At 37.1% G+C, this 144,179-nt stretch overlaps 3 protein-coding genes across 5 annotated transcripts in view; 1 reads left to right on the top strand and 2 right to left on the bottom strand.

Moving 5' to 3' along the window:
* LOC145683572 (uncharacterized) overlaps positions 1-6,531 on the bottom strand; it is a 16,763-nt gene extending 10,232 nt beyond the window's left edge. Inside the window, exon 1 of the mRNA XM_081754920.1 lies at positions 6,361-6,531. Coding sequence (XP_081611046.1) covers positions 6,361-6,498 — 138 coding nt within the window. The 5' untranslated portion in view covers positions 6,499-6,531. The remainder of the gene's footprint in view (positions 1-6,360) is intronic.
* A 51,621-nt stretch (positions 6,532-58,152) lies between these two features.
* On the bottom strand, positions 58,153-58,812 carry LOC145683227 (protein GVQW3-like). The gene has a single exon (XM_081754595.1). The coding sequence runs from the start codon at positions 58,810-58,812 to the stop codon at positions 58,153-58,155; it is 660 nt and encodes a 219-aa protein (XP_081610721.1).
* Positions 58,813-60,513: 1,701 nt separating this feature from the next.
* On the top strand, positions 60,514-143,015 carry LOC145684448 (uncharacterized). 3 transcript variants are annotated; one of them, XM_081756845.1, is made up of 17 exons: positions 60,514-60,665; positions 69,513-69,781; positions 76,973-77,160; positions 78,440-78,711; positions 80,899-81,111; positions 84,641-85,669; positions 97,101-97,194; positions 103,403-103,575; positions 106,317-106,454; positions 115,251-115,577; positions 122,935-123,053; positions 126,467-126,662; positions 127,697-127,926; positions 130,520-130,636; positions 132,982-133,127; positions 137,779-137,922; positions 142,033-143,015. In XM_081756845.1, the coding sequence occupies exons 2-17, from the start codon at positions 69,534-69,536 to the stop codon at positions 142,227-142,229; spliced, it is 3,831 nt and encodes a 1,276-aa protein (XP_081612971.1). In that variant the 5' UTR covers positions 60,514-60,665; positions 69,513-69,533; the 3' UTR covers positions 142,230-143,015. The 3 variants fall into 3 exon arrangements, with proteins under 3 accessions (XP_081612971.1, XP_081612973.1, XP_081612972.1); XM_081756846.1 differs by lacking the exon at positions 60,514-60,665 and adding an exon at positions 60,807-60,924; XM_081756847.1 differs by lacking the exon at positions 115,251-115,577.
* Positions 143,016-144,179: the final 1,164 nt, after the last annotated feature.

Here is a 144,179-nt window from a genome sequence, read left to right as displayed (position 1 = left end):
ATATGGGCACTAGACCTAAATTTTAGGACTTCTGCACTTTAGGACTTCTGCATTTTAGGACTTCTGCACTTTAGGACTTCTGCATTTTAGGACTTCTGCACTTTAGGTCTTCTGCATTTTAGGACTTCTGCACTTTAGGACTTCTGCATTTTAGGACTTCTGCCGTTTAGGACTTCTGCCATTTAGGACTTGTGCCTTTATCATTCACTTGCTTTAGTTCTGAAATTCGCCACCACCACACGAAATTGGGACGATGCAGCAACTAGTTGGCAATAATGTTACGAACGTATCTAATTCCAACAGTAACAGCTATATTTGTACTACTAAGATCGTTATTATCACTATCTGTTCTGCACTTATACACGAATTACATAATACAACCTATTTCATTCTAAGAATTAATTACATAATTTGTTAAGAAATTCGTTTCTTTCGAATGGAGATACGAGAATCCCAAGACAAATTCCTAAAACAAGAATAAATAAATAAATAAATAAATAATAAAAAAATGTTTAAAAAGAATATTTTACCAGACTTCTGAAACCAAGCAAACATTCAGAATTGCAATATATACTGTGCGGAGCGTATTTTATTAAGAGTAGAACAAAAATCTACCAAAGTTTACTTAATTAGGACAAAAGCACACTAGACATTTCACGAGTGAACATTAAATACCAACTGTATACATAAAGAACGCAGTAAATTTAAAATTGAGCAAAGAACATTTATTATGCAATACAGTCGGTGACATTAATAAGTCTTAAATGGCACAAGTCCTAAAAATATAGGCATTAGACCTAAATTTTAGGTCCTGTGCCATTTTTGCAGAAATTACTACATAGTCATTTAGGGGTGTAGCCTGCAAATTTTTCTAGGGGAGCATGATTTTTATATATTAAAAGCAAATCAAAAGTTTATTTCCAGATTACGAAAGCTTCAATAAGACAATAAATTTATACATATTACACATGTACACAAATACATAATATTATTATATTTCCAGTTAGTTCCTTTTTGAAACCTGGACCTTGACAGAGCGTAAATTTAAAATCACAGCTTGTGGGAAATGTACGAATCAGGTAGTTATAAGAAATCGGAAACTGTTCATGGAAATCCATTTGTTTGACTGTATTTATCTTCTGTACTCTTATATAAAAGAGTAAAGATGAGTGATTTTTTGGGCATACTACTACAAGTAGAGTCGTTAAATTTTAATTATAAAATATAATTTTCTTATGAAAGCAGGACATAAGAAAGAATTTTTGGAAATAAGTATCGTAAAACGGGTGGGGCAAGATTTTTTTAAAGGGTAGTGTATCTCGCAAGTTTCTGAAGCTAGTAAAATGAAACTTGGCATATAATCTTTCCTGTTAAAAAAAAAAAAAAAAAAAAACTGAAAATTGAACACATAAAAAGGAAAGAGCAAAGGGAGCACTTTTTTAATGTTCGAATTCCCCATTACTTACTCAGAAAATATGTAAATAAATTAAGGAAGGATTTGTTTAAGCTAGATGCGTGAAACTCGGTATTTGAACTTTTAACTAAAAGTAATAAAATACTATATGTTTCAGTATCTTGAAAATTACACTTCTAAGGGGAAGGAGGGTCAATTTCTATAATATTAAAATATCCCACTGCTTATAAGATTTGGGCAGAAAACTCTTTTCCTTTAGGCCTCGGTTATTCCAGTTAAGCAAATGAGAGTACAAAGTGGCTAATTAATTAGGTTCTTTTAATTATTTTAACATGTTGACGTAGTTTAATTCTTTTAAAACTGTATTCTTTCACATTCTATTATAAACATCCTTCATTTGCTGTAATTATTAAACACGTTTAAGAACAAAAGAGTAACTCATAATAGAAACAATTTCTGCAGGAACAACTGGTAGGATTCAGCCTCTTGTTGTGTTCTTTAGGCCGTTAAAAATTTTCTTGAGACATTTTTCTGACACTGTCCTTCTCTACAACTATAACATGAATTTACATCTCCGTAATAATATAATTAAGATCTCATCACTGATTCATAATCAGTTTTCTTTTCCTAGATTTGCTAATCTTATTGGGTATGCATGATATAAAAGCGGTTATTGGAAGAAAAACCATCTGTGTTTGAAAATTTTCTTTCAAAGATTGTGCAGCATTTTGCGATTTGTGCACAGTTATTGCCGTAATAAGGTGTGCGTGGTGTATACAATGTTTATGCATCACACACTTTTTTACTATATATCATGACCGTAAAACGTTTTCCCAATCAATTAATAATTATAACATTTGAGGATATAAGAAGTTCTGACATAGAGTGAAGCGAGGGGACTCACTATAAATAAGTAACCCTTGCCAATTACAGAAACATTTAATTTTTATTTTATTTATTAATTTATATATTCTACCTCGTGAATTTATTTCTCCCTAACGAATAATTTTCATTTTGAAGAGTGGACGTTTCGGTGTAAACATTAGAACTTTTACACCGAACCAGCCTGACCTTAACCGGCGAACGTCCTTACACCGAGCAATCCGTACACCGAAACGCCCTGCACCAAAACGTCCTACACCGAAACAGCCGTATCCCAGGAGTAGTTAATTACGAATATGACAATTATTTGCTACAGAAAGACTTCTGTACAAGAAATATATGTGTAAAAATAATTTACTTCAAAACAACACAAGGAAAGCAAAATTTATGACGTACATAACTAAAACACAATATTATGTTACTAATATGAAGTCAATGGTGTGGAAATAGAGAAAAACAGACATTATGAAAGATCTGGGAATCACATTTGGTAGAAAGTTAAAATTTTGTCAACATAGAAATATATCATGGAAAGAGTAAGAAAGGACAATAGGCTTCATTTATTTATTTATTTACTAGCAGCGTTCACCCCGCTTCGCTGCGGTCACCCCGGAACGCAATAAACTTTGTTACTTAGATAATTTTTACTTTTTCGCTTTCAAGTGATATGATAAAAACCATAGAAGATTGCAGTAAATGTTAACATTATATCGCCTGTCATTTATGTTAACCCGCCCCGCTTCGCTGCGGTCACCCCGGAACGCAATAAACTTTGTTACTTAGATAATTTTTACTTTTTCGCTTTCAAGTGATATGATAAAAACCATAGTAGCTTCCAGTAAATGTTAACATTATATCGCCTGTCATTTATGTTAACCCGCCGAGTGACACGGTCATGCGGGTTGCATATAAATACGTTTATTTTTATACCTATGATGAACTAACAAAGGATTTGTACGTTATGGACACTTGAATGGTCAATTATCTCAAGACACTGGTAATTAAAAATTAAAGTGATATGATAAAAACCATCTAGGGTCCAAATCCTAATAACCCCCCAAAAATGAAAGAAATTGGTTCAGCCGTATTAGCGTGATGAGCTAACAAAGGATTTGTGCGTTCTCTTTTATATAATAGATTTATTATTTCAGAACGATAGAATATGTATTTATACAAATAACTTGTAAGAACTAAGGCTCTGTAATATGAAACAGTATATCTAAAACTTGACTAACAGATTGACAGTATTCTTCTTACGGACGCGATGGTAGCGCCACAAGAGATTTTTAGGACTTCTGCACTTTAGGACTTCTGCGCTTTAGGACTTCTGCCTCGGTATGATTTTTAGGACTTCTGCCTTTTAGGACTTCTGCATTTTAGGACTTCTGCACTTTAGGACTTCTGCATTTTAGGACTTCTGCACTTTAGGACTTCTGCACTTTAGGACTTCTGCCATTTAGGACTTGTGCCGCGAAATAATTTTTAGGACTTGTGCATTTTAGGTCTAATGCCGTTTAGGACTTCTGCATTTTAGGACTTCTGCCATTTAGGACTTCTGCCGCGTCCCCAATTTAATTTGATAGATAGGCCTATATATAGTCTACAAATTATCCAGTCGCGAAGGCGACCTGGCGCCCGGGAGTTTTTGAAACCTGACTTACGAGTTCAGTCATGTACGCAAGAATTTGTTTCGGGGCGAGTCCAAAGCTTTTGTGGGGTCGAAATTCAATATGAGGATGAAACATTAAAATTTATGAAATTACCCCTAAAATTAGACTAAATTTACATAAATGTCAGGATTTCGGGGGAGGGGGTCGTACTCCCAGGACCTACTCCGAGCATACGTCCAGCTTATGTTTTATTTAAGCAGTATTTAATAAGATTGATGTAGCAGCTCTGTGTAGAAATACGTAATTTTTAAACTTAAGTTGAGCAGTAATTGTTCATTATTTTGAAAGTCAATAATAACTATTATAGTAATAACAGACAAATTTAATAAACATAATAATAATAATAATAATAATAATAATAATAATAATAATAATAATAATAATAATAATAATAATAATAATAATAATAATAATAATACAGTGATAATATTTTCTCACTTCTTTCATTTAAACCTTTTTTTTTTTTTTTTTTTTTTTTTTACATCCAATGATTATGCTCTCCTAGGGTAAGGGAGATATTGGTGATGATAATGAAATAAATGGTGAAATAAAGGACTTTGGAACAAAGGGCAGAATGTCGAGAGAACTCATGTACACAGTGTTTGTCCACCACAAAGCCTACTTGGGGGCGTACTGGAATCGAACCAGAAACCCATGTACCAGAGTGAGCCACCGCGGCCAAACATTTTTTTTTTTATTTAAGCGAAAATGATCATTTTATTTGTCTCATCTCAAATTTAAATATTCATTTCTCGTCAGTAGCTGATGTAGAAGGTAAAAATTAGAAGGCGGGTGGGGTGGGGGCAGCCAGACTATGATAAGTATATCATGAGTTTACTATAAGCTTTAATAAATAAATAAATAAATAATAGCTTAAATTATTTTAGTTACTTAAAAAACTGAGGGGGGGGGGCTAAGCCCCTCCGGCCCTGGGCTAGATCCGCCACTGTTTCTCGTCTCGTTTCGAGACAAAAGAAAAAAATCTCGTCTCATGAGCAACACTATTTCTAACCAATAGCAGCGAGAACGGTTTTGGCTCCCCACTCTTGCACCTGAGAAATAAGAACAAGCTCTATGCGAATCCACTCTCATGAATTTTATCTGTACTTTACGAAACCAATGGCTTGACTATGGGCCCTAAAAGTAATCTCATTTGTGCACCGCTGCGTCTACGGGGCAGATATCGCTGCCACTGCTTCTAGCCGTTATTGCCGCTACATAACAGGATGACTCTATAATGTAGCTTTTGTGCATAAAATAATAAATAATAAAATTGATTGCATAGAATTAAGTTCAAACATATTTCTCTCCATGTTCCAACGTCTAGAACGAGGTTGAACAATAGTAGTACCCTGTGCTGTAAGAAAGCACGTACTGGCATCCTATATACAGGGGCGGCTTTAGGATTTTAAGTTTGGGTAGGCTCGCTCTCTCCCTTGTAGATACATATACACACATTTGATTGATTAATGACAGTAGAAAATTACTTTTACAGTAGTGGTTGATGATATTTGTTAATTAATTATCTACTATTAATATAAAAAGTAGAAAATATATTTACTCTGTATTGTATTTTTAGCGTTTATATATTTTTCAAAATTGTTGGGTAGGCCTGTACATACCTGGTCTACCCGCTAAAGCCGCCACTGCCTCTATGAAACCCCTTTATGGAGAACAAGCTCTAACTACAGTAATATTGAAGAAAGGTGTCGAAATGATAGATGTGTGTCGTTGGACGTTCGAAGACGATTTAAGACCCCTTATATGGAGCGTAGCACTTTACGGATCAGAGACGTGAACACTGAGAAAAGCTGAAATATTCAAGCTGGAAGCATTTGAAATGTGGTATTGGCGCAGAATGCTGCGCCTGCGCATATCATGGATCAAAAGGAAAAGGAATAAAGACGTACTAAAGGAAGCTAATGAAGGACGACAGATCATGAAAATGATAGAAAAAAAAAGAAATAGCATGTTTGGCCATCTTATTCGGCACTCCGGTTAGATCACTATGTTCATAGAGAGAAGGGCAGAAGGAAAACCAGGAAGAGGGAGACCAAGGATAGAATTTCTAGATGCAGTTACTAAGATTAGACCTTATCAAAGTATAAAACAGCTCTCCCAAGGGAGAGAAAAGTTTTAAAATTTCCATGTTTCCCACCAACCTATGGTTGAGGTGAGAAAGAAGATATCTGAAAGAGTGGTCAGGAATACAGTTTGTAATCTGATATGCTGAATTAATTAGTGAAACAGTAAAAAAAAAAAAAAAAAAAAATCTGTATTTTTTCTTTCTGTGAAAATAATGTCCTTTACCATACATGTAAACGAACACTGTAAATGGTCAGTTTTGTTACAATAAATAAATAAATAAGTAAAGAAGTAATACGTTCTGCTTACCTGGGGTCCAGATTCTTTGCAGAAACACGTGACCTCCTCATTTACATGTACACAAGCACCTTCAATTGTATAATTTTGTGATATTACTCTGTCGATCAGAATGAAGAAAATTGTCCAAAAATAAATACCACAATACATGACAACAGTATTCCTTGAGCAGTAGACGTAACTAAGAAATTACAGTTTCTGAGGCTTACACTAGATAAAGATGTTACGAACAACTTCGCCATCAAAACCACATCCGTTTTTTCTTTTTCTTTTTTCTTTTTTTTTTAAACTCTATCAACATCTCTCAAAAGGAAAAACACTTACCATTTTAAGCTATAAGGGAAGTGGAATACGCTGACATACAACTTCCGGTGCACTGTGGTCTTTGTTATTTCCTTATAGTTATTTACAAAACATCGTAACTTGAAACGCAAATTCTTTTATCAGATTCTATGAATCCAATGTTGTTTACTACAACAAGAAAGCAGTGGCGTAGCCAGGGGGGTCATCTCGCTCAAGTCCCCCTTAGTATAGTGATATTGAAAATGGATTCTGCTTACATGCAGTACGTTTAGAGACGAAACTTTTTCGCAACCATTTTGATATTTTGTAGCATTAATTTATTACAATTTTCGCAATTTGACGCATTTATCTTTTAAAATGTAGCACAAGTTTTTTTTTTTTTTTTTTTAATTATAGTACTTGTAAACAGTATACTTTTGGTAGTAAGTTGTATATCTAATACAAAAATGAGGATATACCTTGATTAAGTGCACATTCTACCTAATGCATTCGCTGAAATATAGAAATTAATACAAAAATTTAAACACTTCCTCTAACTTTATCCTTACTTAAAAAATAACATGCAGCAAGACATTACCAATTCTTCTTTTAAGTTTGTTCTCCTGTCAGTAACAATCAAATACCTATTAGGCCTATATTTGGAAAAGAATCTCTCGACATCAACACTCGAGACTGGCAGCCATATTGCACGTAACAAGCTGATAGCAAATGACCTATGGTTAACTTTTAGACTGTTTAACAGTAATGCAATGTCAGCTTCCCTATCCTCACTGTTGACAACTTCAATAACCTTACTTTTAAATTCACGGTAAGCAAACAACAGATCATGAACATTTTCGCACAAAACACAGTCAACGATTTAAACAACAGTTCAGTTTTGTTGATGTCTACATCTTTATGAATAGGCATGCGCACGAGTCGAGTCGCGTCGAGTCGAGATTTAAGCCTGTCTCGACTCGACTCGAATTCGGGACGAGACGTCTCGAAATTCGAGTCGAGCCAAAATATACGAGTTAAAATAGACGCACACATCAGCCAGGAGTGAAAGTTGAAGTTCAACATCTCATGAACAAACCATATTTCTTTTATGTTGGGAACCAAAATCATAACTACTGTATGTAGTTTATTGTTTTCTAATTTAGTGTTCACAAAAATCCTTTTAAAAAATACCTACCTATAGAAGTGAAAGGTATCTACCTCTATTAGTTCTTGGCATCAAAGCAGTCCATTTATTGTAATATACTAAGTCTCGTATCATAATATGTGATGTATATACAACAAATGTTACATTATATATTATCCGTAACTCATGATATGCTGCAACACATTAAAGCCTCAAAATAGTTGGGAAAGCGAATAATTCAAGTTATGTAACCCCTATTGCGTTTATGGGAACGAAAACACAATAATTATATCTATGCTAAATTACTATAGACTACCAATTGCTCATTCAGAGCATTTATAAAGTTCACTTTTTAGCAATAGTTTTATACAAACTAGATATAGGCTACGGATAACAGTTTTATACAAACTAAATAATCAAATATTATTATAATTATTATATTTGATTATATTTGAAGTACAATCAAACAGTAGGTACGCCAGAAATTTTTACTTGGGGGGTGTTCAAAATAAATGGGGGATGCTCTCAGAATAAAGATATACATTTTTTAAACAAACTCAAAAAAAAAACAGTATATTTTGTTACGCAACTATTGCCATACTACTACTACTACTACTACTACTACTACTACTACTACTACTACTACTACTACTATTATTATTATTATTATTATTATTATTATTATTATTATTATTATTATTATTATTAATAATAATAATAATAATAATAATAATAATAATAATAATAATAATAATAATAATAATAATATCAGCTCATCGCAGTGGTAGGTTCAATAAACGAAGTTCACACATTTGGGCATTTATTATTGCTATTAAACTAAGTAATACAGTGAAACTTCTCAAAACGGACATCGGTGGAACCGATTATTTGTCCGTAAATGACAGGTGTTCCTAAAAGGAAGGGTTCTCTCTCATAACACCACACCACACATATTTATGGCATGGAAGGATAAGAAAGTTTGTCCTCTTATGAAGGTGTCCACTATTCAGAGGTGCCCGTTAAGAGTGGTTTCACTGTGTTAGGAATTAACCACCACTATTTTACCCAGTAATTACATGTGAATTGATTACATACGAATTATTGTAATTATTTTGCAAAATTCTGCCATTATTTCAATTTATTCACCCCCAGCAAGTTTTAGTGGATGATATTTTTTCCAAAATATTAATTCCCTTGTCCAATGCTGAAATCACATTCGTTTAGTAATTAATACTATACGTAGTTGCAATTTCATTATTTTAATATTCTAACCCTGTTGTTAACGTTAATTGTTGTAATATTATTTGATCTCTTAATCTCCGTTCCTGCCCCTTCCTGGCTACGTTATTGGCTCTGAATATCTTTCATAAGAAAATTATTCATTGATTTAGTTGTTTTCCAGAAATCCAGTTTTCCAATTTACAAATATTTTGTATCTTTCTGTTTTGTCGTTTTTAATATAGCCTAATTTTAATAATCCCAGGGCCCATAGTGGTCTGGTCTCTTGTAAATAGTTGAAAAGTGACCAAAAACACACGAAAAAGTTACAAAAGGTGACCAAAATGTCATCGTGCCCCTTTTTTCTTTACTCAATTTCTCCATCACTTCTCTCTTTGTTTGTTGATTTGTTTCTTCTTTTTGAGCTTCCTCCTTTCTTAGGTTTTCTAAGTAAGCTTTGTAGTTACGGTAAGCAAACTTAGCAGATGTAAAAAGCTTCTGAGTAAGTGGAACCAGAATTCCGAATTTCTTCATCCCAGACATTATATTTAACTTAGCATTGAGAGTTCTCAAAAACGTGAAATATTGAAATTCATCACCTACTCTTAAGAAGAACATACAAGAAGCATAACACAAGACGAACATGATGAACCACACAATCACACTCACTCTCACACACACACACACACACACACACACACACACACACACACACACACACACACACACAACGTTGAGCGGAGCGTTAACTATTACGAGAGAAAACTAAAAGATTATTATGATAGGAAAAAAAATAGACACAGAAGAGTTCTCAACCCCCTTGAGCGTTTAAGCATCCACCAACCATCCACTGTGCTTTAGAAAGAATAAAAGCTGAAGTGAGAATGAAGCTGACTGTTTCACATACTGAAGCTTTCAGAAGAGTAATGAGTAACAAGTTTCTACCTTTTTCCATTTGTTTTCATATTTTTCTTAGAAAACTGCCAATGCAAAACATAAATCACACGAAAAAGTCACTTTACCTCCCAAAAATGTAACTTTTAGTGTCAAATTTGAAAAAAGTAACTTTTAGTGACCAACTTGAAAAAAAGTAAATTTTAATTAAAAAAGTGACTCGCTATGAGCCCTGTTTCGCTCAATGAATTTATGTGAATAAAAATATACTTTACAAAAACTTAAGCTAGCACCAAATGCGTTCCTGCTTAACACTAGACTCAGTCTAAAAATATATATAATTCTTACTTCGATCGATCTCTTCATTTCTAAAAACGTTTTGGCTACACCCTTCTAACTTCCGTTCATTGATACGCCACTTACAGAGCAGACCCGAAACCAGCCACGAAGCTTTGGTGGGGGAGGTGAATATGTTAGGAGGGGCCAAGTCATTAAAAATTCTCTTACAAATATCTAAATTGTGTATTTTGCATTGAGGTCTGGAAGGGCCATAAAAAGTTTAGGGATGGCCAAGTTCCCCTAGCCTCCCTATGGTTGCGGGCCTGTTGCAGAGTAACACTTACCAACTGAATCTGGTATAGGCTTATTACTATATTGTCACATTTTTCCTTATTGAGGAGGAGGTTGGTGAATGACCGCTGAAGACGTTGCCAATTTCAGTCATCTGCATCTGTCCATCAATCTCTTTTCTCGGAAGCGACCGCGAAGCTCAGGAGGGTAGGTATGAGCGGTCTGTTTCATTAATTGTTTCGATCGAAACACCGCCCGAAACAATGAGGTCATGTGGTCCTCGAAGCCGTACATGAGAACGAGGTCACTTCGTATTTTGAAGTGAAATAAATAAATAAGAATATTTGCCTTCTTTCCTATACGCTAAACCTTTTTTAACTTGATGTAATAAATGACCTATGTGATACAATTGGATTTGGGGGAATACTCCTTTTCCATCCAGGGGTGTGTGTAAAGAAATTTGGGGGGTGTTGGAGGTGTAGATTACTCCCTATCTTTTATTACTATAATTTGGCATGAAACCATTACTTTTAAATATAATGTTTAGAAAATAATAATGCTTTAATGCTTAAATAAGAAAACTAAGCTTACAATATAACCTACTATTCAAAATGATCTTAGTTTTAATGAAAGAAATATAGTTTTCTATGTCTGCGTAAAAAAAACTGGTTTTCTACATGATGTATATTACTAGTAAATTACGCGTAATTTACGTAAAATACGTAACAAGTAAATTACCTTGCCAACCCTGGTTGTACCAGAATGTGTTGTTTTCTTGTGTTGTACAGTGTTGTATACACTGTAGTAATTGCGAGGTGATCTAATTCATTATATACTTTGTTAGGGGGTTTACGAATGGTAGCACAGACTATTTCTTATGAAGTTAGCTTAGCTTTTTTGTCTTTTGTCCTCTTAACTGAGAGATATAGAGTATTATGTTTTGGTTATTTTCAAGAAGAGTTGTGGTTTTTCTCATATTTTCTTTATCATTGCTATGGTTTGCTTCTTGTTTGGTGGAGACAAATCGAACTCCCTTTGATTTTGCTGAGGGGGAGTCTGAGCTTGTTTCAGGGTTTTTAAAAATGAAATGAAATCTTTGTTTTTACGTCCCACAGTTATGCCGGCTAGGCTAAAGAAGACGTTTTCAGGATTTAATATTGAGTATAGAGCTGGGGGGAGGGGAAGTTGCACTAATTTTTATAGTTGAATATGCTAGAATTTTATGAGTTTTATTTTTAGGTCATGATATCCTTTCTTTCTTTCTTTTCTTTTTTTTTTTTTTTTTTTGTAGGAGAGTGCGTATTTCTTTTTGCTTTATTTGAGTACAAGGGACCCTGTCCCTATTTCGTTATGAGAAGTTAGTGTATCTTGCTTGAAAGTGATTTTTGCCTCTTTCCCTTAATTCTCTTTTGTTTTCACGGGGTATGAAACTTTTCATTTCTTTCTTAAGTACATTAAATTAAGGATAAGTTGTATGTTTCGAAAACATATGCTTATTCTCAGCCAAAAACTAGTTTTTATTTAATAAAAAAGTCTCATAGAGTGGGCAGATAAAGAACAAATAAGAAATAAGCGAAGTAAATAACTAAGAATCTGCCCTGTTAGAATGTAAGGGTCTTCTACAAGGCTAGCTCCAATTTAAGTTAAAAGTAATACTGTGCATGCTATGATTCGGAATATAATTTGATTAATGGAATAAAACTAACATCATCCCCAAGATAATGAACATGTATATATAAGTATCTTTTATAGATAATGATAACTAAAACCATCCCCAAGATAATGAACATGTATATATAAGTATCTTTTATAGATAATGATAACTAAAACCATCCCCAAGATAATGAACATGTATACATAAGTATCTTTTATAGATAATGATAACTAAAACCATCCCCAAGATAATGAACATGTGTATATAAGTATCTTTTATAGATAATGATAACTAAAATCATCCCCAAGATAATGAACATGTATATATAAGTATCTTTTATAGATAATGATAACTAAAACCATCCCCAAGATAATGAACATGTATATATAAGTATCTTTTATAGATAATGATAACTAAAATCATCCCCAAGATATATATAATGGATATACATATATACATATCTATTTATGTATGATGATAATTAGCAAGATCTCCTAGATTATTGATATAGACATATACATTTTCTATTTCTAAATGATGATATAATTAGCAAGATCTCCAAGATGATTGATATAGACATATACATTGTCTATTTCGAGATGATATAATTAGCATGATCTCCAAGATGATTGATATAGACATATACATTTTCTATTTCTAGATGATGATATAATTAGCAAGATCTCCAAGATGATTGATATAGACATGTACATTTTCTATTTCGAGATGATATAATTAGCAAGATCTCAAAGATGATTGATATAGACATATACATTTTCTATTTCTAGATGATGATATAATTAGCAAGATCTCCAAGATGATTGATATAGACATATACATTTTCTATTTCTAAATGATGATATAATTAGCAAGATCTCCAAGATGATTGATATAGACATATACATTGTCTATTTCGAGATGATATAATTAGCATGATCTCCAAGATGATTGATATAGACATATACATTTTCTATTTCTAGATGATGATATAATTAGCAAGATCTCCAAGATGATTGATATAGACATGTACATTTTCTATTTCGAGATGATATAATTAGCAAGATCTCAAAGATGATTGATATAGACATATACATTTTCTATTTCTAGATGATGATATAATTAGCAAGATCTCCAAGATGATTGATATAGACATATACATTTTCTATTTCGAGATGATATAATTAGCAAGATCTCAAAGATGATTGATATAGACATACACATTTTCTATTTCTAGATGATGATGATATAATTAGCAAGATCTCAAAGATGATTGATATAGACGTATACATTTTCTATTTCTAGATGATGATAATTAACATGATCCCACCTTCATATTTTATAAGTAGTATATAATCTTAAGTAGAGATCGAAGGTCAACTTCTTACATTATAACGAACGTAAGCTGTTCGTTGATGATGGGTCCTGCAAAATGATCTATTCTTACGCGAATATCATATGCATTAAGAATCACTTTGGTTTTGTGAAGAAGCGGTATCCTGGTGAAGGACCACTAACGATTTGGTATTGAATACGAATAAGGCAAAAGTATATAAACATTTGACTCTGTAAATCAAATACGTAAGAAGTCAAACTTAAGGATAGTCGGTATATGAGCCCGGGATTCGGAGCATTTTGTGGCGACGTGCTCTAAAAGCTACCTTTCTGCTGAAAAGAAATTCGTGTAACACTACTATTTTCTTCACTATTAACGGTGTAAATGGTGGTGCTTCAAACATCTAGTCCAAGTGTGCAAAAAATTGTATTAAAAATTGAATTATGTATGTGAAAATTTAATTATTTGATAAAGAGTAAAAATATTACTAATGACGGAACGCCACCATTTGCACTTATTGGACGACTTTCAAATCATATTCCCTAAATCATGTATTTAATTAATTGATAAAAAGTAGAAATATAAAACGATTGAGTTAGGATTGGATGTTGAAAATTTGAAAACCGAGAGAATAGAAAAATTGTCATAGTAGTGAATGTACGATCTTCAAAATCGAGGAGTTCCAACCATTAGAAAGGATCGGACACCATGATGGTCGGGGCAGAAAAATTGGAAAGAGTGAAAAATTAGTAAAATAAAAATGTCTATGATATTTATGGATGGTGCGTAGGTAATTGTTGAGAAGCATAAAGAAGTATGTAATGTGTGTATGATTCCCATTCCTCTTTATAGTACCAACTGAGAGATGTTATCACTTCCGCTACCACCGCCGAAGTGCTATGACAGTTTACATTAAAAGAAAGGTGAGATGCTCGTTGCCTTGCAACCACTAAGTAGTCGTAACACTACTTCCAAACAATGTATTTTCGTCTTTGTTGTTTTTATTTGTTTACATTTTTACATTCACCCCAAAAAATAGTAAAAAAAAAATTGAATAAACGTGATATGTAACATGAATTTTTATTATTTATAATATCAACCTTAACTTCAGATATTAGGCGTTCAGACGACAAGGGAATAAAGTCCTAGTTTTAAAGATAAATTAGTGATATTTGATGAAGAAAACATTAGCTCGGACATCTTTATTTACAATCATACTAATGAATTCATGACTATAATATCGATGTTTCTGTTTATTATCAACGTCTTAATCCATGTTGCTCCTTGTCCTCTTTATCTGATCTTCCGAGAAAAAGAGTAACAATTATGACAGTACAGAGCATTCAGTTGAAATTAGTCTATATGAAACCGTACGGACTAGCCAATAATACTAAATTTGATTAAAATGAAACACATGATTCTAATAATATTAAGTGGTAGCAATGAGAACGTTAAAGGAATGGATGGTAGAGCTAGGATTTGCAACTTAAATTTAGAACAGTCTCACCCTAATATGAAGTTGAAGGCGTAGACTTTTAGATCGAGGCGTCTTGAAGATCTCCATGATGACTTGTCCGACAATCGACCAAGGCATCGAAAGCCGGACCGAAGGTACGGTGACGAAAGACCAAGTAACGAAGGTTCCAATGAGCAATGATCAAATGACCAAGATCGATCTTTCTCAAGTGTATTTGTCTCGACTGTCTCTCTGACGTCATGAAGGAAGCAATGGTAGTGACACTCACTCGATGACATGCACATTCAATTCCCCAAATTGACACAGCCAAAGTACATATCGATGACACAATATAAAGCAGCTATACTTCCTCCTAGGCTGCTAACGTCGTCAGGATCACATAGACTAAAACCAGGAAGAGAGAGACTTCCGAGAGTCGAAGTACTTACTACTGATCAACAATATTTCCTTATTGTGTCAATGTTTACCAGGTCGATGGTAAACGAACATTGATTCGTCGTAGGTGCATGACAATGAGAGTCCAGTAAAAACAAACACATTGAGAAAGCATCTGATCTAAACAAAACTGAATTCCAGTTGACGCGTGTGAGACTGTTTGGTAGGCAAAAGGTAATAGGAAGTTACTACCAGTGTTTATTACATATTGTTTACAAATACAAGGACTTCCTTGTAGTAGAGCAGATATAACGTAATTGATTATTTCCTTGTTGAAAATCTGTCGTCAGCTGGTGATGTCGATATCGGGTGTGAATAACATCTAACAGGTGATGAACTTCCTCTCAACAACACATGTTCGTTTGTAATGAATGAATGACAGGTTCCCAACTCCAATAAAGAATATGGTCCTTGGTTCAAGCCATGCAACATATAATTCGTGAACTATTCCTATTATATGTGTTATGAACAACTATATAGTATGTTATTTTGTTATGAGTTTTCATATTGCTCTCAATGTATAGAAATTATTTTACTTATGCATAATTGATATAAATATCCTTCTAAGTCAATACAAATATTTGCTTTGTATCGTAGTTTAATATTCAAGCACCGTGAAACTTGTATGGTGTAAAATAAATAATATATTGAATGGCACGTCGAACAGATCAATCGAATTAGGTCTATTAACTTTACTAAAACACATGACAAAATGATCTTATCTATTTTCGATATGGCCTTTGAACATATAAATCTGGAATGTGAAATCAATTGACATTAATCAATGAAATGTGTGTGCTTTATTTCTAAGCTTTCTCACATGTAATATTTCCGTGCAGTATTTATAAAGAAAATATAAATACGAAGTTCAGATTCATGGAAAGCAATTTAGTTTATGCTCCGAATCAATTATTGTACGCAAATTATCTAGGATCAATCGCAAAGACACGAGTTCGAGGATATAAGTACTGTCTATTTTAGTTCATGTCTTTACTAGATTAGTGAAACTTTCTTCTTAGAAAACTTACATCAAAGATCATAGTTGAATTCACTTTAATTTTCTACTCAGAGTTTGGGAGCTACAGAAAAATCGTGACGGATAATTACAGTTTTTTTAATGGTGAAATTTGGAAGAAACCAATGATGTGCATTAGAAGTGCATTTAGCTCGTGGCTCCGTGATTTAAATCTGTGTAAGGCCCTTTTCGTTCAGTCTCGTCTTTAAGCTGGGCTCTGTGTTTTGGTAATTTTAATACCAGCCTATAATAACGGCTGTGATTACGCTGTAAATTTAAGTTTTGGTTTAGGATGCATATATTTCGGAAAAGGTAATTTCCAAATTCACGACCAAAGTTTTATTTTCAGGACAATAATAATATTATGCCAGGTGCATACCCAGAAATTTGTGTTGGATTGTCCGAAATCGAGAGATCGGAGGGGATAAGGACCGAGTGCTCCCTTTGTAAGTGTACTCCTAGTGTAAACAAAAAACTAGTTTTAACAAAAAGAAGTACGAAATTTTTAGGTTGGGAGGCGAACTTCTTGGGTGCATCCCTGGCCTTCATTAACAGAAACCAACTGATACAAACTGTTAAGCTTCCGTGCGCTATGATATGTTAATCTTTTAGCACTAAGATAAAGTTTAGCCTCTTGAATAATATATATCAATTTCTCTTCCCTTTCCTCTTCATCCTTCTGTCATACCCTCTTCCGCGTCCCTCATAATATATTTCTTTTTTTCTCTTTTCCTCCTTCCTATTTACCAACATTCAGACGAGGGCATTCTCTTCGTTCCTCTCTCTCATTTTCAGACTACTTTCCTAGCAACCTTGGGCTGTAAGCAATGCTATGCGTATTTCCTATCTTTATAGAATAAAGAATAAAGATCACTATACTTGGTAGATGGCCAGGCTTGGCTCGTCAACAGAGGCTGTGTTCCACAGCTATACACACTGGAAGCTTCCGGATTCGGCTCATTGGCTGGGTTCCCCTCGTTATAATTTATCACAAAGAAAAACAAGGATTAATCGTGCAAAAAAGTCCTGGAAGCTCTAGATTTAACCTTACATAAGATTTCAACAAATTATTATATACAGTATCCTTCATCTTTTCGATCTATGGGTTGTAGCGAAAGGAAGTTTCATACCTTTCCCTCTTATCTGTTAGCAAATTTCTGTTTCTCAATACCGTATGACTGAAGAAAACTGAAAATGATATTACTCTAGTCACTCACATAGTGCACGTAAGTGCTGATGATAGTGGAAGGCTTGAATTAGTGCCTAGGTTGATTAGGTTGGAGCCTAGGGTCACTTGTTTGACTACCTCTCCTCCACCTTGTATATTACAAAATTAATTGACCTATTGTACTAGAAATTTCTTGTATGGGGGCTTCTGTATTACATATTATAATACACTGTTATCTTTTAGAGAGAACTATATTTAATTTGAGGGAAGGAGAGGGCTGAAGTATGAGAATGTGTTAATTTGGTCCTGTGCTTGGTCAGTTATTTGAATCAAACGTCATATTTCTGACCTTTCCAGGACAATATATATAAGGGCTTCTATATAACCCTTCGCTATATTTCTATCATGAACATGACACGAAATCTGAAGTCTGAATGCTGTAGCAAGATCATAGTTTTGTTGCAAGATCTCGGAAGATCTGATTTATGCAAATGTATATCGTCAAACTGACACATTTAGTCAACAATGGCGACCTGGCGATCGAAAATTCCGACCTGGCGACCAATTTGATACACGGTTTGGTATTAAATTAGCTAGGTGCCGGATTCGTATTTCTAGTTGCCATGGTGACCTGGCGCTCCAGATTCTTCAAGCCATACACACACACACACACGCAAATGTATTATATATATATATATATATATATATATATATATATATATATATATATATATATATATATGATCAGAGCCGGATTTAGGCATGGGCCACATGGGCCCGGGACCAGGGCGGCAATTTTTAGAAAAAAATATTTAAAAATCGATAAAACTATTGAAAATACATATTTCACCAACGACTCAATACAATAAGCGAAAACCATTTTTTTTTTTTTAATTTCGTGACTACGATACGTATTGTAGCAGATTAATCGTAGCAAATATTGTCGTAAGTCAGTTAGCTATTATGGCGGTTTGATCAATTGTCGGTGGATTTGCTGACAAGGGTGGAAGTAGGCAGCTCGACACTCGTACTTTCACAAATTGGCGTGTATTTATTTACTTATTTATTCATCAAATACCAGATACAGCCCGAAGGTCATTTTGCACTGGATATATAACAGCAAAGGAAAGAAATAAAAAAAATCCGAGTTAGGATGGTCGGCGGCGACGATCGAAGCGACGACCTTCTGAATGCGAACTCAACGCTCTACCGACAAAACAATTTCGCTCGGTTGAAGCGCTATGGCCTAGATTAGCACCATTTTTGGAAAAGCAACAGCTTTAACAGAGATTTTGAGGCAATTGCAAAGGCTCTCAAGTGTATAATTCTCAGCCAAGCTAAAAATGAAAAACAAAGACCAAAGCTAAAGGACTTTTAAGGAAACCTGTTTCTCCTGAAACTTCGTTTATGGCAGCCTTATGGGGTGACTTTCTCAGTAGATCTAATTCTGTGAGTAAAAAAAAATACAATCTCATAATATGACTGTAGCTACAGTTGTGAGTCTCTACAATCTCTCTTAACATTTGTGGATGAAATGAAATGTATGTTTAAGTTCTATAAGATGGGCTGGTGAGAAAAACAAAAACAAAAAACTAAAGACTGTCCAGACCAAGGATGTTATAAAATAGAGGATCTGCCCATACAACAAAATCGTGAAGCCATACGCCACAGCTTCGCCACACCTACTCTGTCCACTCCGCGTCACTAAGATCGCAATGCTTCGAGCCAACAATCATGGCGGAAACGAGAGTAAACAATCAGACATGCCGGCTCAGAAGATGCTCGATTATTTTTCGGCTTCATTGAGTTCATATGATGAAGATACGTATGGGCAGATCCTCTATTTTATAACATCCTTGGTCCAGACTGTTCTTGAAACTGATGGTGAATGCATCGGAAACAGGTCTAAAATATTAAGAAAAAGAAAGAAATTATTTGATGAATCAGAATCAGCTGAACCAGAAGAGGAAAAGGACATAGAAAACCCAGATCATCGTCTTCAAAAAACCTTTGTTGTGGTCATCGACAGTCTTCTTTCCGAATTGAAGAAGAGAATCGTGGTCCACAATGAATTTCACAACAGATATTCCTTCAGTAAAAATCTATGCAACTTGAGTGCCGAAGAAATCACCACAGTAGCGACTTCTCTGCAGGAAGTGTATGTGGCTAAGGATTGAGGGATCTTCATTTGTTGTTGAGTGCCTTCATTTAAAAGGATTTTTAGCTCAAGAGAAGTTGGGAAGTGCTGAAGAAATGTCACTATGGCAACTTAATCGATTTCTCATATCGAAAAATCTTCAGGAATTATATCCTAACATAAGTATTTGCCTTAAAGTGTTTTTGTGTAAACCAGCAACTAACTGTGCGGCGGAAAGATCTTTTTCCACACTGCCAAGAATCAAAAACTATTTGAGATTTACTCTTTCTCAGAAGAGACTGGTTCATCTAGCTGTTTTAGCCATCGAAAATGACTTGACTGTTAAACTCGATTTTGATGACGTTATTAATGATTTTGCTAATGTCAAAGCAAGACGTAAACAGTTTTGATACACAAAAGTTTCAGAAATGTCATTTTGTACAGGGAGTAATCTACACCCCCCAACACCCCCTAACACCCCTCCAAATTTCTTTACACACACCCCTGGATGGAAAAGAATACTCCCCCAAATCCAATTGTATCAATCAGTATCATATAAGTTATTTATTACATCAAGTTAAAGAAGGTTTAGTGTTTTGGAAAAGAGGCAATATTCTTATTTATTTATTTCACTTCAAAATACGAAGCGACCTCGTTCTCATGTACGACTTCGAGAACCTCACGACCTCATTGTTTCGGGCGGTGTTTCGATCAAAACAATTGACAAAACAGACCGCTGATACCTACCCTCCTGGGTTCCGCGGTCGTTTCCGAGAAAAGAGATTGATCGACAGATGCAGATGACTGAAATTGGCAACGTCTTGAGCGGTCATTCACCTACCTCCTCCTCAATAAGGAAAAATGTGATAATAAGCTTATACCAGACTCAGTTGGTAAGTGCTACTCTGCAACAGGCTCGCAACTAGAGGGGGGTTGGGGAGGGCCTGGCCCTCCCTAAATTTTTCATGTCCCCTCCAGACCTCAATACAAAATGCACAATTTAGATATTTGTAAGAGAATTTTTAATGACCTGGCCCCTCCTAACATATTCATGGCCCCAAAAGCTCTGCGGCTGGTTTTGAGCCTGCTCTGCAAGTGGTGTATTAACGGACGGACGTTACAAGGGTGTAGTCAATATGTTTTTAGAAATGAAGAGAACGATTGAAGTAAGAATTTTATATATATATTTTAGACTGAGTTTAGTGTTATGCAGGAACGCATTTGGCGCTAGCTTAATTTTTTGTAAAGTATATTTTTATTCACGTAAATTCATTGAGCGGAACAGGGCTCATAGCGAGTCACTTTTTTAAACTAAAATTCACTTTTTTCAAGTTGGTCACTAAAAGTTATTTTTTTTTTCAAATTTGTCACTAAAAGTTACTTTTTTGGAAGGTAAAGTTATTTTTTCGTGTGATTTATGTTTTGCATTGGCAGTTTGCTAAGAAGAATATTATAAAAATAAATGGAAAAAAGCAGAAACTTGTTGCTCATTACTCTTCTGAAAGCTTCAGTATGTGAAACAGTCAGCTTCATTCTCACTTCAGCTTTTATTCTTTCTAAAGCACAGTGGACGGTTGGAGGATGCTTAAGTTCTCAAGGTGGGGTTGAGAACCCTTCTGTGTCTATTCTTTCTTCTATCATAATAATCTTTTAGTTTTCTCTCGTAATAGTTAACGCTCCGTTCAACGTTGTGTGTGTGTGTGTTTGTATGGTTCATCATGTTCGTCTTGTGTTATGCTTTTTGTATGTTCTTCTTAAGAGTAGGTGATGAATTTGAATATTTCACGTTTTTGAGAACTCTTAATGCGAAGTTAAATATAATGTCTGGGATGAAGAAATTCGGAAATAGGCCAGAACTGGTTCCACTTACTCAGAAGCATTTTACATCTGCTAAGTCTGCTTACCGTAACTACAAAGCATATTTTGAAAACCTAAAAAAGGAGGAATCTCAAAAAGAAGAAGTAAAGAAGAAACAAAACAACAAACAAAGACAGCGAGAAATTGACAAAGGAAAAAAGGGGCATGATGAAATTTTGTGTGCTTTTGGCCATTTTTTGGTCACTTTTCAACTATTTACAAGAGACCAGACCATTACGAGCCCTGAGATTATTAAAATTAGGGTATATTAGAGAAGACAAAACAGTAAGATACAAAATATTTGTAAATTGAAAAATTGGATTTCTGGAAAACAACTAAATCAATGAATAATTTTCTTATGAAAGATATTCAGAGCGAATAACGTAGCCAGGAAGGGCAGGAACGGATATTAAGAGATCAAATAATATTACAACAATTAACGTTAACTACAGGGTTAGAATATTAAAATATTGAAATTTGAACTATGTACAGCATTAATTACTAAACGAATGTGATTTCAGCATGGGACGAGGGAATTTTTTCTGAATTAATATTTTGAAAAAAAAAAATCACCCACTAAAACTAGCTGGGGGTGAATAAATTGAATAATAATAGCAGAATTTTGCAAAACAATTACAATAATTCGTATGTAATCAATTCGCGTGTAGGGGAATTATTGGGTAAAATAGTGGAGGTTAATTCCCAATACAGTGAAACCTCTCTTAACGGACATCTCTCAATAATGGACATCTTCATAAGAGGACAAACTTTCTTATTCTTCCGTGCCATAAATATGTGTGGTGTGATGTTATGAGAGAGAACCCTTCCTTTTAGGGACACCTCTTATTTACAGACAAGTAATCGGTTCCACCGATGTCCGTTTTGAGAGGTTTCACTGTATTACTTAGTTTAATAATAATAATAATAATAAGTGATCAAATGTGTGAACTTACTTTATTGAAGCTACCACTGCGAAGAGCTGATATTGTTATTATTATTATTATTATTATTATTATTATTATTATTATTATTATTATTATTATTATTATTATTATTATTATTAGTAGTAGTAGTAGTAGTAGTGGTAGTATTGCAATAGTTGCTTAGCAAAATATACTGTTTTCTTGTTTGAGTCTGTTTAAAAATTATATCACTATTCTGAGAGCACCCCCCCCTTTTATTTTAAACACACCCCCAAGTAAAAATTTCTGGCGTACTTACTGATTTTGTAATTTTTTAAGCACAATAATATAACGGTTTATATAATTTAAGATTGTTTTATATTTTGCCGTATTTTACACCATGTAATGTTGAATAGGTTAGACAGAAGCCAGGTAAGTTTTAACGAGTCTATTCCAAATACTGGTCAGATAGACAGTAGTATTGGCCCCACTTTGCCTCACTTTTTGGCCCCTGGGTCCCTGCCTCAGGACCCATGGTCCCTGGCCCAGGGTCAATGACCTAGGGGTACCATGGCCCACCCCCTAAAATTTGGCAGGGGTACATAGGACCACCCCCAGGACCCATGGTCCCTGGCCCGTGTCAATGACCTAGGGGTACTTAGGACCACCCCTCTAGATTTTGGCAGGGGTACATAGGACCACCCCCTTAAATTTTGGAAATTGCCAAATCTAAAAATTGGGTGTGGTAGCCTAGGACCACAGTATGTACCTCTATCAGTATTGGGTGTCTATGTCGTTCCCTTTTATGAGTAAAAAATTGCCAAAAATTCAAATTTCGGAGGTTTTTGACCTAATTTATCCCCTTGGATGAGGTATTATTACCCTATATGGTTATATGGGCGTATACAGGGATTCATTCCCTTTTATAAGACATGGGTATATTAATGCACCCCTTGAAATTTTTTGGGAGGGGTACTTTGGCCCACCCCTTCAATTTTGGAAATTGCCCAATTTAAACATTGGGTATTATAGTACAGGACCCTAATATGTATTATGATAAATTTGGGTGGTCCACCTCGTTCCCTTCTAGGGGTACAAAATTGCCAAAATATAAACGTAAGCAATACGTAGTACCACGTGTTTGGTTTTTGGTCGATTTTATCCCCTTTGATGAGGTTATTATCCTATATATATAGTTATATGGTCATGTATAGGGGTCCATTACCTTTCATAAGATATGGGTATATTTGTGCACTCCTTTAAAAATTTGGGAGGGGTACTTTTGGCCCACCCCTTAAATTTTGGAAATTGCTCATTTTATATATTTGGTATTATAGTACGGGACCCTAACATGTATTATAATAAATTTGGGTGGTCCACTTCGTTCCCTTTTAGGGGTACAAAATTGCCAAATTTTAGTACAACCACGTGTTTGGTTTTTGGTTATTTTATTCCCTTGGATGAGGTCCTATTACCTTATATGGGTGTATACAGGTGTTTATTTTCCTATTGTAAGACGTAGGTACATATGTGCACCCCGGCAGGGATGCCTTGGCCCACCCCTTAAATTTTTTGGAAATTGCCCAATTTAAACATTTGGTATAATAGTATAGAACCCTAATATAGATCACTATAAATTTCGGTGGTCTATCTCGTTCCCCTTTTAGGGGTACAAAACTGCCAAAATATAAACGTAAGCATTACGTTGTACCACGTGTTTGGTTTTTGACCTAATTCATTTCCTTGGATGAGATCCTATTACCTTATATGGTTATATGACCATGTATAGGAGTCCATTCCCTATTATGAAACATAAGTACATATGTGCACCCCCGGGAATGGTACCTTGGCCCGCCCCTTAAGTTTTTAGAAATTGCCAAATCTAAACATTTGGTATCATAGTACTGGACCCTAATATATATTACTACAAAATTTGGGTGGTCCACCTCGTTCCCTTTTAGGGTGCATTTTGTTCCGCTTTAGGAGTGAACCTTGCAATCGTCCCGAGTTTGATTCTTGGAAATGTTGAATTTAACGTCCCCGCGAAAACGGTGAGAGATGATAGGACGAAACATGAACTTACTTGACTGAGGATTGAAGCAGTGACCCCATACAGTAGAGACAAGCGCTGAGCCATCGTACACGTGTGTTGATTACTATGCAATAGTCCCGAGTTTGATTCTTGGTGCTAGTTTCAGGAAATGTTAACGTCCCACTTGAAACGATGATGAGAAATGAGAAAACATCATAAACTTACTTGCTTGCGGATTGAAGCAGAGAACTCACACATCAGAAAAAAAAACGCTGAGCCACCGTACTCCATTCAGTGCGAGCAGTTTTGCGTATGAAAAGAACATGAACAGATTATGTTACATTACTACACATTTCTGCTTGTTGTTACGCATAGAAGCTTGTTATTGTGAAATTGCAGAATCTGCTTATACTACATCAGCATTTTTTTCTCAGCTGACGGACTTTTAAAGCTCAACTTTACATTTATGTCAAAGACAGTTTCGTAACATATCGATGAGTGTTACATTTTTTCAATCAAGTTTAAGGAAAATGAATCACATTTTAGATGTGTTAATTTGAATGTCGTAAGAAACTAACGAGTCAACGGTATGATGTCATTATCAAAATTGCGATACTAGATGTCGTAACGATTGATGTGTAAGGAGAAAAAACGTGAATAATGTCACAACCAATCAGATTGCTTCTTACATCACGTTTCGGCTCATGATGAAAGCTGTGTTTTCATTGGTTCTCCGTGATGTCATTGATTCATTTTCCTCGTTTCTGATTGGCTGATAGTGATGTCACTTTATAGTTGAACACGTTTTAGACCTAAATAAATTTCTTAATTTCATTTTTGAAGTCTTACTTCCACGAAGATCGTGAATGAACGTAGGTGTACCTCTAGTGACAGCGTGACTTTACTCCGTTCCTTGAATTTGAGGTAAGTATCGACCGCGTTTTCTTAACATCAATGGAGTGTTTTTTTGCATGAGGATAACATTGTTATCATTGTTTTATTTAACATGAATTATTTAGCAAATGGAAGAATAACCCTCACTTACTTGACCGGGAATCCCACACATTAGAAGTAAGCACAAGAAATTTGTTGATTTTGGTTTAGCGTCCCTTCAGTAGTGGGGTGCTAGGAATACAGCTTAATGTTGAATCTGAGCGCATACTGGGTGTTGAACCCGGGGCCACATCCCACACATTAGAAGTAAGCACGAGAAAATTGTTGATTTTGGTTTTAGCGTCCCTTCAGTAGTGGGGTGCTAGGAATACAGCTTAATGTTGAATTTGAGCGCATACTGGGTGTTGAACCCGGGCCACATTAGAAGTAAGCACGAGAAATTTGTTGATTTTGGTTTTAGCGTCCCTTCAGTAGTGGGGCTAGGAATACAGCTTAATGTTGAATCTGATCGCATACTGGGTGTTGAACCCGGGCCAGAGGTGCGTAACGCTAACCACTTAGCTCAGTTTCTGAAAGTAAACAAAGAAACTACGCACGAATTTGTTCCCTACAACGTGAGACGTGGACCTACAGTTTAATGTGGGATCTGATCTCCCGCCGAGAAACGAATTCGAGTCTTTCTTGCCTTAGCTCGAGAAAAGCAAGCGCATGAGATTTTGTTTTCGTTTCATGTTCGTCATACGTTTTAAAGTTCAGTGTCAGAGGAAAAAATGCTTACTACTACAATGATTCTCTCAGCACAGTTAGAAAAACAATTTCATTCATTCTTTTTATCACTACAGAAACTTAGGTCATTTACATGTTGATGTTGGTCCCGGGTTTGACGACAATAAAAATTTTTTAACAGTAAAACTATTTGAGATATGATCATTCTTTTAGGATTGATCGTGTAGTCATTTTGATAATGTAGTGATCTCTGAATTCAATTTTAATTCGTGCTTTTTTTTCTCTTTTCGTTTTAGATATTTGTTTTTCTTTGCCTATTCCTTTTTTGTTTTACCTTACCTTTTTCCCTATTTGAATATGGCTACTTCTGGCTTTACTGTCTTGCGAGAAATCAATAGACATTATCGGCGTTTTAATCTCGAAGGACGAATGCTGGAAATTCAAATTAATGCTCCGACCAGTGGCACCGATATTGTGGAGTGGGTTCAGGCCTCCTTTCAACAGATGTTGGATTACTTATTGGAAAACGTCGACGAATCATCGATGGTTGGATTGTCGATTTTATCCCACGATGAGAAGAACAAGCCATTTTATTTATCTTTCCGGCATGCAAGTAATTTGACACTGGAGACTTTATGGGCATCCTTTGATCGCATCCTTCAAAGTAACGATAGTTTTCTCATGAACGAACCGTTCATTGTCCATTTTCATCATGTGGATGTGCCCCGTGGATTTGGGAGAATGCGTCGAGGTCTTTTATCAAACGACGAATTATTAAAACGCAAGAAAGGCATTCTACGAGTAAAAAACACCGACAAGAAATGTTTAGCGTATGCGATTGTGATTGCTATTGGCCTAAAGAAATATAAGGATACAAATAAGAAACTGTACAGACAATATCACAACCAGAGAAAGTGTGTTGTTCTTCCTGACGTACATGAACTTTTGTCCAGATCCTCAGTGAATTTAGAGCATGGGGGATCCGTGGAAGAATTACGACAATTGCAACGCTACTTAACCGATTATAAACTTACCGTATACACCAGCTTTTCCGGAGAAGATATTCTGTATGAAGGACCGGGTGGCGAAGACAAGATTCCAATCAATTTAATGTGCATCAATTCACATTATGACATCATCACGTCATTAACGGCCGTTTTTTCTACTAAGTACTATTGTGCTGCATGCCACAAAAAATATGATCATCTTAATAGACACGTCAAGAACTGTTCGGCCATGTGTGAAAAATGTTTGCAGAAACCGCCATGCAGTAAGACCAATACGGGGAAGCAGTGCCCAGAATGCAATCGTGAATTTTATGGTGAAACATGCTATACAAATCATCTGACTGTACCATACCATAAAGGCCAACCAATATGCAAGATGGTGAAACAGTGTGCCAAATGTCTACGCATTTATTCGTTTGTCCATACAGGGGAAAGAAAACATCATTGTACAGATTATTTTTGTAATGTGTGTCGTAAACACGTTACGTCTACCCACCAATGCTACATGAAGCCTGATACGACTCAATTAAAGCCTGGAGTTCCATCAGTGTTACATGCCAAGAAAGCTATGATTGTCTTCTATGATATCGAAGCCACACAGGATACTTTCTTCGATGAAGACACGTTCATTCATAAGCCCAATTTACTGGTGGCCCAACAAGTATGTTACAACTGTGTTCAAGATGAGGATATACATCATCCGTGTGAAGTTTGTGGACAGCGAGAACATATTTTTCAAGATGATCCGATCAATGCCTTTCTTGCGTATTTACGTCAACCACGACCCAACATCAAACTTATTGTATCTTTGGCACATAACTGTAAGGGATATGATGGTCATTTTATTCTTAAATCTTTAGTGGAAGAACATGAATTGAAACCTACTTTGATCTTGAACGGAGCAAAAATTTTAAGCATGAAAGTGAATCACTTATCGTTTATTGACTCCTTAAATTTCATGCCAATGGCTTTAAGTAAATTATCCAAGGCATTTCATTTACCAGCGACCAAAGGATATTTTCCACACTTTTTTAATACTGCTGCAAATCAAACGTATGTGGGAAAATTACCGGACATCCATTATTATGGTGCAGATGAAATGAAAGTGGATGAACGAGAAAAATTCATGACATGGTACAACGAACACCAGAACGATACGTTTATTTTCCAAGAAGAATTGGTAAACTATTGTGTCCAGGACGTCAACGTACTTCGAATGGCTTGTATATCTTTCATGACCACTTTTGAACAAGAAACTCACGTCAATCCTTTCCTGGAGGCTATCACTTTGGCGAGTGCGTGCAATTTAGTATTTCGACGAAATTTCTTAAAACCTAATACTATTAGCATTCTCCCTGCACGTGGATATCGTCACAGAAACAATCAGTCACGGATTGCTTTGCAGTGGCTTGCCTACATGGAGGAAAAAGAGGGTCATTCAATTCAACATGCTGCGAGAGGAAAAGAAGTTTATGTTGCTGGTTTTCATCTGGACGGTTACTACAAAGATCCTGACACTAAAGAGAAACACGTGTATGAATTTGAAGGGTGCAGATTCCACGGCTGTCCTCTATGTGTCCCTACAGGCCGTGATCAACCCATTTATGAGAACTCCGAAGAAACAATGAACTATCGCTACGAGAGAACACAGCGTAAAATGAAGTTATTACGATCCATGGGATATAAAGTACATGAAATGTGGGAATGTGAATTTCGTCAAGTGTTAAAATCCAATCCAGCATTGGCCTCTTCTTTAAGCACACATCCTTATACTAATAAGACACCATTAAATCCAAGAGACAGCTTCTATGGTGGCCGTGTTAATGCCATTAAATTGTATCACGTCGCAAATGAAAATGAAGGCGAAGAAATAAAATTCTTGGATATCGTCTCCCTGTATCCTTATGTGAATAAATGTGGACGGTATCCAATAGGGCATCCACGAATATATCTACAGGGAGATCCAGAAATGCCCGACATTCAAACTGTCAACGGATTGGTCAAGTTGAAGATCTTGCCTAGCAGAAATGTGTTTCATCCAGTGCTGCCATTTCGTTCAAATAAGAAGTTGTTGTTTCCACTTTGTGCTGCCTGTGCCACAGCATTAAATCAAGATTCTGAATGTACACATTCGGACAGTGAACGAAGTCTAACAGGAACATGGGTGTCCTATGAAATTCAAAAAGCCATTGAACTTGGGTATCAAGTCATTGAAATTTACGAAATTTGGGATTACGACATCACCGTATATGATCCAGAAACCAAGACTGGCGGATTATTCAGCGAATACATTAATACATTTTTGAAATCTAAGCTGGAAGCTTCTGGTTGGCCTGCCAATTGCGTCACCGAAGAAGAAAAGCAGCAGTATATCCAAGTGGTACAACAACGGGAAGGCATAACTTTAGATGCAGCAAATATAATGACAAATTCAGCACGTCGTAGTCTTGCAAAGCTCTGTTTGAATGCCTTCTGGGGACGACTCGCTATAAGAGACAATTTCAGCCAAACGACCATCATTAACGACCCCAAAGAACTGTATCAAAAATTAACTGCTCCAGACATAAAAGTCAACCAAATTTTACCTGTTAACGATTCGATGTTATACCTTTATTGGCAGTATGAAGATGATGTTCCAGTACAAAATCACAATGCTAATGTTGTCCTTGGAGCATTTACAACGTGTCAAGCTCGTCTGGAACTCTACAAATATTTAGAACTTCTGCAAGAAAGAGTATTATATTTCGATACAGATTCCGTAATATTCACGCAGCGACCATCACAGCCCACAATAGAACCAGAAGTATTTCTTGGTTCAATGTCAAATGAACTGGAATCAATTGGACCAAAAGCATACATTAAAAAATTCGTGTCTGGTGGCCCAAAACAGTACGCCTTGGAAATCTACAACCCCGACACGAAATCAACCAGTTATGTATGCAAAATTCGTGGATTCACACTCAATTATACTGCAAGTCAAAAGTTAAATTTCAATAGTCTGGAGCAAATGATCATAAATCAATCGAGTGAAAAAATCTCCATTAGACGCCGCACAAACAGAACCCACGATCATCATCTTGTCACAAAACCTGAAGAAAAGAAGTACAGTTTCAACTATAAAAAACGCCGATTAATACCAGACACATACGAGACATTGCCCTATGGGTATAAAAAAGCCAGAACAGAATAACAGCCATATTTTCCCCTAATCCCACCAACATCACCTCCCAAAGACGGGCAAAGAATCAACGCAACACGGGACATGCTTCAACAAGGCCACAGCGAAGACAAAACTCAGATGACATCACCTTGCAGAAACCCGTGGAGAAAAAAAAAAGGAATTCAAGTACGTCACATTTGCGTTTCTTTTCTCACCTCACTCTCTCTTGATCAGTTAGTTCGATGTTAATAATCTGTTTTTCTTCTTTCACAGGAAACAAAATAAATATTACCATGTATATTCATATGTTTTATTTTCTCTTTACAGAATTTGTACCCGTCACGGACACGTCTTCCTTTGAAGAAAAAAGAAATTCTGTATTCTATTTCACATGCTAAAAATAAATGTACAAAAACATGATTCTGTGTTTTTATTTCCTGTACTGCGATTTCAATTTCTTTTTTCTGAATCAGTTTACCGATAAAATAAATCAATGTTTTGCGAAAAAAAAAATCAAACTAAATTTTTGTTTCAGAAAATTTTTTGTGTACGAAAAAAAAAACTGATTCAGAAAATTTTTGTGTACGAAAAAAAATGTTTTCAGAAAAATTTTTTGTGTACGAAAACAAAATTCTGTTTCAGAAAATTTTTTGTGTGTACAAAACAAAAACTGTTTCAGAAAATTTTTATGTACAAACAAAATTCTGTTTCAGAAAAAAAATTTATGTACAAACAAAATTCTGTTTCAGAAAAAATTTTTGTGTGCAAAACAAAATTCTGTTTTCGTCACGAAACTGCTCCGACTAAATGAATCGATTCATTCTGATAGTGTTGGCAACACTGGAAAAATTTCGGTAAGTATCGCTCAGACCCTGAGTTACAGCGAACACAACTAGATTCGAACCAGCAACCTTACATGTCTGATTCATCTCTAAATACAGCCAACTAAACAATAAGATTGTGTGTATACGTCAATGCTAGCACTGAGTCAACAAGGTTTTCTTCAAGGTCAAAGTTGCACACGAAGTAAAAAGATGACAACGCAGATCTTCTATCTTTCTATATGAAACATAAACCTAGTGTAAACTGCTCGCACTGAAATGTGTAATGTAACATAATCTGCTCGTCTTCTTTTCATACGCGAAACTGTTCGCACTGAATGGAGTACGACGGCTCAGCGCTTCAATCCACAACGAAGTAAGTTCATGTTTCCTCCTATCATTTTTCATCATCGTTTCAAGGGGACGTTAAACTCAACATTTCTTAAACTAACACAAAAAATCGAACTCGGGACCATGACATAGTAATCAAAAACTGAACTTCTCAATGGGCCATAGTGGCTCAAATATGTGAGATCTCTGCTTCAATCCGCAAGCAAGTAAGTTTATGATGTTTTCTCATTTCTCATCATCGTTTCAAGTGGGACGTTAACATTTCCTGAAACTAGCACCAAGAATCAAACTCGGGACTATTGCATAGTAATCAACACACGTGTACGATGGCTCAGCGCTTGTCTCTACTGTATGGGGTCACTGCTTCAATCCTCAGTCAAGTAAGTTCATGTTTCGTCCTATCATCTCTCACCGTTTTCGCGGGGACGTTAAATTCAACATTTCCAAGAATCAAACTCGGGACGATTGCAAGGTTCACTCCTAAAGCGGAACAAAATGCACCCTAAAAGGGAACGAGGTGGACCACCCAAATTTTGTAGTAATATATATTAGGGTCCAGTACTATGATACCAAATGTTTAGATTTGGCAATTTCTAAAAACTTAAGGGGCGGGCCAAGGTACCATTCCCGGGGGTGCACATATGTACTTATGTTTCATAATAGGGAATGGACTCCTATACATGGTCATATAACCATATAAGGTAATAGGATCTCATCCAAGGAAATGAATTAGGTCAAAAACCAAACACGTGGTACAACGTAATGCTTACGTTTATATTTTGGCAGTTTTGTACCCCTAAAAGGGGAACGAGATAGACCACCGAAATTTATAGTGATCTATATTAGGGTTCTATACTATTATACCAAATGTTTAAATTGGGCAATTTCCAAAAAAATTAAGGGGTGGGCCAAGGCATCCCTGCCGGGGTGCACATATGTACCTACGTCTTACAATAGGAAAATAAACACCTGTATACACCCATATAAGGTAATAGGACCTCATCCAAGGGAATAAAATAACCAAAAACCAAACACGTGGTTGTACTAAAATTTGGCAATTTTGTACCCCTAAAAGGGAACGAAGTGGACCACCCAAATTTATTATAATACATGTTAGGGTCCCGTACTATAATACCAAATATATAAAATGAGCAATTTCCAAAATTTAAGGGGTGGGCCAAAAGTACCCCTCTCAAATTTTTAAAGGAGTGCACAAATATACCCATATCTTATGAAAGGTAATGGACCCCTATACATGACCATATAACTATATATATAGGATAATAACCTCATCAAAGGGGATAAAATCGACCAAAAACCAAACACGTGGTACTACGTATTGCTTACGTTTATATTTTGGCAATTTTGTACCCCTAGAAGGGAACGAGGTGGACCACCCAAATTTATCATAATACATATTAGGGTCCTGTACTATAATACCCAATGTTTAAATTGGGCAATTTCCAAAATTGAAGGGGTGGGCCAAAGTACCCCTCCCAAAAAATTTCAAGGGGTGCATTAATATACCCATGTCTTATAAAAGGGAATGAATCCCTGTATACGCCCATATAACCATATAGGGTAATAATACCTCATCCAAGGGGATAAATTAGGTCAAAAACCTCCGAAATTTGAATTTTTGGCAATTTTTTACTCATAAAAGGGAACGACATAGACACCCAATACTGATAGAGGTACATACTGTGGTCCTAGGCTACCACACCCAATTTTTAGATTTGGCAATTTCCAAAATTTAAGGGGGTGGTCCTATGTACCCCTGCCAAAATCTAGAGGGGTGGTCCTAAGTACCCCTAGGTCATTGACACGGGCCAGGGACCATGGGTCCTGGGGGTGGTCCTATGTACCCCTGCCAAATTTTAGGGGGTGGGCCATGGTACCCCTAGGTCATTGACCCTGGGCCAGGGACCATGGGTCCTGAGGCAGGGACCCAGGGGCCAAAAAGTGAGGCAAAGTGGGGCCAATACTACTTAGACCTATAGGAATTAAAATATATTACATAAAATGAGTAATAAGAACAGTAATAACTATTAATAGCAATAATTCTAATTTAGTAGCAAACGTAAAAGTAATATTTTAAGAAGTGGATCCAGGAGAATGGAAGTTTTAAAGAGTGATATGATTTGTGTGGTTAGGGGCCGCAATTTTGCTAGGGTCTATGGGCGAAAAACATGGAAATCCGGCTCTGTATATGATGCTTATATGTGTCAGCCCCTCTTAATGAATTTCTGGCTACGTCACTACAGGTAAAGCATAAGTAATTCTATCTTTAAAGCTGTCCGTCCGCGCTTCAATTACCATTTGAATAACAGCTTCAAATACGTAAAAGGACAAAGTGCAAGTGAAATTGAACACAATTGTTCAGTTATTTTATATATTTTTTTTAATGTAGCACACGATTAGCGCTGTCAACGAGACAAAACTTGAAAATGAGACGAGAATCGAGTCGATAAGTACATATTAAAATTCGAGACGGGACCAGAAAGATCTGGAGTTTCGTGGGTAACAATAGTTCATCCGAGTCTTGGACTCTCAAACTCTGTTTTGGTGTTACTTGATTCAAAGTGTGAGATTTATAAACTGATAAATTGATTGTAGGAACGTAATAAAGAGCACTTATCAATGTTTAAATATACTACAGTTGTTGTACAATATACTCCAATAATAAATACAGGGTGAACCTGAAAGATGTGCTCAAACTTCGGCAGGTGATTCGTGACATCAAAAGGAAACAAAATAACCTCTTGCTAACTAACTAACTAACTCTATGGTCTATGGAACCCGGAGGTTCAATGCCGCGTTTACAAAAGCTCTCCACTGACTTCTATCCTTAGCTAACTACATCCAGTTTCTACTTTCTATTCCAATCTCTGCGAGATCCATCTTAATATTGTCCTCCCACCTGCGCCTAGGTCTTCCTAATGGTCGTTTTCCGATTGGTCTTCCAGTCAAGACTTTAAAAGCGTTTCTACTTTCTTCCATTCTAGCTACATGACCTGCCCACCTAAGCCTCCTAGACTTGACAACCCTAACAATGTTTGGTAAACCGTATAAATTATGTAATTCCTCGTTATGAAGTGTCCGCCATTCCCCATTCCCGTTCCTCTTGGGTCCGAATATTCTTCTCAGGATCTTGTTCTCAAATACTTTCAGTGTATGTTCTTCCCTCAGAGTAAGCGACCATGTTTCACAACCATACAGAACAACAGGTATGATTATAGCTTTGTTCGCGACGACAAGAGATTTTGAGCAGAATAGTAACACGAATTCCCTGCTTTTAGTCGATATTTAATTTCTTCAACATGGATATTATGATAAAAAAGGCCTTGTGTCCATCTTAAACACAAACTAAATACAACTTTCTTACAAGGCTGTTTATAATCTTTATTATAAATTAATTAGAAATGTTACAGTTTCGGAAGTATATCACTTCCTTCTTCAGACTACTTTTATTTATGATTTCAGTTGGAGTTGTAGTCTGAAGAAGGAAGTGATATACTTCCGAAACTGTAACATTTCTAATTAATTTATAATAAAGATTATAAACAGCCTTGTAAGAAAGTTGTAGTTAGTTTGTGTTTAATTTCTTCGTGAATATGATTTTCGTCTGTTAATATTGATCCTAGATATTTGAAACTATCCACTTTATCAAAAGTATTATTTAATATTTTAACGCATCCATAATTTGCTGTATTACAGTCCCAACGCACTTCCATGTATTTAGTTTTCTCTGCATTTACTTCTAAACCCATGTTCCTGCGGTGACAGGAACCCACGTTACACGGAATGATCTCTTGCATATTGTCGAATTCCGCGTCCTGTATGAGTGGCATTGGTGCCAACTTGAAATCGAAACTCGAATTCTGAGAATTGAAACGGAACAGAAAGATATGCACTGCGTACATGACGCAGAATTCGAAAACATGCAAGAGGACTTTTTGTGTTCTTTTGATGTCACGAATCACTTCTCAAAGTATGTGCACATCTTTCTGTTCCGTTCCAATTCTCACGATTGGAGTTTCGATTCTAAGTTGGCACCCTTTACCACTCGTACACGACGTGGAATTCGACAACATGCATGAGGACATTTTGTCTCCTTTTGATGTCACAAATCCCCTCCTGGAGTTTGTGCATAAACTTTCAGGTTTACCCTGTATACTTTAATTGTTACATCACACTTTCTGTGGATTTCTAGTGACGGACAGAGATTCTGATAACATCGAGATGAAATTAAGAAAACATTTGAGCATACTTTTTGAACATAAATTTACGAAACGAGATGGAAAAAACATTTCGATACAAGACGAGAAAGAATCATTCGAGAATCGAGTTGAGACGAGACTTTTACAAATTTTACGAGACCGAGACAGCCTTATTTATCGTCTCGTCTCGGTGGCCTACTACTATACACGATGATTGAAATGCAAACGACATTTCATATTGTTGTAATATGGCAGCATTACGCACACATTCTTACACATGCGCAGAAAAAAGAGAAAAAAAGTAAAAAAAATCTTTGTTTTACGTCCCACAATTATGATTGATTGGTAAGAGGAAATGAATGATAGTGAAAGCGATTGATGGAGTAAGATTGTGGGAGGAAACAGAAGAATCTTGAGAAAACCCACGCACTGGGTGTTTGTCCACCACAAAGTTCACTTGGCGAGGGCTGGGATCGAAGCACCAGAGGTGAACGCTCTAGCACTGAGCCATCGCGGCCCCTGGTTACAAAAATTTGTGTATCATAAGCTCACGTGACCTGCGGTCAAACCAGGAATCTCTGGCAGCAGAGGTGACTGCTGTACCACTGAATAACCGTGCATCTCGGACAGGGCCGCACCCACAGGGGGGCTAAAATTTCCTAGCTTTACTAAAATTTATAGCTTTTCGTATTTTAACCCTTTTAGGATTTTTGGTAACTTTTGTTACCATGGCGTAGTATCGTATTTGACCGCTTATTTAGGTTCTATAACAGGTATTTAAGCCGGATGTTTTTATTGGTCAAGTCAAGCATGGGTCAAAGAAAACACCAAATGCATTTTGGAACATGATGGTCAACTTGGCGGAGCCAAGAGGGAGCAGAGAGGCGTGAGTTTTTCTTAAGGCAAATTTCAAAAATTTTTCACGCATTTAGTTTTCAAGATATCAGATTGAAATTTTGCATACGGATAGTGTGCATCTTTGAGTATTTCTGATTTTTTTTTTTTCAGATCCTACGTGATTCCGGGCCGGGCACGAGCGGCGCAATAATTCCGAGGATATGCTTTTTTCAGAAAAACTTCCGGTTTTTCCCGAATTTCCCGCTTCAGGTGTATAATACGGACATGTGAGTGGTACCGTTGGAAAGGGCGCGTTATATTGAAGAAAATAGCGTTTGAACCATGAAATATATAAACGCTAAAAGATACAATGAAGAGTAAATATATTTTTCACTATTTATATTAATGGTAGATAATTATTTAACATATAGCTTCAACCACTATTGTAAAATTAATTTCTTACTGTCATTAATCAATCACATGTGTATAGTATCCATTAGAAAAAGGACGGGCCTACCCAAAATTAAAATCCTAAAGCCGCCCCTGGGCTTTCACTACACAATTCAATTTTGTCATCAAGTGTTCCTTTAAACGGTGCCAACCATGTTTCATTTGATAAACCCTTGTATTATTGAAAACAACTGTATTTAATATATATATATATATATATATATATATATATATATATATATATATATATATATATATATATATATATATATTTGGTAGGCTATTTAATTAAATCAAATAGATTCATTGGCTAGGAGTTGCCAATTTATAGGGTAAAATCACACACACTTAGGTTTCAATTGACAGTATTAAACTTATGGAGAAATAAACAGTCTTTTGTAGAGTCACGTTTTGAATTTTTTTTTAACATTTCTGTGAATTCAACAGTACAATCGAGTGGAAAGGCTGACTAGTTTCTATTGCTCCAACCATCGCCATCTTCTGAAAGGGATAGTTCCCGACAGTGATTGAACCATCAAAGTTTTCGTTCTTTCCTTGTTCTCTAGAGCAGTGTTTCTCAAAGTGTGGGCCGCGGGTTGTTTTTTGGCGAGTCGCGAAAAGTTTATCCTTTTAAAAAATTTATTTTGATGCAGAAACCTATGTTGTGAAGAACTATTCAGAAAATGAAAATTGGAAGCATTTGTTAATGAGGTAACGAGTAAATGGTTACTCAGAGCTCTGCCCTGTTGTATACGCGACTCCAAAAGTGCGTTACCACTTGCAATTCTCCCTTTCTTGTGAGCTCATTCGTGGCTAAGCGGTTAGCGTACGCGCCTTTGGCGTGGGAGACCCGGGTTCGATTCCCGGCGGGAGCTCATGTGGTTCGGATTCCACGTTCATCAGTAGGTCCACGTCTCATATAGCCTAGCTGCTGAACGGGACGTTAAACTCAAAATCAACTCAACTCAACTCTACCTTTCTTGCCAGAACTCAAACCTCAATTTTGCGCGGTGGCTCAGTGGTAGAGCGTTCACCTCTGGTGCTTGGGGTCCTGGGTTCGATCCCAGCCCCCGCCAAGTGAACTTTGTGGTGGACAAACACCGTGCTCGTGGGTTTTCTCGGGGTTCTCCCGTTTCCTCCCACTTTCTTCATTCCACCATTTCACTCATCTCTCCTAATCACCGTCTCCTTTAGCCTAACCGGCATAACCGTGGGACGTAAAACTCAAAGATTTCATTTCATTTCATTTTTCAAACCTCAATTTTGTTACAAATATAGCAGTATGCCAAACTGCAAATAAGAGAATAAAATAAATTGTTAAGAATGACGATTTTGTTATCGTGAGAGCAATGGATAACGTGAAAAGTTATGTCTTATGATAGGAATGGACCCCTATACATGGCATATAACCATATAAGGTAATAGGACATCATCCAAGGGAATAAATTAGGTCAAAAACCAAACACGTGGTACAACGTATTGCTTACGTTTATATTTTGGCAATTTTGTACCCCCAAAAGGGAATGAGGTAGACCACCCAAATTTATAGTGATCTATATTAGGGTACTATACTATTATACCAAATGTATAAAATGGGTGATTTCCAAAATTTAAGGGGTAGGCCAAGGTACCCCCTCCCAAATTTTTAAAGGGGTGCACAAATGTACCTACGTCTTACGATAGCAAATGGACACCTGTATACATCCATATAACTATATAAGGTAATAGGACCTCATCCAAGGGGATAAAATGAACCAAAAACCAAACACGTGGTTGTACTAAAATTTGGCAATTTTGTACCCATGAAAGAAAACGAAGTGGACCACCCAAATTTATAGTGATACATACTAGGGTTCTATACTATTATACCAAATGTCTAAATTGGCCAATTTCCAAAATTTAAGGGGTGGGTCAAGGTACCCCTCCGAAAATTTGCAAGGAGTGCATTAATATACCCATGTCTTATGAAAGCTAATGGACCCCTGTATACGCCCATATAACTATATAAGGTAATAACATCTCATCAAAGGGGATAAATTCGGTCAAAAACCTCCGAAATTTACATATTTGGCAATTTTTTACCCATAAAAGGGAACGACATAGACCCCAATACTAATAGAGGTACTACTATGAGCAAAATAAATGACGCGTCTCTTTATTTTGAAGTTTTTTGAAAATATCTCCGTTTTCTTTATATGTTCGAAATTTCGGAAGGTTTCCCCAGCAGGACAGGTTAATAACAAACCCGTTTTTAATATTTGTGTTAGATATTAGCTTAAAATAAAGAAATTAGAAGCAAAAAACATTAAATCGACAGAAATCTCGAGAATTACCAACTCTGCTAAAGTGGGAAATTTTCAAGAACGCGAGGGAATTCTGCAGTTCAACACGAAGCAGCGACATCTATGTCATTGAGAGAAGCGTGGATTAGATCTACAAACGAAAATTTTAACGAAATATTTCTAGTATGTCTTATTATATGCATTATCAGCGAACTCCAAATATATGAATCTATGCTAAGTATTAACGTATAGATAGTGCAAATAGTGGAAATTACCTATGGAAAAAGACGAATTGTTAGCCCAATCGTAATGAAAAATCGTCTTTACTGTAGAACAGGTTCAGCTTACGTAAGAAAGCAAATAGCTCAGTTAGATAAAGCAACGAGTTTGTATACCGAAGGTAGACGGTTCGAATCCCGTGGAAGTACTGTTGTCATTTTTATCACTAAGGTTATTTTATTTATTTTTTATTTGGGAAAGAATCAAAATGTAACATATGTGTAAAACTCATGACGATACCAAAAAAAAAAGTTTGGATATTTTGATAACAGATTTCCCTATTAAATGTTTAATTTTCTCTATAAATATTTGTCTTAAATTGAAATTGTTTTGAATTTACTACATAAGCAAAGTTGCCCGAAGGAGGAGAGCTCAAGTAATAGATATTCTACGTAAAAGCAACCTATTGTAGAATGATGATGCTTCTTACCTTCAGCACATAATCTTAACGTTAGAGAGTCAGAGAGAGAAAAATCCTGTTTTTCCTCCCCTATGACCACTCATCTTAAAGCTCTATCTATAATGATTCGTGTCACATAATTTCGGCTCTCCAAAGACATTCATATTTATTATTATTATTATTATTATTATTATTATTATTATTATTATTATTATTATTATTATTATTATTATTATTATTATTATTATTATTATTATTCCTGAATATGAGCCAGAGCCCACTCTGAAAAATTGCATCTGGCGTTCTGAGTGAAAGTTCTATGGGACTATTAGAAAAATATATTCCCGTTTCCACGCTGATGGTAGAATTTCTTAAACAGTTATTGAATTACGTTCGAAAGGTAGGCGTAAATAGCGCCCCCGCAACAATGAGGCGTGGGGACCGCACAAGCTGCAAGGCCAAAAAATATACAGTAAGTACGCCGGGGCGGAGCAGGCCAAATTTTCACACGGGCAAAGTGACTTTTTGGCGCCCTTCCCCTAGTAGTAGCCTATATTTTACATTTTATCATAGTGTTTTTAATAGTTTAAACCAGGAGCGTCATTTCAGATTTTGCTTTGGGGGGGGGGGGGGCAAGACCTCTTGATATAAGTAAAATTTCGCGTTTTTCACTGATTTACTACTATTCTAATGATAAAATCTATATACATCTCAAACTCAGGGGGGGCAAATGCCCCTCCCTGCCCTCCCTAAATGACGCCCCTGTTTTAAACCCATTTTCAAAAAGAAATCCATTACCTAGGAAAACTTCACAAAGAATATGGCTCGCTATAAACAATACCAACTCCACCCCCTCTGGTCTAGTGGCTAGCACGCCTGCCCTCTGTGGTACCGGGTCCAATTCCCGGTGGATTACTGTTGAACGATAAAAGTGGTTCGGATTCCACTATAATTAGTATCCACATCTCCCTTGCCCATTAAGGCATAACCCTGGAACGCTAAACTCAAGCAAACAAACAAACAATACTTAATTCCCGGCACTCTTTATTCTACATGCCATCTCTTAATTTTTCGATACAGCCCCCTTAGTACTATGAAACTCTCTTCTTCCATAGTGAAATGTAAAAAGATCATATAATTGCCACTACTTTACAAGAATATAAACCAAAAACGTCAGTAGAAAGCACATTGTAAAATTTACTTTTTGAGGCTCGTTTTGGTGCCCCTCTTTCTCTGGCACCCCGGGCAGTCGCCCGGCCCTTAGTCCGCCCTTGAAAGTACGGACGCATAACTAAGGACTGCGGAGGAGAGGTTAATCTTCATGTTATGCCACTGGTTTCACGTGTTTGAAATGTTCAGTAAGTGATCGGTTAGTGAAATAATTTCGACGGTTACTGATGTTTAAAGTTTAGGTAAGACAAAGCTACCTAATCAAATACATTTGATATCGCGATGTCACAATTTGATTTTTCCTCACATAAAAAAGATAAAAACAATAGTAATAAAAACCCTTACTCGTACTGGGCTCCTAACTAACTAACAACCTAATTCTTACAGACTAGTTGCTCTGACCAACTGAGTTTCGATTTCTTACGCGAAAGAAATCTGTTATATTAAGAGGCATGCTTTTCATTATCAAAACTGTTCGAAGTAATACGAACATGGCTTAAGAACAGAGACGGAACTGAATTACCACTCGATTGACCTTGAGGGCAAATCACCAAAGCGTAGCTATAAACGTAAGTTCCAGCATGCATTTCTCTGGAGTTGTGTTCAGTATTCCTATCTGCCAGTCATGCTTGTTCGTAGGAGTAATATGTTACAAACCTAACCTTTCGATAGAGCACAATGACAGAGAATCAGAGGAAAGAAACTCTTGCCATTGTAAACGTGGGATACCACACTGTGCAATAAAACTGACGCGTCTCCTTGAAGTGATATTTCATCGAAAATAACTCGTTTTCCTTTATATAGTCTATCCGAAGTTTTTGAGGGTTTCAAAATGAGGAAATGTTACTGACAAACAAGAACGCATTTATGGGTGGGTCTAGGGGGTCCGGACCCCCTCTGAAACCCCAACTTTTATGTAAATTTAGCCTAATTTTGGGGATTATCTTTTAAAATTTTATTATAATTTATCCTAATATTGAAGTCGGACCCCTCCCGAAATAAATTACTGCATACGTGTCTCTGACAATTTTCAATATATTCGGTAAATAATAAAGTAAAATAACTAAATTAGGAGCAAAAAGCTTTAACACGGGCTAACTTTTGTCTACTGCCAATATTGCTAGAAGGGATATTAATAGCAAAAACTGCTAGTCAATGCTAAACCTTGGAACGTCATCCCGAACAACAAGTCTATTATTGAGAACTACATATGAAACATGTTATTAAAACTTATCCAGCTTTTATCTGGCATGAAATTATTATATACTCCAAAATTCACTCTCCTAAAATGTGTATCTAAACAATGTACGAAGCAATGAAAATTTTTTATCGAAATATTTGGGCAGGAAACTCTAACAGCCAGCCATTTTATTTAAATCGTAATAAACCCTGTAACCGTACGTTAACGTGAGGACAAAGCTTGGTCCATTGGTAAATTGTTTGAAGAATAAAAACTCAATGTTCGTAGGTTCGAATCTATCCAGTCACCACAACATTTTATTCTTATGTGTAACGATGAAATAAGAAAAAAATGTATAACCGTTAAGACAAAACTTCAACCAAGTCTGAAAAGAACAATACTAAAATAGTAACACAATGACGTCAACCAAAAATTATTTCATGTAGCGTTTGGACGAAATTACAGCTGTTAACAATTGCAGAAATAAAAACAGGCTGATAGCTGTAATGCAATCTAGACTTCTGAATGCATTTACTTCCTGAAAACTTCCGTCTCGTCATTGGTATGCCGTTAATCATTGTAAAACCTTTCAATTGGAAGTGAAATGACACAAACTAAAACAGTTTTAAATCAATAAATAATGTCTATGTGTAAAAGTAGGTGTCTTTTATCTGTAGTTCTGAGTTCCTTTTACTTTGAAGTGACAAATGAGAGAAGAAAGTATGTGTTCGAAAAAAAAATCAAATTTGAGATTTCAACGAATTTATACGTATTATAGCCCCTAACACCGAAAAAGTTATTTTTCGATACATGTCTATCTGTTCGTCCGTCCGTTCGCTACACTTTTCTGTGCACCCGCCTAGAGGCCATACCGTTCAACTTATCTGCACCAAATTTTAGTTTAAGATTTTCATAGTATTTCCTATAGTTTTTTTATTTCCCTCTTACTCCCAAAACAAGGGTAGTTTCCTGTACGATGAAAATAGAAAAAAGATATTTTCTCATAACTGGCTCTAACGATCTTGTTTTCTTTCTTTTTTTATAAATCAATATTTAATTAGCAACCCTATTTTGTGGTATAAGGCATTTATCTGAGAAAAATCTACAAGGGGTAGTTTATACTAAGGGGGTGAGTTTTTTCTCAGTGATTTTCTCAAAATGGACTCAAATGTTTTCGTTCATATTTCATAAATAAAGATTTCATTAATAACTTATCAATATGGCATAACTCGTTTGTCCTAAAAAATGCGAGGGGTAGTTTATTCTTGGTGGAGTGTTGTCTGGGCGATTTTCTCAAAAACGACTCAAAAGAGTTTATTCATATTTCAAAAATAAATATTTCGTTAACAACCGAACAATATGGCAAAACTCGTTTGTCCTGAAAAAATATGCGAGGGGTAGTTTACTCTTGGGGGTGTTTTTCCTCCACGGTTTTCTCAAAAATGAGTCAAGCAATTTTGTTCGTACTCAGAAATAAATATTTCATTAAAAACCTAGTAATATGGAATAACTCGCTTACCCTGAAAGAATCCTCAAGAGATAGTTTATTCGGGGAGTTATTTTTCCCTCACGATTTTCTCAAAAATTACTCGGACAATTTTATTGATGATTCATAAATAAGTATTTCATTAATAACCCTATATTTTAGTATAAGTCATTTCTATGAAAAACAATTACAACGGATAGTTTATTTTTGGGGTCAAGGTTATTTCCCCGACAATTTTCTCGAACGACAGGCGATTTTGTTCAAATTTCGCAAATAAATATTTCATTAATAACCAAAAGTATATCTTAACTCATTGTTCGAAACAATTCACAAGAGGTAGGTTACTCTTGACGTGTTCTTTTTGAACGACTTTCCCAAAGTGACTCATTTGATTTTTTTCATATTTCATAAACAATGATTGCATTAATTGGTCTATTATATGTCTAATGAAAATGTGCTCAAAGTGTGAGTTAGTTTTGTAGTGTGGATTTTCTTCAATCGAAGTTTTTTATTCGATAATCTGACATTCGGTGTATTTGAATAATACGATAATTTTATTCGTATTATCCAAATACACACTTCAGTAACAACTGCGGCCTAACACAGTTAAGAAATTGAATTGAAAAAGTTTAGTGCGGTGGCCCTGTAATTGAATATTTTTTGAGAAACTCCCTAGCTTTTTGTGATAAACTTAGGCTTTTCTTTTTCGAGCGACAAAAGAGAGAAGAAAATATAGTGATTGTGAAAATAATATCAAATTCAGATTTCAACGGATTTACGTTTCATGGCGTCTACATACCGAAAATGTGACTTTTCGACACCCGTCCTTCCGGTCCGTCCGTTCGGCACACTTTTATATGCACTCGCCTAGAGGCCATACCGTTCAACTTATCTACACCAAATTTTAAACTTAGGGTTTACTTAGTATTCTTACAGGAGCTTTTCCATTTTTTCCTACCACCTAAAATAAGTGTGGTTTACAAACAGCCGAAAATCGAAAAACGCTATTTTCTCAAAAATGGTTTTAACAATTTTGTTTATTTTTCATTAATCAATATTTAATTAACAACCCTATATTGCAGTATCAGATATTTCTCTTAGAAAAATTTACAAGGGGTAGTTTATTCTTGGAGGTGACTTTTTCTCGACGATTTTCTCAGAAAAGACCCTGGCGAATTTTGTACACACTTCATAAATAAATATTTGACCTTACAACATGGTATAAGTCAATTGACCTGAAAAATATATGAGTAGTAGTTTATTCTTGGTCTTGAATTTATTCTCAGTGAGTTTCTCAAACACGACCAGTTGGCAACCCTGTATCTCGACAACGAAGCTGAATTCAAAAACTGCAAGAGGACCATTTGTCTCCTTTTGATGTCACGAATCACCTCCCGAAGTTTGTGGACATCTTTCAGGTTCACCCTTAATGAAGCTTCTTTTCGAAAAGTTAACTATTAACTTTAGGCATTGTTTATCTTTTTTTAAATCACAAATGTCGTTATTAATTTTAAGGCAGAGAACTACTTCTGAGAGAATAGATCTTGAAAGATAATATTAAAACTTAGACTTTTGTTTTCGAGACATTCCAGACAAGACGAGACATTTTACAAGCTATCTCGTGTCCAAAACATTTGCCTCGTATTATCTTGGATGTCACAAAGCGCGTCTTGTCTCTTTCTCGAGACATGTCTTATCTCGTGCGCATTCGTTAACACTTGGAAAGGATTATCTTTCTACTCAAAGCATTGTTTTTATAATGGTTGCATATTTATGATAATTGCTGTCCACATAAATTACAGTCCTTTCAGTTGAATTAATTTTTATTATTATTATTAGACCCTATTGAAATTGCAATATCTAGTTTAACGTTGGTCGATTATGCACCTACGCTAAGGGAGAATGATGATGAATGAAATGGTGAAATGAAGAAAGTGGGAGGAAAATGGAAAATCTCAAGAAAACACATACCCATGCACACGGTATTTGTCCACCTCAAATTTCACTTGGCGCGAAGTGGAATCGAGCCACGGACCCCATGCACCAAAGGTGAATGCTCTATTATTATTATTATTATTATTATTATTATTATTATTATTATTATTAATAATAATAATAATAATAATAATAATAATAATAATAATAATAATAATAATAATAATAATAATAATAATAGTAATAATAATAATTGTTGTAGCGAGCTCAACGGGTTTCAACCGTTCGACTTAACCAACGTTTGGGTGCCTATTCGTTCGTCGGCTCCATGAGAACTTCTCATAAAAGACATTTCATTTTAATGAAACTAGTAAGTGCCTTCTTTTAGCTCTGCGAAGTAACTATTGCTTGGAATATGAATCTGCAAAACATACGAGGTAAAATTAACCAAATGGTGCAAGTTTCCACTTATATATACAAAACAATTTTGCAATATCAACTACGTGAATCTTGTCCCATAAAGAAGCCGAAACCCCTACACCGAAGAGCCCTCCGAGATTTGATCATTGTCCACACGGACTGAAATTGTCATTTGAAGCCAAGGCTTTAATATGAAGCCAATAATTTCTTTAAAATAGACGGAAAATTTGGAAGTTATAAGCATTTTCATATTTTTGCCTTTTCTTATAAGGGAGCCGTAGCCCCCTATACTGAAGAGCCTCCCCCCCGGAGATTTGATCATTGTCCACTCGGACTGAATTTGTCATTTGGAACCAACACTTTAATACGAAGCAAAATATTTCTTTAAAATAGACGAAAAATTCGAAAGTTATAAACATGTTAATAATTTTGCCTTTTCTCATAAGGGGGCCGTATTAGCCTACACTGAAGAGCCCCACGAGATTTGATGATTGACCACTTGGACTGAAATTCTCTTTTGAAACCACAACTTTTAATATGAACCCAAAAATTAAACTTTTACACCAATTTAAACTGACTGGGTTCCGGTTCCCCCCACTATTGTTTAGTTTAGTTAAGTGGTAATTTGTGACAGCTTCACATCATCAAAAGAATGTTTCACTTCAACTCCCCTCCCCCAGGAGTTCGTGCTGGATCCACCACTGGAATCAATAGACACTCTTCCTATTCTTTTTGTCACCCTTGATTGTGTAGGGGCTCCCTCGTACAAATAAAGAAGCGGTAATATTACAATCAAGGGGCGCTATATATTAGGTATTTTTTTAGTTACCTACCCCTAACCGCACAGGGCCATCTTTCGTAGAATAAAAAATATTACGTGATATTCCAATCATGAAAGGGGAGAGGATGCTGTAAATATATTTCTTATTCATTTTGTCTGTCCTGCTTATCAAAAATTACTTTCTGTTGGAAGGGTACTGAAATGAGAGGGGCAAAATAAAAAGTCGTACCCCCTCCTACATGGTTGCTCAAATAAGTACTAAAGAAAGCATTTTAAACTAAGATATTTAAGATTTAAACTAGGAAACTAAGATATCCTTACATTATGTAAGGATGGCATATTCAGGATTATTATTATTATTATTATTATTATTATTATTATTATTATTATTATTATTATTATTATTATTATTATTTGAATGTTTTTGGAGCACCGAAATTTTGTGAGACGAACAATGATATGTAGAGGTTTAAGATGGGTGGTCATAGAGGAGGAAAAACCAGGATTTTTCTCTGTCTGACTCTCTAACGTAAAGATTATGTGCTGAAGGTAAGAAGCATCATCATTCTACAATAGGTTGCTTTTACGTAGAATATCAATTACTTGAGTTCTCCTCCTTCGGTCTACTTACCTTATGTAGTAAATTCAAAACAATTTCAATTCAATACAAATACATTGTAAAACTTTTCCGTAATTAAACATCTAGGGAAAATTAAACATTTATTAGGGACATCTGTTATCAAAATATCCAAACACGTAGATAGAAGAGTATCTAGTGAGAAATATTGTGAAACTTTATAAAATTCTCCAAATTAGAATTAACATTTACTGGGAAACATTCGTTATGCGCCAGCGAGCATATGGTGAGCAGTGAGCACAGGGGAAATAATTACGAAACTGTTTGCAAACAAAATTAGGGACGCTAATGCAAGTGCGACAACGGCATTTTTTCTTTTTTTGGTATCGTCATGAGTTTTACACATACGTTACAATTTAATTCTTTCCCACATAAAAAAATAAATAAAATAACCGTAGTGTAGTGATAAAAATGACAATGGCATTTCAATGGGATTGAACCCGCTACCTTCAGCATACAGACTCATTGCTTTAACTAACTGAGCTATTTGTTTTTTTACGTGAACTGAGCCTGTTCCGGTAAAGACGATATTTCATTACGATCGTCCTACCAATTCGTCCTTTTCCATAGATAATTTCCACTATTTGCTCTATCTTTATGTTAATACTTAGCATATATTCATATATTTGGAGTTTGCAGATAATGCATATAATAAGACATACTAGAAATATTCGTTAAAAGTTTAGTTTGTAGATTTAATCCACATTTCTCTCAATGACATAGATGTCGCTGCTTCGTGTTGAAATGCAGAATTCCCTCGTGTTCTTGAAAATTTCCCACTTTAGCAGAGTTGGTAATTCTCGAGATTTCTGTCGATTTAATGTTTTTTGCTTCTAATTTCTTTATTTTAAGCTAATATCTAACACAAATATTAAAAACGGGTTTGTTATTAACCTGTCCTGCTGGGGAAACCTTCCGAAATTTCGAACATATAAAGAAAACGGAGATATTTTCAAAAAACTTCAAAATAAAGAGACGCGTCATTTATTTTGCTCATGGTAGTACATACCCTGGTCCTAGACTACCACACCCAATTTTTAGATTTGGCAATTTCCAAAATTTAAGGGGGGTGGTCCTATGTACCCCTGCCAAAATTTAGGGGGTGGGCCAAGATACCCCTGCCAAAATCTAGAGGGGGTGGCCCTATGTACCCCTAGGCCATTGACACCGGGCCAAGGTCATTGACCTTTGACCTATGACGTCATAAAGGTCGGGGTCAAAGTCCAAAGTGAGATCAGGTGAGGCCCTTACTACTACTGCGACCTTGAATAAAGAGTAAAAAAAAGACTCATAAAATGTTTCGTGTGGAGTATTGTACTGTAAGGGTCAGAAACATGGTCAATATTCAAAAAATGATTTAAAACGACTGGAAGCTTTTGCAATGTGAGTGTGGAGTAGAATGGAGAGAATTAGCTGGGTCGAACGAAAAACTAATAAGAGAGTATTAGAAATGGTGGGGGTCAAAAGAACAATTTTAGATATAATTAAGAAAAGGAAGAGAAACTGATTGGGACATTGGCTAAGAAGGAACTGTATCATGAGGATTGTGCTAGAGGGTATGGTGACAGGTAAAAGAGGGAGGGGACAAAGGAAACCACAACTACTGGACGATATCAAAATAGAAAATCACACGTGAAGACGAAGAGGTTAACGTAAGACCGTGGATTATGGATGCTTCTCAGTGGCAGCAAGTGACTTGCCAAAAATGGCAGAACACCTATGATGATGATGATGATGACAAAATGTAATGGTGAATAGACACTGAACGATCTTGGTTTCTATACTCACTTCTGACACCTCAGACACACAATTTCAGTCTGGAAACAGAAGAAGAATGAAAAGAAACCGCACAAGTTGTAACTTTAAATCACGTATAGTGACAGCCAACATGGTACAGATCGTTCGACGAGGAAACTAACCCAAACAGAATTATCAAACCCTCCGAAAATTCATTTTGTTTCTTTCATGCTTCTTAAAGAAACATCGGGGAAAATAACAAAGAGCCTCTTCATTCTGCTTTGTGAGCTTATGAAGTTATTTGTTGCTAATGTTTTTCTTATCTTCATCTGCGTCATGGGTCATGTGTATCAAGATTTGTAAGTGGATCAGTGAGTCGTGGTCAACAGGACGTGACCCACTGCAACCCACCACCCACCGTGACCCACTATAACCTAGAGACCCACTACGACCCACCGACACACTCTGCTCAGTGCATTGTATATATATCATCCTCTGAACAGTGGTGAATTTGTCTACGTTTTACGTTTAGGGTCTCCATTTTCCTTTTTTTTTCCTTTTTTCATTTGTTTCTATTTACTTACCTGAGATGAGTATATCTAACAAGGAAAAAGCAGACTTTTGTAAATAAAGTTCGGGGCCATCTTTCGCGAGGTAGTAGTGCACATTTAAAGTGTTAATATTACAAACTGGGAGAGAGCAATAGCCAGAAATAGCCTAGAAAAAGCATCTTAAAGATTTGACTCGATTCTTCTGTCTAGAGAAATCAATTAATACAATAATGTATAATAACAAATAGGCTAGTTTTTAAATATACTTTATTTTCAAAGAGAAAGCATTTTTAGAATTAATTTAACGGCTAATAAAAAAGACAAAAATGGTAAAAGGGTTTCATAAAATAAGCTATATTTAAGGCTATAAGCATTTAGTACAATTGTGTGGCCAAATAGGCTAAATTGGCATCACTGCTATTTAGGCGCATGCACTGACTATGGGCAGAAATGGTGTTGCCAGTTCATGGTATCACAACTCCTACACAGATGAGAAAAATACGCTTTTAGTAGAAAAATAATATAAGAAAAGAACCATTCAAGAAATGAACACAGGGGGCAAGTTACAGGAAAGATACATCTAACATTCGTTAGAAATCACATCTTTACTCATACAAAGTAAAGTTTTCCTATCTTACGGTTAGACTCCCAATACCTTCATAAAATTTACAGAATGAATTGTGGAAGTTACATACTTTCAGGAAATACATATATTTTGAAAATTCGAAATTTTGAGCCCTCATTAGGTACATCCTCCCTTAAGGCAAGTGAATGATAATGGAAGAATTGGTCGAATGATATGTGGGAGGATAAGGAAGTACCCCAGAAAACCCACGGACTCGATGTTGCCCACCTCAAAGTTACTTGGCCGGGGATCGAACCAACGACCCTACCCACCAGAAGTAAGCGATCTACCATTGAGTCACGTGCTTCTACACTTAATTAAAAAAAAAACATTTTTTACAAATGGATGTAAGCAGGCCGGTAGCCAGCCCAAAAATGTAGGGGGGGCCTGGCTGAAGTTAGGGGGGCCCGATCCAACCATATTATAGTTCATTTGCAAGCCTACCGTGAACATTTTAGGGGGGGCAGCAAAAATTTAGGGGGCCCGGCCTCCTCCAGACCCCCCTGGATACGGGCCTGGATGTAAGTGTACAGAAAACTTGATTTGCTCTGAAAAGAGTGATGCTTTCATTTTCTATGTATATAAGAGTTGTTATTCTTGGATTGCTCTTTCATAACGTGTCTGATGAAGATGTTACATTGCACAGTTCTCTTTTATTAATACTGTCGAATATTTACAAAGCTTTAATGAACAAAATACAAATTAAAATTTATAAATAAACTAAAAGTCAGGGTTGGCAAAACCCATGGTTTTTAATTTAATAAAAATTTTTTTTGTTTAAACCCGTTTTTTTCTTTAAACCAGATTTTTTGGTTTAAATAATTTGCTCTTTGTATTTATATGACATAAGGACAGAAATAAGTTTGACTCACATTGGTATTATTATGCAACAACGGGGTTATGCTGAAATGGGTCACTTAAACTTAAGGCGGAATCCAAGGTGCTTCTCGGCTTACACCCAAGAGAAATTGTCCTCTATTTGAACTCGAAACCGGGACTGATTGGCCACAAATACGATACGTCTGCCGACTCACTCACGAAGGACTCCTGATAAAAAAATATGTTGTACTGATCTTACATACTTGTTAATATAAAAACAGTTGCACAACTGAAACCATAAAACAAAATTTTATATAAATTGGGAAACTCCCGCCTTAGTAATCTGGAAATCCTGTTATTACTTTAAATACAAAGCAATAACGGGGAAATCCCGTTATTGCTTAGCAAGTAAAATTTTGAGGTCAACGTATCATAATCGGTACGCTAAAACTGATGTATTAAATTACAAATTTAGTATGTATATTTTATCCAATAAAATTAAAACTGAAAATCCAATCCAAGCTAATGTTGGAAGCTACGTAGGCAGTCGATATATTTTACAATTTCTATCAATATATTTAAGAAACCTTGGCTTCTCTATAAAACAACAGGCATTCAGGTAAGCAGAAATACACAATTTAGTTTCGTTTCGTATGTTTAGGCTTAATATTCTTATGTAATACCGAGGTTATCGAGAAGAAGACTTTCGTTTAAAATTACATCTAAACGGGTATTTGGTTTACATTTCAAAGGGTTGTGATTCGACCGAGAATTGAAAATAGGGCGCCTTGATTTAAAAGGTGAAAAGGAGATAATACTAATGCAGATTGTTTGATATATGGAAATGTCACCATAAAGTTCACACGATTTAAAGCAATTTCGTTCTTTTTGGCTTAAACCAGTTTTTTTTTTTTTTTTTTTTTTTTTTTTTTTTTTTTTTAAGAAAAGAAGCTGGTTTAACCCCAGGTTTAAACCATGATTTAAACCATCTTGGTTTAAACCAGCCAACCCAGTTAAAAGTTCATTATATTTATTGGCGCCACAAAAATTCAAGGGAGAGAAGTTTAAAACATCTAGAAATTCTAATTTGAAAACTTTTGACGCGATCGTCGCGATGTTACAATAAATGAATTAGGAATTCTGTAAATAATTGTGTCATACTAACATCTCACCCAAAGTAGCTGTTTATAACTTTCATTTTCTAAACGTAACTCTGTGAAGCTCAGGCGCGAAAAGATATCGAGATGTAAACAAAATTTTATACCAAAAAAAAAAAAAGTTTTGTATGCAATTATTTCTTTGTTAAGGATACTTTCTTCCTTGCGTGCTAAATTGCATTTAGGGAACTAGTAAAACACATATAACATGTATAACTTCCAGGAAGGTGGTTAGTAAACCAAAAGACATTTGGAATAGGAGGTTGCATATCGTAAACTTGCTGGCAACAATTGCAATGTCAATTTGAGAACCAATGAAGACAGTCTGATTCATCACGACTCAGCATTGGCAATTTCACATTTAGGAAAGTGTGCTGACTCGGGTTAACTGGAGTCCCATTCTGAATATGCGTATAGTTTTAAACATTATGGCTATGGTATATCGTATTTCCAATAAGTATGAACGGAGTTACAAAGCATTGAAAATTTGACTTAAAAAAACTTTATTTTAAAAGAAGTGCTTAGATAAATAGCATATCCAATCCCTAGATGATTATTAATAAGCGTAAAGATCACACTGCAATTTACAGCAACTTAAACCATTCTAAAGATATGAAAACCATAAATGAAGATTGCTATATAGGATGGAACATCTAGAATATGTCTATATAATTTTATACACTTTCTTTTTTTAATGGACGATCAGGATATGGTACATAGAAAGTTGTTGCTGCAAGATTTTCTGTTGGTTTTTGAATTCTTAATGAGAAACAGGAAAATTTAAATTGTTGATTTAATACTATTCACCCTGCAAATCATGGGCGTCTCTGGCGGGGGGGACGGGGGGGACGCATCCCCCCCAATATTTTGAGTGACATAATCTAAAATTCCGCTGAGATACTAGCAGTTAGATCATTTCCTTTGATGTCCCCCCCAAATTTTACATGCCAGAGACGCCAATGCTGCAAATGATGGCTAAATTTAAAAAAGAAGAAGAAGAAGAAAAGGTATATAAACCTGAAAGATACACTAATTATTGTGGTTGTCATGTATGGAATAATAACTCTTGATATTATTATATTATATATGTTCTTATTATTATTATATTTAGTAAACCTAATGTTTCAGTTTCGGTATAGATATATAAGTTCTTATTATGAATAGTAAAATAGAATGCTTTTCTGACCACTTTTTGTCAATAGACGTACTTCGTTATGTTTCGAGATGATGTGTAATAGATGGAAAATCGATGTGCGCATACAGTAAAGTATGTTTGATTAGGGAATGCTTTATGGTATGAGGGTCGTAAGCAGTGACAACGGCAGCTTTACATTTTTGGGGGGATAGTTAACGGAGGGACAAAGACATTTATGGAGGGCAGGTAAATATTCTTATATTACTTGATTTACAATAAAATGGGCATTTATTCCGAAGTTGGGCGTCCGCTTTCGCCACGTTTTTTCGCTGTTACCTCCTTTCCACACTTTCTGCAATTTGTTATTAGGTTCATTAATCCGTGCGCTTTATAAACTTTTAAAAGATTTTGCTCGTTATCAACGTATTGCTTCACAAATGTTAAAACTGTTAGTTCATTGCCCTTGTACATTCGCCATGTTGATAACATAAATGCTCGTTTCTTTCCCACAATGCAACTGTTCGGTTGCCTTGCACCAAGTAGTTCCCTCCGCTCGCCGTATAGTCCCATGTTTATAACCGCTTATATATAACAAATAAACAGGTTTTTCGAGACTCTTATACATTATCAAGCACACAAACGACTAAATTATCCATATCTTTCCTGTAAATTTTAAAAAAATTGCTGGAAACGGACGCCCAACTTTGGAATTTAACCCATAAAATACATCGTGTGTGGGGGCAGCCAGAGAGGAGGCAACTTCAGCATTAAGCGTCTGTTTCCTTGCTGCCCCGTCATTAAACTCCGACTGGCCCCAGGGCAGGAGGGCAGGTATCCCTGATCCCTGCCGGGGCCATATATATATATATATATATATATATATATATATATATATATATATAATGACTATTGAATAACATGGAAAGTAAGATAAAAACATGTCTGCTGTGTTGGAGCATCGTTATTTGTTGTAGTTTTTTCCGTTCCCGGAGTTCGGTTGCCTCCAGCATTAAATGTAGTCTTGGAATCAAACTAACAGTATTATAAAGTCCTGTTTGTGGCCTAGTAAGAATTTATTTCAATATAAAGAATGGGGCTCCAGCATCATATGGTCTAAATGTGTATTGGGGCCCTCCAAGTGAGGCTCCTAATGTGGCGCTAATCAGTAAGTACGCCAGAAATTTTTACTTGGGGGTGGTGTTCAAAATAAATGGGGGGGGGGGTGCTCTCAGAATAGTGATATAATTTTTAAACAAACTCAAACAAGAAACTATCGCAACTATCGCAATACTACTACTACTACTACTACTACTACTACTACTACTACTACTACTAATAATAATAATAATAATAATAATAATAATAATAATAATAATAATAATAATAATAATAATAATAATAATAATAATAATAATAATATCAGCTCTTCGCAGTGGTAGCTTCAATAAAGTAAGTTCACACATTTGGGCATTTGTTATTATTATTAAACTAAGTAATACAGTGAAATCTCTCAAAACGGACATCGGTGGAACCGGTTATTTGTCTGTAAATGAGAGGTATCCCTAAAAGGGAGGGTTCTCTCTCATAACACCACACCACTCATATTTATGGCATGGAAGGATAAGAAAGTGTGTCCTCTCACGAAAATGTCCATTATTGAGAGATGTCCGTTAAGAGTGGTTTCACTGTATTAGGAATTAACCTCCACTATTTTACCCAGTAATTACATGTGAATTGATTACATACGAATTATTGTAATTATTTTGCAAAATTCTGCTATTATTTCAATTTATTCACCCCCAGCAAGTTTTAGTGGTGATTTTTTTCGGAAATATTAATTGGGTAACCCTGTTGTTAACGTTAATTGTTGTAATATTATTTGATCTCTTAATCTCCGTTCCTGACCCTTCCTGGCTACGTTATTCGCTCTGAATATCTTTCATAAGAAAATTATTCATTGATTTAGTTGTTTTCCAGAAATCCAGTTTTTCAATTTGCAAATATTTTGTATCTTTCTGTTTCGTCTTCTTTAATATACCTTAATTTTAATAATCCCTGGGCTCATAGTGGTCTGGCCTCTTGTAAATAGTTGAAAAGTGACCAAAAATGGCCAAATGCACACGAAAAAGTGACCAAAATCTCATCATGACCCTTTTTTCCTTTGTCAATTTATCCATCACCTCTCTCTTTGTTGTTGTTTTGTTTCTTCTTTACTTCTTTTTGAGTTTCCTCCTTTCTTAGGTTTTCAAAGTATGCTTTGTAGTTACGGTAAGCAGACTTAGCAGATGTAAAAAGCTTCTGAGGGAGTGGAACCAGTTCTGGCCTATTTTCGAATTCCTTCATCCCAGACATTATATTTAACTTAGCATTAAGAGTTCTCAAAAACGTGAAATATTTAAATTCATCACCTACTCTTAAGAACATACAAGAAGCATAACACAAGACGAACATGATGAACTACACAAACATACGCAACGTTGAGTGGAGCGTTAACTATTACGAGAGAAAACTAAAAGATTATTATGATAGATGAAAGAATAGACACAGAAGGGTTCTCAACTCCACCTTGAGAGCTTAAGCATCCACCAACCGTCCACTGTGCTTTAGAAAGAATAAAAGCTGAAGTGAGAATAAAGCTGACTGTTTCACATGTGGTAGCAAGTACTGAAGCTTTCAGAAGAGTAATGAGTAACAAGTTTCTACCTTTTTCCATTTGTTTTTATATTTTTCTTAGAAAACTGCGAATGTAAAACATAAATCACACGAAAAAGTCACTTTACCTCTCAAAAAAAGTAACTTTTACTGACAAATTTGAAAAAAAAGTAACTTTTAGTGACAAAATTGAAAAAAAAGTAAGTTTTAGTTTAAAAAAGTGATTCGCTATGAACCCTGTTCCGCTCAATGAATTTACGTGAATAAAAATAAACTTTACAAAAAAAAAAAAAAAAAAAGCTAGCGCCAAATGCGTTCCTGCATAACACTAGACTCAGTCTAAAATATATATAATTCTTAATTCAACCGATCACTTCATTTCTAAAAACGTTTTGACTACACCCTTCTAACGTCCGTCCGTTGATACACCACTTGCAGAGCAGGCTCGAAACCAGCCACAGAGCTTTGGGGGGGGGGGGGAGGCATGAATATGTTAGGAGGGGCCAAGTCATTAAAAATTCTCTTACAAATATCTAAATTGTGCATTTTGCATTGAGGTCTGAAGGGGACATGAAAAATTTAGGGAGGGCCAGGCCTTCCCTAGCCACCCTCTGGTTGCGAGCCTGCTGCAGAGTAGCACTTACAACTGAATGTGGTATAGGCTTATTATTATATTGTCACATTTTTCCTTATTGAGGAGGAGATAGGTGAATGACCGATCAAGACGTTGCCAATTTCAGTCATCTGCATCTGTCCATCAATCTCTTTTCTCGGAAACAACCGCGGAGACCAGAACGGTAGGTATCAGCGGTCTGTTTTTTCAATTGTTTCGATCGAAACACCGCCCGAAACAATGAGGTCATGTTTTTCTCGAAGCCGTACATGAGAACGAGGTCGCTTTGTATTTTGAAGTGAAATAAAATAAATAAGAATATTGCCTTCTTTCCTAAACGCTAAACCTTTTTTTAACTTGATGTAATAAATAACCTATATGATACTGATTGATACAACAACTGGATTTGGGTAAGTATTCCTTTTCCATCCAGGGGTGTGTAAAGAAATTTGGAAGGGTGTTAGGGAGGTGTAGATTACTCCCTGGCGCTAATGCACAGTCCGAGACTTCCCGTCATTGGTCGTAAGGCATGATGTTTTGTAATTTTGATTAGGCCTATAAGTTATTGGAATCCCATGATTCAAGCAGGGGACGGTGTGGCCATATGCTGGACATGGACGAAAAAAAAAAACGTAAATTTTAATAAGAATATCAAGCTAGTAGAGCATCATCTGTAAAAGGAAACGAAAAATGTCGGATAACAGAGTTGGTGTGTCACTTACATACCCTGTATATTATAAAAATAGTGGAGAGCTAAGCTAGTACAATGACTTTTATGACTATACTCCGCGTCACCCGAATTGGTGTATGGCATAGGCCAATAAGCTCGCAATGCGCTGTTACTAAACCTTCAGGAAGGAATCTAATCATTCACAATTGAGTTTGTTCGTACGAGGTTTGTCCGGAAAATACGTATAAAAGTTGAATAAGAACTTTATTTTACAATTATTCAGGTATTACAATATGGTCTCCTTCAAAGTACTCTCCCTTAGACAAGATACACTTCTGCCAACGCCGTTTCCACTGTTGATAACATTGCTGAAAGTCTTCAGTTGGGATACTGTTCAGTTGCCGTGTCGTTTCTGCCTTGATGGCTTCCACATCTCCCAAGTGCCGCCCCCGAAGCACCATTTTGCATTTCGGGAACAGGAAGAAGTCACAAGGGGCTAAATTGGGTGAATAAGGCGGGTGGTCTGTCACGGTGATTGAGCTTCGGGTCAAAAACTCACGCACAACGAGCGACGTGTGAGCGGGCGCATTGTCGTGATGAAGGATCCACCTGCCCCCTTGTGCCAAATCCGGTCGAACTCGGGCCACACAAGCTCTGAGACGTCTCAAAACTTCCACGTAAAACTGTCCGTTCACACTCTGGCCGGGAAGAACAGATTCCTTGTGAACAATGCCCCTATAATCAAAGAAACAATCAACATTATCTTCACATTGGATCTTGCTTTTCGCGACTTTTTTGTTCTCGGTTCTCCTGGTAGCTTCCATTCCTTACTTTGAGATTTGAGCTCCACATCGAATTCGTAAAACCAGGACTCGTCTCCTGTGATGACTCGGTTGAGAAAGTCCCCTCTTTTCTCTGCTTCCAACCAATCCTCACAGCACTCAACCCTCTTTGCTTTCTGTTCTGGAGTCAAGAGCTTCGGTACGATTTTTGCACACAATTTCTTCATTTCAAGTTTTTGTGTCAGAAGTTCGTGAACGATTGTTTTCGGAATTGACAGCTCGTCAGCAATCATTCTGAGTGTCAATCTACGGTCTTTAAGAACACAAGTCCGAATTCGTTCAACATTTTCATCAGAACTCGATGTCGACGGGCGTCCTGGGCGAGGGTCTCCTTTCACGTCTTCTCGGCCTTCCCGAAATCTTTGTAACCACTTGTTCACGGTTGGTTCCTTCAGAGAATTGTCTCCGTACACTTGTTTCAAACACTCAAAAATCTCACGGCCATTCTTACCTAGCTTTGCAAGAAACTTCATGTTGATGCGCTGTTCCTCAATCAGAGAGAGCTCCATGCCGTCGGCAGGTGAAACAGGGTAACTTTCAACAAGCAGCCACACATTCCTACTGGCACGCAGAGCGCTCTGACTCGAACTAAGCGTTGGTGGGATTGGCTACAGCAGTAGTGCCACCTGGCGGTTAAATCCTGTAAAATAAAGTTATTATTCAACATTTATACGTATTTTCCGGACAAACCTCGTATTTCTGAACAATTGTGAATGATTAGATTCCTCACTGAAGGTTTGATAACAGCGCACTGCGAGCTTATTGGCTAATGCCATACACCGATTCGGATGACTTGGAGTATAGTTGTTCTACTTAAAGCTTCGTCCCGCTGCGTCTTAACTTTTTCTATTTCTTTCATTGATTTTAGGTTTAGTGTTCCATTTAATACCTAGGCAATTTAGACATGAACCTTTAGCTTAAGTGAGATCTTCCGCTGCTATGAATCGTACTCGATCCTATCGTACGCTAATAGCCATAAGGAACATTTTTCTTTAGTTTACCCACCAACCCACGTACATTACACAAATATTAATGGTCAAATCTAAATATAGCTACAGCTGTTGTTCTATTTTGAATAAATTGAAGCAATCGGAAAATTGCCTGCACTGTAGTTATAGGGCGTTTACACTTAGTCGATTTAGTCGCACGACTAAATCGACTCGCTGCATTTGCCACTAAATCGAAGCAACTAGGCCGAATCAGATTGATGGATGTGTTCAATTATTTCAACCACAGAAAATAGAACGTCTTTTAATCCAGTTGCCAGTCGATTAGTCGCCTTCGATCAACAAGCGATTAAGTTGAAGTCCCGTTTACACGGTCGATTAAGTTGAAAGTGACGTCAATTCAACTAAATCGAACGCAAATCGACTAAGTGTAAACGCCCCATTACATCTATTGGTGTGACTACGCAGGCAGTGCACGTAGCGATGACTGTTCACTGTTAAAAATTAGTTTGATCCACACAATGACAAATTAAATCTTTTACTTCCCACGATTATGCCGGCTAGGCTAAAAGATACGGTGATGAAGAGAAATGAGTGAAATGAAGAAAGTGGGAGGAAACGGAAGTACCCCGAGAAACCCCATGCACACGGTGCAATACACGCAATGAATGGTAAGTTTTCGTTTTATAAAAAAGAAACTTTCTACGCGACTGATATCCACAAGAAAAAAGTTTAATCGGCGAAAGGTACTTTGTAAGATCTGTGCAAGTGAAAAGGGTGTAAGACTAAACGTTTATGCAATGATGTGAATTTATCTGATTTTTTTTCCCCGCATGATTCAAATTCGATAATACAATGCAGCACTGATCATTATACTATCCTTCCTCTATGCGATGCAGGTTCTTTTGCCTTGGCAACTCTGCGGTAACCGAAGATCGCATCGCAACCGGCATATTATGGGCACAATTGAGCTTTGTCTAGAACATTCTGTCCTTATAAAGAATAAATAAAGAAATATGATATAATATGAAATTATGTAAAAATAAAACCACAGATTATTAATTTGAGAAATAAAAATATTTTCCCCTTTGTAAAAGTAGCATTTTGAAGTTATTCATATCTATTTTATGCGGATTTCGCAGGTATTTTGTTTCTTGGATTTACTAATAAAGTCAATTAACATATGGAATTGTATTATTTTTATTTTATATAATGATGTATAACATTTAACCTGAGAACATTTAAAAATAATTATTAACATATAGATATTTATTTAATAACAAATATATAGAATTCTATGCAATTCATTTTTCCTCGATATCGTGTATATGATTCCAATTTTCAAGCTGTTGTAAGATGGTGGTGTGACGGGTATAGTTTCGAAGGAAAGAAATATTAGCAAGATTTTTCTAAGTGTAAGTTCGATTTGAGAGTTTACTTTTAGGCTCATTTCCAGTATTAGTATTATGTAAGGCTTTAAACGTAAAATAATGATCATTTATTAGTATATTTATGGCGAATTAGTAGTAAAAATAAAAGGGAAAGTCTTGGTCTTGATTTTCAATGCCACACAATGATGTCACGAGAGATCGGTGAAAGATTCATGTTAATGTGAGCGGGAAATAATAATAGGATTTATTTTTAATGTTGTTATTATAGTTCACTTGTCTTTCAGTAAGTATATGGTGCACATAATCTTAGAGTAAACTACTGTAGTAAATTTCAGTAATTACACCTGTTTTCATAACGGCAGGTTATACCTATCTGTTGCACGTAATATTTGGCCGTGAGAATTCTATATGAAATGAGAAAAAAGTCTTTGAAATATACATGATAAGGCTGGTAAGGCAAGACTGTGATGAAGTACATGAAATGTTCAGTGGATCAGTAGGAAGTAGTAGATAATTGGATTGATTACAAAAAAATATATAAATGAAGGCTGATATGATTGAAGTAAGGCAAAACTATTACTGAGTAAGGGTGGTTGGGTTGGGTGGGGGTTTCCACTTGTAATAAATTTGAGGGTTAAATTCCGAAGACGATTATTCAATCCCATGAGAAGCATCATGTTTAAAGCACAAATACTGGAGCACGTGTAAGCAATCATTACGTTCGTGGCTTAAGGCGTTAAACGTATTGCTGAAAATATTTAAAAACATTTATATGAGCATTATTCAAAGAAAGTCATAAGTCTGTTTCCGTAGTTGATATTGGTGTGGCGGACGGTTATGAAAGCTATGCCATTATTTCGATGAGTAAGACTAAACTTCAAAAATTTATTCATTGATTCGTGATTCGATTCTTTCGTTCGTGATTTGATCGCTTATTTCCTTCGGAACGAATCTGTTCCTTCCATTCATTACGTCACCAAACTAAGTTGGCACAGTGAGACACTGATTGGGCGGTGTCTTGAAACTAGCAATGTTTTTGTTAAAGAATGTTCAGATAATGAATGAAACACCATGAATTTACTACAGATATATAGTAAATCTACTGCTAATACAAATGGTTTATTAGTCATACTGGTGAGTTACATAACTGAAGTTAAAATATCAGGTAATGATTGAGTTTATTTTAATATTTTGACGGAAGCTATGTTGTTGCTGTTTAGGATATGTGTTGGGGCCTTGTGTCGCTCTCCCCTCTTTGTCTAAACTAATTTGTGATTTCTACTATATATTAAGTATATTACATTCTTAACGTATGTTTACGTAGTCTGTTGGCTAATATTTAGTATCTTCCCCCAATCATGCACATTTAAGCTCTCCATTGTTAACTCCAGAAAATATAGCTGAGCGAGCGAAGTGGGTTAGAAGCCGCGCAGAGCCCGTTTTTTTCGACCTTTATCACAATTTAGACAAAAACAAGGTACTCGGTTCTGGAGACATTAAACGAGTTGGGGGAGATACTAAATGCATCCTGTCTTGTCTCTTACATTGCTCCGCTTACTTTAGTTAAGAGAGATCCAATATAATGGTTAGTTTGCTTTTGATGTTTAAGCTTTGATCGTTCAGCAGTCGGAAATTATGATGCTGAGAAACAGTTTTTTTTTTTTTTTTTTGGCAAATTTAAACCAGTTCCTCCCTTTTTAGAATAGATTAAAAAAAGAAACTTCTAAATAATCTACAGTCTCTTCTAGACTTGGTATCTTCTCTACGGTCATGTAGTAATATGCCAACACGGTTATCTAGTTGATGGGACGGCGGTGGGTCACTGGTAGAGCGTTTACCTCTGGTGCATGAAATCCTTAATTCGATCCCAGCTCGCGTCAAGTGAGCTTTGTGGTGAACAAACACCGTGTGCGTGGGTTTTCTGCGAGTTCTCCCGTTTCCTCCCACTTAATTCATTTCATTCCTTTGCAGGCTTAGTAACAGCTACGAAAATTTAAAAATCACCGATTTTTAGGACCGCTTTAAAAAGTATAATAGAGTAGAGTAAGGTAGCGATAAGTAGGGTAGGTAGGGTCGGATTAGCTTAGGGAAGTTTAGGCTCACTTTGTTGAAATTAATAGTAATTACTTGTCTCTGCATAAGGATAACAAACGGAGTGTCTGCTCCTGCAGCAATGTTCAGAATACATGTGCTCGTTACTTTCCTAGAATCCGACCGTGCAGTAACCTTACACAAAGTAGTTCCTTATGCTTGCCAAATAGTTCGATATTTATAACCGCGTATATAAAAAGATAAACACGACTTTCGCTCTCTACGTATTATCAATAACACAAATGAGCAATTCATCTGTTTCTTCCCTGTAAATTTTCAAAATTTTGCTAGAAATGGACGACCAACTTTGGAACTTCACCCTATTCCAGGCTTGGCAGAGTTTGGAAATCGATCTTCGTGAAAATGATGTTTTAAATATTTTAGAATAAAATTGGAGGGGAGGTCTTTCTTGCGCAGAGTGGGAAATGTTCTTCAACGAGAGTATGGCGGCGTAATCCTGGAGGTTCTATGTAGTAACTGCTTATTTTAGTCCACGTTACGTCATTCTGAACGCAATGCTATTTAGTTACATACTCTCGTTACATAGAATAAAGTTAGTTAATAGAATAAAATATAAACACATGTTGCTGTTTAGCCTACTAATGATATTATATACATACAGTGAAGCAAATTCAGATGATGAAAGACTTGCGTTTAGTTAGTTCAAAAATCAGTGAGCGAAATTTCTGATTCTCCACTCACTCATAAAGAAATTGTTTCATGGGACACTCGATCATTTGATAAAATGTCAGCCAGTTTCGAGGCTCAATTTATTTTTTGCGTCTAGCTTGTGAACATGTATGATTGCGTTTCTGCTTGCTTTTTCTTTTCTATTTGGTTATTTTTTCTTCTATTTTGTGGAGGTACTCGAGTAATGGAGCAACCGTTAAGTCGGCGCTCCTGATTCTTGTGCGAGTAACAGTATGGAATGTACAGCCCAAAAGGAGCAGGCAGATAGTTTAAGGTACAAGTGGTAGATAATCATGTTTATCAGTGTGCAATGTGTGATATAAGCCTACCCTAGAAGAAAGTCCAGGGGACACTAGCTTGTTGATGCATCGTGGGCGTGTACTGAACGTCCGCGACAAACGAAGCATGAACTGATGATAACTTGAATACGTGCGATTCCAGTTTGCGGAAACAGACATAACTTCATGTTATGTGTACGTTCTTTAATCAGGAAATGCACCCCTAGTAACTTATGAATTGTTTCTTGTTGGAGTTGCGCGTTCTTCGGTGCAGATTCATTTTGGGAGAGGTTAACCGTTATGGGTATAAAGATGACGTCCAGGAATACGTGATAAAAACTAAAATGCGAAAAACAAACCAAATTGGTAGATGATCACTGAAAAATACAAACCGAGTCAGGGCAAGACAAGGCTGTTGGGCTCGCACGGGGTTGCGTCTGTAGGAAACAGGCGTGTTAGCTATAGTGGGTACGTGCGTAAGCGAGAATTGTGGCACACAGTGTGTTCCTCTTGTTACTATATCCTTACGTGTTGTGTCGTTACGAATTATGGCACATCAAATTGCTTTCATATATAAATTAACACGTTCTTCCCGACGTGAGCCATCAGTGGTACACGATCGTTATTCTTGGCTATAAGTTGCCTTTGGGTCTTACTGAGTAGAACAGTGTTACTGGTTTCTATGTTATTGCACTGTGTTAAGTGTATATATTGAATACACTGAAGGAAGGATGGCATTCGCCATTGCTGGCTCACGTCGGGATTTTCAAAAAGCATAGCTTCTTCTGCACTGTTAGATGTCGGGTTGAACGTGTTAACTACATCATGGCTTCCTTATCGGACTATTACGTGTTTAGAAGCGTACAGCGTGGACTACGTCTTTTAACATTATTAGGGAGGACAGAGGTTAAGAACCACATATATTTTGATTACTTAAATATTCCTCTGATGCTTTTTATTCTTATCCTGTAAATTATAAAAAAAATGTTTCTGTAAACTGGGATAGCACCTTTGGAAGACCACTTGAGATATGTGAAACCGTACATCTGTAGTGGGTTACGAAAGCTCAGCTGTAGCTAGGAAGTCCTTTGTTGTGCGAGACGTTGTGCAATCCTAAGCTAGATTTGTTGAATTGAACGTGCCGACCAAGGAAGCAGTGAAACACCGTGTTAATTCAGGAAGTTTAGGACATTATGTGCCACATACGGTTGTTCGTTATTCTGTGGAAAAGAGGCTTCATTCAGGACCTAATGCAAATGGGTAACGACCGGATCCACCAGCCTATCGATGTGCCTATTTGTGGGATAAACGTGACGGAATGCAATAGCACTTTGGTGCGAGCGGACCCAATTTCGACTCCCGGTGGGGACACTCGGTTAAAAAAAAAAAAGCCATCCTGAGTGAGGTATTTCGTAGGCTTTCTTCATTTACTTCACAAATGTTACCTAGTTATATCATAAATACTGTCACAAAGTTTGGAGTGGCGCTGTAGGTATCCGGAATGGCACAGTGCTGCCATCTGTGTACGAAGCGGAAGATGCATGTAGTGTGTGTTTGATTGTTCATGACATACGCTGATATTGTACTGAGTTCTAATGGAGTAGGACGATTATGAAAATCGTGTAGCAGTAATTGCACTACACAAGGTCGGGAAGACAGTAGGTAAGATTTTCAACCTCCTGAAACCCTTACAAATCAGCAAGAGATTCGTGTATTGCGCCATACAGCGATACACCGAGACTGGAACGGCAGCTTACCGCGCAAGGAGTGGCAGACCACAAACGGTACGAACCCCGCAGGTCCAGAAAAAGCAGTCGCAGCAAGAATTCGAAGAAATCCTGTTCCAACACAGTGTGATGGCTGCTGAGATGAACATCAGCAGAAATTCCATGTCTCGTGTGCTCAGGAGTGACCTACATCTACGGGCGTATAAGAGGCGGACTAGTCACTTTCTGACCGGAACATTAATGTCGCAGAGGGTCCTTAAATCAAAAGAGTCTGTTGCGGCGTTACGCCAACAATCTGCACAAAAAGATTCTGTTCACTGATGAAAATGTGTTCGTAATTGAGCAGGCCTACAACGCCGAAAATGACCATGTGTATGCCACGTCATCTACTGCAGCTGTTGAGGCAGCTCTAAGGGGTTCAGAGGGCACATCATCCTGCCTCAGTGATGGTTTGGTGGGGAGTGAGCTACTCAGGCACAACCCAGCTGCATTTTTGCGAAAAAGTCCAGGACACAGTGCTAACACCTATAGTGAAACCACTGTATGCTACCATGTTCCCTGGAGAAAGGTGCACCTTCTAGCAGGATTCAGCTCCAGGCCACAAAGCGAAAACAATCCAGGACTGGCTGGCACGGAACGTCCCCAACTTCATTTCTACCGCTGATTGGCCTTCTAGCAGCCCGAACCTTAACCCATTGGACAGTTCTTCAGGCAAAGGTCTGCCATAAACGGCATCCATCTGTCGACAGTCTCAAACAATCCTTGACCCGAGCAGTGAACAATTTTCCCATGGACGTGGTGCGTAATGCCATTGACCAATGACCGGACAGACTTCGTGCCTGCATCAAAGCCATGGGGGGACATTTCGAAAAATGATTCGTGCGTCAGGTGTACAACATATCAATGTAAAAGATGACCAAAATAAATTGCCTTGGTGTTAATACTCTCTGTGTTATTCACATTCAAACTTGTGACAGTATTTATGATATAACTAGGTAGAACACGTAAAGGTCTCAAGTTACTTTTTCCCTTCCTCACTGTCCCGGATAGTGTTATCGCCGAGGGACGTCATCCCTCATACATGACGTGCTTAAAAGACATAAATGCCAGTAATGGCCACAAATATGCTCCCTAATCCAAATTCAATGTCACTCATACCATAACACCCGATGCCAACCAGGAGTGACTGTGCAGAATACTTCATCCATTTGTACTCATGATACCGATAGACACGGATGCAGTCATTGTGGTGCTACAACGAGAAAATGAATTTGTCTGAAAGGATGATCTCGTACCATTTGGCTCTTCATGCACCGATAGTCGCGGCACCGTTGCATTGGTGTACAATCAAAAGGAGCGTAGCAATGAACATCGTGCAAAATATTCCCCACCCTGCAAAACCAGTCGAATTTTTCAAATAGACATTGCTCGAAAGTTGTGCACCAGTGTTCGGGTGGATCCTCATAGCCGTTCATATTAGAAGTAAGTCTGTCCTGTTGATCTGTGGTATGACGCGGCAGTTGAAATCTTGCATATTGTTTTGTATTGGCTTCGCATCACTGGCTACACTGCGTCCAACACGGACACAAAAATCGCGAAAGGATAGTGTAGGCGTGATATATATATATATATATATATATATATATATATATATTTTGTCAAACTCGGTAACTGCTTGAATTTTTTATAGTACGTACAATGAGACATTGTTCAACCGTCCAAACACACGTATCTTACGCCAGCACTCGTTCACTACTGAACTACGGCTTCCTGGCTTACCTTCAGTTACGGTTTCCAGAGTGTGTTACGGTGCTACACTGCTAATTACTTTACTGTGCTAATCAACTTCTACAAATTCTGCAAATGTGGTGTCAATCCGACGCTTACTTGGTGTCACGTGTTTAGTTTCCAGCAGCCCTCGTATATGCACTGCTGGAGTGCCTGTTTTATACCCGCTAACAAATAAGATTAACGTAAATTTTTGAAATATGTAGGGCCTCCAGTTTTCTCTTCTTTTTCTTTTTCGTTGAATTTTAGCGCCCCCTTTCAGCACCGAGGCTATATGAGATATGGATTTACGGTTTAATTTGGAATCCAATCCATCATTATGTGTTCACATTTCAAGGCTCCTACTGGGAATCGAACCCGACCTCCAATGCACCAAAGGGACGCGCGCTAGCCATTAGATGAGCGTGGAGAACTACAGTCTTATCATAAAACCCTGATCACTCACCTGGCTGACAAATGATTTGGATGGATGGTCGGGATATTTCATTGACCATTATTGACTAGGTTGACCAGTAAAAAGTTCTAAAAGACTGCAGACAGAGTTTTTGGAATTTTCTCCAACCCAAAAATACCCACAAGCAGTTAGCGTACCACCTTGGTGTGGGAGACCCGGGTTCGATTCCCGACGGGAGCTCATGTGGTTCGGATTCCACGTTAATCAGTAGACCCCGTCTCATATACTCGCTGCTGAAAAGGACGTTAAATTTAAAATCAACTCAACCCAAAAATACCCACTGAACTAGTTTCAGAATTGACTTAACATGTGCGTTTATCAATGGGAGATCTCCAAAACAGGATATCATTGGGGGAAAAAAGTACATTTGGGAATCATTGATAACGAATTTTGTTCGCTCTCTGTCAAAGTCGCTGTAATGGTATTCAGCTTTTATCTGGAACAAAAAGTAATTCTACCACATTCTCTTGTTTTTATAGTACATACCCGCGTATTAGTACAAATAAAAATATATCTTCCACCATGCGTCTTATTACAAGTCGAAAACATTTTATTTAGAAACGAACACAAGTTGCATTCAAAGGAGATCAGAAACTCCTGAATTATTCTTGGGTATCTTATCTGGTATTGTAAAATCTATTGTAAGAAAGCAAATTAGCAAATGAAAATGAGTTTTAAAACCTTCCAGTATTTCGTTTTCCCCGCTCCCCCCCCCAAAAAAAAAAAAAAAAAAAAATTAAAAAGTCTCAATTTAATCTTTCGTATATGGAGTAACTTACTTGAGATACTTCCATATAAGGCTCGGTGTATGAAGTATATCGTTCGAGATACCTTGCTGTTGACATACTGGAACCTTTTTAATTTCAACTTTTTCGATACGAAATTATGTGTTTCTATTTGTTTTATTTAGAATACAGAAACTATCGTCTGTTGGGCGTGAAACAAGTTTCGTGAATCTACACCTATCAGGACCTAATCTGCATTAATTTCAAAATAGCTGTGTTGTTTTAATTACCCGCTAAACTGTAACCACACATAAGAGATGAGTGATTAATATACAGGGTGGTAGGTAACTCCGCCGAAAAACTTTGGGAGGTGATTCCTTATATGAAATGAAAGAAAAAAGTTCTTATAAACATAGGTCGAAAAACGTCTCCTTTCAGAGTTATGAACCGCCGAAAATTCGAAAAATCATGTTTCGAAACGCCCTGCCTTAGAAACTATAGGACCTATCCCAAGCGGTTTAAGGAATTATAGAGGAACTAGTATGCAAACTATCTAAATATCTACGTTTTACCATCCTCCGTTATCGGCCAAACGAACGCGCTATTGGTACTTAATGGAGTATCCCAATACCTTAATTTCCTTTCTACAGTTCGTTTCGCCGATAACGGACCACGGTAGAACATAGATATTTAGATAGAGCGCATACTAGTTCCTGTAGTTTCTAAGGCAGAGCGTTTCGAAATGTGAATTTTCGGCGGTTCCTAACTCTGAAAGGAGACGTTTTTCGTCCCATGTTTATTAGAACTTTTTTATTTCATTTCATATAAGGAATCACCTCCCAAAGTTTGTCGGTGAAGTTACCTACCACCCTGTATATAAACTTATTTTTTTTTAGTTTTATTTATTTGTTAGTTTGTAACCTTTCTCTTTCTTGGAAATTGTATGACTGTTCTGCACGTTTGCTAAGCTACCCAAATATTTTAAAATTCCGAGGCGAGATTATGGCATTAGTATAATGTTCAATTGTGTGGAATGATTTAACTTCTCTGGTATTACTTATTATATTGGTGTTGTTTGGCTTTTGTATATCTTATTGATTTTCTTCTTTCCATTGCAGCTAGAAAGCAAATACTTTTGAATGGCTAGTGAGACCATTCCATGCTGTGAAACTGTAAATATTGAAGAACAAATTTCTTACGCTATAGAAATCGACGCGTCAGAAGCTGAAAACGCAACGGACGATCCAGAGACTGAGAAGACCAAAGCGTTAGAGAGTGATCAGAACGTGTTGAACATCGACGCAGATCAAGGGCCTGCCAGTCTAGAAACCCAAGTGTCCGAGCCTATTCATGAAGATTTAGGGGTCATGGGGATCGAGAATACTTGGTAAGAATTCTGTATTATTTTTTTAAGGCCCAAGTTTCACACTTGTGCAGCATTTTTAGTTTTACGCAAAGTTTTAAAACACAGCGCTAGGTAAACAAAAGTTCATTGAAACCTCTGTGAAGATCCACCTGTTTAGGTCGACCAGAAATTCCTCTTCGTGCCCTATTTGACCGGAACGAAATTTCAGTTTCCTGAGAACAGTGTATTTGAACTCTTTTTTTGTGCAGGACCATTTTTCCGACCGGAGAGCATAGGTTTTTGCCAGAAAATACCACGTTTACCCTGTTTTAAGGTTGACACTATATATGAACGTGCGTTTTGGCAGGTGAGTCACTTGTAGTGTTAACGAACACTAAGTAATGTTGATAATCTGAACTGATAGGATAGGTACGTGTATCCAGGGGAGTCATAAAAATATGTGGGTGTCCTGCCGCGCTTCTATTTTGTTGGGAAGGATAGTCCTAAACGATATCTCAAGACAACTATAAATCCTGCTTTCTATATGAAACTTCCTTTGTGGCAAACGAAGTACAGCAGCGGGGTAAAATAATTCTATGAACTGTTAGGAAGGGTTTACCACAAATGTTAGTATAATCAACTGCTATTTATTTCCTCAAGTAATTCTTTTTCTTAATTTCTTCATTTTACATATTATTTTAGTTGTCACAGGATATGTAGATTATTCTGTGGGTTACTGAATTCATGACTCGATAAATTTGCAGCCGTCTCAAAAACGTACAGTAATAAATTGCATGCTAGTACTACTTGCAGTATGATTTTTAAATGATAAACTAGCTGAACCTGCGCTCTCTACACAGCGTATCATTCGTATATGACCATAAATATCGCTCTCATTCCTCACAACATTTGTACATGTCCCTATAGGGTTAGATTTTTCGATTATTTTTTTCTCAATATCTCGCACCATTTGCAAGATTTGAGCCTACTTCCGGTTGGAGTTTGTAATTCATGTATGACCAGTGTTTTCTTTCTTCTTGCATGCAGTATGTAATAAGCAAATATATTACATACACAATTAATTATAATGTCAGCTATATATGGTGTTCATGAGCAAAACACCCCAAAAGTAAAGATTCGTCTTAGACTGGAGAAATGGTTATCCTTCCTTTTTTCATTATTATTTGGTCATGAAACAAACGCCTGAGACATATACAACTCCAATATACAACAGTGTGGTGTTGGAATATATGACGCATAGGATATGATGCTTTTTTTTTTAATTTCAACGCTTCCAGTGTACCCTTAAAAATGTAATAAAGAAATAATGGCATTTTTTTTTAAATATTTAATTAGAACTGGACAATACGCAAAATTTGCAATCGATCAGTGAAAACATCATCTTTCTAGAGCCTGTGGTTTCCGAGATCTCATTGTCGAAAGAAATGGCCACAAACATATAGTTAAAAAAGCTCCAAAGATGACAGCACAATTCATTTGCATTGATTTTGGAGAAGGCTTATTAAAATAGAAAGGCTTTGAACAATAATTTTAAAACAAACTTTATGAAAAAGATGTATTTAAAGTACGTGAAACTGAGGCCGTGTCCAAAAGATACAAGTGCACATTTGAAGTACGCTTATTTCCGGAAGTGACGTCACCTAGTGTGCGTCAAAAGGTCCAAGTTCACAAGTGTGCGAGTGCATAGTGCGTAGTGTGCGAGGATGTACACTACGTTAGTATACTTGTGTGCTTAATATGGCGATTTCTCGTAGAATGACCTAATAAAATTTTAATAGGCATATTCTTAATATTTTTGTTTAAGTAAATATATTTGTGGACTGATTTTATAATAATTTACTTGATAAACATACAAGTTAGTGATTTTACAAGTCGAATATAAAAATATTACGCAAATAACAAATGTATTCACGTTATGTTCTTTGAGTATGCAATAGAATTTAAAATAGTATAGGGAAAACAAACAAATAGTTTCTTTAATAATGCTATAAAGACATTTGTGCTTAAATATTACATGGTTTATGTAGCTTAATTGAAATAGTTGCACTATCGGTAATGCGGCTATTTTCACGTAAATGACAAATTTTAATGGTGTATGAATATATTCAGTTCTAGCATAGTATACATAGATTATTCATTTCTCTATAGCTACAGCTACAGCCGCAGCCGCAAATGTTAATTCATAGACACATAAGCCTAATTTTATAGTTTTGATTCTAAACGAATTCCTTTCAACGATACCATATTTCCTTGCACTTGAGAGAGACTGTAATATACCAATTACCATACATTGTGTATTTTTGACAGGTACCGAAAAGTGAAATAGAGATCAAAAATTCCTTTCTCCACATTTATCAAAGATTTCACAAATTACTCCTGGTAAGTCTTTACTATGGCCATTTCATTTTTTTTATTCTTCGATTTAGCGATTTGATCTCTTGGTTCCGGTTTTAACAACTTGCCTCTTCACCCATATACTGTATATAAGGTAGTAGGTAGGTTGGTTCCTTTTTGTACCAAAGTATAATATTTAATTCACATAATATTGACGAGCGAGTGTTAGAGAGTGAAGGCTGGTTGGAACCCCGCAGAGCACTTTCTTTTCAGTCTTCGTTACGAATCGGTTCATTGAACGATTCATTGAAAGAAATGTCCAAAGTAAAGACTTGCCTTCCTCTTAATTCATATAATCCCATTACTGTACCCAGTATTAAAAGATTATGAACAATAATTTCTTCCGTATAGTTGAACAATGAGAGCCATTACATTACATACTGTATTTTTTCATAAAACAGTCTCTTAATTTTCATAAAATTCTTATTATATTTTTAGTAGTTTATTTTACGTTTATATTTGGACGAGGGGATTTGTTTCGTTACTGAATAACCATTTTCGCAGTGGGAAGCATGTAGGAGAGTATATTTCAAGAGAGATGTAGGGCGCCGAAAGCGTAGTAAAATGCACGTAAATGTTGAAGTGTATACAATATACAGAACTCCATTCAAGCAGGCTTATAAGATAGTAATCTCACTTTTTTTTTTTTGTTATTTTTACCATACTACTTTCATTAGGGTTATTCGCCTTGAGTATGCATTATCCTTATAAATTGGTATTTCATAGCGACATAATAGGTTTTTTCTGTAATTTTGGTCCTCATGTTGTTCAACTTTACCATTTCTTTCCTTGTCATCCTTCTATGTGTTAACTTTTGCTGTAGATTAAGAATACGGAGACACTATTTCGATGATTTCCAGGTAAAATCAATAAATTCACAGTGAAAGAATAACATCTAAGGAACTTCAATATTAGCGCAATATGGTAGAAAGAGTTCAATCAGTATGCCTGAACTGAAAGAATACAGTAGAACTACAACAATTATACTGTCATTGTTGTGAAATCTACCGTACAGGAAGCAATTATACTCAGTATCAACCCTCTCCCAAAGTAGTTTTGTGCCACATTATTGTAAATACCGCTCCCCTCGGTGTCCTAACGCTCTTGCACGTTGCCTACTTTCAGTTGCAATAAAATTTCTAAACTAATTCGCAAAAGTGTCTTCAGCGCCCTAATCACCAGTGCTACTCTTCTTTCGGGAGATTATTAAATATTCCCTCCGCAAGCATGCCTAATAAAGTAGAATATCGCCAATAGTTTAGTGTTTTTTATGCTGTTACGAGTTTATTGTGCACATAAGACAACGCACACATATATTATATATGTATTGCATTTATGCTCCGCTCTTGTTAATCTGCGCGTGAAATACCCAAAATGACAAATATTTGCAGGCACGGCAAAGCTGAAGCTGTTGGCATACATGAAAAAAAAACTCTTAAATCATTTTATGGTTACCCCTTATAGCCAATCTGTACGGTTTATTTATCTTTAATATAACTGGAAAGTCATTCATCTAAAGAAAAAAAAGCATGCTATTTTTTCTAGTACGCGAAATTCTCCCTTCTTTTGTTATCAATGTTCCATATTCCACCACAACGAGGCGCTGTAAGCAAGTGCTGATCAAAAGCTAATTTTACGAAGTGTACACTATTTAGTGTGCACTCCATTTGTAGACTTCGAGTGTGCATCCTCGAAGTGTGCACTATGCACTTTTGGACACGGCCTGAATTTATTCACGTCTTTAATCGTGAAATCACAAATAACCGTAAATCAAAGGATTGAAATCAAAAGTTAGAGTTTGGAGCTCATGCATCTTCATTGCTATTGTAGCATTTTAATAGATAGATATTTTGTTGGTTGATTTTGAGTTTAACATCTTAATGAGTCTACTATCAACATCGATATTCCGGTTTCACTGATCACGCCCAAATCTGAAGCTCCTGATTCAGGGACAGTGCATGAGTGTACTCCGTAGATGATCCTCGCTGGGTCGTTCTTTAGATATTGAATATAGCGCAGTGGTTCTCAATGTTTTATATTTTATACAGATAATATAATAAAACGCTGTAAAACGGCAGTTAATGTTTTATTTATTTATTTATTTATTTATTGCGGGAGGAAGTTGAATCGTTTCCTTCGTTGTTCGCCGGCTGTAAGATCAGTGTCAAGCTGTTAAGACAAATATCAATGTATTTAAGCCATTAGAAGTGTAAGAATACCAGCGAAAAAGCATAGTAATAGTGATATAGAGCATAATCTTATTTTCATATATAATTTTCTGGATATATACAATAAATATTCAATATCTGGTAACGTATTCGAATTTCTTTTAAATGGTTGTTGATGTTTTACACACCTCCTACATCGGTGCATGTACGACATTTTACCAGTTTGGAGAGAAGAGAATCATAATCTCTGTATATTTAAGATTTACATGTACAGTCGTTTCCTGTATATATTACGAGTATAAAAAATGTCTTTTTTAACATTATATTTTCCCGAACAGAGATTATCTTGACCGAGATTGCAGTTTTAAGGTTACTAGGCGTAACTGAGTTCGACGCTTATTCAGCATTCTTTTTTCAAGAACTGGGAAGTAGTAAACGATTACACCTTATATGTGACAGGCTAAAATGGTCATAGACGCCGATAGTCCAGAAATAAAATTCCTCATCCAACATAAATTGTGCTGCTAGCTCAGAGCAGATATGTCGAGTCTTCTGGTGTCAAGGAACCATATTAGATTTATAAAGGGTTTTGTAGACATTGGTTTTGTAGGTATTGAACATCCACATCAAATCACTTCTACTCGATAGTCATATTATTGTTCTGTTGCGACAAATATTATCTCGTTTTATTCATTTTGGAACAAACGTCAGAGCTGTTCAGCTGTGGTTGTAGCTCAATGCCTTTGTTCACTGTTTGAACGGTTTTTCGTTGGCTGTTGGTTGGACGCGTAGTTAGCACTGTATTAACTTGACGCGTTTCTTTCTGCGCTAGTACGATTGACCGTGGACACCAGAATTTAAGCTTTCCGAAGTTTATTTGTAGCTTTAATCACATTCGTATTTCATTGAAGTTCGCATGATGTGCATACTTTTATGAGAAGACCACAGGGTGTCTCAATAAAATGTGTACATTGTTTATTTATTTTTTTTTTTTTTTTTACATTTTACATTTAAATGTTGCACTTTTTAACAGTTCATAACTGTTAAAAATGGCATTTCCAGCACCTATCCATTACCATCGAGACGTAAGCCTACCTTGACGAACACCTATCGAACAGATGGATTGGATGAAGAGACAGTATCGAGTACTCTCCACACCCGACTGATTTGACCCTTTTTTTCCGGAGGCATGTCAAGCACAATATTTATAGCTCAAGTCCAGCTACAATCAATGAGTTGAAAGCAGTCATTGAAAGCGAATGTGTCCAAATATCAATTGCAACGATTAAGCACGTTTTGGATTCCATTCGTAATCGTTATCAGCTGTTTCTAAACCACAATGGCCAACAATTAGAATACTTTCGATAAATGGCTGGCTTCTACATTTGTTTCACACTACATTTGAATTTTGAAACTTTTCCCGTCATTACAGTCATTCAAAGAGTGTATACATTTTATTGGGATCCTTTGTATAAATTGCTTCCTAGAAGTGCTAGTTATTCTTTAGGATTTCATTTCAATTGTCTTGGTACTACCACATTCTGGTCTATGCTCAGACGTTTGTTTAATCCAAAATTTTGACAACAGATAGTGTTAGTGAACGGCGTAAGTAGTTCACTACCATGAAGCATTTATCTTTAGTAGAATAGAGTAATGGTAAAGTGCCGTTTCTGTCAACATAAGAACAAGTAATTCAAAGCGAATCTGCAGAAGACACAAATTTCGTGCCTTACGTAAATTCACTTAACATTTTACTTGCTGCCCAACCACGAGGATGATTCAAAAAGTAATGCCTCCAAAGTGATACCTTTATTTGTGTTTGACAGGTAGCACCGATACAGTGGAAAGCTTGCAATGTCAGACAAATTGTGGCATCATTTTTCAACATAGTCCCAATAATAATAATAATAATAATAATAATAATAATATAATACTTATAGCTTCTAATATATACGAGGGTCATTCAGAAAGTAATGCCTCCAAGGTAATTCCTTTATTTGTGTTTGACAGATAGCACCGATACAGGTATCAGTGGAAAGCTTACAATGTCAGCTACAAATAGTGGCATCATATTTCAACAAAGTTCTTATTACGGACAACACATTTTCGCCAACGTGAAACAAGGTTTTTTTCATGCCGTGGGCAAAGAATTGTGGTGATTGCTGTTGATACCATTGCCAAACTGGTGCTTTCACCTCCGCGTCACAACTGTAGCGTTGGCCCTTAAGGTGATCCTTAAGTTTTAGATTCTTAATATGGTCCGCAGTCGCTTTAGGGTGTCAGGTTAGGCATCTGAATGCCCACAGCCAGAAATTCGACAGCCCGCTGTTTCAACCGGACGTCACCACTCGATGTCATGGATTGCTCCATTACTCTAGAACGAGAAGAGATAGGAAAATGAAACAAGTGATATTCTGTAGCTTAAACATCACTGCATTAATGAAAATAGTTCAGAATGTTTGCAGTACTACTGGCCAAGTAGTGGGCTTAGAAACATTACTTTCTGAATCACCCACGTATAAAGAATGAAACAGTTTGTGTATGTAATCTATGTTCCTTCTTATTATTCCTAATCTCGATGTTAGCGATTTTTCTATTTTATTGCTCTCAACTATTTTAATTATGTATATATCTCATGTTCTATTACTAGGGCTGATGAGGACACATTCTCCACTCCGTCTTCTGTAAACTACCCCATACCACTTCCCCCTCCAGGCGGCTTCGATGATATACCTTGTTTAGAAACAGAGATTCCGGCGCCAGAGCCAGGACCATTTAATAGTCCGGATCTCGAATCGTTGTTTTCAGCAGAATCGGAACCCCTTGATGATGTAAAAGGTAAGACATTTTTTTCTCTGCTCTTCTTGTGTATGGAGAATGAATTGTAAACTCTTCTTTATATTTTTGTCATTGTATCTTATGTTAAAATTAGCCTATTACATAAAAATACGATTGTAGTTATTTGATGATAGACAAATGACGCTATAGAATACATGTCAAATGAATAAATAATAACATGCCTGTGTATCCGGTGACGAATTTCCTGTTTATTCGTGCATAAATAATATCGGTCTGCTCTGATACCTTCCTGGTTTTGGAACCTTCTTTCACATAATCATTGTTGAATGTTGTTGCCCTTGAAATTTGATAAAAAGATGCAGGATCATCTGAAAAACGATTTAACAGTGTATTGTTATTTCCTTACTTCTTCATTGTGAGAGTGTCACAGATAGATTTTTTCAAGTGTTCCCTTCTGAACGAAGAAAAATGTGTTTGTTTCTTGTTTGTAAAATTTGAAGTGAAAAACTTACACTTTTCTAAAGCATAAAACATAATTCACAAGAATGCGTTAGAAAGATGCAGCCATATTATTTTCATTCAGATAGGACTTGCAGTCACTTTAACATGACACTCTCAAAGTGAAGAAATGTGGAAGAAACAATAATACACAGGTAATCATTTTTCAGATAATCGTACATTTTTTTAACTTTTTAAAAATAATTTTCCAGGACAACCTCCTTCAGCAATGATTCTGTAAAAATCGGGTTCTACGACCTAGTGTTAGTGTTAAAGAAGGTTTCAGAACAGACCGATATTATGCATTGGTAAGGGCCACGGTAGCTCAGTGGTAGCGCATTCACCTCTGCTACATGGGGTCCCTGGTTTGATCTCAGCTCGCGCCAAGTGAACTTTGTGGTAGACAAACACCGCGTGCGTGGGTTTTCTCGTGGTTCTCCCGTTTCCTTCCTCTTAATTCATCCATCATTCCATTTCGTTTCTCATTAATCTCCTTTAGTCTATCCGCCATAACTGTGGGACGTAAAACTTCAAGATTTCAATGCACTTAAAAGATAGGTTAAAAGTCTCTCCTGTTTCACGGTGATTAGCGTCCCCTTAAACTGGCTAGATACGTGGTAGATTGGAGTTCAGGTGAACACACACATACACATGTTCATCTTTCTTTTAAATCGGAAACTTTCAAATGTAATCATGAACATCCAATATATAGGAATTCATTGTATAAGTACTATAACAAAAACAAAACCAGTGTTTTAATCTTTAAAGGATAGCGTTTGTAGTCAACAGCCTTAATGACTCATTTTTGTTTTAATTCCAGACGCTTCGTCCTGCCCTGGTGTTTGCGGCTTGAGGAACTTGGGAAACACATGCTTCATGGCAGCAGGGTTGCAATGTTTGGCAGCAACTCCTGCTTTGGTTCAGTTCTTCCTGAATCGGCCGCAAGGTGAAAAAGACTCGCCCGATACTCTGGCCGGGCAATTTTCATTGCTACTACGGAAAATTTGGAGCGGACAGTACAGTGTTGTACACCCTTCGGAATTCAAACAAGTGTTGGGTGCAACGCATCCACAGTTCAAGGATTTTCGCCAGGTATGATCTTTTTCCATGTAAATTACGTATATATTATAAACAATACTATTAAAGTACTGTATATAGACATTTTAATCTGGCACATTTTGTTAAGTTTAACTAACACTCACATATAATGTGCCTCGGAAATCCTGAAAGGATTATGTTCGTAGAATGATTTCAGTAGCCAGTCCTGTTGCCTCGAACCCTTAAGACTAAAGCTAGGTTGCCGTGCTGCAAGAACCTTGTAGCTGGCATTAAAAAATTGTGCAACTCCATCTTTCTATTTACTGTTTACACATTACAACTTTCTAAAAGCAAGAGTTATCTCCACCCATGCAGCACTGCACTCTAGTGGACAAATAGTGAACATCTTAATTAAAAACGTGTATTTTGGCGCGCTCTCCCCCCCCTTTTTTTTAATGACAGCTACAAGATTCTTGCAGCATGGCAATCTAGCATTATGAAGAGCTTCGGCTTCAGAAATACTTTGTACATTTTACTCAACTTGCTCCTTGTCAGGAGTAAATTTCCAGACTGGAACTCATGAGCTTCGGATCCTACGTTAACCTGTAAGTTCACGTCTCATATAGCCTCGCTACCGAAACGAACGCTAAATTCAAATCAAAAGGAGTACCAAATTCAAAGCAAAATGAGATGTTATGTGATTGACTTCCCACTTAAATAATTTTCGTTCCAGTTCTATTTTTTTCAAATATTTCAAATGCTTCGTTCGAGCATTTTTCGTCAGTGCCACCGGGCTCAAATCGTCTTTGCAGTGTCCGTGTATCTCAACAGTGGTAAACTAATAAGTATTGCACAACATATTTTTGTCGATAGTAATTATGTATTTGCTCCAAGGTGAGTAGTCAGTGAATTATTACATGTTCAATACACTCAATGAGTAGTTACGAGTTAGAAACACTCTACATGTGTTTCATTCAGCTTAAAATGTCACTTCAGTTGTTTTTCCATCATCTTTAACCCATACAAAAATTGCATCAAACAGTATAAATCGACCCATGTACAAAGATTGAAAATTGCGTTACTTACATAATTTAAAGTCAATAGAGGTCTGTATCTTTGAATGAAGCTGTTCATAACTAAATTACAATTTTTGTCTTCGTCCTAATTTAACTTCAGGTATTTTTGTTCTAATGTAATATGAATCGGACGAGGATTATAACAGTCCTCTTAGGATTCCCAGAGCATATTATACATGAGTGCAAGTTACGCTAAAAGCACTTCCGACAACGCTTTGAGTGCAAATCACTGAGTAGCTGATGTTCCGTTGAGTGTAGAATAAAAGGTCTTTTACAAAATACTTTAGAATGGCAGCATTCGTAGCACATGTCAAACAACTACCATACCATTTTACCAGAACAGTAACGCGTTTTTACACATGATGTGTTGATAAAATTACTAACTACGAAGTCCAAGGAGTAATTCAAAGTTATTAGTTTCGTGCAAGTATGGAGGAAGTCGTTAAAATGAACTTCGAATGGAAGCATGTAATGAACAGGTTAAATTTGCAGTAATATTATAGTAAAAAGTGCTGTAATAAACCCGGGAAAAACACTGCTATATCCTTTATCACTGGAATATCCATTGCCATATGTTGGCAGTTGAAAGAAACTCTTGAGTTACGTTTTCTTTTAATAGATTGATTTATCTAAATCTGGTTACTGTGTCTTTCTTTTTGAAAAAGAGCAACGTACACCACTGAAATTTATTGGATGCATGTCAGTCATTATAAAGAAATATCTCCTATTTTGCATACTCAATTTAGAATCATAAAAATGTTTTAGGACACCTCAAAACTCTTTTTCTCAATGCATCTTTTATTACAACCTCCCACTTAAATTCTTTACAAGGGTTTTATATTAAAGCATGAGTTTTTACTGATGAACAGAACTTTTAACTATATTTTAGTAAACCATGTAGTTGCAGGAAATGCATTGAGAAAAGGTCCAGAGATGTCCTGAAACAATATGTTCTGATAGCTTTAAAGTTCGGGATGGGAAGGAGCAATTTTTCTAATCATTACCCATCTTCATTCTCTTAACAATTAAATTATGCATTTTCTTCTGTTTTAGATATTGATAAATATTCGAAAAACATTTTGAAACATGTGACGGCTAGGGTTAAATATTTAAAAAATGGAATTATCATCATAATACAGATTGTTTTTGTTTCTTTTTTCCTCAGCATGATTGTCAGGAGTTCCTTGCCCTTCTGCTGGACTCGTTGCATGAGCATTTAAACACTGCCAGTTGTAAAAGTGTGCTATCGGACGTATCTACTGCCCCTCAAACGCCTCATAGTCAATCGGAAATATCGGTCGATGAAAAGGAGCCGTTGGTTGTGGAGGAATCAAGCAAACAAGGAGCAGGGGATTTTGGACCAGAATGTTCCAGTCAGGTAATACCTTCACTACCAGCAAGTCAGTAGGTGATTTAATTTTAAATGACTTTTAAATGAGCTTCGTCTTGACTATAACGTTAATGTATGCGTCTTCGGCATGGGAGAGCTGGGTTCGATTACTGGTGGGAGTTCGTGTTGTTCAGATCCCACGTTATAACAGTAGGTTTACGTCTCATAGCTGAAAGGGACGCTAAAATCCAATAGACTTTTAAAAAGGGCTTTTCTCTTGCTAGTTAATACAAAGCACATTCAGAAAATAAAATCCGTTTGCAATTCATTCCACAATGATAAGAATGCACATATGCGCTGTGTAGTTCAACCCGTTTATAAGCCAGGGACGTCAGTGTTCGAGTAGACAGAAGTGCAGATACTTCGTATTGAGTTGTGACAATGTACAAGAAAATCGAAATAATCGTCACGTATAAAAGCGCTACGTTATACGACTTGTGAATGTACTTACAGTGTCAGCAGATAAAATTCACTGCGATGAACAGATGATGAGTTTCTTTTTATTTCATTATACTGTAAGGATCCCCACGTCGCTGTACTATATGCAATAGCCATGCGTACTACATGTGTTAATAGTAAATAAAAACAAACAGACGACGGTCTCGAAGAGGAGTCGCTCACCATCGCCAACAGTCGGAAGGACGAGAATCAACGAAGAAAGCCGACAATACAGGATAAAAGGGAACTGCACGCCTCGACCAACATCAATCTTCCCAGATTGAACGAAACACCTAAAACCCCTCTAACGACGCTTCGTCATCGGGTTCCTTTCCTCTTGCTCACGATGCACGGTCACCGAGAGTACCTCACCTCAAAGCCCACGACGCTGGGTTCCTATCTTAATCTTACCCTAGTAGATATTAGAAGAATTACTTATAATTATGTATATAAGAAGACTTTTTATAATAAAAAGATGAAGGGAAAGTCCAAATCCCGAGTACATTTTTTTGCTCTACGCAAGAAATTTTACAATACATACTCAAAGTTGCCTGCTATATGTGCGACGTTCCCGCTAATTTACCATTGGCTCCGCGCACAATCATAAACTCACTTTTGAGATACAAATTATCAACAATAACACGACAACACTAATTTATCATGCAGAACTTTCACTGATTTCAGTTGTATTTCCTAATTTACAAGTGCGGTACACAGTCCTAATGCTAATAGCTAGTATTTTGTGGACCGTTCTTCGCATTTGACAGTGACATCAACCTCGTATCTTGCTTCATCCACCACCGTCAAATATATATGAAGCTTAAAAAATAATCAAACTGGTTGCTCTCATTTAACGCATAGTTTTAAAAAATAAAATCAAAGCAGGTTTAAGATACACAGCTTCTAAAACTATGTTATTCTTAATTGTATAACCAGTTAATGATAAAAGTTTGTAACTAATTTTCGGAGAAAGATTGTTGGTCGTGATCTGTGTGTTAAAATACACCTCATCAACCATCTAGTGAGAGTGAGAATGAAGAAAATGTTATTATGGTCGGCTGCAGAATTCGAACCCGAAACTCTTGTTTATTTAAGGGAGAGTGCTAACCATTTATCTGTTACGCTACTGAATTCTCCTTATCTAATAGCATTTATGTCTTTATTGTGAGACATACTGGTTTGGCAACAACTGATTCGGGTCGCACATTAAACTCTTTTTAAGTCCATGTCTCATATGGACCTAATATGAAGAGTGGTATTCAGTTCTATACCGAGAAGTTTGTAGGGCGAAGAGTGTAATTTAATTTAATAGCAACTGGAAAGAAAGGAAAGAAGATTGACTCTTCGCAGTTTTGAAATAAAGGAATTATTAGGTAGAAGTTCTGATTAGTACTAAGAATTGATTACGGGAAATAATCCGTACTATAAGCCAGATAATGATGGTTGTAATTGATGTTTCGTTAAAGTGAAATTATAGGCCTTGGGTGCAGCTCACTGGAAAAGGGGAAATTAAAATAAACCATTGACCAAGTATTCTCAGTTATTAAGCGTGTGCTTTCAGAATAGCCTGTTATAGTTACAGGAGTATTATTAACGTTATCATTAAATTAGTATTAGATGGTCGTGTAAGTCTGTAGTTCGCGTCACCCGAATTGGCGTATGTCATCAGCAGACTATAATTGAACGAGCCAGAGTAAGGGAACAAGGCACCATCAAATGCTAACTGAAGTTTCCGAAATTACAGAAAATAGATTACAAAAACATTTTGATACCACAGTGTGAGCGACCTGCCTGCAAATTCCAAACAAACAGATTAAATCTGTTTCTGTTGCCTACTTCTATGCACTCTCGAGCACTCAGCTTGTCAGGAACTGTGATGATCATAATGAATGAAATGGTGAAATGAAGAAAATGGAAGGAAACGGGAGAACCATCGAAAAACCCCACATGGTGTTTGTCTATTACAAATACTACCTGGAGCTCCTCCGTGGCTAAGCGGTTAGCATACGCGCCTTTGGCGTGGGAGACCCGGGTTCAATTCCCGGCGGGAGCTCATGTGGTTCGGATTCCACGTTAATCAGTAGGTCCACGTCTCATATAGCCTTGCTGCTGAAAGGGACGTTAAACTCAAAATCAACTCAACTCAAATACTACCTGGCGCGAGGGTGGGATCAAACTAGGGATCCCACACACCAGGAGTGAGCGCTGCACCACTGAGTCATCGCGGTCCCATATTCTTAGTTGTCTCTACAATAGCCCAGTGATAGAGCGCTCACCTTTGCTGCAAGGGGTCCCTGGTTGGGTCCCAGACAATGTGAGTTCGTGGTGGACAACATATTGTGTGGATTCTTTCCGTTTTCTCCCATTCTAGCGAGTCATTTACTTTCATTAGTCATTTGTCTCCTTTAGTCTAAAGGATTAATCCTGGAACTTGAACTCCGGGAGGCTCAGCTGGGTAGGTCATGTAGTCAGAATGGAAGAAAGTAATGTGGGCCGCAGTGGCTCAGTGGTAGAGTGTTCACCTCTGGCGCATGGGGTCTAGTTCGATCCCAGCGCGCGCCAAGTGACTTTGTGGTGGACAAATACTGTGTGTGTGGGTTTTCTCGGGTTCTCCCGTTTCCTCCCACTTTATTCATTCCACCATTTCATTCATTTCTCATCATCACCGTCTCCTTTAGCCTAGCCGGCATAACCGTGGAACGTAAAACTTCAAGATTTCATTTTTCATTTGGAAGAAAGTAGGTATGCTTTCAAAGTTTTTACTGGAAATCCAATCGGAAAACGTCCATTAAGGACCTAGGCGCAGATAGGAGGATGCTATTAAGATGGATCTTGCAGAAATAGGAATACAAAGTAGAAACTGGACCCAGTTGACTTAGGGCAGAAGTCAGAAGAGAGCTTTTGTGAACGCAGCATTAAATCTCCGAGTTCCATAGGCCTTAGAATTAGTTAGTTTTCAAGTAAAAGAATTTCATTTCATTTTCTTGTTATAAAGTGTTCTAAAGCTATTTTTTAAATATCATTTGTGTTCTTTTACAGCTGATTGTGATGTCGTACTAATTGTTGTATACAATTTCAGGTGACAGTGTCAGGAGAAACCCGATGTAGCATCTCGTCGTCTCCTCACAGTTCGGAGAGCTCAGCGGAGAGCCATTCCACTTTCCGTCTGCGGCCAATCCCTGAGGATGTTCGTCCATTCAAAGACACCAACGATCCCTTTGATAAAGGCGATGCTTTGCGCTATGAAGAAATGGATTACGAAATCGAGTCGTCGTCGCATAACTCGAACTGTGATAGTGTGAATGACAAATGCATAGGGAAGGACAATGTAGAACCAAAGTTCATCTTTAATCGAACATTTGATCGCTCTAGTAGTAGCACAAGCGGGCCGGGTGGAGGGGGCGATGTCAATAACTCTGTATTGCAATCGTTGTTCAAGAAAAACGGAAAAATTGCCAAAGAACCAAAATTTGAAAAAAATGAAGTAATTACTAGTTTCAATAATGCGACCCCTTGTTTGAAAGGTTTGGAAGACATTTTAAAAGATGCCAAAACGTCTAATGTGAACGTGTTAGTGACAGAAGAACAAGCAAATAATGAAATAAAGTTTGATTCGGAGAAATACCCGAAACATGATAATGTAAGGTTGCGTGACACGTTGGAAAATCCAAATCTAACGGAGTTCCACAATTTCGATGGCAAAGCTGTTTGTGTCAAAAGAATCAAAGAAACAAATTTGATTCAAGAAAATTTAACTTTAATGTCCGAGTGCTCGGATATGTCGGACTCTGAATCGAGTGATTGTTTTAATAACATTAAACGAATGAAATTAGAAGAACAAGAGAAGAACTATCGAATGGAGTGCGAAAGAAAGCTTCGAGACTTGGATAAATTAGACAGTAATTTGCATTGTGAGAAGATGGACGGGATGGATCCTCACATCAATGTTGCAGTAAGTGGTCCCTCGTGTGCTGGTGCTGTGTCTTGCAGTGGGCGGGCGTCCGCAGCGCTCAACGAAGAGCTGGAAGCTGATAAACATTGGGAGAAGCATTTAAGTGCAAACCAAAGTGTAATAGTGGATACGTTTCAGGGACAATTCAAAAGCACGGTGAGTACAAAAATCAAGTTTATAGAGCCCGAAATTTTGAGAAGTTCAGAGGTGTAGGAAATTGATTTATTTCAATTAATTTTTACTATAGGTGAAATTTATAAGCGTTTAAAAGTACTGAAGTCTGGTCTCGGGTGTATGGTGTACCTGCACTGTATCCGAATGCAAATTTCCCTGCAATGTAAATGAATCGCAGTTCCGCTAGTTCTGATGTGAGAATTTCTAAGACTGATGAAAAGATGCGAATGATCTGAACATGATGGGATTGTTCCTGTGCCATCTGCAATTTTGAATACGGGAAATGCCCATAGGAGCAGTTGTTAGGGAAAAATAAGAGAACTCAGGCGCAGTTATATACTTTAGAAAAATATTAGAATAATAGATACTTTTTTGTTTTTGTTATACTTACAGAAGGCTATTCGCTTTATATCCGACCAGTTTTGATGGACACTTACCTTAAGAGATACCTCGTCGCTACCACCGATCATGTTCTATTAGACCCCCATTCTTTCCTGCAATCTTTCGATAGGCCATCTAGGGTGCGCGGGCGGCGATGGTGAAGACGTAATTTCAACAGTCCAAATGCACAAGAATCCATTGGACTGGAATCTGGGCGTTTCTTGAATGTGTTCAAACGGAGTGACACGAATTCCTGATTCCTTTGCCATTTCCTGATAAAAATGTAAGTGATATTCTGGCGGTATGACTCGAAGCCTTGTCCATATGGATTATCACCTGGTTCGCATCCATTCCATACAATTGTGGGATGTCTCTTCGATAGATAAGGTGTCAGAACGAATTCTTGGAAATATATTGCATTCACCTTCACGGTTTTGTCCACCTTGGATATCATCAACTTACCCCCATATCCAAATCCCGTTAGAACCGAAAAGCCACGAGGGAAACTCCCTTCACTGAGGAACAAAGTTGCTGTGCCCCTTGCCGTCAATGTCACGGTATGTGATCACCAGCAGTGAGATTCATCCATTGTGAGAACTTTCTTCCATTTGGAACCCACAAGGTAATTTTCCTAAAGTTCGTCTTACGTTCAGCAGTGTAACGCGGTTTCAGGTGGTGTACACGAACCTTCCGCACACACTTCAACCTGAGGCGGTTGTGAATGGTTTTGTTCACAGTTGACGGTGCGAGGTGGAATCTGTGGCCCCATAGCACGTTGCGTCGGGGGATTTTCTTGGCACGCAATCGACGGATCCCCTTTACCACTACGGGCGTCACTTTGCTTACAGCCCTTCTGGTAGTTTTCGTGGGTGAATGTTTTGCAAGGGATACCTGTTGTATGTAACAGGTAACAATAGGTTTCGCAGTAGTCACCCCGAATGTTAACCCATTTCCCGACACTGTTTCACAATGCGTACGTACGAAAACTTAGCATAGAAATGGCCATTACGTAACCCTCCCAATACTGGTTGATTTTTGGCACCATTTGATAACACGCACCTACAAGGTCTAGACACAACACTGGTCCCGCCAACAACCCCATAGTTCTAGCACAATACTGCAGGTGGCAGCACCAAATCGGAAATGGTCGTATATACAGCGAACAACCAATTGTATTTGATCAGAATCCAGTATTTGAGTTTGAATTCTTTACTGCTCATACTAATGAAGACAGACCTCCGCTGAGGATGAAGCCCATGATTAAGAATATGTGCTGAGCCATTGTCTTTGTGAAAAGTCCCTCTTTTAAGTTAGGTTTTGTATTATACTATCATAGTTACTCAAATATATTATAGCGTAAGATAAAATGAATGAAATGGACAGTGGTGTTTCCATGCTGTCTTAAAAAACCTCCTAGAAACAGAATATAAGTTCCTTAATCGGCAGCAGAATATTTGTTCAGAGATAGTATAGTAGTGTGACAAAAATTTGAAATTACTTTTTTTCTAGTTAAGTAAAAAGCGTTAATACGGTATCATCACTGACAAAAGCTTACAGTACAGAAATTCATACAAATTTTTAAACATAAAATTTTATATTGAATCTTTAAAAAGAGAGACGTTGCTGTAATTCACAATCGTATTCGGTTCCACTGGAGATGCAGCCTTACTGTACTGATTTGTTAACTAATCCCCCCCTCCTCTGCCCCCATTCTTTCTCTTTGTTAAGCTCGGTTTGGCCTTTCTACGCCCACCAAGGATTTGAACGAAATCGTAGGTTCTCACATTAGGAGCCCTGGTGACATAATCATGATTAATACCTCGTTGGGGAGCTTGTGCGGCACAGATTCCAACGAGGTAACATTGATGCAATTCCAGCACTATTCGTAAAAGAAGAAGAAAGAAGGCCCAAAAATATGAAAAAAAAAAAAAAATAGAATTTGGAGGAGCCCTGACAACCCTTGCAGTTACTCTACGTTGACAGAATGACGGTAATGTGTAGGCAGTTGCACTTGTGACAATGATATTAAATAGTGGTAGCCATTACTGCAATATAAAGCGAGATAAAAAAAAAAAAAAAAAAAAAATCAGAACGAAATTCCTATAAAAACGCGCTGTATATCATTTTTGAAGGGCTGTTGTAGACCTTCGCTTTGGCGGCCCTGATAACCCCCTAATTATTACAGTCACAGTTATGATTGATAAATCTTACGGAAAACAGATTCCAACAAGGTAACATCCGTGCAATTTCCGCCCTATTCGTGAGCTCCTCCGTGGCTAAGCGTTAGCGTACGCGCCTTTGGCGTGGGAGGCCCGGGTTCGATTCCCAGCGGGAGCTCATGTGGTTCGGATTGCACGTTAATCAGTAGGTCCACGTCTCATATAGCCTCACTGCCGAACGGGACGTTAAACTCAAAATCAACTCAACTCCGCCCTATTCGTAGAAGAAGAAGAAGAAAAAAATATAATTTACGTCGAAAACTGAGACTAACAAAAATTGTTTAACTTTGCCCCCTCCTTCCCCTATATAAGCAACAAGTACACATACAGGGTATTACCATGTAGTGACTACTTCATTGCTTGACATACTAATTTTTAAGTGTACCTCCAGGAAGGGGGCAATGGTCCCCCAAAAACGTGATGAAAAAAAATGCATATCGGCGGAAAGCTTCATCCGTCCAGAACACATTGATACCAAAGTTATCTTTCTAGCTGAATTAGGGGTGAGCTATTGAGGTATAAAGCCTTGACGCAGTGGTTGCGTCAATGGACGTTTAGAGGTTAATCTAGTTACATCACGTATTCATAGGTCAGAAATAAATACTAATACAGATTCAGTTTATTTTTATTTTTTTTTATTAAATACGAATTAATCTTTAAAAGAGGAAACAAAGTCCCTAGGAACAGATTTAGCTCGGAAGTATTTTGTTGCCTTTTGTCGAATAAGGAGCTATGCACGCACTCATGCACACAAGACTCTCATGTTTTATATGGAATATTCAGATCTTTCCTTTCACTGTTTCTTTTAAAAGCTTAGCCTCGATGCTGAGATCCCCATTGATCTCCCTGCTCTTACTCTTTAAAAACTGTGTTGTGGGTAAGTTACTTTTTGTCAGTGATCTCTAAAAACTTGACTAAAATCAAACTCCTGGCGCAGCAGCCCTCATTCCTACCTATCAACCTGGAGGAATAAGACATAAGAAAATCACAGGGACTTGCTTGTGATATTCATGCATTTGGGATGATGTGTGGTCAGCATATCGGCTCCCCCTCGCCGTTAATGTTGGCTTTCTAGACCGGAATTCACTACTTTTTTTTTTTTTTCAAGTAACTCCCATTGTCCTCAGATACTTGGTGGTACCCTCAATACCAATACTATCTGATGAATATGAACAGTCTCCATCTTTCGTCTTACTACACCCAACACTGCTTTACTTCGCTGATCGTATGAGAAGCGGTATTCCATTGCGCCTAAGATGTTGGTTTATCAATCATCTCACAATAATACTAATAATAATTTAATGTCTCCTTTGGCCAAAAAACGTTCGAATTTTGGGAGATTTGATGAGCCTTTTCTCGGGAACCGCAAGTTATAGAGAGATGATATTTTGCGATTTTTTGCAAGGAACAGGAGGAGATATGGATAAAAAGATTTACTTTCACATGTAGGTACAATCACAGTTATTCTTCCCGCTCCATGTCTCCATTCTTTTTAAGTTCGTTCTGACAGTGCTCTTGGAACATTCTCAAGTGGTTTCACTTGGAACCGACTTTTCATCCTCGTTGATTGGCCATGTTGATTACAGTTCATACTGAAACTTACCTCTATTCCATTAATGAAACAATATTAGTAATCAAGTCGACATGGTTTTATGCTGCGACTAAAACAATAAACATCCGAAAGATAAGATGAAACACTTTGCCTTCGTGAAAATAACTCAAATTCAATTGTATGCACCATCAGGGCTGTATTAAACTCTTTTGCCCCTCTAGTCCCCGGGCATCAAAAATTGCTCCCCTAGGACCAAGAAAATGTTGCCTCCCTGGGTGCACTGAAACTGTGTAAACTTTCACTTCCTTATCTGTTGACACAGGATAACAAAATTGGAAATTGCGCAAAAAGTTTGCAACATTGCCATCATTACCACAAGCATTTCGACAACTAAAAACAGTCAGCAAAATGCAAGTCGTTTCGAAAGAAAAAAAAAAAAAAAAAAAAAAAACGTGATGGATTCAAAGCATTTTCAGTTATCTCTAGACTGGAATAGTGTGACGTCACATCCTTTTCGTTGCCATTGTGATCGTCATTTTATTTTCTATACAAACGCGAGCGAAGGCTGAAAAATAACGCAAAAATGGTTATGTGTTATATACCTGATTGTAAACATTATAGCGAAAGGAACATTTGTAAATTTTTTAGAATTTCCACGAATGAAGCATGAAAAAAGGAGTTAAAAAGGACAATTATTCCCTGTTCAGCGTAAGCTCTAAACTCTGATAAACAAAATATTTGTATCTTTCCGCTCGTCACAAATACGATTGGCTAGTGATGTATCACTCCCACTCTCCACGGGAAGGAGCAAATTATAGACGTGTATTTTTACTATACTGTCTCGTGTTTTCCAGATACTTATAGCAGCAGCAGAAAAAAAAAAAAAAAAACTCGAAAGATTAAAAAAAATGAATTTCGCTGGTAAACAGTTGTTACTTAGTGAGTAAATGTTTCCCTTGTTGGTGTGTCAACACAACACTCGCGGAACCGGGATTCATGCCATCCATCTTTCAGACTTTAAAAGCAGAACATGCCTTCACATTTGAATTGGCGCCATAATTACTGCGCACGCTTAGCATTTATTTACATTGTTTCATTAACCACACTCGATTGCAGTATTATTAAATAATCCGTATTATATTTTTTTTATTTATAATAATATAGCCGTTTTATATGCTTCATAGCTTCATAGTAAAAATAATAATCCAATCACATGAACTATTTTGCGGAGGAGTACAAGCGTCGGTAGGACAACAACAAATCAGAGAGATTTAGTTTCACGTCGCTTTGTTTATTGCAGTTTAGAGCTTACGCCGAACAGGGTTTAGGTAAGTAATATTTTGTTACTAAGGCAACATAAATGAGCAAGTGTAATTCGATCAGAACACACAATTGAAATATTACATGATACAAACAAATCAGCATGATGTTTACACAGAGTTTATTTCACTTCTGTGCAATATATCGAAGCGTTTATATTAACAAATAACGGATACAAATTGACCTCTGCTTCGTATGTTTTGTTCTTCATGCTTGTCTCCACTCTGCCTCTTAAATATTTAAATTCGCCATCTTACATAACCAGGGTGTCTGTCGGTCACGAAAGTCATGAAAAAGTCACGAAATCAGAAAACGGTCATGAAAGTCATGAAAAAGTCACGAAATTTAGTTTTTGGGTCACGAAAATTTTTTTTTTATCTGTACAAATGTAAGTGCAGACCGGAAAATTGTGTTCTATAAAACGTCAAAATTCACCAGCAAAAATGTCTATGGTCGATTTTAGACGCTACCAAATCGAAACCAAAGTATGTTTCTATCGAATGTATGAAAATTTGGCCTAATTTGCACTTGAGAATGTTACGAAATTTTATGGTTTGGTAAAGAAAAGGTCACGAAAAAGTCAACGAAATTTCATTTTGAAATTTTAGTAGACACCCTGATAACGGAAGACTCGTGATTTGCTTAAAGAGCATTTTCGCCTTTTTCCACCAACTTTACTTCGTCCTCAATGTATATAAAAAAAATAAATAATTTCACAGCCATTGTTCGTATGTATATGAAACTACACAACACCTCAGTTACTTCACACTCACATTTGTATAGAACACAAAATGGGGATCACCATGGTAACTGAGAGGAAATGACGTCATCACTATTTCAGTCTATTATATGTGTGCACGGGCCTCGTTAGAGAGGGGGACGGGAACATGTCCCCGTCAGTAAAATTCTGTATGAAGTCTAACTGTAAGAAAATAGTTACTGGAAGCAAATAGTTATTGGAAAACTGTAAGGAAAACAAACTTCTATAAAATAAACAAAAAATATAAATATTTCTACAAGGTTCCTTTAAATATCGTAAACAGGTATTCGACCAATCAGAGATAAGGACTTATTTACATTTTCCAGTTTTGGCCAATCACAAACAAGGATTTGTTTACATATTTCAGGTGTGTCTACCACGTATCTTAGTACCTGTTCTTTCACCATTCTATAAATGATCCTTCTATTTATTTGTATTTGCATCTTAGTTAATGTTCTTAGATGCGGTGAGAAAGATTTGTTATATTATTGAGTAGTCACTGGTCAGTGTGTTATGTGCAGACATAATAATAAGAAACTTATAACAAACCAATGAGGAACGAGGATCACGAAAATTGGAAGATCATAAAGGAATTAAAAGATGCTGACACGCTATTTATAAACATCGAAGAAAGGTCCTCGTCCTCGTCCATCCAGAAACACCGTATACAGCAAATGGTTGAGAAGCAAGGTGACAACAATTGAGGAAGAAATATTAATCTTTGTTGATGATGAAGCTAATATAATTCTTCTCATATGCAAGAAAAATATCACACAGTTTCCTGAATCCTGTTGTTGGCAATGTTGCGGTGAAAATTTGCGCAATTTTAGCTCTTTTCTGCTTCTCGTTAATAAGTCGTAGATTACAGAGATTATCAACAATATAATGCTTAGGAAAATTTGCGCAATGTCGTTGCACCGGCCCCCCTCTCCCCTACCAACCGTCATTGTTTGTGTTTAGTTCACGTTATAGTTTTATGTCAGCAGCCGACAAACAATAGTCTCAGTTCGTTCCACTGTTACAGTAGCTTCGTAACGAGAAAACTAAATCGTGCTGAAGTGCCAAAGGAATACTGCTTTCAATATTGATTTTTCCTTCAAATTCTCTCATGGAAAGCCACGTTTTTTTTTCCTGCATACCATTCTTAAATCTCGATTTTAATATGACGCACCATGAAATTTCCCGCCCTATCGTGGGTAAGTACGAACTTGTGTAGCACCACCGCCGTGTTCATATTTGATTTTCTCGAAGCGCGTGTGTATTTTTGTTTGTTCTTCGTCACTTTTCAATAGAGATTTTAAAAAATAGAAGTTGGGCCAACGTTTACTACGGGAAAGTAGAAGAATTTGTTACTACAATGTAGAGATTTGCACGGGCTCGAGCCGAGCCCGCGGGCCGGACTCGGGCTTACAAAGCATATATCACTTCGGGCCCGATCCGGGCTCGGGCCGAAAATTTGTAAATATACAACCACATTTCTCGGGCCTTTTCGAGACTATAAATATTCTACAACAATATATATTGGACCGTTCTTTCTGGAGAACTTTTAAAGCACAACTGCAAAATTAAATCTGTAATTGTTGTAAACAAAAATACAAATCGGCGTTAAGTTTCTGTAATTCGGGCTCATTTGATTATCACATGAGCTCGGGCGTAAATGCTAAATATATTTCGGACTCGAGTCGGGTCTCACGGACCGGCTAAAAATTCAAGCCTGTGCAGACCTCTACTACAATGAAAGTAGATTGGTGGTGGTTGTCAAATGACTGCAACTAATAACGAGACAACTTTAATTTCTTGAGGTGGGGCAAGTGGGTAACATTCGTAATTCCTAAATGGCACAAGACCTAAAAATATAGGCACTAACCTAAATTTTAGGTCTAGTGCCGCGAAGTGATTTTTAGGTCTTGTGCCATTCAGGACTAGTGCCGCGAAATGATTTTGAGGTCTTGTTCTATTTAGGTCTTGTGCCTTTTTCATTCACTTGCCTTACTTCTGAAATTCGCCACCACCACACGAAATTGCAACGATGCAATAACTAGTTGGCATTAATGTTACGAATGTAGCTGATTCCAATGGTAACAGCTATATTTGTACTACTAAAATTATTATTATTGTCTGCTCTGCAGTTATACATGAATTACGTAATATATAACGTATTTCATTCTAAGAATTAATTATATAATTGATAAAGAAATTAGTTTCTTTCAAATTAGTTTCATGACAAATTTCTAAAAAAAAAAAGAATTAAATAAAAATGTTTAAAAACCATATTTTACCAGACTTTTCTGAAACCAAGCACGCATTCAGAATTGCGAAATATATTCTGTGGAGTGTGTTTTATTACAGACGTGTTCAAATTATTACACTCACGCTCGAAAAATGCAAAATTGATGTAGGAGTCCTAATTTCAGAGTTCTAGAACATTTAATTTAATGGTTAAACCACCAATATAGGAGCCTTCATTCGTTTACTGTACAGTTGAAGTGGTGATATCACCGTTGAATAGCAGATGGTATTAGTGAAAGGGGGAAATTCTGAAAGTGGTGTTTCAGTTGTAGATAGCTATTGTGGTTCCTATCAACAAGTTACAGTCTGGAGTGTTGTGGTTGCTGTCGTAAGAAGTTGACGACATTCAAAGCGTTCAACAGTTCGAATGGGCCAGTTTAAAATGATCTTGACTTGTTTCGTGTATCAATCTTTTATTCTGTGTAGTCCTGTAATTGTAGTATAATGGGAAAAGCAAAATACCTTTCTCCGCATAAAATGGAAGTTAACAAAATACTTCTGATGGAAATAAAATATACACGGCAATACATTGCTAGTAGAGTTGGGATAGAACAAAAATCTGTGAATAGAATCTCTGTTGAAATGAACAAGAGCCAAAATAGGGTTGGAAAGTGTGGGCGAAAACCAAAGCTATCGCTAAGAGGTATTATGAAACTAAAAAATTGGCTCTGGGAAACAGAAGTGCAACTTCTAATAGACTTAAGCATAAAAATGGCTTGAGTATGGCGCAGACATTTGGCCTGAAAGTGTTCGAAGGGTTCTTTGTGCCGAGGGAATAAAAGCACACGGTCAAGAAAGAAAACAGATATTAGAGTCTACTTCAATCATGACAAAGAAGCGCCTCGAATGGGCACGAGGCCTAGAATATTGGACTGCTGACGATTAGAGAATAGTGTGTTTCAGTGATGATTCTTGTATTTTTGTGTCTGATGAATGTTCACAATATGTGCGACGTTGACCTGGGAGGAATTCAAGTTGGAATGTCTTTAATACCTACAAGTTCTTCAAGAAGAACTGCTTTCCCAGACTGTACTCTGGTTTGATGACGTACAATTCATCTTTATGCGTACAATTCATCAGGAGCCTCATGCCACCGTGCCAACTGACAAAATTCTTCGAGGACGACGAAATTAGTGTTTTGTGGCCAGGCACTAGTCCTGATATGAACCCGATTAAAACATTTTGGAGCTTCATGAAAGAAAAGCTAGAGAAGTAGCACATTAGAACCAAACTTCAATTGATTAAGGAGATCAACAATTTGTGGTATCGCGATGCTGAATTGAAGGCAAAATGTGCTAAACTCGTACATAGGATACCACAAAGGATAAAAGATTTAATAAAGAATAAGGTAGTTCATAAGAAATATATTAATCTTTGTGTGAGAGAATTTTCTTGTAAGTATTCTATTCATTTTTTGTTTCTAATTTGGGTATACACACTTTATAGTGCTTATATTTGAATGTTACGTACGCATTTGTTTTATTGATATTGAGAAGCACATGCCACACCAACTAGGAATCAGGACAGAGTTACAAAGTAGTGATTTGGACTAAGTTCGAACATATTTTCTCACGTAATATTGTAAGAACAGTAAAATATTCAGAAACTGAATGTTGAGTCTAATAATTTGAACATGTTTGTACATGTGTTTTGAGACGGACATCTGTTGTTCATCAAGAATACAACGCAGAAGTCTTTATTTTGTTCTCTCGCAAATGTTGTATAAAAGGTTTTATGGGATCCAAAAACACATATATGTGTACATGATCATCAGACAAAGTACACGTGTATGGCACTTAGTAATTTGTAAGTGATTTTGAGCCTAAAGTTCTGAAAAAGGGATTTTTTGCAGAAAAAAATCCCCATTTTCTTCGAATTCTCCTGTTCACGTATATGATACGGACATGCGAAAGGTGCGTTTGGAAGCTTGCTTTATTCTGAAGAGAATGAGGTACAATCCATGATCTTAGGATGATGATGCAGTAGCTTCTTGACTGAAAATCTAAAATTTACCTTAAAAATTCCAAAATCCGAAAAGGATTAACCTTAGGATGAACGAGACATAAGGAGGAGGAAAAAATTATAGAATGAATGGAAAAACGTATAACTAATTATCTGGCGATTTTTCAGTTCTGACTTTTCTTATAATGATCTTAAATGTTTAATAAAAACTTTTTTTTTTCACTTCTAATACTATATGTTGAACAGACTAAAACATACTGACTCATACGCAACTCAAGAAAATAATGGAAAATAACATTTTTTTACTTGCAATTTTACTAATTTTTAAAGAATTTTCCTCCTCTTTTTTTGTTCTACAGCTACTCTTCACAGTCTTGTAATTAATAGCAATCACCTCTGGCGCATGGGGTCCTTGGTTCGATCTCAGCTGGCGCCAAGTGGTGGTGGACCAACACCGTGTGCGTAGGTTTCCTCAGGGTTCTCCCGTTTCCTCTCACTTTCTTAATTCCACTATTTCATTAATTTCTCTTCATCATCGCCTCCTTTAGCCCAACCGGTATAACCATGGGACATAAAACTTAAAGATGTAATTTCATTTTCATTTCATAAGTTCATACGCATTACTTACTGATTTGTCCGCGTATTCACACTGTTGATTTCATTAAGCTATTTAAGTTCTATATAGATATGACTTTGTAAACACTCGTGGATAATTACGAGCCACTTAATTTCGTCGCTCTTGATTAAGAAGTAATATATTTAAATTCTGATCTTTGTGATCTCCATCAAGTGTAGTTATTTTAATTTTCGGAATATTATTCCTCCATTCTCATATATTTTTAAAATGTTGCTAGTAAATCGTAAAGTAATCGATAGTTGTATGTAATAATGGAAATTTAGTTACATGTGATATGTGTAATGTATTTGCAGGTCGTCTGCTCCGTTTGCAAGCATGTGTCTGTGACATACGAACCTTTCATGTATTTATCAGTCCCTCTGCCACATGCCATGGAAAGGCAAATATGTAAGTAAATATTTTGATTCTGTTAATTATCTTTAATTATCTTATAAAAATATAAGCTAACCAATTATTTGTCCTGAATGTTAGAAGTAGTGGTGTTTGATGTCGATACTTTGACCACGTATTAACCAGAGTAACTTGTGCCGCCTGGCCGGCCGAGTCCTTCATAGCTTGAAAACTTATTATTTAGTAGTAGTAGTATTTATGAGATTTAGTTTCGAAAGAACTTATAATTGTGACAATTTTCTTCTAGAAAAGCTTTATGCAGTTAACTCCTGATTGAGCACCATACACTGAATGCTCACTGAATTTCGACCACCCCTCCACACAAGAAAGTGTGGCCAGCAGCCGAGTTGATTACATGACCACTCAACTTGTAGTATTAAAGAGAAAGAACACACTCGAGGCTACATGTTGGCAGACAGCACACGTTATATTGGGAGGTGGGCAAGATTTATCCGCATTAATAGGCATGATTGTGGGTACCTAAGCAATAGGTGCATCAATAACCCAGATATCAATACTTGTCGGATGCGCCTGTTCCTGTGTAGTGAAAGTGTACAAGGAGAGGGGAAAAATGGGTAACAGAATACTTCAGTGGCGTACTGAAGTTCAAAACGTGAGGCGAGCGTCGCGTCAATCAACTCGTGAGAGTCAAACGAACCATCAGTGCCCGGAAACTACGTGATCAATACAATAGTGGATGCACAACATCCATATCCCACACAACTATACGGCTTACATTGGCACGCATGCAGTTCCACGGCAGACTACACACTCGTCACCCACTGTACGACTCGTCACCGCTGACTTCATCGCGCTCGGGCACAGTAACACGCTAATTGGACCATGAACAATTGGAAAAGTGTGTGTTTGGCCTGATAAATCACGGTTTGTGCTACTCCTCTCGGACGGACGTGTGCATGTGTCGCCAACAGCACGAAGCTATGGAGCATGGTGCGTACTGTACAGGTAAGTGGGAGCGGCTGAATTGTTTGGGGATGTTTGTATTGGCATGGAATGGGACCGTTGGTGTACATGGGCCACAGCGAGACATCCGTTGTATACGTGCAGGTGTTAGAGAGTCATGTACATTCTGCAATGCAACACTTGTACCGACACGAAGATGGCATTTTCCAATGCATGGTGGTACCAAGCTAGGACTTTATTTGCTTGGCTTAAAGAACATCATACGGAGCTGCAGCATAGGAATTGGTCCCTTAAGTCACCGGATCTTAATCCTATAGAACATTTATGGGATGTTGTCGAACGGAGTCTTCGCACCATGACTCCTGCACTATCTGTGGGCTCATTGTGGGATGCCATCAGGAATATAAGGTGTCAGATCCCCGCGGAAACATATCAGCAATTACCAGAATCTATGCCATGCCGTGTCCAGGCCGTCCTGTGAGCAAAAGGTGGAGCAACAAAGTATTAGGTAGATGGTCGCAATTCAGTGAACATTCAGTGTAGATACTAAATAAATTGTAAAAGTACTTACCTTGCTTAAGGGACCAGGGACAGGCTTGACTTGGCTTGTAGGTGATATATGTGATACTTTATGTCTCGGTAACTACTGACTGAATTTGAACCAAATTCGGTTGGCAAGTAGCCCATGGACTAAGGAATAAAGATCTCTATATTTATTGGCCATGCTCGCGCTGGGACAGGCTCGGCATGGCAGCAGAGGCTGTTTTCCACAGCTTTGCACGCCGGAAGGTTCTGAGTTCGATTCAGCTCGACTAGTTGGTTTGGGTTTTCAAAATGGTTATAGTTATACTGTTTGAATCAGTAGATAGGAAACCATTTCACAAAGAGGGATGGTGGTGGCCGAAAATCAACCAGTGACACCGCCATTCAGATCAACCATTTGCATCAAAAGTGTTGAGTAAAATAGAATAGAATTTTGTGACATTTTGTAATTACTAAAATGTCACAATAAATCAGAACTAACTGATGTTTTTAATTGACTGAATTTTTACACTCCAATTTTTAAGACTTTATAGTACCCAGAGAAAGGTCAGTAAGGAAAGGTAAAAGTATTACAAATATCAATATCAACAGTAAGAGTGAAACTTAAAGTCTCTCTCCTATGATTAAAGGCTTCTCTTCACAGAGGCGTTCATTAGTGATATAGAACAGAACGATTTCAGAAGGGTTATAGGGCCGCGGTGGCTCGGTGGTAGAGCGTTCACCTCTGGTGCTTGGGGTCCCGGTTTCGATCCCAGCCCCCGCCAAGTGAACTTTGTGGTGGACAAACCGTGTGCGTGGGTTTTCTCGGGGTTCTCCCGTTTCCTCCCACTTTCTTCATTCCACCATTTCATTCATCACTCATCATCACCGTCTCCTTTAGCCTAACCGGCATAACCGTGGGACGTAAAACTCAAAGATTTCATTTCATTTTCATTTTCAGAAGGGTTATATCTAATTAACCCTATATCCAGTTTAACCCGAAGGTTCAGTGCCACATTCACAAAAGCTCTTCATTGACTTTTGTCAATCAGCTAGATCCAGTTTCTGTTTTATATTCTATTTCTGCGAAATCCATCTTAATATTATTCGGCCTAGGTATTCCTAACGGTCTTTTTCCGATTGGAATTTCAGTTAAAATTTTGAACGCGTTCCTACTTTTATTCTAGTTACAGGACATGCCCACCTAAATCTCCTAGAGTTAATGACCCTAACATTGTTATGAAATTTCCGCTATTTCGGTGTGTTTACGTTGATCCTAGACATGTGAAAATATCTACTTAGTCGAAGGTATTACTTAATATTGTAAGGTATTTTTAATTTGCACCATTACCAGGGAAGCAAGAAAGTTCGTGCGCTTTTGAACCACTCGCGCGTCCATTTGGCTGCTGCGGCGACATCTGTTGCCGTAGTATGAAAGTTTTGACTGGGAAAGCTTATTCATTGACGCATCAGCCACGATGAATACAACAACGCATTTGTTAGTGTGGTGTGTAAAAATCGCTCGTAATCATGTCAGTGTCAAATGAAGTTCTTAGAGCTTGTTTGCTTTACGAGTTTAAATTGGGGACAAATGATGCAGAAGCAGCTAGAAAAATATGTGTTTCGTTCGGAGAGGGTGTAATAAGTAAACGTACAGTACAAAATTGGTTCCAGACCTTTTCAATTGGTGACGAGACGTTGCAAGATAAGCCTCGCTCTGGGAAGTCTAAATCAGTGGATATGGAACACCTGAAGGCCGCTATTGAAGAAGATTCCAGTCAAACATGTGAGGAACTTGCTCACCGATTCGAGGTAAGCAGGGAAACCATTCGGGTAAGTCTGCATCAGTTGGGAAGACCTGGAAACTGGGTCAGTGCGTCCCTCACCATCTGACCGCTACGGGCCAAGTTCTAAGACAATATCTGTTCATCTTTGTTGACGAGACACAAAATCTGTCCAATTTTGGACCGTATATTAACTTGTGACGAGAAGTGGGTCATGTATGACAATAAAAAACGGTCATACCATTGGCTATCACCGAATGATCCGAAGCCTTGTACTGCAAAACCGAACATCCATCAACGCAAGGTTTTGCTCTGTGTTTGGTGGACTACAAACGGTATCGTGCACTACGAATTCTTGGAACGTGGTAAGACAATTACCAAAGATGTGTACTCATCACAACTGAGAACGGTAGCCACCAGACTGACCCAGAAACAGCCAGCACTAGTGAACAGAAAAGGTGTGCTCTATTACCAGGACAACGCGCGCCCTAACACCGCAAAACAGACACTGGAGGTAATCTCAGAACTTGGTTGGGAGCTTCTATCTCATCCTCCCTACTCCCCAGATGTCGCCCCTTCGGATTATGTTCTTGGCCATGGACAATTTTATGCGTGGCAAGCAGTTCAAGACTGAACAAGACGTCAAAAATGCAGTTATTGAGTTTTTCGAGTCTCAGGAACAAATATTCTACAAAACTGGCATTGACAAGCTTGTTGAGCGCTGGGAGAAAGAAGGTTGTAGAAGCAGATGTAGGCTATTTTGCCGAATAAATAAATCGTTAAAACCCTGTAATTGACAGTTTTCTTTCATAGTATAAAAGCGCACGAACTTTCTTGCTTCCCTGGTACAATCATACTGAATTTCCATGTATTCTTCATACCTATATCCGTCTGAAATTAATTTTCTCGTAGGTGCTTCTCTCCTGGGTTCGATGTTCGCCTCAAGATTTTATTTTCAAATGCTTCGTCTGCGATCTTTCCTTAAAGTGAGCGACCATGTTTCGCAACCATTCAGCAAATTATCGTTTTATATATTTTAAACTTCAAATTTTTCGGCAGAATTCGCAAGGACAAAGGATTTTGTACTGAATATTAATACGAATTCCCTGCTTTCAGTCGACATTTAATTTCTTCGTGGATATGGTTTTGGTCCGTTAATATTGATCCTGGATATTTGAAGTGCCCACTTTGTCGAATCGAAAGTATTACTTGATATTTTTTAACTCTGTTTTTTTTTCTGCATTTACTTCTGAACCGTAGGTGTTAAAAATATCACCTCTGCTCCATCTGTAGTTGTTATCAATTTTATCAACTTTGCTGAACCGCGTTTGTTTTCAAATTCAGTTTCACGTAGTCTGATAACCGTTGAAAATCAAAATATGTGAAGCTCAGTTTTTCACATCGAGATAAAAATCGAATCTCACAATAATGCTCATTAATTCCCCGAATTTATCGTCTACACCCTCTCCTTTTCCGAAGAAATCTTCATGCTAGAAACTCTGGATGATAGTTGATGTGAAGGATTTTCAGGTTCTGTTTCTTTTACACTTACAAGGGGAGTTCGGGAGAAAACTCTCGCCTGCAGAGAAAATAAGCATGCCATTTGAAGGATCAATTTATGCTGATTACAAGCTAATAAAATTCCTGTACGGTTAAGAACTGTTCGAAAGATTCAGCTGGGAAGTTTGTAGAAAAAAGAGATATGCGCTTTAAACGCGTTAAGTATAACATTATTAGCAACGAATATTGACATACGAATTGAAATATATCGGAGGTAACAGAAAAAAAAACTGTTTTGCAATAACTAACGGGTTTGTTAGTTAAAATTAGTCATTACGCTGTTCACAATAATGATTAGGTCAGAAATGCAAATTGATCACTGTTGTGCTTCTGTTCTATAAAAAAAATGAGTCAGGCAAAATACTTCCTTGCACCATGTACATTTTATATGTGCAATTGCGTTGCATCCGTCAAGGGAACATTTCGCATATTCAAAGCGAAAAGCAAATTAGACAGGTGATTCAAAAGGTATATAATTTGTTCGGTAATCTGCCGTATAGAACGCAAACTGAAACAATCCAATGTATCGTGGTGATCGGAACTGATTCATTAGCATGGGCACGAACTTTATTTGATTGTTTCGTTGGTACATCATAAAGTCCAGATGAAGAAGTTTCATACTATATACAAATCTCCTGCCATAAACTTTGATTGGTCGGAATCCAAACACATCAAATGGTTGTATAAATCGTGTGCAAGTCGTGCATTTAACGGTGAATATCGCGAACAGTTCGCAACCGTACAGGAATTTTATTAGCGTGTTGTAATCAGCATGAATTGGTCTTTCAAATGGCATGCTTAAGTTCTCTGCAGGCGAGTGCTTTCTACCGAACTTGTCTTGTTAGTCATTTGTATATTTACACTTTCGAAATGTGGATGAGAAGAAGAATGGAGAATTAGGTAGGTTGAGCGAAAACTAATGAGAGGGTGTTAGAGATATTATTAAGAAGAAGAAAAAAAAAAACTATTTCGGACATTGGTAAGAAGGAATTGTATCATGAGGGACGTGCTAAAGGGTATAGTGGCAGGAAAGAGAATGGGTGGCAAAGGAGACTACAATTAATGGGCGATATTAAAACAAAAATGGTACGTAAGACGAAGATATTAGAGGAACACTGTAGGGCATGGAAGCTTCTCAGTTGAAGCAAGTGACCTGCCAGCAGTGATAGAATACCTATGATGATGATTCGTATATGTGATCACATGACAGGATTCTAACATGGCCCCCAGCTGGACTCGTCAGCTTTTTTTTTTTTTTCTATTCTCAAATATTTCTTCACTTTTCTCTCGACGTCTCTTACCAGCGTTTTATCGCAAAGCTTATAGTGTACTATTTTACTGTATGAGATTGTCTTTATTAGTTGAGTAACCTGGAGTATAGTGAAGTTTCATGAATAATTGTTCTTATTTTGCAGGTGTAACTTTTGTACCTGCCAGTTCTAATCAGCCTGTGAAATTCCTGATTACCCTTAATAAGCAGGATAAAGTGCGGAAGATCAAAGAAGAGCTGTATACGCTAATAAATAACGATGGGACCATGGAAATAGCGTTGGCGGAAGTGCTAGACAACCATATTGCAAGGATTCTGGTAAACAAAAACTTAGACGTTTCACCTTTATACTTAACGCGGTGTTTGATTGGTCGATTGTGTCCCTTTTCCACATCAAGGCTATGTGAGACGTGCACTGATAATTTTACCCACATCTACACTACTGGGAGCCAGACCCATCTCTCCCACACTAAAGATGAGAACGCGAACCATTTGGACCCGACGGAGCTCTTTGACGCAACCTAACATTGCTCCTTGATATAAAATGTGAGAGATTTCATTTTTACGTAAATTATACTATATAAATAAAATAAATTGTTACCTTCAATTTGCTTGGAATTTAACTTTTGATTACTATCTGTACTGTAACCATCGTCAAGGTGGAAACTTCTATTCCAGGTGAGTGCGTATCCGTTAGGTATTCGTAGTTCCTTTTCCTTGTGAAACTTACTAATATTTAAATTTCTGTAAATTATATAAAACAAAATTATATCCATATATCTTGAACGTACTGCTCCATTTTGTTCACAGTTGCCAGATATCAATTCTGGCGTATTGTCGTAGGGTTGTACACAAAACCACCAAACATCTTTCATATTTAGAAATTGTTTTCATATTAATTCTGAGGGCCTCAGTGGTAGGGCGCTTACCTCTAGTGCGTTTGATCCCTGGTTGATTTCCCAGCCTGGTAAGTTTGTGGTGGACAACACCGTGTTCGTGGGTTTTCTCCCTCATTCTCATTCCATCATCAGTCACTTCCGAAATCATCCGTGTTCCTTGGCCTTAAGAGCATAATCGTGAGACGTTAAACGGAATAATTTTATTTCATTTGATTTTCCAATTTAATTTTTATCAGTTCGGTTTATTTACGGATAACGTTTAAAATAAAAAAAAAAAAAGTATAAATTGTTTAAACAAGCCGGAAAAGAATAGCGTTATGTTTACTTATGTTAATTTTGTTATTTGTTTCCACTGCATAAATTTTGTGTCACGTAAAACAATGTATGCAGCAAATGGTAACAAATTCTAATGATTTTTAGTTACATTATGCTGAAAAACGTATTTTTCTTAAACTGACATTTATTTTGCACACGTTTAGAGTTGAGACGTACCTTTTTGCTTTTCAGTACTAACTTCTTTCGTAGAATATAAACTGAAAATTTGTGATTTCTAGTGTAGTTACGCATAAATAGTAGACCAACTTTAACCTTTCAGAAATAACCAATCCGAGTCCGCAACACTGAACTCGACCTACTTATTAAAAACTAACACTTTTTCAGGTACCATCTATGTTCATTCTAAGTCCCACTGGATAAGTAGTGAATCCAATGGAATGAAAATGAAATTATATCTTTTGAGTTTTATGTGCCACGATTATTCCGGCTAGGCTAAAGGAGACGGTGAATGAAATGGTGAAATGAAAAAAGTGGGAGGAAACTAGAGAACCCCGACGAAACCAACGCAAACTGTGTTTGTCCACCACAAAGTTCACTTGGCGTGAGCTGGGATCGAAGTTGAGACCCCATGCACCATAGATGAACCTCTACAACTGAGCCTTCCCCGCCCCGTGAATCCAGTGGATTTTGCGTTTAGTCTCGTTAATATACAAAGACAAGCCGTTTTTAAGTTTATAAAAGGAAATTCATTTAAATTATTGTATTGATAATGTTAGCAGATTAGTAAAACAAAATTTTTATACAATACATTAAATACTCCACATTTCTTAAATGTTCACAAAAAAAAAAAAAAAAATTAAATATATCTTTCAGTTTAACATTCCACGATTATGCCCTTTAGGCTAAGGGAGACGAATTATTAAGGCAAGTGAATGATAATGGAATAGTTGATGGAATGGGAATGTGGGAGGAAACGGGAGTATTCCGAGAAAACCCACGAACATGATGTTGTCCACCACAGTTACTTGACCGGAGATCGAATCAGGGACTCCGCTCAACAGAGATAAGCGCTCTGCCACTGAGCCGCCGTCTCCCCCAAAATTCAAATATAAAACATACTTTTATGTTAAGTAAATTATTTCTACAAAAAACTAAAATTACCAATACGACATTGATAATGTACACTCATGTCCAAAATTATTGTCGCATATCTATAAATATGTTGTAGGAATATAATTTGATAACGAAGTCGCCTGGTATTTCTTATGATGTTAGTATGTGTATAATCGGCAAAGACATGTATGTGGCAAATTTCATGTCAAAAGTGCAGCAAATAAGAACAATAAAACTTTCTTGCCCATTTAGCAACATTTTGTTTTACTCATTCTAATTTTCGTATTTATAATTCTTTTCCTATGAAATTTACCACAAATATACATTTCCAGATGACACACATGGTATCAGTATTAAAAGTACTCTGCAAAATCATTATCAAATTATATTCTTACAAGAAGACAGTTATAGATATGCGACAGTCATTTTGGACATGAGTGTACATATGTCTTTAAAACATTAAATATTGTAGTATTTAAGCTCTTATCTTTGTTCCTGTGAAAGTGTCATTAAGGCACGTTGTTATAACGGAAATGTCATAGGAATATCACTACGGTCAGAATGCTGTGAGGTTATTGCCTTTGCAGTGGTCCCAAATACAAAACATTAGATAAATTGAGTAATTTTACTCTACTAAGTAATTGGATCCTTAGGTTCCTGATAGAAAAAACTTAAAATCCCAAATCGGTTGTTTCACCTATGCCATTCTTATGTTTTCCGCACTGATTGCACTCTAAAAACTTATATAAAATATATTCTGATTATTTTCAGGATGATAGCTGTTTGTTGCGGTACGTAGACGATACTAATCGTAACATATATGCATTTGAGCTCATTTCTCCACCACGGGCTTTCGAGTCTGATATTTCTGAGCCATCTGCGGAAGGTGATTCAACGTCTGACAAAGAGGTAGGTATTCCGTATATAAGAATCATCCAAATACTTCGTTGTGGGCGAAATAATACATGCAGGGGATTTCAATCAGTGTAACTAATAACAAGTATCACTGTGATTAAGTAAGTGATGAACATTTTGTATCCTTCAAATAACTTTTCGTTCTTTAGTTTGAATTTATTGGTTGATTTCTTACTCCGATATGATCATTCCGGTATGCCAGTTGTGAGGAAACTGCGACACTAAAATTACGAATCCAAGGTATTACTTCATATACAACGTATACAATATTTTAAAATCTCTTCTATGGTAAGTTTTTTCATAGTTTTCTTTTTTAGGTATTGTTTTTCTGTTGTAATGAGCAAACATAAACATACCGTGTTCACTCGCGTAATAGTCGCATTTTAAGTTTGAAGTAAAAACATTCGCACAAAATTCCCCGCATAAAAGTCGCAGTCTATATAGACTCTTCGAAATTAATTATCTTGTACGAGTCCGAGCAAAAGAACTTTTTGTGTTTACTGATACGTAACATCGTGACACATATGTCAACCTATTTCCACCCTCCATTCTGCGCGCCCCCCTCCAAGTATGACACATCCCAGTATGGCACCTGTTTACAACCACCTTGTCTGCTCTGGCATTTCATCGTATTGCCTCGGGGGTTTCAAACATCTGGTTGTGATTAGAAAAATCACTTCCTGGTTGGTTGACAGTCTCTGGCGCCAAAGCGAGACAAACAACCTTCATTACTACGCGACTTTTTCATTGGCGTTCATCATTACGGTAGTTGGAAGAGAGCGTAGCCTAGTTATTACGTGTTTGAGTGCAACTTACGGGAGCCGAGGCTATATTTTATTTTTTATATTGATACAATGATGTATGTATCAAAATTCAAAGTTGTTTTGATCGTAGCGATAATTGAGTGGCAACTTTCCTCGCGTAATAGTCGCAGTTGGATTTTCGTATTAAAATGGTATAAAAAGTGCGACTATTGCGCGAGTAAAGTGATGAACCAGGCTCAATACGAGAATCGAGGATCGGTAAGAAGTGTCAACAGCAAGTCATCCACATCATATAAGACTAAATAGCGTAGAAAACTGCTTTGTTTTGAAAATTCCTTATTGATTTTTTTTTTTTTTTTTTTTTTTTTGTGCCTGAATTATTTGCTGTCGTCTTGTCTTGAGGGTGGGCACAGATTTATTGTTTTGTCCTGGAAAGGTGGCTAATAAAACCTGCGAGTTTTGAGTGCTATTCTTTTGTGCACAATTCATCGGATGGTGTTCGAGCGAGAGAGAAAGGGAAAACTAGGTGCATTGTTGTTTATCACATGCTCAGAAGTTTGAAATCGAACCTACGACTTAAAAAAAAAAAAAAGTCATTAAATTCACTCCCCCATGAGATCTCTCATTAGGATTAAGTCTACTGTGCTAACCACGTATACATACATTGGATGATTAATGTATACCCGTTGGGAAGCATTTTCTCTTTTCTTGGTTGTAGTTTACCGAATAATGTTCTTCATTTTCGATTACATTCACTTTGTACTTATTCGTGACAGTTAGCGGATTTTTTTTTTTTTTTTTTTTTCGTATAAGGTGTAAAGGTACAGTTCAATGTGAGATCCGAACTACATGTGCTTCCACCGGAATCGAACGCTGGTCTCTGGCGCCGGCAACTCACTTTTAATCAGAAACTTAGTTTGTTACCAAAAAATAAATAAATAATTAAAAAGTCAATATCGAACATCGCATGAGTGTATACTATTTAATTTTATTTTCGCCCTAGAATAAAAAGACCAGTACTATCATATGTGAACGAAATAAGCGCAGGCAGTTTGTTTCCTGAAGATATGTTTGAAGTAGTTTTTCAGTCAGATGTATTTGGTCTTTTTTAATGTTTACGGTATTGTATTTTAATAAGTATATATTAATATGCAAGAAAATGTAAAGAAAATCTATTGACAGGTAGCTTTATGTACAGTAGACTCCCGAGTATCCGGCTCGCGACTATCCGGCCTAGTTTTCTTTTATCGTAATTAAATGAGGAAGGCAAGGCGTTGCATTGGCAACATTGCCAAGGCATTGAAAACGGGCGTCTACTACGATCCTCCTTTGTGTCATGTACAAAATCCAAGTTGTGACAGGAAAAGAGCAGCGTTCTGCTCCTTGTTCATTGTTTCGTCAGTGTGTAACGGACCTCAATACAATACGCTTGCCGCTGTTCCTGATTATAACTGTATTCGTAAACTGTTTTTGGGGTATGCTTAACGTTCATTAAGAAATGAGTTCATAGAACCCTGGCTTATCCGGCCTGCCCTTCCGCCACATTAGGCCAGATACTCGGGAGTCTACTGTATTATAAAGAATATATAAACAGAATTAGTTCGTTGTATTGATAGTCTAGTTTTATTTCTCACGTGATAAAAATAGAAAAAGAAATGGAAGCAGACAGTGTGATGTCATGACGCAGCCCTTGACGAAACATTTATCCGGTTGATTTTAGCATCGGATACTTGTCGACTGACTGTTGCCTCATCGTGTACAATACCACAATTTGAAATCCGATTAAATTATATCTATATTACGTATTTAATGCTTAGAACATTACATATAAGTTTGAGTTATTATATAAGTTTTAAGTTTTGAAACTTCCGTTCAATCTTCTCTCTGTTGCTGACAGTTTAATTATTATTATTATTATTTATTATTTAGTTCAGTACTTTGATTTTATTAATTTATACCGATCAAATAGATAGTTGCTTTTCAATTCGTCATAAATTTAGTTCATAAGTTTGCGGATTTAAAGTTTTAATATTTTATAGCGTACCTTATTAAAAAAAAAAAAAAAGTATTATTTTGAATTCTGTTTTCGTTTTAATCAGTAATAGAATCTTAACATTGTGAATTATTCCGGTATTAAGAGACATTAAATTAAATATATATATTTTGTGATAGTACAATTTCCATTGTAAGGAATTCTGATTTGAGGATCATGTTTTCAAAGATGTCTGCTGCTTTCATTATATTTTCATTTTGTTAGATTAATTTGTGCATTAGAGCTCTCTCTCTCTCATGCCGATTTCCTTCATTCTTACTTTGAAATTAAACATTTTCGGAAACATGTATAAATAAACTAAATAAACTTTTGTGTTAGTGTGCAAGAATAACACTCTCAGGATCCATATATAGGAGTACACGTTTGGCTGATTTCTTAGCAGTGACAGAAGAAAATGTTATTGGGTTATCTTATTATTTCGCCGTCTATAACGTAACATCATCTAAAATGACAAGATAAAAGATATGCGGAGTTGAAGGAGAAATCAGTGAGGAAAGAAATTGAACCGAAGGAATAAATAAATAAATGTGATGGAAAGATTCTGATGATAGCTACAGGAAGTATTGGATAATTATTCTTGGTGCATTCGAAGAGGATTCGAACAAAACCACTTTCCGGACGAAAGCTCAAAGCCGTTGAAGTATCTGCGATATGATCCGCAAGCAGTAAACTAGGCGTAAAAAATAACTAAACAATAACTAATATAATAGATCAGGGCGCAAAATTTCAGTCAGACGCACTCGCCAATCTAAAACTAATGGTCGTCAGCATCTCTCACGTACAAATTATGAGTGGTCCCCCCTCCTCTCCACGATCTTTAGTTTGACAAAGAAAAAGATTACATCAGGACATAAAATTTCAAATCCAGACAATTAATTTTCAGGATAATCAATTTTGAATTGGACAATTCATACACACGTTAAAAATATCTTACCTGAAGACTTCGCGTTTGTGTAATGCTCTCTCCCTGCACTGAAGTACCACTTGTCGATTGTAGTTTTTGGATCAGAGTCCTTAAGTGAAGGGCCATTGATGGAAATTGTCAGGAAATCATCCAGTGTGTCAGTCTTCAGTAAATTCCTGTAGGCGTCTTAACTCTATTGAGACTGCTGAACCCTCTCTCACACGAAGCAGTACGCACAGGTAAAACTGCACAAAATGTGACAATTGGAAGCAAATTTGGGAATCTCTTAATGAAGTTTTCACTGTAAATCTTTTTCAGTGTCTGATTCAATGTTAATGAAGAAAACGAAAGTTTATATTCTGCCCACTCTGCTAAGACAGTGTCTACTTTTTCACTGTATAAAGCTGGTTGCAAGTACTTAAAAAGCAGTTTTATTTCTTCCACAAAAAATTCAAGGATTTTTCCTTTAACCCGCCGAAGCATGCGCCGCGGACTCACACTCCACGGATAGGGACATTTTAGCTTTCTTAGAACTGTTAAAGGAGTTTGTGCTGGAAAATATACGTGGTCGCTTCAAAACAAAATACACATTAAATAAATAAATATTGCGGAGTGAGACTCCGCGCGCGTGCCTTGATGTTAACAATTGACCACGCGTGCTATGGAGGGTTAAGAGACCAACCCAAAGTGTCAGAAATATATAAAAAGACAGAACTAGCTCTGATAATACAGATTGCAACCGTTCTGTTATGTACTTTTTTGCATTCTTGATTGACTTTCGTCTTATACTCTGGAACTCTTGCCCTCCAGATTGAACATTTGTGAGCTGTGAAATAGAAACTACGAAGCCCTGTGAGTTTAGGCATAAACCATTCCTATTAAACACTGGTCACCAGCTCTAAATTTCTAGTCGGCAATGGCGACCGAAAATTTTGCGCCCTGTAATTGATATCAGTAAATTCACAGCTATAGAGTAATTGATACTCCACAAACAATAGTCCAAGAAGCTCGAATCAAATAAACATTGTTGCTTTTATTTAAATTACTAATGGCTACAGTAGCAGATATAAATGAGTAGCAGCCCTTCCCGTTGATCTAGTGGCTAAGGCGCTTGTGGTTCACGGGTTCGATTTTCGGTTGAAGAGCTTTGATATGAAAACGCATTACAGTAGTTTGGATTTCACTTGAAACTATAGGTCTATGTCTCCTATAGCCTTGGTGCAGAAATAAACGCTGAAGTGCAACCAACTAGCCAAGTGAGTAGCAGACAAATATGTAATAGGGTTAATTTTTGTCTAATCTTTCCGCTTTGAATCTACTGCTCACAGACAAGTGAAGCAGATAAAAACATTCTGACTACTATATTTAACACATGAGATCATTTGCAAAAGCTGACGTCAACTTCAAAGCGTTGATTGGGTTTTTCGTCATGTAAGACGATCAAAATGGATTTCAACAGCACATACAGGGAGATACTTGACTGTGTGTATTCTTCATCATCTGTGACAGATATTTTTTTCCGTCGTTGAGCTTCGTTCGTGAACCTTCTTAGGCGTCCATAACCTAGCAGTTTGGAGAAGTACATATAGTGTAGCCAAATCCAAACTATCAGTTAAGTCAGTGTAATGTGCTTATTCCGTAGAAAATACGAAAACTCGATTTAGGGCCCTTCAAAAATTTTTTGGCTCCTGATCCAAACACTAATTATTGGTCAAGATCACGATATTTTTATGTATTTTTTAAAATCATTCCTAAAATTCTTGTTGGAAGTACCGGGGAGCAACAGATCAATATAATTACGCAGAAAAATTTGTACGCTGAACTAGCAAAATCGTTCTGTTGCATTTAGTATGTCTTGGTCAAGTTATTTTGTAATAGCTTCAGTGGCTTGTAGTCTGTCTGTATGAGCACTACAGGTAATTGAATCACACAGAGCAGTCCAGTCAACCAAGTACTACAAATCTAAGCGTAAACTTTCGAAATTGAGTCCCAGATAAACGGCAAGAATAGAGGTGTACTTTAGTACAGATTGGACTTACCTAATCTACGTCTGCTGCACTAGGAATAAACGTTTAAAATACAGATCCGGGCGAAATGGACATTGGCACTGAACATGGTTAACAGATAATGAAAATCATACACATAATGCAAATAATAATGTAATCTTGAGATATTCGTCAGGAGAGAGGTTTGAACTATAGAATATACACTAACGTTATAAACGCATATGTAATGCTTAAAACATTTGTAGTACGGAAAACGAAAATACAACAGGGTGTCTATCGGTCACGAATGTCACGAAATCAGAAAACGGTCATGAAAGTCACGAAAAAGGCACGAAATTTAGCTTTTGGGTCACGATTTTTTTTTTTTAAACTGTACAATTGTAAGTACAGATTGAAATATTTTGTTCTATAAAACGTCAAAGATCAATACTAAAAATGTCTATCGTCGGCTTTAGACGCTACCAAATCGCAAGCAAAATACGTTTCTATCGCATGGATGAAAATTCGGCCTAATTCGCATTGAAAATAGGAAATTTTACGATGTGGTAAAGAAAAGGTCACGAAAAAGTCACGAAATTTCATTTTGGAATTTTAGTAGACACCCTGTACAAGCAAGCTGCTTTACGTAGGTGAAGTTAATTTCTTATCTCATAGTTTTTCTGTTGATTGTCCCATTTCACTATCACTAGCATCAGCGACATAAAAAAGGGGACGAAGCTTTTCCGAGCTCTAATTATTCTTATTTACTTATGTAAATAATTGCAGATAAGCCTTGAAAACCACGGAAGAGATAGGAATGTGCCCCAGACGTCACTAGTTAGTTGTTACAGACAGATTATTAGGGTATCAATGATAGTTGCTGGTGATAGCGCTGTAACCACGGTTATTCACGCTTATTTTAGTAATTAAATGTCGCAGGTGTAAATCATGGACTTTGCACTGATGTATGCTGCAGGTTGCACTATACAATGTCAGGCAGACGAGATGGCTTATGGACTACTTGTGTAGAATAAACAAAATTCTTTTTAAAATTATAACTTCTGCAATGAAAATGTTGTAGTATAATTCTCGTTACACGCGGTACATTTTGAGCTAGCATCTAGGTTCTATTCCCGGTGGAAGCTCATGTGGTTCGGATCCCCAAGTCCATATCACATATAGCCTTCATGTTGAAAAGGGGTGAGAGACCCCATGCTAACACGAAACACAGTAAATTTCGGTAACTTTCAAACTACATTATTCGTGTTACTGTTCTTGGTCAATTCATATATTAAATTTCCTATTCTTTCTTTCATTGCCCAAGGCAGCGCTGATTGCTGTGGATGAGAAAAACAAGGTAAACGGTTCGGTGAAGTTTTCACATACTAGGGGTGCTCGCAAAAGAAAAATAATATTAAATAAAACTGAACACGTAGAATTATTTATTGATTTTACAAAGGCTTACGATTCTATTAGGAGAGAGAGACTGTACAACATTCTTACAGAATTTGGAAAACCGAAAAAGCTAATTAGATTAATTAAGATAATGTTTAAATGAATCCCAGAGTAAAGTCCCAGTAGGAAGAGTTTTGTCCACAAGCTTTCACGTCGAGAATAACCTGAAACAAGAAGATACGTTGTTGCTATTATTATTCAACTTTGTCCTGGAGTACGCTATAAAGAAAATCAAAGATAGCAACCAGGTCCTAGAGTTGAATGGTATTCACCAGGTTATGGCATATGCTGATGTAAATTTAATAGGGGATGATAGGAGAACAATAGAAAGAAATACAGAGGTCTTATTAAACGCTTGCAGGGATGGGTTTACAAGTAATTGCAGAGAAAACTATATACATGGAAGTTCGTCAGGATCGTAATACGACAAATTATGGATGCATTAAAATACCAAATAATACCATTGATAAAATGAATACTTTCAAATATCTAGGACCCATATTAACAGACGAAAACGATATTCACGAAGAAATTAAATGTTGACTAATAGCAGGAAATTCGTGATATTATTCAGTTCAAAATCTCTAGTCGTCGTGAATTGTGTCGTGGAATTAGAAACTTAAAATATATAAAATGATAATCATGCGTGTTGTTCTGTATAGTTGCGAAGCGTGATCGCTTATTCTGAGGGAAGAACGTAGGCGGAGAGTATTTGGGAACAAGATTCTGAGACTAATATTTGGACCCAAGAGGAACGGGATTGGGGAATGACGGAAACTTCATAACGAAGAACTGCATAATTTATACGGTTTACCAAACATTGTTAGGGTCATCAAATCTAGGAGGCTCAGGTGGGCAGGTAGCCAGGATAGAAGAAAGTAGGAACGCTTTCAAAGTCTTAACTGGAAGACCAATCGGAAAATGAGCATTAGGAAGACCTAGGTGCAAATGGGAGGACAATATTAATATGGATCTCGCAGAAATAGGAATACAAACTAGCAATTGGATCCAGTTGGCTAAGGATAGAAGTCAATGGAGAGAGCTTTTGTGAACGCGCCATTGAACCTTCGGGTTCCATGGACCATTGATTGAGTTGGTTAGTCATACGTGGAAATGTAGAAATGTCCAGGAACGTTTCAAAATGTAAAAATTAGAAGCGGTAGAAAATATTTTCGTTATCAGAAAAAATAAATTAGGCCAGGCACTTTTTTTTTTTAAAGTTCTGTTTATCCTATTACATGTTAATATTCTTTCGCATTAATAAATCTGATGATTGTGGATGTAGCCAGCGAAATATGAAGCAAGATAATCCAATTTTTTTTTTCCGTCACTGAGCTATCATAAAAATAAATAAGTAAAGTTCTTGTTTTATAATGTAAACTGTTTAGTTGTGAAATTAGTGCAGTACGTCACAAAATGTCCTGAACGCATTATAATTGAGATTTACTCTAACCATTTAAGGAAATCTGTTATAAAGTCTAGGATAGGTGTTTTGAGCTGTAGCTTTGAGTCATATGCGTGTTTTGTATTTTAAAAACTGTTATACAAATCGTGTCTTGACTTGAGAGAACCAAATTGCTAAAAAATCAATGTCCTTAGAGATTTTGTATTTCCTGTTGTATTTTGCAGACGGTGCTAAATTCCGATGTCAGCATACAGAGAGGAGAACCATTGGATTTAACTCATTGCAAAGCTGAAATTGATCCTGAGTATAAAAGTGAAAATCGTGATGATCAGTTTCGTAATAATATCGCTCAATGTAACATTAGTCAAGCGGATAAAGTAAACACAGTACTTTCTGTTAGTGAGGAAAGTACTGTGAAACCAGAACCTCTCCTCACAAGCACAGGGGACAAAGGGGATGGGTGGACCTGTGCTATTTGTTTAGAAGATTTGGACACAGGGCTGCGGCGCCACGCTTCCTGCAGTTGTGTTTTGTGTGAAAATTGCATTGAGGTATGTATAGTAGCAGGCTGAACTCATGTAAGGAAAGAAAAGTCTAGTACAAGTATAGGTGTTTGCTTTTTTTCTAATAACTGCGTAGGTTTTTATGTGAAAAATTGTGCTTTGCTAATACAAGCGCCATCCAGAAATTATATACACGTCTCCTTCCTTCCACTACATATTCACTTACCAATAACTTCTAACCGAGAGAATTAGTTCGAGTATTTTCTTCCACGTACAGAGGACACAGTTCTTTGTGACGGAAATCTGTACTCTAAATTGGACTTTGTACTGAAGTTATTTTAGTGGTCGTGCATAGCGTAGTCGCTAACGCTCTCGCCTTTGGTATGAGCGGTCTCGAGGTTCGATTCCCGGTGGGGACACTCGGCCACCCTAAATGAGGTTTTCCAGGATTTTCCTCATTCACAGCAGACAAATGCCGGGATGGTACCTAACAATGCTCCCAGGCCGCTTTCTTCATTCCCTTTCTTCGGATTGTTTGATCGCCGAGGGACGTCATCCCTCATACCTGACAAGCTAACATGGCCATAGATGGCAGAAATCTGATTCCTAATCCTAATCTGAAGTTGTTTTAATCAACATGAATGTGTAGGGCAGCGATTCCCAACAAGTGTGTCGCATACCCATAAGGGTATGTCGCGAAATTTTTAAGAATTTATACATAAATTTTGTGCCGTACGGAGACGTATAAGTTTGGATTATATACGATATATTTTCCTTTTCCGATGGAGCCTTTAATGATAAAATTAATTTTGAGGCAATTGAGTTCCATATATACGAGGTTAACCCCAAAAGTAAGGTCTAGTGTTTTTTTAGAAGTACAAAAAAAGTTTGTTTTTAATAATGTGTACATAATGTTAAAGCTTGTACATTTATCCATTTTTCTACATAATCGCCATTTCAGTTGATGGATTTCCGTAGGCGTTATGGCAGTTTTTATATGCCCATATCATACCAGATTACCACTCTGTGTTTGAAAAAGCGTTGAACGTTATCCTTCACTTCGTCGTTGTTGCTGAAGCGCGTTCCGGCCAAATGTTCCTTCAGCTTAGGAAACAGCTGCTAGTCACTTGCCCCATAGCAGAACATGCTGCGATCTGCGATGTGATCGCAGAAAATTTGCCACGCCTGTGCAGAAAAATTGCCAGAAGCAAAAAAATAGCCAATAGAAAAGTACAAAAACATACCTTCTATGTGTAGATGTCTTAAATGCACGGAGGACTCGCATAAGTTTGAACTGTTTTTTACGTCACGTAAAGCGTATTTTTAGAAATCACAAGTGTTTCTTCAAAACTTTTTTAGAATTCGTGCAGAAAAGTTTTGACTTACAAAAGCTCATCGCAGAAAGACAAAGAAAATTCTGCCATTGGGGTCACTTGTTTGCTCAGCCTTTGCAACTGTCTCGTCGAAAATTGACAATTTCCAGCTTCTTTCTTCATCGTGGATTTCAGTACGAACAGCTGCAACCTTCCTACACCACTTTCGGACTTTTTTTACATCCATACTTGACTCACCATATACTTTCGTCAACTGGCGATTAATTTTAGTTGGTTTAACTACTTTTGCGTTAACAAAGCGAATAACTTTGCAGTTGACGGTAGTGCCAAGTGGGAGCTCCATTACAAACGGCTACTAAGTCAGGACAGCGTAGCAGCGGGTTGCACGTGGGCTTTCTTGGGCAGTGGGGGAAACAACAAACACAACAGTGTTACTAACCGTTACACGAATAGTTTCCCTGCATTCCTCAACGCTTTGAAGACCTTATTTTCAAGATTACGCTTATATATATATATAGTACGTAACTTAAGTGCGGCACGATGCCGTGGGCGGTGTATCGTCAGTCAGAAGATGGGAACGATTGGAATAGAGAATGAACTCACGCAGTATTTCCTGAAGAGTAGAATAGTTTATTTTGTGTGTGTCTTTGTTGTGAAGTTTCCTACGTAGTTTTCATGTATCTCGGGCAGATCATTTGTCGAAGATTTAGCATGTGCCATACGTTAGGATCTTTCGCTGCTCTCTTCGTTTAGAAGCAAGAATTTCCAGCTTCAGTTTCATCACCAATAAAACAATAACCCCCTCCCCCCGCTTTTATCATGCCATCATTTACAGTGTGTGCAAGGAAAGGTGGCTTCTGACAGTTGGGTAGAGCATGTGGAGTATTGGAGGTGCTGTTGCCAGATGCTCCGCAACAAAGACACCAGTTCTGGCAACAAACTTATGACGTTTAACAAGTCGTCTAAACTACCGGCAACAGCGCGGTCAGTGACCTTCGTTGCCTAGAAACAGCGTGAAAGAATACTGCTGTGATTGGTGAGCAATCTTCCCTCTCGTTTTATTTACAACATGTGCAGCTATCTGTCAGAGGCCACCTTTCAGTAGCTCGATAATATTCAGTGCCCTAACAGGTTGTTTATATATATATATACAGGGTGTTCAGAAAGTAACTATGCAGTGCATAACTTGCGGTATTTTATTTCTCATAAACCACTTTAAACAACTGAAATTAACTGGAAGCTAAACTTTAATGTCATGGAAGTTACAAGAGATGCTGGAAGTGATCCCCTTGCACTTGAAAACACAGTTGCACACGTTTCTGCATGTTTTTGAAGAAGTTGATGTCGGGAGTGATGTTCCGAATGTGACGTGTCAGTGCAGTTTGGAGTTCTTGTATGGTGTGTGGATTGCCTTCATAGGCCTTTACCTTCAACGTACCCCATAGAAAGAAATCCGGTGGAATCAAGTCGGGTGAACGCGGAGGCCAGAGTTCTCGAGAGATGATGCGGTCACCGAATATGTCCTCTAAAAAAAATCTTAGCCTTATGGGCGATATGTGCAGTCGCCCCATCCTGTTGGAACCAGGCACTCTCAATTTCGTCCTCATTCAGTTCACCTAGGAAGGGCTCCAGAATACAGGTGCAGTACCGTTCTGCATTTATGGTGTCCTGAAAGATGGGCACAATGATACGTTTACGAGTCACGGCGCACCAAACACCAACCTTTTGATCATGCAGTGGGGGGACATGAAATTGATGCGGATTCTCCGTACTCCACACACGACGATTCTGGCTATTCACTTAACCGGAGAGGTGAAATCATACCTCATCCGTGAAAAATGTTTTGTCAAGAATCCCCTTACCAGTTGCAAAAGTTCACACGCACCGGGCGATTGGTGTCTCTCAGTTCATGCACGACCGAAATTGTGTACGGATAGATGGACAGTGACTTCCGGAAAATCTTGTGAGCAGAACTCACGGACACGTGGGCCTGCTGAGCTAGTCGTTTAACTGATTTCTTGGACTGTGCAGCATCACGTCTTGTACCTCCGCCACCTTCTCTGCGGATATGGTTGTGGATGGCGTACCTGATTTTGGAGCATTATGAACGCTTCCGGTCTTTCGAAACTTGGTAATGAGGTTCCGTACAGCATTGCGGTTAAGCATCTTCACTCCTGGGAACTTTGCTGCAAACGCAGCTTCTACTGCTGAAGTAAACTTGTCTTCATTGCGGAACACATGCTCCACAAGAAACACTCTTTGCTCAATCGTCAGCATGATGACCTGGATCCCAATGATGTCACACAAAACGTTGGTCTTCAATCAAACCGGACTTGTGAACAAATACAAATACCTAGTCAAATATGGTTCAAATATGTTAAACAATGGAAAATGTTGTATTACTAATTGACAATCACATCAGTCGTCCTTTACATCACTACAACATGGCACTGCGTGGTTACTTTCTGAACACCCGGTATGCATATATATATATATATACCCTTTTGAGATGATCCTCATTGAATTTCCCTGACAGTTAATATTCTGCATTACTTACAAGCACATGTTGAATATTTCCAGTTGCTCTTCTTATGTTGTACGAAGCATGTAAAATGTTAATAGGTTATCAACAAAAGCTCCTACCAATTTCTGATAATCGATGTTTGAATAAATTAGTTTCAATTTGGAAGCATGAAACATAATTTAATGTATTGATTTTTTAAGAAATAATAGAAGTCACATTTGTATATGTAGTGACACGATTCACTACTGGTCTCGTGCAATTTTCTGTTGCTTCTGTTATTGAGTCTTAAGAGCCTGTTTACTTTTTTTCTTTGGTTCTTGAGTGATTCGATGTTTATATACGAGGGTTGTTCAAGGCAATCCGGGACTTTTTTTAAAAAACAAAGAACAAATTTCAAAGTGTGGAAAGTGGATTTAGTTTTCCACATAGCGTCCAGCTACAGTTATGCACTTATCCCAGCGTTTAACTAACGCATGGAATGCTTCGGCATGGAAAGGTTTATTATTTCGACGGAACCATTGTAGGACATCATTCTTCACTTCATCATCAGTGTTGAAATGTTTTTCTCCAAGGAATTCCTTCAGGGGCCCAAACAGGTGGAAATCACTTGGCACTAAGTCAGGACTATAGGGAAGGGGGGTTATATCTATATATAACTAGCACGCGCAACTATTTGAAATTTCTTGGGGAGGTGGTGAGTCCGTATGCTTCCACTGCATCGATGCTCTTTTGGATTCTGGGGTGAAGTGGTGGACCCATGTTTCGTCATATGTCATTCGTCATATTCAGAAAATCGTGGCCTTCCCTTTCATAGCATTCCTTCAGTTCTACAGACTTCAACTTTTCTGTGTCTGAAAAGCACACAGGTGGTTTGGGACCCAGCGTGCACTCACTTTTCGGAACAACAAATGATCATGAATTATTTTGTTCAGTGTTCCTAACGACAGATTACACATCCTTGCAGTTTTACATGTTATGCGATGATTGTCCAGGATCAGCTGCTCCACGCGCTGAACGTTCTCAGGAATGACTACCGTGGGCTGTGATCCACCACGACAGGGGTCGTCAGTAATAGAGATACGGCCATCTTTCAAGCGCTTACACCATTCAAATGTCTTACTGCCACTGAGTGTCTCATCACCGTACCGAGCCCGAAGTCTTCTGTAAATTTCAGCAGGTTTTATGCCCTCGTTCACTAAAAACTTCATCACAACGCACTGTTCCACGTAGACGTTCACACTGTTGTCCGCGATCTTGAATAACGGTCTATCCAGAGGCGCGGAAAATGAGCGCCGTCTACCAGTAACAGGACACAAGTGCCCGTTTCTACTGCATACAAAACCTCCAGCCTAACCTGGAAAAAAAAAGTCCCGGATTGACTTGAACGACCCTCGTACTAACGAAGTAATTACACGTGTAAAACTTTTTACTTCATAAGACTGTTGGTGCCGCAAACACTTTTCGATTTGTTTCCTGGAATACTACAGATAGAACTTTGTCACGTTTCGTTGGGTAGGAAAAAAGTTAGCAAACTTCCATTGATTCTAGATTATTATTATTATTATTATTATTATTATTATTATTATTTTTTTTCATTTTGAGAAATAGCCATAAATTAGAAAGTTTTAAGTCGGTTGTAATAGGTAGATAGCTCAGCTTAATTGTATATTTTTAAACCAAGTACTTGCGAACACGCGATCTTTTTAAAAACCGACTTTGGAGAATTACCCGATCTGAAATTTAAATAGTATTCATAGTATAGAAGTTAGACATTTCAGATAAATTTTGTATTACAAATTTAATCATTAAGTTTTTTTTTCCTTTCTTTTCTTTAAATGACAAGGCATAAGTGCTCAACATGGCCTGCTTGGGATGCACAGCATATGTCCATACGGTAGTCAAATTGGTCCCAAACTCTTTTGACATGCGGGGATAACCGTGGATTTCCCTTTACACTAAAACCCGTGTCTTGGGATTGTTTATTCCATTGGCCTAATGCTCTGAGCGTTAGGAGTTTTCATATTAAGTTATTGTCGACAAAGTTAATGCTGAACAGTTGTTACAGATTCATACTTCGCGAAGCGTCGAGTGCAAAATGATTTCTGCTATACAGTCCCCATTTTGGCAAACACTGAAATGAACACTGAAATGGCAACATGGGTGAAGGAAGTGCGCTAGTGCAATCTCATTAAACTTGAGAATTCCTCCTTTCCGGTGGCTCATTGTTGGCGGGGGGCACGGTGGCTCTGTGGTAGGGCGCTTACCTCTGGTGCGTGGGGTCCCTAGTTCGATCCCCGCCAAATATGCGGTGGACAACATCGTGTCAGTGGGTTTTCTCAGGATACCCCATTTCCTCCCACTTTCTCATTTCACTATTTCTTCCATTATCATTCACTCTCTTTAATCATCGTCTCCCTTAGCCTAAAGGACATAACGTGGGTTGTTAAACTGAAAGATTTCATTTTTTTTCGGTGTTGATTCAAAACGGATAGTAGGGGGCGTGTTGGCTCAGTGGTAGAGCGTTCATCTCCGGTACGTGGGGTCCCTGGTTCGATCGCAGCTCGCGCCGTGTGGACTTTGTGGTGGACAAACACCGTGCTCGTGGGTTTTCTCTGGGTTCTCCCGTTTCCTCCCACTTTCTTCATTCCACCATTTCACTCATCTTTCATCATCACCGTCTTCTTTAGCCTAACCGGCATAACCGTGGGGCGTAAAACTTAAAGATTTCATTTTTTTTTTTACTTCAAAACTGATAGAAAGCTGAATACTTACGATTGTTTCACATGGAATAATTCATTTTGAAATCCACTGTATATTCTCTTGTTGTATACGTGCTAATGTACTGTATATTGGATGCTTTTGACTCGATCTAAATTACATACTGGATGTTTGGAAATAGCACCAGAAAACTTCGTGAATTATCACAGTTAGCAGGAAATAAATTATAGGCCATCGTGTTTGCTCCAATGTATCATTTTGGAGTTACAACGTACTGAAAATTAGTCGGAACGGTAATAAAATTTCCACAGTTGGACAACAAAATCGGTGAAGTTGGGGTAAAAGAACATAGTAGATATTTTGTGCCTAAATTTTATTAAAGTACCAGTGAATATGGAATGTGCCGGTTCCCAGATCATTATCTTTCATTTTTCATTTTTAAGAAGACCTCATGAATTTCGTTATGTACATAGGTACATTAATGTAATGTAGGATCGTAATAAGCATTATATTTTTTAGTAGTCTTTTATCTGATCCGACTTCTTGTTTTCGAGTTATAAGTGTATTTTATTGTTCTGACCAATTTTCGGCGGTCTATAACTCAGAAGTAACGCAATTTTCCACCCATGTTGATCTATAATTTTTTCATGTTTCCGTGTTAGGATTCACTTTTTAAAGTTTATTGTTGCATTCAAACACTCTGTGTGGTCGCATTGCGAAGCACGATTTTACATTAGTTGCAGTAGTCAGAATTCATAATATCTTTATTTAGTTAATTTTACATAACATTTTGAAATGAATAAGTTATTTCCATCTTTCTCGCCAACAGATCTCATGTAAACACTACGGCAGCGACACATTGTCTTGTCCCGTATGTGGAGTAACAGTGAAGCCAGAAGAAGAATTCATACCACTTGATAGATTTGGTGATTTGAAACCAAAAATAAGGTAAGTAATATGTGTTAAATGTAACAAATCTACAAACACGTTACAGTATATAAGGGATTGGTATTCGGTAAATTTTATGTGTCGAAACTGTTGGGAATAAAGTTGCAGGTGAAATGGCCTATATTTTATTATAGTAGAATTGGGCGTAATATATTCAGTCGAGGCACGTATCATGTTGTTACAGAGCGTTGCTGTGGTTTATTGAAATAGAGGTTATGTATTATATTTGCTCGAATGGAGCTTAGCGCTCAGATGAAATAGGGGGCTGTTGTCAGGAGTAGATGCATTTTCAGAAGGCGCTTAGTGTTCAAAGGATAGAGTTGACTGTATACTCTGAAAGAAGCTTAGGGCTTTCTACAGCTTAGGTAAGAGAAGGTTATTTGCAGAGAACCAAGGAAGACGTTGGGAGTTAACTACATTTGCGGAGCTCCGGGAAAGATGTTAAAAGGGTATTACGCTAACAAGTGTGGGGTCGTGGCAATGTGAAATTTCTGTAATAAGAAGGAAAAGAATCGTGGTCAATGTGGGGTGTTCAGGGCTCATAGCGTGTCACTTTTTTTTTTTTTTTTTTTTTTAACTAAAAGTTACTTTTTTCAAGTTGGTCACTAAAAGTTACTTTTTTTAAAATTTGTCATTAAAAGTTACTTTTTTGGAAGGTAAAGTGACTTTTTCGTGTGATTTATGTTTTGCATTGGCAGTTTGCTAAGAAGAATATTATAAAAATAAATGGAAAAAAAACAAAAACTTGTTACTCATTACTCTTCTGAAAGCTTCAGTACTTGCTGCCACATGTGAAACATTCAGCTTTTATTCTTTCTAAAGCACAGTGGATGGTTGGTGGATGCTTAAGCTCTCAAGATGGGGTTGAGAATCCTTCTGTGTCTATTCTTTCTTCTATCACAATAGTCTTTTAGTTTTCTCTCGTACTAGTCAACGCTCCACTCAACGTTGTGTGTGTGTGTTTGTGTGGTTCATTGTATTCGTCTTGTGTTATGCTTCTTGTATGTTCTTAAGAGTAGGTGATGAACTTGAATATTTCTTGGCTTTGAGAACTCTCAATGCTAAGTTAAATATAATGCCTGGGATGAAGAAATTCGGAAATAGGCAAGAACTGGTTCCACTTACTAAGAAGCTTCTTACATCTGCTAAGTCTGCTTACTTTAACTACAAAGCATACTTAGAAAACCTAAGAAAGGAGAAGTAAAGAAGAAAAGATGAAACAAAACAACAAACAAAGAGAGATTAACAAAGGAAAAAAGGGGCATTATGAGATTTTGGTCACTTTTCAACTATTTACAAGACACCAGACCACTATGAGCCCTGGGTGTTGAATTCAGTTTTTATACATTTTGCTTTGTTCCACTAAGTATTTGTTTGATGTCTAAACTTTATATACCATATATTTTTATATTCATAGCAGCTTCCGATGAAAATATTACATTGTATTAAAGTATGAATCTAGTAGTTACAATTTAGTGTTCGGATATATATGAAGATTGTGTAGTTAAGCCCAAGCTTATAAGTAATGATACTGCTAAAGTGTTATCCCCACAAAAAATTACATAGAAATAAGAATATTATTGTTTAATTTTGTGTGAGTTTAGAGCCATATGAAGCTAAATGAATAATTTCTAGAAGTGTCTGTTACGATTGAGATAATAATGAGTGTAGAGAGGGTATCGTAAAGCTTTAATTATCAAGATACAGGAATTGTTGTGATTTGTAGTTTATCATGTGCCATCCAATATCAAACTGTACGTTGTTACTATGTTGTCACACTGCTATGCATCTGCAGCTACGTTGCAGTAGGGCAAGGCATCGGATTGAAGACACAGATAAGGAGATGTTATGGAGGTGATAGACTTGATGCAGAAGAAGAGAGATGTTGAAACAACTGACATTAATCGATGTTATTCTTTTAGCATTCAAATATTTAAATAAAACCAAATTTTCAAAATCTTTAGATCATTTATTATGATAACTCAAGCACGCTTACTATCATATGGTACACAATTCATCAGTTTGAGTATCTGTTAACTCTAAATTGGAATTCCATTGTTCAGTTGAGCATATTTGTTCAAGGAATTTACAATTTCTAGTTCATCAAGGGGAATGGACCCAAGAAACTTACCTGAAGCTGATCATTTCACTATGTATGTCAACTAATAATACAAAATAAACTTAGTTTCCAGATACGGTATTTTAAACAAATAATGACCTAAGCACAATTAATTATTTTCCAATGTTATGTGCACTAAATCAAAATAAACAACGGTAATTATGCCGAAAACAGAATATTGTAGGAAATTTTATTACTTGATGAAAGTTGAGTACACTTTACACAAAAACCTAATTAAAAGAAGAAGAACAGAATTGGCACTAAATTCAAAGTTTATAACGTCCAGCTCTTATTGTAAGGTGCAGATAGAGAAACTATCGGCACACTAGAAACGTTTATTTAAATAATTTAACATTGCAAAATTATAAATTATAACATTATATCACTAATTCGGGCAATAATTCAGTAAAATTAACAAATAATATTAATAGAAAGAAGCTGTAACAAAAGCAGGTTGTTACAAGTTGTTAACCCTCTCTAAGTAGTCACCACCCAGATTTACGTATTTCTCCCAACGTTCCTTCACTTTACGAATATCGCCATTGTAAATAAAAGTCTGCATATTGTGCTTTGAACCACTCTTGCACCTCATGAATGACGTCATCTGTGTTGTTAAAATGGCGACTACGCGACGGATTCTTCATTTGGGGGAACAAGAAAAAATAATTGGGTGTGGGGTCGGGAGAATAAGGCTGATGTTGCAATACCTGGAAGCTACACCCTCTTGCTTTGTCGACAGGAACTTGAGATGAATGAGCTGGTGCTTCTGAAAAGATGTCAGCAAACGAGGAACCCAGTGCGCAGGTACCTTAGATATGTGAGGTTCGTCATGGATAGTTTTCCACACAGTACCATTCATAATTGTTTGGATGATCACACGTATATCTTCGAGGATTAAACGCTCCACTTCACATCATCATCATCATCATCATCACCACCACCACCACCATCATGATGATGATGGTGATTATTATTATTATTATTATTATTATTATTATTATTATTATTATTATTATTATTATTATTATTATTATTATTATTATTACGCATTGATGCTCCTTGTACCCAGACTGTCAAGTGAACAAAATGACAAGCAACGAAGATATTGAAAAGAACACAACTAAGATGAGTTTGTATACTCTTAAAAAAAAGTGTTCTTTGCCTACCGTAATCCATTGCATAAGTGCATTTTAATATTGCTGTAATTACTCGCTAGAGGCTGTAATAAGAATCTTTGCATGTATAATGAAAGCAACCATTTTTATAGGATTTTTTTTTCTTCTGTCTTTTGTAGAATTCTGAATGTACCATTGGTGTTTCGGTTAGATACTGAAGGCGATGGAAACAACAACAAGAAAACAATGCAATTATTTGGTCACCCAAATCTGTTGAAGTTACCCAGTCGACTGAGAGCTCAGGATCTCTATGAAGCTGTCGAGAATCTTGTTCCGTATATTGCACCTTATACAATTTTGCTAGTTGATGGCCAGGTACGTTTATACTATATCTATATCTATATCTGTCTATCGATTGATCGATCGATCGGAATCCCGAAGTGGGAGTACATAATAAATTGCTAGGAAATATTGAAAACATAGTCACACACATGTTCAAAAATACAGTATAAACGCCTCTGCTCTAGTATGTTTCGAAATCACGCTGGTTTAGTGGTGGAGTGCTCAATTGTGGTGCCAGGGATCCCTGATTCGATCCCAGGCGATGAGAGTTTGGGGTGGACAGCATTGTGTCCCTTTTTTTTTCTTTCTTCAAACTATTCACCTTTCATAAGCCATCTGTCTCCTTAACCCGAAAGGACAAAAGCACGAAGCGTAACCTCCCCCCCCCCCCCAACTGCTCCGCATCTGTTGAAGCAATTTAACGAAATGTGATTATGTTTCCACTATTTCTTGATAAGTAATTAATTACCTGTATATATCGGGTCAATCAGAAAGTTAGTTTCACTCCTTCGTAAATATTTTCGGTCAAAGGCTATTTTGATGAAACTGTGGCAACACTGCGGACATGTAGCTGTATCGTGTGACGTAGCGGCTTTCACGAGGCAAGTAGAGGTTTCTGATAATCAGTCATAAACCTGTCTCAGTAGCTGCAAGTGGCGTCCAAATTGGAAATGCATGCAGTGATTCGTTTTTTGTGGCCGACTGAAATTTATCGCAGAGCACTTAAAACTCTAATGACATTCAAGCCTAAGTTTAGACAAGAATGTCTCGTCATCTGGCCCTGCTCTTCTTTATTTATTATTTTCAGTTCTTTATTTCCAAATATTTTGCATAAATATTCTTGACTTTTGCTAGTAATAAATAAATACTACAATCAGGAAGACGGAATTTTCATTCGTTGTATTAAAAACGAGAGATTCATTGAAATAATATGTTTTAAGGCACAATAAGTAAGGAAGAGAGAAGAGCCCTAAATGATTTCGCAATTCTGGACGTTTTGTTATACCACCATTTGTTACATTTTACTGTATCACTGTTATTAATTGGAGATTGCTGTTCTCTTGTAGGGTTACCATTGTTCTCGCTGTATGTACACAGTGCACTGCAGAGGCTGTCGTGTTCCAACAGAAGGCGAGGTTGTGTTGCAGACAGGAGACACATTGGCTGTGCGATTTAGTGATGCAAGTCAAATAGATATTGAGAAGGCAGCGGTGAGCATCGAACATGGAAGCATGAGAGGAAAACGGAAACAGGAACCTCTCACCCTCAACGATTGCCTACAGGCATTTAGTGAGAGGTAATCAGAGAATTTATTTCTTTTCCTTTTGTTTAGTGTGTTATTATATACTCAGTATTGTGGCTCGGATTTCTGACATGTCATATTTTAATCCAAGCATTTTCTTTTACGTGTCTGATTAAATACAAACATATTTATGACTGCAAACAGGTGTTCTCGGGTTAGCATACAATAAATACCGTTTCGTATCTTGTAACGTTTTGAGGGCTGACATCGTCCTCATCTTCAGGCAGATATGATGGGGCAATAGACTACGTGGAATATGTACTTCATGTGTGTGTGATTGGGCTATTATGATTGGTGGTTGAAGTGGCAGCTTCTGATTGGTGCTTGAAATGGCGGCATATGATTGGTGCCCATGTTTGACTCAGTTGAAATCCTATGTCTCTGTTAAGGTTCGTTTTTTCGTGATTGCAACAGCTTCTTTTATCCTTCTATGCCAAACTCTTGAGGAATTTGGTATTATTTTAGTACCTGTGAATAAAATCTTAACGCAAGAAAATCTTAATGCAAGCCCCCTCCAAAAAACACGACCACACCATAACACCACCACCTCCGAATTTTACTGTTGGCACTACACACGCTGACAGATGACGTTCACTGGGCATTCGCCATACCCACACTCTGCCATCGGATCTCCATATTGTGTACCGTGATTCGTCACTCCACACAACGTTTTTCCACTGTTCAATCGTCCAATGTTTACGCTCCTTACACCAAGCGAGGCGTCGTTTGGCATTTACCTGCGTGATGTGTGGCTTATGAGCAGCCGCTCGACCATGAAATCCAAGTTTTCTCACCTCACGCCTAACTGTTATAGTACTTGAAGTGGATCCTGATGCAGTTTGTAATTCTTGTGTGATGGTCTGGATAGATGTCTGCCTATTACACTTTACGACCATCTTCAACTGTCGGCCGTCTCTGTCAGTCAACAGACGAGGTCGGCCTGTACGGATTTGTGCTATACGTGTCCCTTCACGTTTCTACTTCACCATCACATCAGACACAGTGGACCTAGGGATGTTTAGAAGTGTGGAAATCTCGCGTACAGACTTCTGACACAAGTGACACCCAATCACCTGACCACGTTCAAAGTCCGTGAGTTCCGCGGAGCGCCCCATTCTGCTTTCTCACGATGTCTAATGACTACTGAGGTCGCTGATAATGAGTACCTCGCAATAGGTGGCAGCACAATGCACCTTATATGAAAAACGTATGTTTTGGGGGTGTCCGGATACTTTTGATCACATAGTGTATTTGGTCTTACGTAACAAAAATGAAGTAATTAGTTTAAGGGGGCGGGGAGGATCAGAGTGATTGACTTAGCGTAGCATCAATTACTGAAAAGGGAACTCGCCACCACAACTTCTGTCTGTTTCTCTCTCTTCCCCTGCAGTGATATTTGAAGTCTAATTTCTTCGTTGCGTATTGTGGAAAATATTTCCATCCACATCTGGGAGAGTTTTCAATTATACGTGGGATGAAAGTAGTACTGCGAAAATACGGGTAGGTTCACATTGAGCACAATCGGAAATGTGACTTCGGGGAAACTCTGGGGCCAGAACCTGAAATCATCATCGGCGACCTGTCATTTATTTTCCCTTAACACTGAACATTCGGATATTTTTCAAGTACGAGTAAAAGGTTGAAATTGCCGATTAGGAAAGAATATCAGTCGCAACTGCCAAAAATTCCATAATAAAAATAGGGAACTCTTGTGACCATTGATAGAAAAACAGAACATTTCCTTCAGAGTCAATAGCTGCTATAGTGTTCGGCGTGGCGTCAGTAAAATGCTCCAGCTGGGGAGAAGAATGATCCCAGATGGGAGTCGGTTTAGCTTCTGTCAGCGCTATAGCATTACATACAAAGTGCGTACAGGATTGGTTCAAAATGGTCTGTGCTACCGGCTATGTAAAGGTAGAAACCGGAGTGACCCTAGTAACATAACCCTTGTCTTACATGTGTAGATTTTCGCAACAAAGATATTGGACGTGATATATTATCTAGGTACTTAGGCAAGACTGACATGTGGTTAAGATCAAAGTTTAACTGAATTCTTAAATGAACAAGCTGCCTACTAGGAATTAACACTGACTTTTTGCCATTGATAACTAAAAGCAACTCACTTAATATCTGGACAGCCTAAAGCAAGTCTTGTGGTTTACCTAAAAGCAAAAAATATCGTCATAGTAGACCAGAGAATGCAGCATGAGGTAATGTATTTGAAGTTCATGTTGCACTGCTGTTTGCATAAACAATGGGCTTAAGGACCATCCCATGAGTAATCTAGTAAAACGGTAATATTTACCTGCGAGGCGAATCCCAAAGAAGCGTCTAATTGCTGGATGAAGCTAAAAATGGTCAAAAACCTTGGCTCCCTAACCTATTTTTACCATAAAATCATCAGGGGGAAGCCTTGTGCTGTACGTCAGGAACTTTTGGTAAAGTCCATGTGGTGAAGAAACATTTTAATACCACACGTGTTAACTATGTTATATCTTTAGTATAATTAGAATATTTGTTTTGCTGATGATGTGTAGGTACAGAAGCAAATTTACATTGATAATTATCTTGAAGTTATTGTTCACAGTGAAACTTTGGACGAACATAATCCGTGGTATTGTCCAGTTTGCCAGCGTAACCAGTGCGCCACCAAAACACTGTCTGTTTGGAGGTATCCCGATTTCCTCATAGTATACTTGAAAAGGTAAGGGACCATGTGAAATATATAGTTTCAGTATAAGAGTTAATTTTCTTTAAATGTGCAGTCAGCGACAAAAGTTCTTTCAGGTTGATGAAATTAGTTTCGTAAGTACCTTCGGAGTAGAAGGACAATTTGAGTACAGTTTTCAGTAAATTAAAAAGAATGTAATTTTCTGTATGTTTTCCACCCTTGAAACTCGGTGAAATTGTGTACATTCCACCATTGTTCCCAAAATAAATTTTACCAAACGGAAAAACTTTTGTCGCTGACTGTACATGTACTGTTATTCTTGTGTGTATCAGTAAAGCATCAGTGTGTATTTTCAAAAGACGTACAATTTTAAGTTATTGTTATAATTTATGATTTTTCATGTAGTTATTTCATGTATATACTATGGAAACAGAAGGCGTAAAAAAAATGTATGTACACGTGCACCATGATAAGTTTCCTCATGGTTCTAGATCAACGATGATGTTTGTGTTCTGTGTTGAAGCCAGAAAGATCAATGCTTCGAGGTCCCATGTGTACTATGATGAAACAAGGGTCATTAACTAACATTTACTTATAATGTATCTTGGAAACCTTAAAAGGAGTTTTATGTTCCTAGTAAATTTCGGAACAAATCCTGACGGCCTATTTTCGGTGGCTAGTCAGTAATGAAGAGTTTTGACTTTACATTTCATTCAGCTTAGTTCTTTCTCCATAGTTCTTTGTCCACATACAAAATACTAAAGTCAGCAATCTATATAATAAAATACTACGTTTATACGTTTGTGGTCAAGAGAAGTTTATATGTTTGTCTCCAACCATTTCGACAATGAGATCTCGAAAACTACAAGTGCTAGAAACGCGCCGTTTTCGCTGGTCGATTCCAAATTTTGTGTAGATTGTCCAGTTCTAATCGAATATTTTTTTAAAAAAAAAAAACGTTATTTCTTTGTTACATTTTTTAGGAGTACACTAGAATTGTTAAAATTTTTAAAAAGTAAAGCATCATATCCTACGAGTTATACACTCCAACACCACATATTTGTATACAGGGGTTGTATATATCTCAAGCGTTTGTTTCATGGTCAGATAATAATGAAAAAGAAAGGATAACTATTTCTCCAGTCGGGGGCCGCGGTGGCTCAGTGGTAGAGCGTTCACCTCTGGTGCTTGGGGTCCCGGGTTCGATCCCAGCCCCCGCCAAGTGAACTTTGTGGTGGACAAACACCGTGTGCGTGGGTTTTCTCGGGGTTCTCCCGTTTCCTCCCACTTTCTTCATTCCACCATTTCATTCATTACTCATCATCACCGTCTCCTTTAGCCTAACCGACATAACCGTGGGACGTAAAACTTAAAGATTTCATTTTCATTTATTTCTCCAGTCTAAGATGAATCTTTATTGTTTGGAGTGTTTTGCCCAATGAACATAATATATCACTGACATCATAATTAATTGTGTGTGTAATGGATTTGCTTATTACATACTGCATGCAAGAAGAAAGAAAACATTGATCATACATGGATTAGAAACTCCAACCGGAAGTAGGCTCAAATCTTGCAAACGGTGCGAGATATTGAAAAAATAATCCGAAAATCTCCCCTTTATGGTGCCTTGCCGAGGAATGACAAGGAGATTCATTGTCATATCTGAATGGTACGCTGTGTAGAGAGCGCAGGTTCAGCTAGTAAGGTATTGAAATTTTTAGTGATCACTACACACACACTAACTCAGAACTAGGAGTACCAATGTGAACACAATCTGCAATGAATCATTAACACACGTTTCATACAATATGAAACGTGTTAATTCAGTTGCTTTCTTCTTCTTTAACCTTGCATTAACAGATTCAAATAATAATAATAATAATAATACAGTTTGAAGTCACAAAAGACTAAGTTTCTAAATGAAACTTTTTATATTTAAATCCCAGTTCTTGTCGAGATTTTCTTAGTGCAAATTTAACAGATAATGTTAGAATTTTGTGTTGGTTGTTTTGTTCCAATGGCAAATGATTCGAACACATTCCTTTCTACTGACGATGTTTCCTTGATAACTGCGACCTCCTTTGAGTTGAATTTGTTTATACCTAGATGTTTTAATAAGCCAGAAACCAGGGAATCCTGAACTTTCGCGCCTCTTACGTGTTCTTACAGTCTAGTGTCCAGTAAACTGTAACACATCATAGTTTTAGCTTCTGTTACAGTAGCCAATCCAAAGCGATGGATAGTGTTATAAAAGTTGTGATTATTAGAAAACTGAACTAAATTCTTGTAATTAATCAGGTAATAATTTCTTTTCTAATTGAACATTAAATATAACTATTGATCTTAATATTGAATGAATTTTGTTTTGTTTCCAGGTTTGTTTTTCATGAGTGCCTAAGCACGAAATTAGATAATAAAGTAAAGTTCCCACTCTCAGGATTAACTGTAACTCCACCATCGTATCTACACTCAGGATCACCCCACCCATACAATTTGTACGCCTGTGTTTGCCATTTTGGAGGTAAGTCATATCTACGATATATCATATAATTATTTTATAGTGGAATTGCAAACTAACTCACCTTTCATAATAGGAACACACCTTGTATCCAGAAGTTAATTTCGTTTTGTTATATTATTTCGGTGACAGTTCCTCTAATAGTCCTTTCTGCATTACCTATTAATGCTCGAAGGGACTTTTCGTGGAATGTTAAAGAATATAGAATCATCTGAAAACAGTCGTAAATTTTTTGTAGTATCACTGGTTAATTCCTGTACCTTTTAATTTAGACATCTGTTCTTAAATATAGAATTTTCAAATTATAAATGTGACTGATAGTGCTTAGAACACTATTTTGTTACAAATAGATGAAAAAAGTCATTTATTTCCAAAATGTAACACTTGCACCTCTCTCCGCTTAATTTGGTGATCTAAATACGTAAAGACAGGGTTCCTACTGGTCACGGAAGTCAGGGAAAATAGTGCAGGGCAGGGAAACTCAGGGAAAAAGGCTGGAAATCAGGAAGAGTCGGGGAAATTTTATAAAATGTATTTTTTTTTTCTAACATTAATAGTACACCAATTTGAAGTTAGCTAACCATTAATGATCACAGTATGAACGTTGCTTAGATTTTTATGGGTGGTAAGTGGAATGTACGTATGAGCAATTGATAACTATTTGTCTCTATGGAATAAATGTTCTCATATATAAATATTAACCGTTATTTATTCCTTATTTATATGTCAACGTCATCCGACACCTGTCATGAAAGTTAGGGAATTTCCTGCCAAATGTCGAGAAGAAGTCAGGGAAATAGATTTCTCCAGATCAGTAGGAACCCTGAAAGAACTTACTGTTCTTGTAGATTTTTCCAGGAAAATCTTCGAGGATGAATATGTAGTGAGGAAAAGGCAATAAGAGAAACTGTTACCCAAAGATGCTCCAGAGAGAGTTGAAATAATATAAGAAAACGAAAATTAATTTCTAATACAAGGTGAATGCGTATTTATTTATGAGATGTGTATCCTATAATGTCTACTATACTCTAATCAAGTTGATATATGGAGGAGCATGTGTTGCCTTGTTACTGCACCATGAGTATTCCGCTGTGCTCCCTTCACTTCCGTTTGACAAACACACTGCAATGTTTTTGTTCCTTTCTACAGAACCCTACTCCTGGAGCTACCACCACGACGTTTAGAATTTGCCCCTCTTATGAATGTAATAACCCCATGAGGTAGCTTCTCTTGTCAACACAAATTTCCACGTGTTTTCAACTAGTGTGTTTCTAATTTTGATCAGAGTGTAGTAAGTAAATTAAGTGTCCTTTATCAGCTCTAGAACTGTCAGAAGAGTATTAGGGGCTACGTGGAGAATGAGTTAAATATTGCTACTGGTACACAAGGGTAATCATTTGTCATTATCATCATGAGGCATAAGGAATATTAACCTGCTTTTCCTTCAATATCACTCACAGGTATTGACTCTCAAGAACAAAAAAAAAAAAAAAAAAAAAAAAAAAAGTTGGTTTTGTTTGTGTACAACTTATAATACTCCTTCCTACCTCTCCACTTAATTTCCGATGAGAGTGAGGCATTTGTCTTACCGTTGTACCAATTTGTCCAAACCCTTTGGAAAAAATTAGGTCTCTGGATATTTAGCGCAATTCGACATAAGCGACCTGGTCACCTGGTCTCTTCTTGACAATGCCCACCACCATTCAGCGCGCAAACAAGTCACAAAATTGAAGAATTAGGATGGGAACTGTTGTCCCACTCTCTATATAGCCTAGTTACTTCCATCTTTTCCCGGTAATAAGGTCTGCATTGCAAGGTGATCATTCCGAAACAGATGAAGAAGTGAAGTGGAATGGGAAAGAGTGCTAAATAGCCAGAGCCCTGATTTTTTTACATAGGGTTTGGACAAATTGATGCAACGGTAAGACAAATGCCTGTATCTTAACGGAGATTATATGGAGAGGTAAGGAAGAACCCACCTACAAACATATGTCTAGTTTAGAAACGTATCTTGAAAAATAAATATTTTACAGCTGAAACAAACATATATTGAAGGACCCACGTACATGCTTTGAAACCACATATTGACACTCCATATGAATGTTTTCATGTTCTTATACATAAACAATGGATGAGCGGTGCTTCATCGTGACCAAGTGGCTAATGTGAATGGCCCTCGGATACAAACCCGAGTAGTGATTCGAACTCCACTTCAAACCGTAGCTCTGTCTTATATAGCCTCGGTACTGTAAAGAACGCTGAAGCCCAGTCAGCCGGTGCGCGATGCATGCTGGTGCTGTAGAAAGAACCTGTTGATTTTAACAGTGCTAAGGAGTTGAAGAATATGTTGGTTGTTAACTCTTAAGTACTCGTGCGGGACGTTCACAGACCCCCAAACAGGTAAATTTTGTGTTGTTAACCAGAAGACCTGATGAAAAAAATATAAATAAACGTCTCAAAACGAGTACAAAAAATCTAATTGCAGCAAATACTCATAAAAACATGTCTAGAGTTATGCTACATTGTCTTAATTATTTAAAAGAACTATTTTTTATAGTAAAAAACTAGTATCAATTTGGGGGTCTATTGGACCCCCGCGCGAGTACTGGTGTCACAAAAAGGGAGCGAGTACTTACGGGTTAATTAACTCTAAGATTCATTGACACAGAATTAAAGTATCAGTATTGGATCTTGACTGATACCAAGTCAATCCAGTGTCAGGATAGTTGCTTGAAACTTATTCGAATATCAGGTTTCTTTCGCACAAATTTCTCTACATACTCCACCCTGTTTTTTGTCAGTTATTATTGTTATTTATTTATTTTTATATTTTTTAACGGCTGTGAAAATGTTACATGACTAATTTTAGAGTTTCATCTGTAGCCATTTAAAACTATTAAAAAGTAACAATTAGCAAATTAACTTCCAATTATTACAGTGTGTTTATTCGGTTAGTTTTTAAGTTATTACAAATGTATTTAGATTGGGCATTCGTGTAGACGACAGTTAATTAAGCATTATCTCAGTAGATGGCAGAGTGGTTTGATATCTTTATGTACCGGGAAAGTTGGACACTATTTGCAGGATATTTAAAAGGATAAGGGAAAAAATGGTGAGATAAAATATCGTCTTTGGTGGAGATTAAGACTAATGTTTAAATGACGTTTCTTAGTCCTCGTGTTGCCTCATCCCGAAACATATTTTCGCCTTTTTTTAGTGGATTTTGTAATTTTATTATTTGAAGGTCCTTTCATGTAGAAATTAACTACAGAACCTCTATCGATAGGGAAAAAAGAAAAATGATTTTTCATACCGCGTCGATGTGGCAGCACGGATTTTAAAACAAAACTGAACTTTCCGGTTGTGTCTGTGGGAGTATAAATATCGAGGAACAATTGACGATATCGCCTTTCAAAGAGCTAGTACGTTGGCTACCAAAGTCTTTTTCTAAGTTCTTCCCGGAGATTACCATCTATGTATTTTTCTATAGCAGTGGTAGCCAAACTTCCGAAGCTTGTGAGCTACCGTTCCGCTTTTAAACTTTTTAAAAACAAATCTCACATTTATTTATTGCCTATAAACTTACATTTCTAGTCAATATGAAATCAAACTATCCAAATTGGCAAATGTCTAATATAAACACGAAAAACATAACGTGAACAACTCCACGCGTCTACAACCAACTGTGAGACGAGGCTGACTATGGCAGTTGCACGGGAGAAACAAGCAGTTGTTGTTAGCGTCAGCGCAGTGGAGGAATCAAGGTTAGCCAACCGGAGCGTTAACGCGATCTACCGAAAATGCTTCCGCGAGCTACTAGTAGCTCGCGGAAGATCGACGGTTTGGCGCTTACTGTCCTAAAGTAAACTTTTTTCTGATTAAAGTTTATGATGTAGGACACACATCATCAGAAGCAATATTTTACTAAGGATATCATTGATGAGCCGTAGAGTAGAGGCATGATACTTGAGGAGTCCCATGGTAGCCAACGTGTTAATTGCAGTTGAATAATTATAGTTAATTGTAGTTAATAAGCTATTAATTTATATCATTCATTAATTGTAATCGATTGTAATTGATCATTGTCCAAAGCCGACTACTCAAGAAGGGCTGTGGCCAATCATATTGCTTGTTAGTTGTGTGTTACATTGCTTCTTTCGCTCACATTTCTGGTCTTGTTGATCGATTCAGTATTTAAAGAAAGAAACCTCCAAAATTGTGAAAATTGAATTATCTGACTTTGAAGGAAGTCCATATTTTTCCGCACCGGTGTGTATAAAGCAGTATGTCACTTGTCACTGGTTGCGAGGAAATTTTGATTTCGTATCTCGCGGATACTGTGCGATCATACAGAGAATAGCTCTTCAAATCTCATTTTTTCCAAAAGCAGCTGGTTGGAGTTACACACACCTGCCCAAGAATTGTCCCATAATGCGAGGTCAATCTCGAAAAATATGTTCTGTAACTGTTTGAGTTGTAATTCTGGAAGTATGGGAAGAGCAAATTTATTACCTAACATTTTAGGATTACATCATTTCTTTAGTAAATGGTAGATATCCTTAAATTCTGTTGAAAATTTGGAAAAAAGTTTATTTGAACGTTCCGTTAAATTGGAGTGTATATGGTTTTAAAAGTTACATGTTTTTGATTGCAGGTGCTTCAGCTGGTCACTATACAGCGTATTCAAAGAATCCCCGCACGGCCGAATGGCATTACTTTAATGATGAAGCTGTTACGAAACAGAGACCACAGGAAGAAGATTACAGTAACGCTTACATCCTTTTCTACCAGAAGCAAGGTTTGTTTTCTGCTTTTGTACTCAAATACACAAAACGTCCAACGCATATACTGTAACTAACATTCTATACAATAACTGTTGTCATTCTCATAGGTATTCTGCCATTATTGGCAGGTCACTTGCTGCAGCTGAGAAGTTTCCATGCTACATGGTCCTCCGCTAACCTCTTCGTCTTCACCTATGATTTCTGTTTGGATATCTTCCATTAATTAGTCTCCTTTCCCCCCTCCCTCTCTGTCCTGGTACCATACCCTCTTGCACGTCCCTCATGATACTACCTTGATCAAAAAGTTCTCGGAATACACACACAAAATTAAAAATACAAGTTTTTTGTTTTCTGAAAATTGATGCTGTTTCCTTCGAAGTAATCCCCATCGACTACAACGCACTTACGCCAGTGCTTGATCCAGTTTTCAAAACATTTGCGGTACTCGATTTTCGTCATGTCCATCAGAGCAGTCTTCGATTTTCGTATTATCTTCACTCGGCCTCTGAAACGCGTTCCCCGCAATGGTTTCTTGAGTCGATCAAACAGGAAAAGGTCGCGTGAATTCGGTGGCTGTAGAATGGTATTCGTTACGTGTGAGAAACTCGCATATAATGACAGCAATGTGCGACGCTGCGTTGTTACGGTGTAAAATCCACGAGTTGTTTGTCCAGAGATGTTTTCTTTTTAGGCGAATTGCTTTACGCAAACACTTCATAACGCCCAAATAATACTCCTTGTTGACTGTCTGACTTTCTGACAGAAATTCATGATGTACACCACCATTGTAATCCATGAAAACTGTGAGCATCACTTTTTTCGACTGAAAACGACGTGGTTTCATTCGGTTTTGGCTCATTGGGTGCTTGCCACTGGTAAATCGCTGTTTTGTTTAGAGCATCATTGCCGAAATACTTTTCCAACATTTCCAAAGTCTTTGCACCATTGAATCCGTTTTTAACGCAAAATTTAATACACAATCGTTGTTGCAAAATTAATTCCATTTCAAAAATCAAAACATGCTCCCAAAAAATTTACACAACACTAAGTCACTTTCACAAACGGCAAACTAGGATGTTCACATTGGGATTGAATATCGCTGACAGGTGTGGCAACCCACACAAAAAAGAAAAAATCAAATCAGGTGACAGAGCGCCACACGTTGGTGATTCCGGGAACTCTTTGATCAAGGTAGTATAGTTCCTTCTCAGTCAATGTCCGAACCAGTTTCTCTTCCACTTCTTAACAATATCTAAAATTGTTATTTTCTCCCCCACCGTTTCTAAGACCCTCTCATTTGTTTTCTGCTTGACTAAGATAATTCTCTCCATTCTTCTCCATATCAACATTTCGAAAGCTTCCAGTCATTTTTCATCATTTTTGCGTAATGTCCATGTTTCTGACCCATACAGTACAATTCTCCACACGAAGCATTTTATGAGTCATTTTCTCAACTCTTTATTCAGGGTCCCACAAAATAGTATTTTTTTCCTCCTAAAGGAAGGTCTTTGCCATTCCTATACTTGCCTTTATTTCATGTTCACATTTCATATCATTACTAATAATACTACCCAGGTATCGAAAACTAGTCACTTGTTTTATTTTCTCCCCATCTACGTCTATATTTGACACCCACACTGTCGTTCCAGCGGACGAGAGGGGTTCGACTGTATAGCGCATTTTTTTGAACATGAGTATATAGCTTAGCTTTTTAGACGTTGAACTATGGTTCTAATTTCTTAAATGTGTTGAACTCAATTATCATGCATTTGAATTCTTTTTTTTTTTCTCTCTCTCTCCCCTGCTTTCTTAAGGCAAGAAAAGCACAAAACTTGAAATAATTTAATAGTTTTTTGGTGATGAGCTTTGAAAGCTAAGAATAATATGAAAAGAAGACGAGAGTTACCGAAGAAAAAAATATCAGTTACAATTTGTGCACGAATTTTTTTCCACATAGATTTACATGCACAAACTCAGTACCGTTTTCCGTAAGTATGCATGTATGCACTGTAGGTGTGCGTGAACGTAAACCAAACGCAAAGGGATGCATTGAGAAGTAGGGGTGGGGATACCATAAACATATAGGAACTGGGTAAGCAGGGCTATATTTCCCAGATACTCATGCGTATGCATGTGGATGTTAATATTTCTGAGATAAAAAACCTACTAAAGAAGCCAGATTTTCTAAGAGAATATTTGTAGTAAAAACCGGAAAGGTTCTAAGTGTGATTTTTAGAGTTATTTCTTTATACCAATCCTTCAGCAAATCACAATTTCAATCCTGCAGCCGGCATTTCCTCAGTCTCCATTTCCTGGAATCCTGTGAAGTACTTTTTAAATAACATTACTCTTTAATTTTAATAACTGTATGTTAAAACCATTTTGTTTATTACAAACTAAATAAAACTATTATTTAAATACTAGTTCACAGGATTCTAAGACAACATGATACGAGGGTCACTACGAAAGTTTTGAGATATGAAATAACTTACATACTTAAAATCAATTTAACACTTACATTTTCTCAAAGTATTCACCATTACACTGTACACACTTTTGCATCCTCGAAAACCACTTTTGGAAGCAGTGTTGCCAGTCTTTTTCTTCAAGTGTTGAAAGTTCATTCTCGTAAGCCACTACAGCTTCTTCAGGGCTGCAAAATCTCTTTCCACGCATGCGATCTTTGATCCTGGAGAACAGAAAAAAATCACACGGGACCAGGTCAGGGCTATACGGCGAATGAGTCATAAGTTTGACCTCCGTAGATTCTAAAAACTGAATTGTGATGTTGGCTGTGTGTGCGGACGCGTTGTCACGATGAAGCAGGATCCCACGCAATCCAGTTCTTGGACGCCGTTCCCGAAGCTTCTGGAACACTTTTGTTAGGCAAATAGTGGTGTACCACTGAGCAGTAACAGTCCTTTGTTCTTCAAGTGGAACAGTTGCAACATGGCCAGATTTGGAGAAGAAAGTTACGACCATCTTCTTCCCCACACTTCGCGGTCGCTTCACTTTCGTGGGTGGATTTTCGTCTGGAAAGATCCAAACTGTAGACTGGCGTTTATTTTCAGTGTCAAATTGATAGATCCAAGTCTCGTCACCAGTAACAATGTCAGAGACGCGTCGAGAATTGTCTCCATCAAATCTTGCAAGCATTTCTTCACACCATTCTACACTCATGCGCTTCTGCTGTTCAGTCAAAGTGTGAGGCACCCAACGAGATGAAACCTTCCTGTGCCGAAGATGATCATGAAGATTTTTTTTTTTTTTTACTGCTGGCGATCCAATGTTCACTGTAGATTCAATGTCCTTGAAAGTTGTTCGAGGATTTTCTCGAATCATTTGTTCCACAGCGGCAATGTTTTCATCTGACACAGCTGTTGCCGGACGTCCAGCTCTCTCTTCATCTTTAAGCGATGTCCGGCCTCTTCTGAATTCACCAAACCACCGAAAAATTGTTGCATGGGAAGGAGCAAGGTCCCCAAATGCCCTGCAAACGGTTAAGGCTTTGTGTCTCGTTCAAACCACTTTTGAAATCGTAAAGGATCATTGCCCGAAAATGTTCCCTTTCGAGCTCCATTCTAGACAGCCAAATACTGCTCACATCAACAAACAAGTGAAGGCGATACGGCCACGCCGATAAGCGAGGCGAGTTGAAACTTCTTCGCGTCTTCGCTCTGGATATCACTACCGAACGCAATTGTTGGAATTCAAATACTGTGCCACAACAATGTGTATCTCAAAACTTTCGTAATGACCCTCGTACGTAATGAAATGCAGTTGAGTTCCCTTCCTCTAGTCGCTGCCTTAACTTTGATTTTGGGGGAAATGTTATTCTTGCAACACTGTAATTTCTATGGAGGGCAACCCTGAAAATTCTTGAGGTTCATATTTTCTGTTGTAGAATAACATTATCTGTGATTGTGGTAAGTTGCATTTATTATCTCGTTTCACTTATGAAAAACAAACAAAACAAAAATGATAAATTTTGTGTTATTTTTAGTATGCCAGGCTCTTAAAGCGGTACGGTAGAGTAAAGATTTAATTTCATTTACTTTAGATCGTAACGCGTAAATCTAATAATTGAAAAATAATGCCTCATTCATATTTTTCTTTCTTTTCAGGTCCGGCTTTTGATTTTGAATTTCCGGATAAGTTTTTCCTAGATGACAAAAAGATGTTTGGTTCGGACATAAAACCCAATATCGACCAGCTGATTCTAGATCTTGATTCTTCAGTTGAACAGGACACGCGACGCGAGGAGCTCGAACGGAAACGAAAAGAAGACGAGAAGAAAGAAGGCAGTTCCCAGTCCAATTAAGAGAAGAAGAGCTCATTGTTTTTTAAAAGAATTTATGTAGTGATCGGATACAGTGAGAACTAATCAGACTTTTTAAGCTTTATTCTATTTTTTTACTCTAGAAAAAAAGATGCACCAACATTTATTAGCAGGTATTTATTCGGTCAATTTATGATGCTTTTAACGGTGCATATCTTCAAGTAGAGATTCCCTCAGTTGAGAACGGGGAAGGGAAAGCTTAAATACTCTGAAAGTTTGTTGTTATCAGACAATAAAGTGATGGTCACCAATGAAATGTTGTTGCATAGATGAATATATATACATAGATATATAAATATATGAATATCCTTTTCGTCCTTTTTCCAATTTTTTTGCGTTGAATCAGGAACTAGTCATTTTCATGGGAACTTTATAATAATAGTGTTCTGTTCGTTTGTTGTTAGCAAGAGACATGACTAATGCCCGAGTCCAGGAAAGTGATTTCTATTCGTTGGGAGTGTTTTATTAATCGTATTCTTAGAAGGGTTCTACATTCCTTGGACCTCAAGAACTGGAGACTTTTTTTTTCGAGTGATTGTTGGAAGCGTTGCAGGTGGAGGCTTGAAAAGTTACTCAATTAGGTCTTAGTATTTACTTATATACATATTATTATATAATAATAATAACTATATGTATAAATACAAACAAAATGTCCTTTTGCAGTATTGTTTTGATCTTTAAATGTGTGTACTTCGTGCAAAGCACTTGATCTTACAGCTTAGTTGAACGGAATCAGTGAATAAATAGATCCATACATGGTTGTGCGCAGTGATCTCTTTTTCATTATTTTTATCACTTTATTTTTCTGTTGTGGTTTTCCTGGACAAAAATATCTAGCCGTATCCAACATTCGTTTTCCTACCTCCGTTAGGCCAGCAAAGAAGAACCACATGAGATGATGAAATGGGAGTGAGATAAAGTTGTTCGTTGAACATCTCCCATTCTCCATACTTTAGACAGCTTGTGCCATTCCATCATTGTGAAGTAGTGAGAGTGAAAACACATCGACTGCAATCGAAGCGTCCGCCAAGTGTGAACTAGATAATATGATTCGATTTCTCCAGGCAGAAGGGTATAAAACAATTCCAATTCCTCGTTTAATGAATAAGGATACAGGGATAAGCAAAGCTGTTAATTGGGAGATCTCCCATCCACCATACCAATAAAAGATTACCATTCACTCATTGTGAAGTAGCGAGTGTGGAAACATATCGAGTGCAATGGAAGCGTCCGCCAAGTGTGAAGTACGTAATGTAATTCGATTTCTCGAGGCGGAAGGCCATAATACAACCGCAATTCCTCATCGAATGAGTAAAGATACGGAAATAAGCTGAAGCTGTTCATTGGACATCTCCCATCCACCATACTAATAGAAGACTCCACCATTCAATCATTGTAGAATAACGAGCGTGGAAATATATCGAGTGCAATCGAAGCGTGCGCCAAGTGTGAACTACATATGATTTGATTTCTCGAGGTGTAAAGGCATCTTATCGAAGTAGAGGATGATAGTAGCGATCGTGGGAACACATCGAGTATATTCGAAGCGTGCGCCAAGTGTGAATTACGTAATAAAATTCGAATTTTTCAGGCGGCTGTTGAACTCTGAAATTTCAACGTCATACAGTTCAGTAACCACATTCTACCACTTTCACGAACTACATAATTAACACGCGTTCTTTACATCGTCGTCTTTCATTGGAAGCCACACATCCCTTGTACCAAAAAACAATCTGCAATTCAATTATTGTGGAGAAGCGAGTATGAAAGCACATCGAAGAGTCCGCCAAGTATGAAGTACGTAATGTAATTCAAGGCGGAAAGGTATGTAATACAGTTGCAATTATCGTCTAATGAGCAAGAGAATTGTATAAGCAATGGTTGTGTGCATGAGTGTAGCAGAGAGTAAAAGGACCGACGTAATAACGAGAA

The sequence above is a fragment of the Thermobia domestica genome, chromosome 4 (assembly GCF_964235325.1).
Source record: "Thermobia domestica chromosome 4, izTheDome1.hap1.1, whole genome shotgun sequence".
Lineage (NCBI taxonomy): Eukaryota > Metazoa > Arthropoda > Insecta > Zygentoma > Lepismatidae > Thermobia > Thermobia domestica.
This window is presented reverse-complemented; position numbering and strand designations above follow the sequence as displayed.

Excerpts from the sequence above, each read along its gene's own strand:
- LOC145683227 (XM_081754595.1), bottom strand. The coding sequence starts at position 58,812 with ATGGAGCTCTCTCTGATTGAGGAACAGCGCATCAACATGAAGTTTCTT.
- LOC145684448 (XM_081756845.1), top strand. The coding sequence starts at position 69,534 with ATGGCTAGTGAGACCATTCCATGCTGTGAAACTGTAAATATTGAAGAA. Across the intron at positions 69,782-76,972 it reads ATGGGGATCGAGAATACTTG|GGCTGATGAGGACACATTCT; the intron begins GTAAGAATTCTG and ends TTCTATTACTAG. Across the intron at positions 115,578-122,934 it reads TGTGTGAAAATTGCATTGAG|ATCTCATGTAAACACTACGG; the intron begins GTATGTATAGTA and ends TCTCGCCAACAG.